The sequence below is a fragment of the Heterocephalus glaber genome, unplaced genomic scaffold, assembly GCF_053883595.1.
Source record: "Heterocephalus glaber isolate CG9 unplaced genomic scaffold, H.glaber_assembly_v1.0 deba00001689, whole genome shotgun sequence".
In the NCBI taxonomy this organism is placed as follows: domain Eukaryota; kingdom Metazoa; phylum Chordata; class Mammalia; order Rodentia; family Bathyergidae; genus Heterocephalus; species Heterocephalus glaber.
Window position 1 is genome coordinate 1 of NW_028258414.1, and position 142,866 is coordinate 142,866.

The 142,866-nt window shown below is 42.4% G+C and overlaps 6 protein-coding genes and 8 pseudogenes across 8 annotated transcripts; 8 read left to right on the forward strand and 6 right to left on the reverse strand.

Annotated features, from left to right (window-relative positions):
- Positions 1 to 506: 506 nt before the first annotated feature.
- On the forward strand, positions 507 to 8,880 carry LOC147821805 (ubiquitin carboxyl-terminal hydrolase 17-like protein 6; annotated as a pseudogene).
- Positions 3,648 to 6,670, reverse strand: LOC147821806 (RNA-binding protein 25-like; annotated as a pseudogene).
- Positions 8,881 to 12,463: 3,583 nt separating the features above from the next.
- Positions 12,464 to 21,368, forward strand: LOC147821807 (ubiquitin carboxyl-terminal hydrolase 17-like protein 6). Its single transcript, XM_087199192.1, has 3 exons — positions 12,464 to 13,064; positions 19,206 to 20,693; positions 20,835 to 21,368. Exons 1-2 carry the CDS (start codon positions 12,929 to 12,931, stop codon positions 20,660 to 20,662), a joined length of 1,593 nt encoding a protein of 530 aa, XP_087055318.1. The 5' UTR covers positions 12,464 to 12,928; the 3' UTR covers positions 20,663 to 20,693; positions 20,835 to 21,368.
- Positions 16,131 to 18,911, reverse strand: LOC147821808 (RNA-binding protein 25 pseudogene; annotated as a pseudogene).
- Positions 21,369 to 24,951: 3,583 nt separating the features above from the next.
- LOC147821809 (ubiquitin carboxyl-terminal hydrolase 17-like protein 6) lies at positions 24,952 to 33,870 on the forward strand. Its single transcript, XM_087199191.1, has 3 exons — positions 24,952 to 25,552; positions 31,708 to 33,195; positions 33,337 to 33,870. Exons 1-2 carry the CDS (start codon positions 25,417 to 25,419, stop codon positions 33,162 to 33,164), a joined length of 1,593 nt encoding a protein of 530 aa, XP_087055317.1. The 5' UTR covers positions 24,952 to 25,416; the 3' UTR covers positions 33,165 to 33,195; positions 33,337 to 33,870.
- Positions 28,619 to 31,413, reverse strand: LOC147821810 (RNA-binding protein 25 pseudogene; annotated as a pseudogene).
- A 3,596-nt stretch (positions 33,871 to 37,466) lies between the features above and the next one.
- On the forward strand, positions 37,467 to 46,361 carry LOC147821811 (ubiquitin carboxyl-terminal hydrolase 17-like protein 6). The gene is made up of 3 exons (XM_087199190.1): positions 37,467 to 38,054; positions 44,199 to 45,686; positions 45,828 to 46,361. The coding sequence occupies exons 1-2, from the start codon at positions 37,919 to 37,921 to the stop codon at positions 45,653 to 45,655; spliced, it is 1,593 nt and encodes a 530-aa protein (XP_087055316.1). The 5' UTR covers positions 37,467 to 37,918; the 3' UTR covers positions 45,656 to 45,686; positions 45,828 to 46,361.
- Positions 41,120 to 43,904, reverse strand: LOC147821812 (RNA-binding protein 25 pseudogene; annotated as a pseudogene).
- A 178-nt stretch (positions 46,362 to 46,539) lies between the features above and the next one.
- On the forward strand, positions 46,540 to 58,861 carry LOC147821813 (ubiquitin carboxyl-terminal hydrolase 17-like protein 6). Its single transcript, XM_087199189.1, has 3 exons — positions 46,540 to 50,545; positions 56,699 to 58,186; positions 58,328 to 58,861. The coding sequence occupies exons 1-2, from the start codon at positions 50,410 to 50,412 to the stop codon at positions 58,153 to 58,155; spliced, it is 1,593 nt and encodes a 530-aa protein (XP_087055315.1). The 5' UTR covers positions 46,540 to 50,409; the 3' UTR covers positions 58,156 to 58,186; positions 58,328 to 58,861.
- On the reverse strand, positions 53,612 to 56,382 carry LOC147821814 (RNA-binding protein 25 pseudogene; annotated as a pseudogene).
- A 1,572-nt stretch (positions 58,862 to 60,433) lies between the features above and the next one.
- Positions 60,434 to 71,126, forward strand: LOC147821815 (ubiquitin carboxyl-terminal hydrolase 17-like protein 6). Of its 2 annotated transcripts, XM_087199188.1 has the most exons (3): positions 60,434 to 63,045; positions 69,208 to 70,698; positions 70,840 to 71,126. In XM_087199188.1, the coding sequence occupies exons 1-2, from the start codon at positions 62,910 to 62,912 to the stop codon at positions 70,665 to 70,667; spliced, it is 1,596 nt and encodes a 531-aa protein (XP_087055314.1). In that variant the 5' UTR covers positions 60,434 to 62,909; the 3' UTR covers positions 70,668 to 70,698; positions 70,840 to 71,126. The 2 variants fall into 2 exon arrangements, with proteins under 2 accessions (XP_087055314.1, XP_087055313.1); XM_087199187.1 differs by having other exon boundaries at positions 69,208 to 71,126.
- Positions 66,111 to 68,887, reverse strand: LOC147821816 (RNA-binding protein 25-like; annotated as a pseudogene).
- Positions 71,127 to 95,888: 24,762 nt separating the features above from the next.
- On the forward strand, positions 95,889 to 132,911 carry Tex9 (testis expressed 9). 2 transcript variants are annotated; one of them, XM_013076129.3, is made up of 12 exons: positions 95,892 to 96,013; positions 96,103 to 96,167; positions 98,834 to 98,897; positions 100,912 to 100,991; positions 103,375 to 103,423; positions 103,788 to 103,870; positions 104,336 to 104,514; positions 106,194 to 106,276; positions 106,929 to 107,102; positions 112,233 to 112,367; positions 120,511 to 120,645; positions 121,308 to 132,911. In XM_013076129.3, exons 1-12 carry the CDS (start codon positions 95,927 to 95,929, stop codon positions 121,383 to 121,385), a joined length of 1,212 nt encoding a protein of 403 aa, XP_012931583.1. In that variant the 5' UTR covers positions 95,892 to 95,926; the 3' UTR covers positions 121,386 to 132,911. The 2 variants fall into 2 exon arrangements, with proteins under 2 accessions (XP_021092850.1, XP_012931583.1); XM_021237191.2 differs by lacking the exons at positions 100,912 to 100,991; positions 103,375 to 103,423 and having other exon boundaries at positions 95,889 to 96,013.
- LOC101719283 (ribosome biogenesis protein NSA2 homolog pseudogene) lies at positions 128,038 to 132,911 on the forward strand (annotated as a pseudogene).
- Positions 132,912 to 142,866: the final 9,955 nt, after the last annotated feature.

Genomic DNA, 142,866 nt, shown 5'->3' on the forward strand with positions numbered 1-142,866 from the left:
CCCTTAGTCTCAGGATTGCAGCATGGATCCACCCTAGTGTCACCTCCTTGATCCCTGTGGCCACAATCCCTAGACCTTAGCCACCTCCTGAAAAGCCCCACCTATGAACACACGAGGCTTTGGAGGCACTCGTAGATGCAAGCCATAGCACACGCCTGGAAAAGCTACTTGGCTTTTCCGGAGAAGTTCCAATGTAGGGCTCAGGGACCTGTTCTGCCCCATGTGTCCAGGGATTTTGTAGTGAAACACATGACACCAACTCTCCTAGCTGGCTTTGGAAGAGGTTGAATTTCCTGGTTCAGCCTCTGCTGCCCAGGCTCTGATGTAGCTTCACCTGATTGGTGGGAGCCAGGAGTAGGGCGGGGAGGTGGGTGGGTTTGGGTATGATGAGGAGGAAATGAGTGGGCGGGACTTCCTGTCATTGGAAGCCCACCTCAGACAAGGAAGGATCTTGTGCTCTTGATCTTCCAGAACCACACAGCTTCGGATCTCTGCTCCAGGGACACATGGAGGCTGAGGCAGCCTACAGGGCAGGTGAGTCTCCCATTCCAGCAACCTTCTGTTTTTCGGGATTTGTTTCTTTTCAGCGCACGTGATGGCATCCATGATGATTCCACTCATCTTGGCCTTGTGATCCACGCACAGCACATCTTGATCCTGCTTCCTCATCCCTAGCCCCTGTCCTGCCTCACCCTGTTCCTCAGATCCCCCTCAGAATTCTACATGGACTCGATGGCTGTTTTCTCAACTGAGATTTTTCTTTGGCTCTTGCCAGTGTTGAAGCTTAGAGCCCTCACAAACAAAGAGTCCTTCCTGAAGAGCACTTCACATTTTCTTGGGTGGCTTCTTGCCGTCCTTTGCATGGGTGTTGCTGTCTGTGTGTGTGGTATGCCCGCCGAGGAGGTGGTTCCTCTTCATCTCATCTTCAAAAACTCTTCATCTTCCGATGGGCTTCAGGTGTTTTTCAATCGAAACAGGGGAAAGGACCTACTGGAAATTCAGATGGCCACAGCCTCTGTGCCCTAAGCCATGGAAAGGATTTCTCCCGGGAGTTGAAAGTGTTCTGTCTTGAGTGGATGTGCTGATTCTAGGAGGGGAGGAGGACAGAAGTTGTGCACAGTGGAATGTCTGTGAGAGAGGGAAGCTTCTTTCGCCAGAATGATTCAGGGCAGATCCCTGGCATCCCTGCCCAGGGTTATGTGGAGGCTCTTTCAGCCTTCCAATGTGCTGAGATTGCATGGGGTACGGAGCTTTCTTTGTTGAAAGATCTTTAGGATGAGGGACTGTGTTTGGAGCATGGGAATTCCGTTTCACTTCAGCTCCAGATCCATGCAGTATCGCATCTGGCTCATTTCTTCTCCTGCTTCCCCTCCGGGTTCTCCTCAGCCTGTCCCCTGGATGGCTGTGGTTTCCCCGTATGGATGTAGGGTCCAGGTGAACTGAGCCAGTGGCCTCTGGGATCACAAGGAGAAAGCTGACACGCAGGGAGTTCTGGACGTGTTTTGTAAGAGCTCTGGAGGGTTGAGCCTCGGCACACACTACGTGGGGCCTTTTGCTCCTTGAGGGGACTGTTGTTCTTACAGGCTTCCTGAAACTCTCTTAGTTACTATTCTGGAATGCTGAGACAAAATGCTCCATCCCCAAAGTGAAGAGAGCTCAAAGTGGCTGGAGTTTTCAGCCCTTTCGTGGCCTGGCCCCAAGGCAAGATAGTATTGGAGAGGAGAACACTTCATGGGGAAGGGAAGGGAGCAGAGCCAGGAGAGGCCCAAGGCAAGCCCCTTCCTCTCCCTTCTGTGATAGCTAGGCTACCAGGACTAGGGCGGTGCAAGGAAGGCCCATCAGTTTACCAGCTTAGTCACCCGCCCTTTAATCCCAGCAACCTTAATCCTAGCATTGCACCTCCAGCCAGTCACACACCCTAGCTGCAGCCACACTCTGAAAAAACATCCTAGGACCTTATGGGCTGAGCGGGGGAGCATGTAGACCCAAGCTAGAACAAACCCTACATTTGGTTGAGATGAATTTATCTTCCTGCATAATTCTGTGTGAAACCTTGATAGTACATTCCTGTGCAGGTGAACATGTGTCCACAACGTCACTGTCTGGGGCTCGACCTTCAAGTCTCTCCCTGCTTTAGCTCTCCCGCAGATTAGTTGTTCTGTGCTAACCTTTCATCATTTCTTCTATGTTGACCGTTAGCTTTCTTGATGGGATTCAATAGGTTGTCTTCCTTGTTGGGCTGCATGGATGTGCTGGGTTTCCGGCACCAGTTGCTAAGGGGTGTCCCTTTCACCCAGTGGGGTTTCGGCCTTTTGTGAAAGATGAGATGGGCCGAGTGTGCCTGTGGACATCTCTTCCTTCTTACTTTCTGTTGCATCAGTGCACCTGTGAGCCTCTATGTGCTCTCAGCCAGCTGCTTTCCGCCCTGTGGCTTTTGGAATGTGTTCTTGAAATGTGGGATCCTCGTGGCTCGACTTGGATCCGGTTTGCCAGGATTGCTTTGGCTCTTCTGGGTCTCTACTGGTCCAGAAGACTTTTAGGATGGATTTCTTCAGTTTTCTGAGGATTGTTATTGATGGTTCAATGGGAATGGCACTCAACCTAACTAGCGGTTTGGAAGGCAGGTCATTCTGTCTCTATTGTGTCTGCTCAGTGAAGAACAGGTGAGCTCTTGCCATTTACTGATGTCCCCCCTGGTGTGTTTTCGGCAGAGTGCCTTGGCGTCGCAGGCAAGCAGGCACCCTCTCCTTCCGTGGTTAGCATCTTGTCCAGCTACTGACATTGTGTCCGTGGCGTGGTAAAAAGGGTATTGTCTTCCCGATTTTCCTCTGGTGAGTTTCTCCACTGGTGTAAAGGAACAAAATTGATATTTTTGTGGATTTTTCATTTGCCACATTGCTGAATTTGGCTATTAATTCCGGCAGTGTTTGGGTGGAAGAGTTAGGTTCTCCATCTACAGTGTGCTCTCATCTTCCCAAGAGTGATTCCTGAATTTTCTTCTGTCCCACACGCATCCCTTCTGTTCCTCTCCCTTGCCTGCTGGCGGGGGCCTAATCGTGGAGAACTCGGTTGAATAGAAGTGTGGAGAGGGAACGTGCTTTTCTTGTTTGGATCACAGGGCAAATGCTTCTGGCTTTACCCCACTTCAGAGGAGGCTGCCAGTAGGATGGTCATAAATGCCATTCACCTTGTGGAGCTCATGTTCTCTGTATGCATTTCCTTCAGAGTTTTTTCTTAGGAATGGTGACAGATTTGGTGAAAGGCTCTTTTCTGTCTATTGAGATAATCCTATGATTTTGTGCTTTGCGCTTTTTTGGGGGGGGGAGTCATTTTAATATTTACAAGGAACAAATCAGCAGAACAAGATTATATCAGATAGGCTGTTGTGCAGTAGCTGCGCTTATAAACATACCAGTAATTTGTACCTGGTGAGTATAAAGAGAACCAAGGATTCAGGTGATTCTTACACCCAAGGGAGTACATAAGTCATTAACAAATTTAGAAGACCAAAAAAGAATTTCACATTTTCTACATTAAAATAAATTACAGATCTCACAAATGTCTTTGAAGACAAAGAAAAATTCAAAGTCCTTTTAAAGGATGAGAAATAAGATAAATGAAATGGAATCCTAAGTGTAAAAAGAGTTTTACTTCACAAGACCAATTTTCCTGGCTTCTGTTTCATATATAATAATCTCCACATTTTTACTATAAAACTTCTGCTTTCTTCATCAAGTACCATGGCAACATCATCTAAAAATGCTCTGAGGTGAACTATGAGCCATAACCTTTGAACACAAAATCAACTAATGTAGCTTCTTCTTCACCTATATTATTCTATGATTTTATTAATCCATGGTCTAATTCGTCCATCCATCAGTATTAGAATCCACAATAGACCAGTCCAGAGGATAAGCAAAGAGCTCGGGTTTGGCTGTTTGGGATCTTCTTAATGTGACTCTTTATAGGTTTGCGCTTTTCTTCAGTGTTCACAGTGCCTTTGGCAGCATTTTTATCATCTCCACCGTAATCCAATGGAACCAGTTTCCTTTTGCGTGGCACATCATCACTGTCTTCATCGTCAAATTTGTTTTAAATACACTATCTACAGGTAGCCTCTTCCTTTTCACAGAATTAGGCTGACCAGGACTATTAGAAGCACCCAGTTTTAAGACTTAATCCTATTTTTGGCCTGTGTTCCTCAGGTTGCTGTTGATTGGTGAGTTTTCACGAGGAATTATAATACCACAGGGAGACTCGTTCCCCAGGGAGTGTTGGTGTTGCATTGCCACTGGCAGAGGAAACAGATAGGGCGGAGCTGGTGGGCCTCAGAGTGGGTTTCAGACAAGGCTTTTGCTCAGGCTCCTCTTCCTCTTCTATAGGTTCTTCTCGTTTTCTTCCTTTTCTTGCTTTTCTTCTTCTTCTTCCTCTGAGTCTGGCTCTTGCTTTATTTGTGGTTGTTCTGCACACTCTCAGCCTCTTGTTCCATCCTCTGGAGCTCTGCATCCGGATCTGGGATGCCTTCTGCCAGAAGGCATTGGCCGATTTCCTCAAGCTCTCCCTTTTTTCTCTCTCCTATCTCTTTCATCCGCTTCCATTTCCTTTTCCCTATCACGCAACCTTTTCTGAAGAGCACTCCCCTGTAATATCTGGGATCATCTCTTTCATCATCATAATCTTCTAAGAATTCTTTTAGTCGTTTATCCTCTTTAGCCATTTCTCTTCTTTCTTCTTTCTTTTTACAGCCTCTTTCTTCATATTCCCGAGGTTTTTTTCATTCTCTGATTGCCAATTTTAAGTCGCTCTTGATAAGCAGCTTCTTTCTCTCGGAGTTTTCTTTCAAGTTTTCTTCGTTCATAGGCATCTTCTTCATCTTCTTCACCATCTCGTTTCTTGTCTTCTCTCTTTCGCGTTCCCGTTCCTCTCGTGCTCTCTCTCACGCTCACGTTCTCTCTCCCGTTCCTTTTTCACTCTCTCTCTCTTTCCCGCTCCCATTCCTTTCATGGTCTCTGCTTCTTTTCTCTTGACCGACTCCGATCCTTATTTCGATCTGAGCTCCTTTCTGGATCCCGGTCCCGATCTCTCTCTCTCTCTCTCTCCTCTCTGTCTCTTCTCTCTCTCTCTCTCTCTCTCTCACTCTATCTCTCTCTCTCTCTCTCTGTCTCTCTCGATCTCGGTCCCGATCTCTCTCCTTTGTCCGGTCTCGGTTCCTGTCCTGTTCCTTCTCCTTATCTTGTTCACATTCTCGTTCCCTTTCTCCTTCTCGTTCACGCTTCCCTTCTCTTTCTCTCCGTTTTTTCTCAATTTCCTGTCTTTCTTTTCCTTTTTGCCTTTCTCTTCTTCCAGTTTCTTGTGTGTATCTCTGAATTTGCTGATCTCTCGAGATATCAGGTCTCTTTTGTCTTCTTCCATTTCTATAGCATTTATATCCTCCTTAGCGATGAGCGGATAAGGATCAGTGGGGCCACTGGAAATCTGCGGAAAATGTCCTCCTTCTTTTCCTTTTTCTTCTTCCTGGGATGAGAGTCAGACTCTTGTGAGGGGGCATTTAGCTCACTGAGTATTCTCGTATTAAAACTTCAATGGCCCCCCTTAATCATCTGATCTCTTCTTTTTGTCTCTTCATCTAAAGCTTCTTCATCATCATTAGTGACAGTTTCGGGCCTGGCATTCCCATTAGAAGCTTTCTTCTTTGCCTTCCATTCATCTAGCTGTGCCTTTGTTTTGGCATCAAGTTTAACAAGCAACTTCTTCTCTCCAATCTGCAGGTCATGTAATAATCGGAGTGCACGGAGGGTAGATTCAGGCTCCTTATATTCACAGAATCCAAAGGCTTGAAGTTTTCCAGAAGCACCTTGTACTCTCTTCCAGCTCAAAACCAAACCACATTTAGCTAAGAGCTGTCGTATAAGCATGTCTGAGGCTTTCTCATAAATGTTTCCAACAAACTCTGTGGTAGTAGGACCACAATTTTCATCATTTTCTTTAGCCTTTAAACCCAGATGATCCTTTCTTGCTCCCAAATGCTTTCCAACCATGGATACAGTGGGTACTAAGACAGTTGGAGCAGGAGCCATAATGCTCATTGGTACAGGAATCATTGGGGTCCCTGGAGGCACTGGTGGAGGAAAGCCTGGGAACTGGGGAACTGTGGGGGTGGGATCCCTGGTGGGAGTGCTGGGATTCCCATGGGAGGGCGATTCAAATGAGGGGGGAAAGACATTCTTACTGCAGAAGTCGGCCGCTGAGAAAATGGTACTGTCTTCGCTGCCTTGTAGAGGCTCCAGGTTACAGCAGCCTTATCAGTTCGAGGATTCTGCTCGGCGCCCGCCCGGGAGACGGGTCCCAGTGCGCCTTTTCGCACAGGCCGCACACAGCTGCGCTGCATGGGGAGCTTCCGGAGGTCTTCCCGTGCTTTGCTTTTGTGTTTGTGGTACACTATGTGTGTGGATTGTTATAGGCTGACCTGGCCTTGGGTATCCCGAAGGCCGCCGACTGGGTCATGATGGGTGATCTCTTGGAAGGTGTGTACTATTCTGATGGCTGGAATCCTGCTGAGTATATTGGTGCCCACGTTCCTGTCAGAGATGAGCTCATCCTTTTCTTTAAAAGCTTGGGTCCTTGCCTGCTTTACCCTTAGCCTCTTGCTCTGGAGTTCCCCGTTCCTCTGTGAGATTCTCCTGTGCTCCTTCTCACCGTGTCTCTTCTTTTCCTGCAGACTCCCTGCTGTCCCGATGGACCGATGACGGCCAGTGTGAGGAGGTGACTCCTGTGGCAAGAGAGCGGAATCCGAGAGAGATGATATCCCTGAGCTGGAAGAGGCCTCATGGAGTAGGAGCGGGTCTCTGGAACCTGGGCAACACTTGCTACGTGAATGCAACCCTGCAGTGCCTGACCTACACACCGCCTCTTGCCAACTATATGCTGTCCCGGGAGCACAAGCCAACCTGTCCCTCTCTGACTGGCTGCATGCTGTGTGCTCTGCAACGTCACGTCACTCACGCCCTCCGCCATCCCGGACGTGTCATCCAGCCTTTGCACACGTTGATTGCTGCCTTCCACAGGCAGAAGCAGGAAGATGCGCACGAGTTTCTCATGTTCATCGTGGATGCCATGCAGCAGGCAGAGCTGCACTCTGAGGACAGGGAGCTCATGCACCACATCTTTGGCGGCTACTGGAGATCTCAAATCAAGTGTCTCCACTGCGGAAGCACTTCAGACACGTTTGATCCCTATCTGGACATCACTCTGGACATCAAGGCAGCTCAGAGTGTGAAGCAAGCTCTGACCCGATCCATAGCACCCGAGGAACTGAGCGGGGACAATGCTTACCACTGCAGCGTGTGTCTCCAAAAGATGCCTGCTACCAAGACCATGTCCTTACACACTTCCTCCGAGGTCCTCATCCTGGTGCTGAAACGTTTCTCGGACTTCACGGGGAGAAGTTTGCTAAGCACGTGCAGTACTCCGAGTGCCTTGACATGCAGCCATATATGTCGGAGCAGAACAGGGGGCCACTGCTGTACACCCTGTATGCGGTGCTGATCCACGCTGGCTCGACTTGTCACAGTGGACATTACTTTTCTTACGTCAAAGCCGGGGATGGCCGTTGGTACCAGATGAATGACAACAAAGTCACTGCCTGTGACACACGTTGTGTCCTGGCGCAAGATGCCTATGTCCTCTTCTACGTCCGCAAGACTAACCTCCCAAAGGACAGCGGTGCTCCACCAGCTGGCACGGAAGCAAAACCTCTGGGCTCTGAGGCCGAGCACAGGAGAGCCAGCCCAAGGGAGCTCTCGACGGAAGCCTGCAGAGAACATAGCAAGCTAGGGGTGCAGAGAGAGGAAACACAAATGGAGCAGAGCACTTTCGAGGAGTGGGAATCCCTCCGAGAACAAAACCGAACCAAGACCGCACTGAACCTCAGGCAAGTCGAAAGTAACCTTCCAGCCGATGCAGTCGTGATCCACCGGTCGAAATACACAGTGGAGTTGCGAGCGACTCACCCAGAGCAAGAGAATTGCTTCCCCCCCAATTCGGCCAGGGTCCTGACAGCTCAAGAGGCCACGAACGCTGAGCAGGCTCCATTTCTAGGAGGAAGTGCCAGAGATTCCAAGAGGAAGAAGAAGAAGAAGAACAAGCAGGGCAAGAGAACCGTGCTGGTGTTGTAGTCCTCGCGCATCAATATCGGGCTGTGTGCAGGTGAGTGAGCTCATGTGGTGGGTTTGAGATATGGGACACCGTGAGTGAGAATGCCATTGGAGGCATTCCATTCTTTCCTTGCCTTTTCGGGTTGACAAGAATGTTGCTCACAATCCTCACGGGCTTCTTTTCTACTCTCAGGAAAGTGTTGCAACCTCCACCCAGTGTATCAGACGCTCAACAGAGGCAGATGAAGTGAAACCCGCAGAGCAATCAGCATTCCAGAACTCTTTATGCCTCGGTCCAAGTGAATGCTATTGGGGCAGGCACATGGACAGGGCCACGTTTCAGCAACACTTCTGTGTAGAACACTGACACAAGACGGGGGTTTTGCATGGTCGGCTCTACAAGGTTCTCTGCAAAGGAGAAGTTGAGAAATCGGAACAGTTTCACATGAGTCTTGGTGACATGAGAGAAAAGCAACATGACAGGGTTCGTGCATCAGAGGATTCCACATTTCCAGGGATGTGGAGCTGTAGATCAAATGGGTTGTGATGCTCAGTGGATTATGAGAAGACGCTGATCAACTTAGAGTCAAAGAAATGCAACTGCTCACCCGGCCTGAGTGTCAGAGCTCCTGAAACAGCCAGGGGCTCTTGAGTGTGGTAGCTTGCCACAGTGGTGCCTGTAAACCTTTATACTGTGACATTCATAATAAATCAATCATTGACGATATTCCACCATGTGCGCTGTTTTCTTGAAATGTCTCGCATTTCTGCTGCTTTTATTCCTAATGGCCATGGCTGGGGTGCAGCTATGCTGACTTGCTCACCCCAGCATCGGGTCGCTCAGCCTACCATAGGAGCCTTCCAAACCATAAACTTCACAAATGGACCCGGGGGGATCACTTCTGATGACACTTGGGTTCTGGGAGCATGCATGGTGCAAAAAGCATGAAGGGAGTTTGGGTGAATCTTCTCGGGGGATGTGTGCAGGGAGAAAAATGCAGAAATTCACCCTAAGTACAGTGGAGCCATGTATCCTTTATGTTTCCCCTTGTCTCCTTGCTCAGACAGAATATGTGGCACCCAACATGAAAGGGGGCAAGGTTGATTTGGCTTCAAGTTTGGAGAGGTAGGAGACCATAATTGGCTGACCCCAAGGCAGAGTGGCAGAGAAGCAACTGCTCATGGGGGCAGAAGGGAGCAAAAGCAACAAGGGGCCATAACAGCCTCTTCCTGCCCCTTTGATCCCATCCAAACTATGGCGATTGGAGTGGTGCCAAAAGAATCACTCAGCCACCTCTGAGAGGGAAAGCCCCACCTCCTCCAAACGAGGGCCTGGGTGCCAGTGAAACACAAGCCATGACAGGGCAGAAATCACACTGCAACCTCACATATCTAGGTTCATTCATTCACGGTGGCAAAATAGAAGAGAAGCAGATGCAAGAGAATGTGTCATTGGAGAGACAGGAAACAAGCACGAATCATACCTATGCGTTTCACAGGCATACAACACAGAAATGTGTCTTAAGCTTGATTTCATAGAGACACTCTTCTCACTTAGAATGGGAAGACAGGCATCAGACACATTTTTATTTCTGAATGTAGACTAATGAAATGGACCAGAGAAAAAAAGTGTACTGTTATTTGGCTCAGATACATGCATAGGTAGATAGATGATAGATAGATAGACAGACAGATAGATAGATAGATAGATGGATAGATAGACAGACAGACAGACAGAAAGATAGAAAGATAGATAGAGTCAAGAGAATTATGTTTTCTTTAAAATAACTTTACCTGAGAGAAGTAAATGTCTTGGAAATGACATTAGACACAAAATCATTGGCCGAGCCCAATATCACCTCCACATAAAGTCATAGTTGAGTGGAAGAAATAGTATCCTCACAGAAGAGTGAATAAAACCTCTTAAGAAAACCTCACAAAGAAACTTAGACATACACTGGGCACATCATACACTGTCAGGAAGTCACCATTATTTTAGGAATGAAGGATTCTCAAATACATGCAAAACTGTGATGTATTATACTTTGAAGGGGTAGCAGTGCTAAAAATGTGAGAAGATCTTCACCTTTCTATCTGAATAACCCATCAAAGGTGAAGAGCGCCTTCAAGAGAAAGACACTGAGACATTGAGACAGAACAGCTACCTACGTTGGAAAACACAGAGGCAGCATCCTATTCTAACTGAGTGTAAAACTCGGAAAGCATCTTGTCAAAACCATCAGTCCTCAGATTCTTCTTGAAAGCAATAAAAACCAAGTGTACTTTATTAAAAACTATAAAACATACAGAAATGGAGCAGTGAGAACACCCCTCAGGTGGAGAGAGGGGAAGAGGAAAGCAGCCCGGGTGAAGCCAGGCCTCCTTGAGTTTCCCTTGCTTAAGTGTGAACCGGGGCTCAAGTGGTGGAAGGGACACGCAGGTTCTGTGAGGCTGATGGGAAGGAAGGCAGGGAGCAGTTTGGTGCCCACATTTGAGGGAGAAAGGTGTACGTGGCCTCAAAATCTCCAGGGATGAGGCACCACCCATGTGGCCGCAGCCTGAGAGAGGCTTGAAAGTCGCAGGACCCGGGTCTGAGCCCGGCACCTGCAGAAGGCTAGGGAGCTGGCCAGACTCTGGAGGATGATGGATGATAGGGGTCATATCGGTCATTTGAAAGAGAGACATATTTCAATGGTTTCCTGTTCTATACCAAGGCAACTTCTACCTTGTTCCAAAATAATACAGGATCACATTACCACGAATCACATGATGGTACAGAAAACACGTCCAGGCACCTCCAGGGGCTACAGCTCGGGGCCATTTTGTCTCCAGCTTCTCCCAAGCACCCCATCTCACAAGGAGAGTGTTCTTTGGGGTCAAAATGCCTGTCACATTGGGCAAGGCTGTAGTCAGAGCTCACAAAAGAGCAACTCAAATTTTCCACTGTCCGTTGCTGAAAACCCTCACGGTACGCTCTGGAAGATGAACACTCCCAGGTGAAAGTCTAGGGGAGGCATTTCCAGTGGCTGGGATGAGCGACCAGATTTTTCTGTGCTCTAAGAAATCTAGAAGCACACCACAGTCAGCCACAACCACACCCCAAGAATAGACAGATGGGGGGCATCACAGGATTCCCACAGTGTTTGCACTTCCTGCTGTGAGAGGCAGCACACATCTCCCACGCTTGCCCCCAGGAGCCTGAGGAACTGAGCTGGCTGTGCCTTCCTGGCCAGGTTGGACCACATCGTGAGTGGAAGATGAGCCTGAACTACATCCATAGCGAGTGTCTAGCCCTAAAAATTCATCATGCCACAGACTCTGCTCTTGAAGGGAAACAATCACCCGAGTGAAGATCCCATCTTGGCAATGGATGAAACCTTCAGTCTCAAATGTTTGCTTTGGAATACCACCTGATGAACAGACTCAAGAAAATCGGTGGAGTTCGGGAACTGTCAAAACGTGGGCTGTCACCACACAGAGTTTCCTACGGAAGAGTTCCTTTGAATGGCAATATCCTGTGAGTCCTAAGGGCAACGGACTCCGCACATGAATGTCTATGTTGAAGTGATGGTAAAGGAAGGCAAGTTCTGGAGGAGCAATTCGCCTTACACTTGGTGGTTCCTTCCTCATTTGGGATTGACCTAGAAACAATGGATCCATATCCACCCCAACACCATAACTTTCCAAAAGCCCTCTCTGCACATTTTCTATTTGAATATGCCTCAGTGGTTTTATGCTTAGAAACGGGGGAAAGGAGTCCCCCAGACTCCTTGTGAAATAGGGTGAGCACACCCTCGTTTTCGGGTTTTGGTGTACTCCAGTCTCCCTCTGTGGATGGTTTCCAGGTATTTCCTATGCTGAGCAAAGATTTGGTCAAGAGAAGCACAAAATGTAGCAGGGGTTTCCTCAAGGTTGGAAATGGAGGGGGCCCTGAGAGCGAAGTGTGGGCCAAGTCAAATAAGCACAGAAGTACAGCCCAGGGTGTGAGCTTGGGCCACTGTGCAAGAGCAAGGCAGGCCGGCAATGGTCAGCGTGGACTCTGCTGTTTGTATCACCCCCTGCTAATGCGGGCTTCACATGTGCGCCCTCTGTCTTAGATCCTCTTTCTGTTGCTGAGGCAAACTCCCCAACAGCCAAACCTCCTGGAGGAAAAGTTTCTTTTGCCTCCCAGTTCCTACAACTTTCAGCCCATAATGGCCTGGCTGCAGGGCAGGCTGACATGACGGAGGGGCATGACAGAGGAGAAACCGTCCATGGCAGGCAGGAGACAGCAAAAGCAAGCCAGGCAGCAAAGGCCATGTTGGCAGCCTTCCCTCTCTCCCCTCTACTTCATCCAGGCTCTACTGCCCTTGGGGTGGGTGGCACTCACACCCTTCATCCTAGTGCCCTTAGTCTCAGGATTGCAGCATGGATCCACCCTAGTGTCACCTCCTTGATCCCTGTGGCCACAATCCCTAGACCTAGCCACCTCTGAAAAGCCCCACCTATGAACACACGAGGCTTTGGAGGCACTCGTAGATGCAAGCCATAGCACACGCCTGTGGAAAAGCTACTTGGCTTTTCCGGAGAAGTTCCAATGTAGGGCTCAGGGACCTGTTCTGCCCATGTGTCCAGGGATTTTGTAGTGAACACATGACACCAACTCTCCTAGCTGGCTTTGGAGAGGTTGAATTTCCTGGTTCAGCCTCTGCTGCCCAGGCTCTGATGTAGCTTCACCTGATTGGTGGGAGCCAGGAGTAGGGCGGGGAGGTGGGTGGGTTTGGGTATGAGAGGAAATGAGTGGGCGGGACTTCCTGTCATTGGAAGCCCACCTCAGACAAGGAAGGATCCTTGTGCTCTTGATCTTCCAGAACACACAGCTTCGGATCTCTGCTCCAGGACACATGGAGGCTGAGGCAGCCTACAGGGCAGGTGAGTCTCCATTCAGCAACCTTCTGTTTTTCGGGATTTGTTTCTTTTCAGCGCACGTGAGGCATCCATGATGATTCCACTCATCTTGGCCTTGTGATCCACGCACAGCACATCTTGATCCTGCTTCCTCATCCCTAGCCCCTGTCCTGCCCTCACCCTGTTCCTCAGATCCCCCTCAGAATTCTACATGGACTCGATGGCTGTTTCTCAACTGAGATTTTCTTTGGCTCTTGCCAGTGTTGAAGCTTAGAGCCCTCACAAACAAAGAGTCCTTCCTGAAGAGCACTTCACATTTTCTTGGGTGGCTTCTTGCCGTCCTTTGCATGGGTGTGCTGTCTGTGTGTGTGTATGCCCGCCGAGGAGGTGGTTCCTCTTCCACTCTCATCTTCAAACTCTTCATCTTCCGATGGGCTTCAGGTGTTTTTCAATCGAAACAGGGGAAAGGACTTACTGGAAATTCAGATGGCCACAGCCTCTGTGCCCTAAGCCATGGAAAGGATTTCTCCCGGGAGTTGAAAGTGTTCTGTCTTGAGTGGATGTGCTGATTCTAGGAGGGAGGAGGACAGAAGTTGTGCACAGTGGAAGTCTGTGAGAGAGGGAAGCATCTTTCCGCCAGGAAAGATTCAGGGCAGATCCCTGGCATCCTGCCCCAGGGTATGTGGAGGCTCTTTCAGCCTTCCAATGTGCTGAGATTGCATGGGTCCAGGAGCTTTCTTTGTTGAAAGTCTTAGGATGAGGGACTGTGTTTGGAGCATGGGAATTCCGTTCACTTCAGCACCAGATCCATGCAGTATCGCATCTGGCTCATTTCTTCTCCTGCTTCCCCTCCGGGTTTCTCCTCAGCCTGTCCCCTGGATGGCCTGTGTTTCCCCAGTATGGAGGTAGGGTCCAGGTGAACTGAGCCAGTGGCCTCTGGGATCACAAGGAGAAAGCTGACACGCAGGGAGTTCTGGGAAGTGTTTTTGTAAGAGCTCTGGAGGGTTGAGCCTCGGCACACACTACGTGGGGCCTTTTGCTCCTTGAGGGGACTGTTGTTCTTACAGGCTTCCTGAAACTCTCTTAGTTACTATTCTGGATGCTGAGACAAAATGCTCCATCCCCAAAGTGAAGAGAGCTCAAAGTGGCTGGAGTTTTCAGCCCTTCGTGGCCTGGCCCCAAGGCAAGATAGTATGGGAGAGGAGAAACACTTCATGGGGAAGGGAAGGGAGCAGAGCCAGGAGGCCCAAGGCAAGCCCCTTCCTCTCCCTTCTGTGATAGCTAGGCTACCAGGACTAGGGCGGTGCCAGGCCCATCAGTTTACCAGCTTAGTCACCCGCCCTTAATCCCAGCAACCTTAATCCTAGCATTGCACCTCCAGCCAGTCACACACCCTAGCTGCAGCCACCTCTGAAAAAAGCCATCCTAGGACCTTATGGGCTGAGCGGGGAGCATGTAGACCCAAGCTAGAACAAACCCCTACATTTGGTTGAGATGAATTTATCTTCCTGCATAATTCTTTGTGAAACCTTGATAGTCATTCCTGTGCAGGTGAACATGTGTCCACAACGTCACTGTCTGGGGCTCCGACTTCAAGTCTCTGCCCTGCTTTAGCTCTCCCGCAGATTAGTTGTTCTGTGCTAACCTTTCATCATTTCTTCTATGTTGACCGTAGCTTTCTTGATGGGGATCAATAGGTGTCTCTCCTTGTTGGGCTGCATGGATGTGCCTGGGTTTCCGGCACCAGTTGCTAAGGGGTGTCCCTTTCACCCAGTGGGTTTTCGGCCTTTTGTGAAAGATGAGATGGCCGAGTGTGCCTGTGGACATCTCTTCCTTCTACTTTCTGTTGCATCAGTGCACCTGTGAGCCTCTGTGCTCTCAGCCAGCTGCTTCCCAGCCCTGTGGCTTTGGAATGTGTCTTGAAATGTGGGATCCTCGTGGCTCGACTTGGATCCGGTTGCCCAGGATTGCTTTGGCTCTTCTGGGTCTCTACTGGTCCAGAAGACTTTTAGGATGGATTTCTTCAGTTTTCTGAGGAATGTTATTGATGGTTCAATGGGAATGGCACTCAACCTAACTAGCGGTTTGGAAGGCAGGTCATTCTGTCTCTATTGTGTCTGCTCAGTGAAGAACAGGTGAGCTCTTGCCATTTACTGATGTCCCCCCTGGTGTGTTTCGGCAGAGTGCCTTGGCGTCAAAGCAGGCACCCTCTCCTTCCGTGGTTAGCATCGTGTCCAGCTACTGACATTGTGTCCGTGGCGTGGTAAAGGGTATTGTCTTCCCGATTTTCCTCTTGGTGAGTTTCTCACTGGTGTAAAGGAACAAAATTGATATTTTTGTGGATTTTTCATTTGCCACATTGCTGAATTAGGCTATTAATTCCGGCAGTGTTTGGGTGGAAGAGTTAGGTTCCTCCATCTACAGAGTGCTCTCATCTTCCAAGAGTGATTCCTTGAATTTCTTCTGTCCCACACGCATCCCTTCTGTTCCTCTCCCTTGCCTGCTGGCGGGGGCCTAATCGTGGAGAACTCGGTTGAATAGAAGTGTGGAGAGGGAACGTGCTTTTCTTGTTTGGATCACAGGGCAAATGCTTCTGGCTTTACCCCACTTCAGAGGAGGCTGCCAGTAGGATGGTCATAAATGCCATTCACCTTGTGGAGCTCATGTTCTCTGTATGCATTTCCTTCAGAGTTTTTCTTAGGAATGGTGACAGATTTGGTGAAAGGCTCTTTTCCTGTCTATTGAGATAATCCTATGATTTGTGCTTTGCGCTTTTTTGGGGGGGGGAGTCATTTTAATATTTACAAGGAACAAATCAGCAGAACAAGATTATATCAGATAGGCTGTGTGCAGTAGCTGCAGCTTATAAAACATACCAGTAATTTGTACCTGGTGAGTATAAAGAGAACCAAGGATTCAGGTGACTTTACACCCAAGGGAGTACATAAGTCATTAACAAATTAGAAGACCAAAAAAGAATTTCACATTTTCTACATTAAAATAAATTACAGATCTCACAAATGTCTTTGAAGACAAAGAAAAATTCAAAGTCCTTTAAAGGATGAGAAATAAGATAAATGAAATGGAATCCTAAGTGTAAAAAGAGTTTTACTTCACAAGACCAATTTTCCTGGCTTCTGTTTCATATATCAATAATCTCCACATTTTTACTATAAAACTTCTGCTTCTTCATCAAGTACCATGGCAACATCATCTAAAATGCTCTGAGGTGAACTATGAGCCATAACCTTTGAACAAACAAAATCAACTAATGTAGCTTCTTCTTCACCTATATATTCTATGATTTTATTAATCCATGGTCTAATTCGTCCATCCATCAGTATAGAATCCACAATAGACCAGTCCAGAGGATAAGCAAAGAGCTCGGGTTTGGCTGTTGGGATCTTCTTAATGTGACTCTTTATAGGTTTGCGCTTTTCTTCAGTGTTCACAGTGCCTTTGGCAGCATTTTTATCATCTCCACCGTAATCCAATGGAACCAGTTTCCTTTTGCGTGGCACATCATCACTGTCTTCATCGTCAAATTTGTTAAATACACTATCTACAGGTAGCCTCTTCCTTTTCACAGAATTAGGCTGACCAGGACTATTAGAAGCACCCAGTTTAAGACTTAATCCTATTTTTGGCCTGTGTTCCTCAGGTTGCTGTTGATCTGGTGAGTTTTCACGAGGAATTATAATACCACAGGGAGACTCGTTCCCCAGGAGTGTTGGGTGTTGCATTGCCACTGGCAGAGGAAACAGATAGGGCGGAGCTGGTGGGCCTCAGAGTGGGTTTCAGACAAGGCTTTTGCTCAGGCTCCTCTTCCTCTTCTATAGGTTCTTCTCGTTTTTCTTCCTTTTCTTGCTTTTCTTCTTCTTCTTCCTCTGAGTCTGGCTCTTGCTTTATTTGTGGTTGTCTGCACCTCTCAGCCTCTTGTTCCATCCTCTGGAGCTCTGCATCCGGATCTGGGTGCCCTTCTGCCAGAAGGCATTGGCCGATTTCCTCAAGCTCTCCCTTTTCTCTCTTCCTATCTCATTCATCCGCTTCCATTTCCTTTTCCCTATCACGCAACCTTTTCTGAAGAGCACTCCCCCTGTAATATCTGGGATCATCTCTATCATCATCATAATCTTCTAAGAATTCTTTTAGTCGTTTATCCTCTTTAGCCATTTCTCTTCTTTCTTCTTCTCTTTCAGCCTCTTTCTCATATTCCCGAGGTTTTTTTCATTCTCTGATTTGCCAATTTTTAAGTCGCTCTTGATAAGCAGCTTCTTTCTCTCGGAGTTTTCTTTCAAGTTTTCTTCGTTCATAGGCATCTTCTTCATCTTCTTCACCATCTCGTTTCTTGTCTTTCTCTCTTTCGCGTTCCCGTTCCCTCTCGTGCTCTCTCTCACGCTCACGTTCTCTCTCCCGTTCCCTTTCTCACTCTCTCTCTCTTTCCCGCTCCCATTCCCTTTCATGGTCTCTGCTCTTTTCTCTTGACCGACTCCGATCCTTATTTCGATCTGAGCTCCTTTCTGGATCCCGGTCCCGATCTCTCTCTCTCTCTCTCTCTCTCTCTCTCTCTCTCTCTCTCTCTCTCTCTCTCTCTCTCTCTCTCTGTCTCTCTCGATCTCGGTCCCGATCTCTCTCCTTTGTCCGGTCTCGGTTCCTGTCCTGTTCCTTCTCCTTATCTTGTTCACATTCTCGTTCCCTTTCTCCTTCTCGTTCACGCTCCCTCTCTCTTTCTCTCCGTTTTTTCTCAATTTCCTGTCTTTCTTTTTCCTTTTTGCCTTTCTCTTCTTCCAGTTTCTTGTGTGTATCTCTGAATTTGCTGATCTCTCGAGATATCAGGTCTCTTTTGTCTTCTTCCATTTCTATAGCATTTATATCCTCCTTAGCGATGAGCGGATAAGGGATCAGTGGGGCCACTGGAAATCTGCGGAAAATGTCCTCCTTCTTTTCCTTTTTCTTCTTCCTGGGATGAGAGTCAGACTCTTGTGAGGGGGCATTTAGCTCACTGGAGTATTCTCGTATTAAAACTTCAATGGCCCCCTTAATCATCTGATCTCTTCTTTTTGTCTCTTCATCTAAAGCTTCTTCATCATCATTAGTGACAGTTTCGGGCCTGGCATTCCCATTAGAAGCTTTCTTCTTTGCCTTCCATTCATCTAGCTGTGCCTTTGTTTTGGCATCAAGTTTAACAAGCAACTTCTTCTCTCCAATCTGCAGGTCATGTAATAATCGGAGTGCACGGAGGGTAGATTCAGGCTCCTTATATTCACAGAATCCAAAGGCTTGAAGTTTTCCAGAAGCACCTTGTACTCTCTTCCAGCTCAAAACCAAACCACATTTAGCTAAGAGCTGTCGTATAAGCATGTCTGAGGCTTTCTCATAAATGTTTCCAACAAACTCTGTGGTAGTAGGACCACAATTTTCATCATTTTCTTTAGCCTTTAAACCCAGATGATCCTTTCTTGCTCCCAAATGCTTTCCAACCATGGATACAGTGGGTACTAAGACAGTTGGAGCAGGAGCCATAATGCTCATTGGTACAGGAATCATTGGGGTCCCTGGAGGCACTGGTGGAGGAAAGCCTGGGAACTGGGGAACTGTGGGGGTGGGATCCCTGGTGGGAGTGCTGGGATTCCCATGGGAGGGCGATTCAAATGAGGGGGGAAAGACATTCTTACTGCAGAAGTCGGCCGCTGAGAAAATGGTACTGTCTTCGCTGCCTTGTAGAGGCTCCAGGTTACAGCAGCCTTATCAGTTCGAGGATTCTGCTCGGCGCCCGCCCGGGAGACGGGTCCCAGTGCGCCTTTTCGCACAGGCCGCACACAGCTGCGCTGCATGGGGAGCTTCCGGAGGTCTTCCCGTGCTTTGCTTTTGTGTTTGTGGTACACTATGTGTGTGGATTGTTATAGGCTGACCTGGCCTTGGGTATCCCGAAGGCCGCCGACTGGGTCATGATGGGTGATCTCTTGGAAGGTGTGTACTATTCTGATGGCTGGAATCCTGCTGAGTATATTGGTGCCCACGTTCCTGTCAGAGATGAGCTCATCCTTTTCTTTAAAAGCTTGGGTCCTTGCCTGCTTTACCCTTAGCCTCTTGCTCTGGAGTTCCCCGTTCCTCTGTGAGATTCTCCCTGTGCTCCTTCTCACCGTGTCTCTTCTTTTCCTGCAGACTCCCTGCTGTCCCGATGGACCGATGACGGCCAGTGTGAGGAGGTGACTCCTGTGGCAAGAGAGCGGAATCCGAGAGAGATGATATCCCTGAGCTGGAAGAGGCCTCATGGAGTAGGAGCGGGTCTCTGGAACCTGGGCAACACTTGCTACGTGAATGCAACCCTGCAGTGCCTGACCTACACACCGCCTCTTGCCAACTATATGCTGTCCCGGGAGCACAAGCCAACCTGTCCCTCTCTGACTGGCTGCATGCTGTGTGCTCTGCAACGTCACGTCACTCACGCCCTCCGCCATCCCGGACGTGTCATCCAGCCTTTGCACACGTTGATTGCTGCCTTCCACAGGCAGAAGCAGGAAGATGCGCACGAGTTTCTCATGTTCATCGTGGATGCCATGCAGCAGGCAGAGCTGCACTCTGAGGACAGGGAGCTCATGCACCACATCTTTGGCGGCTACTGGAGATCTCAAATCAAGTGTCTCCACTGCGGAAGCACTTCAGACACGTTTGATCCCTATCTGGACATCACTCTGGACATCAAGGCAGCTCAGAGTGTGAAGCAAGCTCTGACCCGATCCATAGCACCCGAGGAACTGAGCGGGGACAATGCTTACCACTGCAGCGTGTGTCTCCAAAAGATGCCTGCTACCAAGACCATGTCCTTACACACTTCCTCCGAGGTCCTCATCCTGGTGCTGAAACGTTTCTCGGACTTCACGGGGGAGAAGTTTGCTAAGCACGTGCAGTACTCCGAGTGCCTTGACATGCAGCCATATATGTCGGAGCAGAACAGGGGGCCACTGCTGTACACCCTGTATGCGGTGCTGATCCACGCTGGCTCGACTTGTCACAGTGGACATTACTTTTCTTACGTCAAAGCCGGGGATGGCCGTTGGTACCAGATGAATGACAACAAAGTCACTGCCTGTGACACACGTTGTGTCCTGGCGCAAGATGCCTATGTCCTCTTCTACGTCCGCAAGACTAACCTCCCAAAGGACAGCGGTGCTCCACCAGCTGGCACGGAAGCAAAACCTCTGGGCTCTGAGGCCGAGCACAGGAGAGCCAGCCCAAGGGAGCTCTCGACGGAAGCCTGCAGAGAACATAGCAAGCTAGGGGTGCAGAGAGAGGAAACACAAATGGAGCAGAGCACTTTCGAGGAGTGGGAATCCCTCCGAGAACAAAACCGAACCAAGACCGCACTGAACCTCAGGCAAGTCGAAAGTAACCTTCCAGCCGATGCAGTCGTGATCCACCGGTCGAAATACACAGTGGAGTTGCGAGCGACTCACCCAGAGCAAGAGAATTGCTTCCCCCCCAATTCGGCCAGGGTCCTGACAGCTCAAGAGGCCACGAACGCTGAGCAGGCTCCATTTCTAGGAGGAAGTGCCAGAGATTCCAAGAGGAAGAAGAAGAAGAAGAACAAGCAGGGCAAGAGAACCGTGCTGGTGTTGTAGTCCTCGCGCATCAATATCGGGCTGTGTGCAGGTGAGTGAGCTCATGTGGTGGGTTTGAGATATGGGACACCGTGAGTGAGAATGCCATTGGAGGCATTCCATTCTTTCCTTGCCTTTTCGGGTTGACAAGAATGTTGCTCACAATCCTCACGGGCTTCTTTTCTACTCTCAGGAAAGTGTTGCAACCTCCACCCAGTGTATCAGACGCTCAACAGAGGCAGATGAAGTGAAACCCGCAGAGCAATCAGCATTCCAGAACTCTTTATGCCTCGGTCCAAGTGAATGCTATTGGGGCAGGCACATGGACAGGGCCACGTTTCAGCAACACTTCTGTGTAGAACACTGACACAAGACGGGGGTTTTGCATGGTCGGCTCTACAAGGTTCTCTGCAAAGGAGAAGTTGAGAAATCGGAACAGTTTCACATGAGTCTTGGTGACATGAGAGAAAAGCAACATGACAGGGTTCGTGCATCAGAGGATTCCACATTTCCAGGGATGTGGAGCTGTAGATCAAATGGGTTGTGATGCTCAGTGGATTATGAGAAGACGCTGATCAACTTAGAGTCAAAGAAATGCAACTGCTCACCCGGCCTGAGTGTCAGAGCTCCTGAAACAGCCAGGGGCTCTTGAGTGTGGTAGCTTGCCACAGTGGTGCCTGTAAACCTTTATACTGTGACATTCATAATAAATCAATCATTGACGATATTCCACCATGTGCGCTGTTTTCTTGAAATGTCTCGCATTTCTGCTGCTTTTATTCCTAATGGCCATGGCTGGGGTGCAGCTATGCTGACTTGCTCACCCCAGCATCGGGTCGCTCAGCCTACCATAGGAGCCTTCCAAACCATAAACTTCACAAATGGACCCGGGGGGATCACTTCTGATGACACTTGGGTTCTGGGAGCATGCATGGTGCAAAAAGCATGAAGGGAGTTTGGGTGAATCTTCTCGGGGGATGTGTGCAGGGAGAAAAATGCAGAAATTCACCCTAAGTACAGTGGAGCCATGTATCCTTTATGTTTCCCCTTGTCTCCTTGCTCAGACAGAATATGTGGCACCCAACATGAAAGGGGGCAAGGTTGATTTGGCTTCAAGTTTGGAGAGGTAGGAGACCATAATTGGCTGACCCCAAGGCAGAGTGGCAGAGAAGCAACTGCTCATGGGGGCAGAAGGGAGCAAAAGCAACAAGGGGCCATAACAGCCTCTTCCTGCCCCTTTGATCCCATCCAAACTATGGCGATTGGAGTGGTGCCAAAAGAATCACTCAGCCACCTCTGAGAGGGAAAGCCCCACCTCCTCCAAACGAGGGCCTGGGTGCCAGTGAAACACAAGCCATGACAGGGCAGAAATCACACTGCAACCTCACATATCTAGGTTCATTCATTCACGGTGGCAAAATAGAAGAGAAGCAGATGCAAGAGAATGTGTCATTGGAGAGACAGGAAACAAGCACGAATCATACCTATGCGTTTCACAGGCATACAACACAGAAATGTGTCTTAAGCTTGATTTCATAGAGACACTCTTCTCACTTAGAATGGGAAGACAGGCATCAGACACATTTTTATTTCTGAATGTAGACTAATGAAATGGACCAGAGAAAAAAAGTGTACTGTTATTTGGCTCAGATACATGCATAGGTAGATAGATGATAGATAGATAGACAGACAGATAGATAGATAGATAGATGGATAGATAGACAGACAGACAGACAGAAAGATAGAAAGATAGATAGAGTCAAGAGAATTATGTTTTCTTTAAAATAACTTTACCTGAGAGAAGTAAATGTCTTGGAAATGACATTAGACACAAAATCATTGGCCGAGCCCAATATCACCTCCACATAAAGTCATAGTTGAGTGGAAGAAATAGTATCCTCACAGAAGAGTGAATAAAACCTCTTAAGAAAACCTCACAAAGAAACTTAGACATACACTGGGCACATCATACACTGTCAGGAAGTCACCATTATTTTAGGAATGAAGGATTCTCAAATACATGCAAAACTGTGATGTATTATACTTTGAAGGGGTAGCAGTGCTAAAAATGTGAGAAGATCTTCACCTTTCTATCTGAATAACCCATCAAAGGTGAAGAGCGCCTTCAAGAGAAAGACACTGAGACATTGAGACAGAACAGCTACCTACGTTGGAAAACACAGAGGCAGCATCCTATTCTAACTGAGTGTAAAACTCGGAAAGCATCTTGTCAAAACCATCAGTCCTCAGATTCTTCTTGAAAGCAATAAAAACCAAGTGTACTTTATTAAAAACTATAAAACATACAGAAATGGAGCAGTGAGAACACCCCTCAGGTGGAGAGAGGGGAAGAGGAAAGCAGCCCGGGTGAAGCCAGGCCTCCTTGAGTTTCCCTTGCTTAAGTGTGAACCGGGGCTCAAGTGGTGGAAGGGACACGCAGGTTCTGTGAGGCTGATGGGAAGGAAGGCAGGGAGCAGTTTGGTGCCCACATTTGAGGGAGAAAGGTGTACGTGGCCTCAAAATCTCCAGGGATGAGGCACCACCCATGTGGCCGCAGCCTGAGAGAGGCTTGAAAGTCGCAGGACCCGGGTCTGAGCCCGGCACCTGCAGAAGGCTAGGGAGCTGGCCAGACTCTGGAGGATGATGGATGATAGGGGTCATATCGGTCATTTGAAAGAGAGACATATTTCAATGGTTTCCTGTTCTATACCAAGGCAACTTCTACCTTGTTCCAAAATAATACAGGATCACATTACCACGAATCACATGATGGTACAGAAAACACGTCCAGGCACCTCCAGGGGCTACAGCTCGGGGCCATTTTGTCTCCAGCTTCTCCCAAGCACCCCATCTCACAAGGAGAGTGTTCTTTGGGGTCAAAATGCCTGTCACATTGGGCAAGGCTGTAGTCAGAGCTCACAAAAGAGCAACTCAAATTTTCCACTGTCCGTTGCTGAAAACCCTCACGGTACGCTCTGGAAGATGAACACTCCCAGGTGAAAGTCTAGGGGAGGCATTTCCAGTGGCTGGGATGAGCGACCAGATTTTTCTGTGCTCTAAGAAATCTAGAAGCACACCACAGTCAGCCACAACCACACCCCAAGAATAGACAGATGGGGGGCATCACAGGATTCCCACAGTGTTTGCACTTCCTGCTGTGAGAGGCAGCACACATCTCCCACGCTTGCCCCCAGGAGCCTGAGGAACTGAGCTGGCTGTGCCTTCCTGGCCAGGTTGGACCACATCGTGAGTGGAAGATGAGCCTGAACTACATCCATAGCGAGTGTCTAGCCCTAAAAATTCATCATGCCACAGACTCTGCTCTTGAAGGGAAACAATCACCCGAGTGAAGATCCCATCTTGGCAATGGATGAAACCTTCAGTCTCAAATGTTTGCTTTGGAATACCACCTGATGAACAGACTCAAGAAAATCGGTGGAGTTCGGGAACTGTCAAAACGTGGGCTGTCACCACACAGAGTTTCCTACGGAAGAGTTCCTTTGAATGGCAATATCCTGTGAGTCCTAAGGGCAACGGACTCCGCACATGAATGTCTATGTTGAAGTGATGGTAAAGGAAGGCAAGTTCTGGAGGAGCAATTCGCCTTACACTTGGTGGTTCCTTCCTCATTTGGGATTGACCTAGAAACAATGGATCCATATCCACCCCAACACCATAACTTTCCAAAAGCCCTCTCTGCACATTTTCTATTTGAATATGCCTCAGTGGTTTTATGCTTAGAAACGGGGGAAAGGAGTCCCCCAGACTCCTTGTGAAATAGGGTGAGCACACCCTCGTTTTCGGGTTTTGGTGTACTCCAGTCTCCCTCTGTGGATGGTTTCCAGGTATTTCCTATGCTGAGCAAAGATTTGGTCAAGAGAAGCACAAAATGTAGCAGGGGTTTCCTCAAGGTTGGAAATGGAGGGGGCCCTGAGAGCGAAGTGTGGGCCAAGTCAAATAAGCACAGAAGTACAGCCCAGGGTGTGAGCTTGGGCCACTGTGCAAGAGCAAGGCAGGCCGGCAATGGTCAGCGTGGACTCTGCTGTTTGTATCACCCCCTGCTAATGCGGGCTTCACATGTGCGCCCTCTGTCTTAGATCCTCTTTCTGTTGCTGAGGCAAACTCCCCAACAGCCAAACCTCCTGGAGGAAAAGTTTCTTTTGCCTCCCAGTTCCTACAACTTTCAGCCCATAATGGCCTGGCTGCAGGGCAGGCTGACATGACGGAGGGGCATGACAGAGGAGAAACCGTCCATGGCAGGCAGGAGACAGCAAAAGCAAGCCAGGCAGCAAAGGCCATGTTGGCAGCCTTCCCTCTCTCCCCTCTACTTCATCCAGGCTCTACTGCCCTTGGGGTGGGTGGCACTCACACCCTTCATCCTAGTGCCCTTAGTCTCAGGATTGCAGCATGGATCCACCCTAGTGTCACCTCCTTGATCCCTGTGGCCACAATCCCTAGACCTAGCCACCTCTGAAAAGCCCCACCTATGAACACACGAGGCTTTGGAGGCACTCGTAGATGCAAGCCATAGCACACGCCTGTGGAAAAGCTACTTGGCTTTTCCGGAGAAGTTCCAATGTAGGGCTCAGGGACCTGTTCTGCCCATGTGTCCAGGGATTTTGTAGTGAACACATGACACCAACTCTCCTAGCTGGCTTTGGAGAGGTTGAATTTCCTGGTTCAGCCTCTGCTGCCCAGGCTCTGATGTAGCTTCACCTGATTGGTGGGAGCCAGGAGTAGGGCGGGGAGGTGGGTGGGTTTGGGTATGAGAGGAAATGAGTGGGCGGGACTTCCTGTCATTGGAAGCCCACCTCAGACAAGGAAGGATCCTTGTGCTCTTGATCTTCCAGAACACACAGCTTCGGATCTCTGCTCCAGGACACATGGAGGCTGAGGCAGCCTACAGGGCAGGTGAGTCTCCATTCAGCAACCTTCTGTTTTTCGGGATTTGTTTCTTTTCAGCGCACGTGAGGCATCCATGATGATTCCACTCATCTTGGCCTTGTGATCCACGCACAGCACATCTTGATCCTGCTTCCTCATCCCTAGCCCCTGTCCTGCCCTCACCCTGTTCCTCAGATCCCCCTCAGAATTCTACATGGACTCGATGGCTGTTTCTCAACTGAGATTTTCTTTGGCTCTTGCCAGTGTTGAAGCTTAGAGCCCTCACAAACAAAGAGTCCTTCCTGAAGAGCACTTCACATTTTCTTGGGTGGCTTCTTGCCGTCCTTTGCATGGGTGTGCTGTCTGTGTGTGTGTATGCCCGCCGAGGAGGTGGTTCCTCTTCCACTCTCATCTTCAAACTCTTCATCTTCCGATGGGCTTCAGGTGTTTTTCAATCGAAACAGGGGAAAGGACTTACTGGAAATTCAGATGGCCACAGCCTCTGTGCCCTAAGCCATGGAAAGGATTTCTCCCGGGAGTTGAAAGTGTTCTGTCTTGAGTGGATGTGCTGATTCTAGGAGGGAGGAGGACAGAAGTTGTGCACAGTGGAAGTCTGTGAGAGAGGGAAGCATCTTTCCGCCAGGAAAGATTCAGGGCAGATCCCTGGCATCCTGCCCCAGGGTATGTGGAGGCTCTTTCAGCCTTCCAATGTGCTGAGATTGCATGGGTCCAGGAGCTTTCTTTGTTGAAAGTCTTAGGATGAGGGACTGTGTTTGGAGCATGGGAATTCCGTTCACTTCAGCACCAGATCCATGCAGTATCGCATCTGGCTCATTTCTTCTCCTGCTTCCCCTCCGGGTTTCTCCTCAGCCTGTCCCCTGGATGGCCTGTGTTTCCCCAGTATGGAGGTAGGGTCCAGGTGAACTGAGCCAGTGGCCTCTGGGATCACAAGGAGAAAGCTGACACGCAGGGAGTTCTGGGAAGTGTTTTTGTAAGAGCTCTGGAGGGTTGAGCCTCGGCACACACTACGTGGGGCCTTTTGCTCCTTGAGGGGACTGTTGTTCTTACAGGCTTCCTGAAACTCTCTTAGTTACTATTCTGGATGCTGAGACAAAATGCTCCATCCCCAAAGTGAAGAGAGCTCAAAGTGGCTGGAGTTTTCAGCCCTTCGTGGCCTGGCCCCAAGGCAAGATAGTATGGGAGAGGAGAAACACTTCATGGGGAAGGGAAGGGAGCAGAGCCAGGAGGCCCAAGGCAAGCCCCTTCCTCTCCCTTCTGTGATAGCTAGGCTACCAGGACTAGGGCGGTGCCAGGCCCATCAGTTTACCAGCTTAGTCACCCGCCCTTAATCCCAGCAACCTTAATCCTAGCATTGCACCTCCAGCCAGTCACACACCCTAGCTGCAGCCACCTCTGAAAAAAGCCATCCTAGGACCTTATGGGCTGAGCGGGGAGCATGTAGACCCAAGCTAGAACAAACCCCTACATTTGGTTGAGATGAATTTATCTTCCTGCATAATTCTTTGTGAAACCTTGATAGTCATTCCTGTGCAGGTGAACATGTGTCCACAACGTCACTGTCTGGGGCTCCGACTTCAAGTCTCTGCCCTGCTTTAGCTCTCCCGCAGATTAGTTGTTCTGTGCTAACCTTTCATCATTTCTTCTATGTTGACCGTAGCTTTCTTGATGGGGATCAATAGGTGTCTCTCCTTGTTGGGCTGCATGGATGTGCCTGGGTTTCCGGCACCAGTTGCTAAGGGGTGTCCCTTTCACCCAGTGGGTTTTCGGCCTTTTGTGAAAGATGAGATGGCCGAGTGTGCCTGTGGACATCTCTTCCTTCTACTTTCTGTTGCATCAGTGCACCTGTGAGCCTCTGTGCTCTCAGCCAGCTGCTTCCCAGCCCTGTGGCTTTGGAATGTGTCTTGAAATGTGGGATCCTCGTGGCTCGACTTGGATCCGGTTGCCCAGGATTGCTTTGGCTCTTCTGGGTCTCTACTGGTCCAGAAGACTTTTAGGATGGATTTCTTCAGTTTTCTGAGGAATGTTATTGATGGTTCAATGGGAATGGCACTCAACCTAACTAGCGGTTTGGAAGGCAGGTCATTCTGTCTCTATTGTGTCTGCTCAGTGAAGAACAGGTGAGCTCTTGCCATTTACTGATGTCCCCCCTGGTGTGTTTCGGCAGAGTGCCTTGGCGTCAAAGCAGGCACCCTCTCCTTCCGTGGTTAGCATCGTGTCCAGCTACTGACATTGTGTCCGTGGCGTGGTAAAGGGTATTGTCTTCCCGATTTTCCTCTTGGTGAGTTTCTCACTGGTGTAAAGGAACAAAATTGATATTTTTGTGGATTTTTCATTTGCCACATTGCTGAATTAGGCTATTAATTCCGGCAGTGTTTGGGTGGAAGAGTTAGGTTCCTCCATCTACAGAGTGCTCTCATCTTCCAAGAGTGATTCCTTGAATTTCTTCTGTCCCACACGCATCCCTTCTGTTCCTCTCCCTTGCCTGCTGGCGGGGGCCTAATCGTGGAGAACTCGGTTGAATAGAAGTGTGGAGAGGGAACGTGCTTTTCTTGTTTGGATCACAGGGCAAATGCTTCTGGCTTTACCCCACTTCAGAGGAGGCTGCCAGTAGGATGGTCATAAATGCCATTCACCTTGTGGAGCTCATGTTCTCTGTATGCATTTCCTTCAGAGTTTTTCTTAGGAATGGTGACAGATTTGGTGAAAGGCTCTTTTCCTGTCTATTGAGATAATCCTATGATTTGTGCTTTGCGCTTTTTTTGGGGGGGGAGTCATTTTAATATTTACAAGGAACAAATCAGCAGAACAAGATTATATCAGATAGGCTGTGTGCAGTAGCTGCAGCTTATAAAACATACCAGTAATTTGTACCTGGTGAGTATAAAGAGAACCAAGGATTCAGGTGACTTTACACCCAAGGGAGTACATAAGTCATTAACAAATTAGAAGACCAAAAAAGAATTTCACATTTTCTACATTAAAATAAATTACAGATCTCACAAATGTCTTTGAAGACAAAGAAAAATTCAAAGTCCTTTAAAGGATGAGAAATAAGATAAATGAAATGGAATCCTAAGTGTAAAAAGAGTTTTACTTCACAAGACCAATTTTCCTGGCTTCTGTTTCATATATCAATAATCTCCACATTTTTACTATAAAACTTCTGCTTCTTCATCAAGTACCATGGCAACATCATCTAAAATGCTCTGAGGTGAACTATGAGCCATAACCTTTGAACAAACAAAATCAACTAATGTAGCTTCTTCTTCACCTATATATTCTATGATTTTATTAATCCATGGTCTAATTCGTCCATCCATCAGTATAGAATCCACAATAGACCAGTCCAGAGGATAAGCAAAGAGCTCGGGTTTGGCTGTTGGGATCTTCTTAATGTGACTCTTTATAGGTTTGCGCTTTTCTTCAGTGTTCACAGTGCCTTTGGCAGCATTTTTATCATCTCCACCGTAATCCAATGGAACCAGTTTCCTTTTGCGTGGCACATCATCACTGTCTTCATCGTCAAATTTGTTAAATACACTATCTACAGGTAGCCTCTTCCTTTTCACAGAATTAGGCTGACCAGGACTATTAGAAGCACCCAGTTTAAGACTTAATCCTATTTTTGGCCTGTGTTCCTCAGGTTGCTGTTGATCTGGTGAGTTTTCACGAGGAATTATAATACCACAGGGAGACTCGTTCCCCAGGAGTGTTGGGTGTTGCATTGCCACTGGCAGAGGAAACAGATAGGGCGGAGCTGGTGGGCCTCAGAGTGGGTTTCAGACAAGGCTTTTGCTCAGGCTCCTCTTCCTCTTCTATAGGTTCTTCTCGTTTTTCTTCCTTTTCTTGCTTTTCTTCTTCTTCTTCCTCTGAGTCTGGCTCTTGCTTTATTTGTGGTTGTCTGCACCTCTCAGCCTCTTGTTCCATCCTCTGGAGCTCTGCATCCGGATCTGGGTGCCCTTCTGCCAGAAGGCATTGGCCGATTTCCTCAAGCTCTCCCTTTTCTCTCTTCCTATCTCATTCATCCGCTTCCATTTCCTTTTCCCTATCACGCAACCTTTTCTGAAGAGCACTCCCCCTGTAATATCTGGGATCATCTCTATCATCATCATAATCTTCTAAGAATTCTTTTAGTCGTTTATCCTCTTTAGCCATTTCTCTTCTTTCTTCTTCTCTTTCAGCCTCTTTCTCATATTCCCGAGGTTTTTTTCATTCTCTGATTTGCCAATTTTTAAGTCGCTCTTGATAAGCAGCTTCTTTCTCTCGGAGTTTTCTTTCAAGTTTTCTTCGTTCATAGGCATCTTCTTCATCTTCTTCACCATCTCGTTTCTTGTCTTTCTCTCTTTCGCGTTCCCGTTCCCTCTCGTGCTCTCTCTCACGCTCACGTTCTCTCTCCCGTTCCCTTTCTCACTCTCTCTCTCTTTCCCGCTCCCATTCCCTTTCATGGTCTCTGCTCTTTTCTCTTGACCGACTCCGATCCTTATTTCGATCTGAGCTCCTTTCTGGATCCCGGTCCCGATCTCTCTCTCTCTCTCTCTCTCTCTGTCTCTCTCTCTCTCTCTCTCTCTCTCTCTCTCTCTCTCTCTCTCTCTCTCTCTCTGTCTCTCTCGATCTCGGTCCCGATCTCTCTCCTTTGTCCGGTCTCGGTTCCTGTCCTGTTCCTTCTCCTTATCTTGTTCACATTCTCGTTCCCTTTCTCCTTCTCGTTCACGCTCCCTCTCTCTTTCTCTCCGTTTTTTCTCAATTTCCTGTCTTTCTTTTTCCTTTTTGCCTTTCTCTTCTTCCAGTTTCTTGTGTGTATCTCTGAATTTGCTGATCTCTCGAGATATCAGGTCTCTTTTGTCTTCTTCCATTTCTATAGCATTTATATCCTCCTTAGCGATGAGCGGATAAGGGATCAGTGGGGCCACTGGAAATCTGCGGAAAATGTCCTCCTTCTTTTCCTTTTTCTTCTTCCTGGGATGAGAGTCAGACTCTTGTGAGGGGGCATTTAGCTCACTGGAGTATTCTCGTATTAAAACTTCAATGGCCCCCTTAATCATCTGATCTCTTCTTTTTGTCTCTTCATCTAAAGCTTCTTCATCATCATTAGTGACAGTTTCGGGCCTGGCATTCCCATTAGAAGCTTTCTTCTTTGCCTTCCATTCATCTAGCTGTGCCTTTGTTTTGGCATCAAGTTTAACAAGCAACTTCTTCTCTCCAATCTGCAGGTCATGTAATAATCGGAGTGCACGGAGGGTAGATTCAGGCTCCTTATATTCACAGAATCCAAAGGCTTGAAGTTTTCCAGAAGCACCTTGTACTCTCTTCCAGCTCAAAACCAAACCACATTTAGCTAAGAGCTGTCGTATAAGCATGTCTGAGGCTTTCTCATAAATGTTTCCAACAAACTCTGTGGTAGTAGGACCACAATTTTCATCATTTTCTTTAGCCTTTAAACCCAGATGATCCTTTCTTGCTCCCAAATGCTTTCCAACCATGGATACAGTGGGTACTAAGACAGTTGGAGCAGGAGCCATAATGCTCATTGGTACAGGAATCATTGGGGTCCCTGGAGGCACTGGTGGAGGAAAGCCTGGGAACTGGGGAACTGTGGGGGTGGGATCCCTGGTGGGAGTGCTGGGATTCCCATGGGAGGGCGATTCAAATGAGGGGGGAAAGACATTCTTACTGCAGAAGTCGGCCGCTGAGAAAATGGTACTGTCTTCGCTGCCTTGTAGAGGCTCCAGGTTACAGCAGCCTTATCAGTTCGAGGATTCTGCTCGGCGCCCGCCCGGGAGACGGGTCCCAGTGCGCCTTTTCGCACAGGCCGCACACAGCTGCGCTGCATGGGGAGCTTCCGGAGGTCTTCCCGTGCTTTGCTTTTGTGTTTGTGGTACACTATGTGTGTGGATTGTTATAGGCTGACCTGGCCTTGGGTATCCCGAAGGCCGCCGACTGGGTCATGATGGGTGATCTCTTGGAAGGTGTGTACTATTCTGATGGCTGGAATCCTGCTGAGTATATTGGTGCCCACGTTCCTGTCAGAGATGAGCTCATCCTTTTCTTTAAAAGCTTGGGTCCTTGCCTGCTTTACCCTTAGCCTCTTGCTCTGGAGTTCCCCGTTCCTCTGTGAGATTCTCCCTGTGCTCCTTCTCACCGTGTCTCTTCTTTTCCTGCAGACTCCCTGCTGTCCCGATGGACCGATGACGGCCAGTGTGAGGAGGTGACTCCTGTGGCAAGAGAGCGGAATCCGAGAGAGATGATATCCCTGAGCTGGAAGAGGCCTCATGGAGTAGGAGCGGGTCTCTGGAACCTGGGCAACACTTGCTACGTGAATGCAACCCTGCAGTGCCTGACCTACACACCGCCTCTTGCCAACTATATGCTGTCCCGGGAGCACAAGCCAACCTGTCCCTCTCTGACTGGCTGCATGCTGTGTGCTCTGCAACGTCACGTCACTCACGCCCTCCGCCATCCCGGACGTGTCATCCAGCCTTTGCACACGTTGATTGCTGCCTTCCACAGGCAGAAGCAGGAAGATGCGCACGAGTTTCTCATGTTCATCGTGGATGCCATGCAGCAGGCAGAGCTGCACTCTGAGGACAGGGAGCTCATGCACCACATCTTTGGCGGCTACTGGAGATCTCAAATCAAGTGTCTCCACTGCGGAAGCACTTCAGACACGTTTGATCCCTATCTGGACATCACTCTGGACATCAAGGCAGCTCAGAGTGTGAAGCAAGCTCTGACCCGATCCATAGCACCCGAGGAACTGAGCGGGGACAATGCTTACCACTGCAGCGTGTGTCTCCAAAAGATGCCTGCTACCAAGACCATGTCCTTACACACTTCCTCCGAGGTCCTCATCCTGGTGCTGAAACGTTTCTCGGACTTCACGGGGGAGAAGTTTGCTAAGCACGTGCAGTACTCCGAGTGCCTTGACATGCAGCCATATATGTCGGAGCAGAACAGGGGGCCACTGCTGTACACCCTGTATGCGGTGCTGATCCACGCTGGCTCGACTTGTCACAGTGGACATTACTTTTCTTACGTCAAAGCCGGGGATGGCCGTTGGTACCAGATGAATGACAACAAAGTCACTGCCTGTGACACACGTTGTGTCCTGGCGCAAGATGCCTATGTCCTCTTCTACGTCCGCAAGACTAACCTCCCAAAGGACAGCGGTGCTCCACCAGCTGGCACGGAAGCAAAACCTCTGGGCTCTGAGGCCGAGCACAGGAGAGCCAGCCCAAGGGAGCTCTCGACGGAAGCCTGCAGAGAACATAGCAAGCTAGGGGTGCAGAGAGAGGAAACACAAATGGAGCAGAGCACTTTCGAGGAGTGGGAATCCCTCCGAGAACAAAACCGAACCAAGACCGCACTGAACCTCAGGCAAGTCGAAAGTAACCTTCCAGCCGATGCAGTCGTGATCCACCGGTCGAAATACACAGTGGAGTTGCGAGCGACTCACCCAGAGCAAGAGAATTGCTTCCCCCCCAATTCGGCCAGGGTCCTGACAGCTCAAGAGGCCACGAACGCTGAGCAGGCTCCATTTCTAGGAGGAAGTGCCAGAGATTCCAAGAGGAAGAAGAAGAAGAAGAACAAGCAGGGCAAGAGAACCGTGCTGGTGTTGTAGTCCTCGCGCATCAATATCGGGCTGTGTGCAGGTGAGTGAGCTCATGTGGTGGGTTTGAGATATGGGACACCGTGAGTGAGAATGCCATTGGAGGCATTCCATTCTTTCCTTGCCTTTTCGGGTTGACAAGAATGTTGCTCACAATCCTCACGGGCTTCTTTTCTACTCTCAGGAAAGTGTTGCAACCTCCACCCAGTGTATCAGACGCTCAACAGAGGCAGATGAAGTGAAACCCGCAGAGCAATCAGCATTCCAGAACTCTTTATGCCTCGGTCCAAGTGAATGCTATTGGGGCAGGCACATGGACAGGGCCACGTTTCAGCAACACTTCTGTGTAGAACACTGACACAAGACGGGGGTTTTGCATGGTCGGCTCTACAAGGTTCTCTGCAAAGGAGAAGTTGAGAAATCGGAACAGTTTCACATGAGTCTTGGTGACATGAGAGAAAAGCAACATGACAGGGTTCGTGCATCAGAGGATTCCACATTTCCAGGGATGTGGAGCTGTAGATCAAATGGGTTGTGATGCTCAGTGGATTATGAGAAGACGCTGATCAACTTAGAGTCAAAGAAATGCAACTGCTCACCCGGCCTGAGTGTCAGAGCTCCTGAAACAGCCAGGGGCTCTTGAGTGTGGTAGCTTGCCACAGTGGTGCCTGTAAACCTTTATACTGTGACATTCATAATAAATCAATCATTGACGATATTCCACCATGTGCGCTGTTTTCTTGAAATGTCTCGCATTTCTGCTGCTTTTATTCCTAATGGCCATGGCTGGGGTGCAGCTATGCTGACTTGCTCACCCCAGCATCGGGTCGCTCAGCCTACCATAGGAGCCTTCCAAACCATAAACTTCACAAATGGACCCGGGGGGATCACTTCTGATGACACTTGGGTTCTGGGAGCATGCATGGTGCAAAAAGCATGAAGGGAGTTTGGGTGAATCTTCTCGGGGGATGTGTGCAGGGAGAAAAATGCAGAAATTCACCCTAAGTACAGTGGAGCCATGTATCCTTTATGTTTCCCCTTGTCTCCTTGCTCAGACAGAATATGTGGCACCCAACATGAAAGGGGGCAAGGTTGATTTGGCTTCAAGTTTGGAGAGGTAGGAGACCATAATTGGCTGACCCCAAGGCAGAGTGGCAGAGAAGCAACTGCTCATGGGGGCAGAAGGGAGCAAAAGCAACAAGGGGCCATAACAGCCTCTTCCTGCCCCTTTGATCCCATCCAAACTATGGCGATTGGAGTGGTGCCAAAAGAATCACTCAGCCACCTCTGAGAGGGAAAGCCCCACCTCCTCCAAACGAGGGCCTGGGTGCCAGTGAAACACAAGCCATGACAGGGCAGAAATCACACTGCAACCTCACATATCTAGGTTCATTCATTCACGGTGGCAAAATAGAAGAGAAGCAGATGCAAGAGAATGTGTCATTGGAGAGACAGGAAACAAGCACGAATCATACCTATGCGTTTCACAGGCATACAACACAGAAATGTGTCTTAAGCTTGATTTCATAGAGACACTCTTCTCACTTAGAATGGGAAGACAGGCATCAGACACATTTTTATTTCTGAATGTAGACTAATGAAATGGACCAGAGAAAAAAAGTGTACTGTTATTTGGCTCAGATACATGCATAGGTAGATAGATGATAGATAGATAGACAGACAGATAGATAGATAGATAGATGGATAGATAGACAGACAGACAGACAGAAAGATAGAAAGATAGATAGAGTCAAGAGAATTATGTTTTCTTTAAAATAACTTTACCTGAGAGAAGTAAATGTCTTGGAAATGACATTAGACACAAAATCATTGGCCGAGCCCAATATCACCTCCACATAAAGTCATAGTTGAGTGGAAGAAATAGTATCCTCACAGAAGAGTGAATAAAACCTCTTAAGAAAACCTCACAAAGAAACTTAGACATACACTGGGCACATCATACACTGTCAGGAAGTCACCATTATTTTAGGAATGAAGGATTCTCAAATACATGCAAAACTGTGATGTATTATACTTTGAAGGGGTAGCAGTGCTAAAAATGTGAGAAGATCTTCACCTTTCTATCTGAATAACCCATCAAAGGTGAAGAGCGCCTTCAAGAGAAAGACACTGAGACATTGAGACAGAACAGCTACCTACGTTGGAAAACACAGAGGCAGCATCCTATTCTAACTGAGTGTAAAACTCGGAAAGCATCTTGTCAAAACCATCAGTCCTCAGATTCTTCTTGAAAGCAATAAAAACCAAGTGTACTTTATTAAAAACTATAAAACATACAGAAATGGAGCAGTGAGAACACCCCTCAGGTGGAGAGAGGGGAAGAGGAAAGCAGCCCGGGTGAAGCCAGGCCTCCTTGAGTTTCCCTTGCTTAAGTGTGAACCGGGGCTCAAGTGGTGGAAGGGACACGCAGGTTCTGTGAGGCTGATGGGAAGGAAGGCAGGGAGCAGTTTGGTGCCCACATTTGAGGGAGAAAGGTGTACGTGGCCTCAAAATCTCCAGGGATGAGGCACCACCCATGTGGCCGCAGCCTGAGAGAGGCTTGAAAGTCGCAGGACCCGGGTCTGAGCCCGGCACCTGCAGAAGGCTAGGGAGCTGGCCAGACTCTGGAGGATGATGGATGATAGGGGTCATATCGGTCATTTGAAAGAGAGACATATTTCAATGGTTTCCTGTTCTATACCAAGGCAACTTCTACCTTGTTCCAAAATAATACAGGATCACATTACCACGAATCACATGATGGTACAGAAAACACGTCCAGGCACCTCCAGGGGCTACAGCTCGGGGCCATTTTGTCTCCAGCTTCTCCCAAGCACCCCATCTCACAAGGAGAGTGTTCTTTGGGGTCAAAATGCCTGTCACATTGGGCAAGGCTGTAGTCAGAGCTCACAAAAGAGCAACTCAAATTTTCCACTGTCCGTTGCTGAAAACCCTCACGGTACGCTCTGGAAGATGAACACTCCCAGGTGAAAGTCTAGGGGAGGCATTTCCAGTGGCTGGGATGAGCGACCAGATTTTTCTGTGCTCTAAGAAATCTAGAAGCACACCACAGTCAGCCACAACCACACCCCAAGAATAGACAGATGGGGGGCATCACAGGATTCCCACAGTGTTTGCACTTCCTGCTGTGAGAGGCAGCACACATCTCCCACGCTTGCCCCCAGGAGCCTGAGGAACTGAGCTGGCTGTGCCTTCCTGGCCAGGTTGGACCACATCGTGAGTGGAAGATGAGCCTGAACTACATCCATAGCGAGTGTCTAGCCCTAAAAATTCATCATGCCACAGACTCTGCTCTTGAAGGGAAACAATCACCCGAGTGAAGATCCCATCTTGGCAATGGATGAAACCTTCAGTCTCAAATGTTTGCTTTGGAATACCACCTGATGAACAGACTCAAGAAAATCGGTGGAGTTCGGGAACTGTCAAAACGTGGGCTGTCACCACACAGAGTTTCCTACGGAAGAGTTCCTTTGAATGGCAATATCCTGTGAGTCCTAAGGGCAACGGACTCCGCACATGAATGTCTATGTTGAAGTGATGGTAAAGGAAGGCAAGTTCTGGAGGAGCAATTCGCCTTACACTTGGTGGTTCCTTCCTCATTTGGGATTGACCTAGAAACAATGGATCCATATCCACCCCAACACCATAACTTTCCAAAAGCCCTCTCTGCACATTTTCTATTTGAATATGCCTCAGTGGTTTTATGCTTAGAAACGGGGGAAAGGAGTCCCCCAGACTCCTTGTGAAATAGGGTGAGCACACCCTCGTTTTCGGGTTTTGGTGTACTCCAGTCTCCCTCTGTGGATGGTTTCCAGGTATTTCCTATGCTGAGCAAAGATTTGGTCAAGAGAAGCACAAAATGTAGCAGGGGTTTCCTCAAGGTTGGAAATGGAGGGGGCCCTGAGAGCGAAGTGTGGGCCAAGTCAAATAAGCACAGAAGTACAGCCCAGGGTGTGAGCTTGGGCCACTGTGCAAGAGCAAGGCAGGCCGGCAATGGTCAGCGTGGACTCTGCTGTTTGTATCACCCCCTGCTAATGCGGGCTTCACATGTGCGCCCTCTGTCTTAGATCCTCTTTCTGTTGCTGAGGCAAACTCCCCAACAGCCAAACCTCCTGGAGGAAAAGTTTCTTTTGCCTCCCAGTTCCTACAACTTTCAGCCCATAATGGCCTGGCTGCAGGGCAGGCTGACATGACGGAGGGGCATGACAGAGGAGAAACCGTCCATGGCAGGCAGGAGACAGCAAAAGCAAGCCAGGCAGCAAAGGCCATGTTGGCAGCCTTCCCTCTCTCCCCTCTACTTCATCCAGGCTCTCCTGCCCTTGGGGTGGGTGGCACTCACACCCTTCATCCTAGTGCCCTTAGTCTCAGGATTGCAGCATGGATCCACCCTAGTGTCACCTCCTTGATCCCTGTGGCCACAATCCCTAGACCTAGCCACCTCTGAAAAGCCCCACCTATGAACACACGAGGCTTTGGAGGCACTCGTAGATGCAAGCCATAGCACACGCCTGTGGAAAAGCTACTTGGCTTTTCCGGAGAAGTTCCAATGTAGGGCTCAGGGACCTGTTCTGCCCATGTGTCCAGGGATTTTGTAGTGAACACATGACACCAACTCTCCTAGCTGGCTTTGGAGAGGTTGAATTTCCTGGTTCAGCCTCTGCTGCCCAGGCTCTGATGTAGCTTCACCTGATTGGTGGGAGCCAGGAGTAGGGCGGGGAGGTGGGTGGGTTTGGGTATGAGAGGAAATGAGTGGGCGGGACTTCCTGTCATTGGAAGCCCACCTCAGACAAGGAAGGATCCTTGTGCTCTTGATCTTCCAGAACACACAGCTTCGGATCTCTGCTCCAGGACACATGGAGGCTGAGGCAGCCTACAGGGCAGGTGAGTCTCCATTCAGCAACCTTCTGTTTTTCGGGATTTGTTTCTTTTCAGCGCACGTGAGGCATCCATGATGATTCCACTCATCTTGGCCTTGTGATCCACGCACAGCACATCTTGATCCTGCTTCCTCATCCCTAGCCCCTGTCCTGCCCTCACCCTGTTCCTCAGATCCCCCTCAGAATTCTACATGGACTCGATGGCTGTTTCTCAACTGAGATTTTCTTTGGCTCTTGCCAGTGTTGAAGCTTAGAGCCCTCACAAACAAAGAGTCCTTCCTGAAGAGCACTTCACATTTTCTTGGGTGGCTTCTTGCCGTCCTTTGCATGGGTGTGCTGTCTGTGTGTGTGTATGCCCGCCGAGGAGGTGGTTCCTCTTCCACTCTCATCTTCAAACTCTTCATCTTCCGATGGGCTTCAGGTGTTTTTCAATCGAAACAGGGGAAAGGACTTACTGGAAATTCAGATGGCCACAGCCTCTGTGCCCTAAGCCATGGAAAGGATTTCTCCCGGGAGTTGAAAGTGTTCTGTCTTGAGTGGATGTGCTGATTCTAGGAGGGAGGAGGACAGAAGTTGTGCACAGTGGAAGTCTGTGAGAGAGGGAAGCATCTTTCCGCCAGGAAAGATTCAGGGCAGATCCCTGGCATCCTGCCCCAGGGTATGTGGAGGCTCTTTCAGCCTTCCAATGTGCTGAGATTGCATGGGTCCAGGAGCTTTCTTTGTTGAAAGTCTTAGGATGAGGGACTGTGTTTGGAGCATGGGAATTCCGTTCACTTCAGCACCAGATCCATGCAGTATCGCATCTGGCTCATTTCTTCTCCTGCTTCCCCTCCGGGTTTCTCCTCAGCCTGTCCCCTGGATGGCCTGTGTTTCCCCAGTATGGAGGTAGGGTCCAGGTGAACTGAGCCAGTGGCCTCTGGGATCACAAGGAGAAAGCTGACACGCAGGGAGTTCTGGGAAGTGTTTTTGTAAGAGCTCTGGAGGGTTGAGCCTCGGCACACACTACGTGGGGCCTTTTGCTCCTTGAGGGGACTGTTGTTCTTACAGGCTTCCTGAAACTCTCTTAGTTACTATTCTGGATGCTGAGACAAAATGCTCCATCCCCAAAGTGAAGAGAGCTCAAAGTGGCTGGAGTTTTCAGCCCTTCGTGGCCTGGCCCCAAGGCAAGATAGTATGGGAGAGGAGAAACACTTCATGGGGAAGGGAAGGGAGCAGAGCCAGGAGGCCCAAGGCAAGCCCCTTCCTCTCCCTTCTGTGATAGCTAGGCTACCAGGACTAGGGCGGTGCCAGGCCCATCAGTTTACCAGCTTAGTCACCCGCCCTTAATCCCAGCAACCTTAATCCTAGCATTGCACCTCCAGCCAGTCACACACCCTAGCTGCAGCCACCTCTGAAAAAAGCCATCCTAGGACCTTATGGGCTGAGCGGGGAGCATGTAGACCCAAGCTAGAACAAACCCCTACATTTGGTTGAGATGAATTTATCTTCCTGCATAATTCTTTGTGAAACCTTGATAGTCATTCCTGTGCAGGTGAACATGTGTCCACAACGTCACTGTCTGGGGCTCCGACTTCAAGTCTCTGCCCTGCTTTAGCTCTCCCGCAGATTAGTTGTTCTGTGCTAACCTTTCATCATTTCTTCTATGTTGACCGTAGCTTTCTTGATGGGGATCAATAGGTGTCTCTCCTTGTTGGGCTGCATGGATGTGCCTGGGTTTCCGGCACCAGTTGCTAAGGGGTGTCCCTTTCACCCAGTGGGTTTTCGGCCTTTTGTGAAAGATGAGATGGCCGAGTGTGCCTGTGGACATCTCTTCCTTCTACTTTCTGTTGCATCAGTGCACCTGTGAGCCTCTGTGCTCTCAGCCAGCTGCTTCCCAGCCCTGTGGCTTTGGAATGTGTCTTGAAATGTGGGATCCTCGTGGCTCGACTTGGATCCGGTTGCCCAGGATTGCTTTGGCTCTTCTGGGTCTCTACTGGTCCAGAAGACTTTTAGGATGGATTTCTTCAGTTTTCTGAGGAATGTTATTGATGGTTCAATGGGAATGGCACTCAACCTAACTAGCGGTTTGGAAGGCAGGTCATTCTGTCTCTATTGTGTCTGCTCAGTGAAGAACAGGTGAGCTCTTGCCATTTACTGATGTCCCCCCTGGTGTGTTTCGGCAGAGTGCCTTGGCGTCAAAGCAGGCACCCTCTCCTTCCGTGGTTAGCATCGTGTCCAGCTACTGACATTGTGTCCGTGGCGTGGTAAAGGGTATTGTCTTCCCGATTTTCCTCTTGGTGAGTTTCTCACTGGTGTAAAGGAACAAAATTGATATTTTTGTGGATTTTTCATTTGCCACATTGCTGAATTAGGCTATTAATTCCGGCAGTGTTTGGGTGGAAGAGTTAGGTTCCTCCATCTACAGAGTGCTCTCATCTTCCAAGAGTGATTCCTTGAATTTCTTCTGTCCCACACGCATCCCTTCTGTTCCTCTCCCTTGCCTGCTGGCGGGGGCCTAATCGTGGAGAACTCGGTTGAATAGAAGTGTGGAGAGGGAACGTGCTTTTCTTGTTTGGATCACAGGGCAAATGCTTCTGGCTTTACCCCACTTCAGAGGAGGCTGCCAGTAGGATGGTCATAAATGCCATTCACCTTGTGGAGCTCATGTTCTCTGTATGCATTTCCTTCAGAGTTTTTCTTAGGAATGGTGACAGATTTGGTGAAAGGCTCTTTTCCTGTCTATTGAGATAATCCTATGATTTGTGCTTTGCGCTTTTTTGGGGGGGGAGTCATTTTAATATTTACAAGGAACAAATCAGCAGAACAAGATTATATCAGATAGGCTGTGTGCAGTAGCTGCAGCTTATAAAACATACCAGTAATTTGTACCTGGTGAGTATAAAGAGAACCAAGGATTCAGGTGACTTTACACCCAAGGGAGTACATAAGTCATTAACAAATTAGAAGACCAAAAAAGAATTTCACATTTTCTACATTAAAATAAATTACAGATCTCACAAATGTCTTTGAAGACAAAGAAAAATTCAAAGTCCTTTAAAGGATGAGAAATAAGATAAATGAAATGGAATCCTAAGTGTAAAAAGAGTTTTACTTCACAAGACCAATTTTCCTGGCTTCTGTTTCATATATCAATAATCTCCACATTTTTACTATAAAACTTCTGCTTCTTCATCAAGTACCATGGCAACATCATCTAAAATGCTCTGAGGTGAACTATGAGCCATAACCTTTGAACAAACAAAATCAACTAATGTAGCTTCTTCTTCACCTATATATTCTATGATTTTATTAATCCATGGTCTAATTCGTCCATCCATCAGTATAGAATCCACAATAGACCAGTCCAGAGGATAAGCAAAGAGCTCGGGTTTGGCTGTTGGGATCTTCTTAATGTGACTCTTTATAGGTTTGCGCTTTTCTTCAGTGTTCACAGTGCCTTTGGCAGCATTTTTATCATCTCCACCGTAATCCAATGGAACCAGTTTCCTTTTGCGTGGCACATCATCACTGTCTTCATCGTCAAATTTGTTAAATACACTATCTACAGGTAGCCTCTTCCTTTTCACAGAATTAGGCTGACCAGGACTATTAGAAGCACCCAGTTTAAGACTTAATCCTATTTTTGGCCTGTGTTCCTCAGGTTGCTGTTGATCTGGTGAGTTTTCACGAGGAATTATAATACCACAGGGAGACTCGTTCCCCAGGAGTGTTGGGTGTTGCATTGCCACTGGCAGAGGAAACAGATAGGGCGGAGCTGGTGGGCCTCAGAGTGGGTTTCAGACAAGGCTTTTGCTCAGGCTCCTCTTCCTCTTCTATAGGTTCTTCTCGTTTTTCTTCCTTTTCTTGCTTTTCTTCTTCTTCTTCCTCTGAGTCTGGCTCTTGCTTTATTTGTGGTTGTCTGCACCTCTCAGCCTCTTGTTCCATCCTCTGGAGCTCTGCATCCGGATCTGGGTGCCCTTCTGCCAGAAGGCATTGGCCGATTTCCTCAAGCTCTCCCTTTTCTCTCTTCCTATCTCATTCATCCGCTTCCATTTCCTTTTCCCTATCACGCAACCTTTTCTGAAGAGCACTCCCCCTGTAATATCTGGGATCATCTCTATCATCATCATAATCTTCTAAGAATTCTTTTAGTCGTTTATCCTCTTTAGCCATTTCTCTTCTTTCTTCTTCTCTTTCAGCCTCTTTCTCATATTCCCGAGGTTTTTTTCATTCTCTGATTTGCCAATTTTTAAGTCGCTCTTGATAAGCAGCTTCTTTCTCTCGGAGTTTTCTTTCAAGTTTTCTTCGTTCATAGGCATCTTCTTCATCTTCTTCACCATCTCGTTTCTTGTCTTTCTCTCTTTCGCGTTCCCGTTCCCTCTCGTGCTCTCTCTCACGCTCACGTTCTCTCTCCCGTTCCCTTTCTCACTCTCTCTCTCTTTCCCGCTCCCATTCCCTTTCATGGTCTCTGCTCTTTTCTCTTGACCGACTCCGATCCTTATTTCGATCTGAGCTCCTTTCTGGATCCCGGTCCCGATCTCTCTCTCTCTCTCTCTCTCTCTCTCTCTCTCTCTCTCTCTCTCTCTCTCTCTCTCTCTCTCTCTCTCTGTCTCTCTCGATCTCGGTCCCGATCTCTCTCCTTTGTCCGGTCTCGGTTCCTGTCCTGTTCCTTCTCCTTATCTTGTTCACATTCTCGTTCCCTTTCTCCTTCTCGTTCACGCTCCCTCTCTCTTTCTCTCCGTTTTTTCTCAATTTCCTGTCTTTCTTTTTCCTTTTTGCCTTTCTCTTCTTCCAGTTTCTTGTGTGTATCTCTGAATTTGCTGATCTCTCGAGATATCAGGTCTCTTTTGTCTTCTTCCATTTCTATAGCATTTATATCCTCCTTAGCGATGAGCGGATAAGGGATCAGTGGGGCCACTGGAAATCTGCGGAAAATGTCCTCCTTCTTTTCCTTTTTCTTCTTCCTGGGATGAGAGTCAGACTCTTGTGAGGGGGCATTTAGCTCACTGGAGTATTCTCGTATTAAAACTTCAATGGCCCCCTTAATCATCTGATCTCTTCTTTTTGTCTCTTCATCTAAAGCTTCTTCATCATCATTAGTGACAGTTTCGGGCCTGGCATTCCCATTAGAAGCTTTCTTCTTTGCCTTCCATTCATCTAGCTGTGCCTTTGTTTTGGCATCAAGTTTAACAAGCAACTTCTTCTCTCCAATCTGCAGGTCATGTAATAATCGGAGTGCACGGAGGGTAGATTCAGGCTCCTTATATTCACAGAATCCAAAGGCTTGAAGTTTTCCAGAAGCACCTTGTACTCTCTTCCAGCTCAAAACCAAACCACATTTAGCTAAGAGCTGTCGTATAAGCATGTCTGAGGCTTTCTCATAAATGTTTCCAACAAACTCTGTGGTAGTAGGACCACAATTTTCATCATTTTCTTTAGCCTTTAAACCCAGATGATCCTTTCTTGCTCCCAAATGCTTTCCAACCATGGATACAGTGGGTACTAAGACAGTTGGAGCAGGAGCCATAATGCTCATTGGTACAGGAATCATTGGGGTCCCTGGAGGCACTGGTGGAGGAAAGCCTGGGAACTGGGGAACTGTGGGGGTGGGATCCCTGGTGGGAGTGCTGGGATTCCCATGGGAGGGCGATTCAAATGAGGGGGGAAAGACATTCTTACTGCAGAAGTCGGCCGCTGAGAAAATGGTACTGTCTTCGCTGCCTTGTAGAGGCTCCAGGTTACAGCAGCCTTATCAGTTCGAGGATTCTGCTCGGCGCCCGCCCGGGAGACGGGTCCCAGTGCGCCTTTTCGCACAGGCCGCACACAGCTGCGCTGCATGGGGAGCTTCCGGAGGTCTTCCCGTGCTTTGCTTTTGTGTTTGTGGTACACTATGTGTGTGGATTGTTATAGGCTGACCTGGCCTTGGGTATCCCGAAGGCCGCCGACTGGGTCATGATGGGTGATCTCTTGGAAGGTGTGTACTATTCTGATGGCTGGAATCCTGCTGAGTATATTGGTGCCCACGTTCCTGTCAGAGATGAGCTCATCCTTTTCTTTAAAAGCTTGGGTCCTTGCCTGCTTTACCCTTAGCCTCTTGCTCTGGAGTTCCCCGTTCCTCTGTGAGATTCTCCCTGTGCTCCTTCTCACCGTGTCTCTTCTTTTCCTGCAGACTCCCTGCTGTCCCGATGGACCGATGACGGCCAGTGTGAGGAGGTGACTCCTGTGGCAAGAGAGCGGAATCCGAGAGAGATGATATCCCTGAGCTGGAAGAGGCCTCATGGAGTAGGAGCGGGTCTCTGGAACCTGGGCAACACTTGCTACGTGAATGCAACCCTGCAGTGCCTGACCTACACACCGCCTCTTGCCAACTATATGCTGTCCCGGGAGCACAAGCCAACCTGTCCCTCTCTGACTGGCTGCATGCTGTGTGCTCTGCAACGTCACGTCACTCACGCCCTCCGCCATCCCGGACGTGTCATCCAGCCTTTGCACACGTTGATTGCTGCCTTCCACAGGCAGAAGCAGGAAGATGCGCACGAGTTTCTCATGTTCATCGTGGATGCCATGCAGCAGGCAGAGCTGCACTCTGAGGACAGGGAGCTCATGCACCACATCTTTGGCGGCTACTGGAGATCTCAAATCAAGTGTCTCCACTGCGGAAGCACTTCAGACACGTTTGATCCCTATCTGGACATCACTCTGGACATCAAGGCAGCTCAGAGTGTGAAGCAAGCTCTGACCCGATCCATAGCACCCGAGGAACTGAGCGGGGACAATGCTTACCACTGCAGCGTGTGTCTCCAAAAGATGCCTGCTACCAAGACCATGTCCTTACACACTTCCTCCGAGGTCCTCATCCTGGTGCTGAAACGTTTCTCGGACTTCACGGGGGAGAAGTTTGCTAAGCACGTGCAGTACTCCGAGTGCCTTGACATGCAGCCATATATGTCGGAGCAGAACAGGGGGCCACTGCTGTACACCCTGTATGCGGTGCTGATCCACGCTGGCTCGACTTGTCACAGTGGACATTACTTTTCTTACGTCAAAGCCGGGGATGGCCGTTGGTACCAGATGAATGACAACAAAGTCACTGCCTGTGACACACGTTGTGTCCTGGCGCAAGATGCCTATGTCCTCTTCTACGTCCGCAAGACTAACCTCCCAAAGGACAGCGGTGCTCCACCAGCTGGCACGGAAGCAAAACCTCTGGGCTCTGAGGCCGAGCACAGGAGAGCCAGCCCAAGGGAGCTCTCGACGGAAGCCTGCAGAGAACATAGCAAGCTAGGGGTGCAGAGAGAGGAAACACAAATGGAGCAGAGCACTTTCGAGGAGTGGGAATCCCTCCGAGAACAAAACCGAACCAAGACCGCACTGAACCTCAGGCAAGTCGAAAGTAACCTTCCAGCCGATGCAGTCGTGATCCACCGGTCGAAATACACAGTGGAGTTGCGAGCGACTCACCCAGAGCAAGAGAATTGCTTCCCCCCCAATTCGGCCAGGGTCCTGACAGCTCAAGAGGCCACGAACGCTGAGCAGGCTCCATTTCTAGGAGGAAGTGCCAGAGATTCCAAGAGGAAGAAGAAGAAGAAGAACAAGCAGGGCAAGAGAACCGTGCTGGTGTTGTAGTCCTCGCGCATCAATATCGGGCTGTGTGCAGGTGAGTGAGCTCATGTGGTGGGTTTGAGATATGGGACACCGTGAGTGAGAATGCCATTGGAGGCATTCCATTCTTTCCTTGCCTTTTCGGGTTGACAAGAATGTTGCTCACAATCCTCACGGGCTTCTTTTCTACTCTCAGGAAAGTGTTGCAACCTCCACCCAGTGTATCAGACGCTCAACAGAGGCAGATGAAGTGAAACCCGCAGAGCAATCAGCATTCCAGAACTCTTTATGCCTCGGTCCAAGTGAATGCTATTGGGGCAGGCACATGGACAGGGCCACGTTTCAGCAACACTTCTGTGTAGAACACTGACACAAGACGGGGGTTTTGCATGGTCGGCTCTACAAGGTTCTCTGCAAAGGAGAAGTTGAGAAATCGGAACAGTTTCACATGAGTCTTGGTGACATGAGAGAAAAGCAACATGACAGGGTTCGTGCATCAGAGGATTCCACATTTCCAGGGATGTGGAGCTGTAGATCAAATGGGTTGTGATGCTCAGTGGATTATGAGAAGACGCTGATCAACTTAGAGTCAAAGAAATGCAACTGCTCACCCGGCCTGAGTGTCAGAGCTCCTGAAACAGCCAGGGGCTCTTGAGTGTGGTAGCTTGCCACAGTGGTGCCTGTAAACCTTTATACTGTGACATTCATAATAAATCAATCATTGACGATATTCCACCATGTGCGCTGTTTTCTTGAAATGTCTCGCATTTCTGCTGCTTTTATTCCTAATGGCCATGGCTGGGGTGCAGCTATGCTGACTTGCTCACCCCAGCATCGGGTCGCTCAGCCTACCATAGGAGCCTTCCAAACCATAAACTTCACAAATGGACCCGGGGGGATCACTTCTGATGACACTTGGGTTCTGGGAGCATGCATGGTGCAAAAAGCATGAAGGGAGTTTGGGTGAATCTTCTCGGGGGATGTGTGCAGGGAGAAAAATGCAGAAATTCACCCTAAGTACAGTGGAGCCATGTATCCTTTATGTTTCCCCTTGTCTCCTTGCTCAGACAGAATATGTGGCACCCAACATGAAAGGGGGCAAGGTTGATTTGGCTTCAAGTTTGGAGAGGTAGGAGACCATAATTGGCTGACCCCAAGGCAGAGTGGCAGAGAAGCAACTGCTCATGGGGGCAGAAGGGAGCAAAAGCAACAAGGGGCCATAACAGCCTCTTCCTGCCCCTTTGATCCCATCCAAACTATGGCGATTGGAGTGGTGCCAAAAGAATCACTCAGCCACCTCTGAGAGGGAAAGCCCCACCTCCTCCAAACGAGGGCCTGGGTGCCAGTGAAACACAAGCCATGACAGGGCAGAAATCACACTGCAACCTCACATATCTAGGTTCATTCATTCACGGTGGCAAAATAGAAGAGAAGCAGATGCAAGAGAATGTGTCATTGGAGAGACAGGAAACAAGCACGAATCATACCTATGCGTTTCACAGGCATACAACACAGAAATGTGTCTTAAGCTTGATTTCATAGAGACACTCTTCTCACTTAGAATGGGAAGACAGGCATCAGACACATTTTTATTTCTGAATGTAGACTAATGAAATGGACCAGAGAAAAAAAGTGTACTGTTATTTGGCTCAGATACATGCATAGGTAGATAGATGATAGATAGATAGACAGACAGATAGATAGATAGATAGATGGATAGATAGACAGACAGACAGACAGAAAGATAGAAAGATAGATAGAGTCAAGAGAATTATGTTTTCTTTAAAATAACTTTACCTGAGAGAAGTAAATGTCTTGGAAATGACATTAGACACAAAATCATTGGCCGAGCCCAATATCACCTCCACATAAAGTCATAGTTGAGTGGAAGAAATAGTATCCTCACAGAAGAGTGAATAAAACCTCTTAAGAAAACCTCACAAAGAAACTTAGACATACACTGGGCACATCATACACTGTCAGGAAGTCACCATTATTTTAGGAATGAAGGATTCTCAAATACATGCAAAACTGTGATGTATTATACTTTGAAGGGGTAGCAGTGCTAAAAATGTGAGAAGATCTTCACCTTTCTATCTGAATAACCCATCAAAGGTGAAGAGCGCCTTCAAGAGAAAGACACTGAGACATTGAGACAGAACAGCTACCTACGTTGGAAAACACAGAGGCAGCATCCTATTCTAACTGAGTGTAAAACTCGGAAAGCATCTTGTCAAAACCATCAGTCCTCAGATTCTTCTTGAAAGCAATAAAAACCAAGTGTACTTTATTAAAAACTATAAAACATACAGAAATGGAGCAGTGAGAACACCCCTCAGGTGGAGAGAGGGGAAGAGGAAAGCAGCCCGGGTGAAGCCAGGCCTCCTTGAGTTTCCCTTGCTTAAGTGTGAACCGGGGCTCAAGTGGTGGAAGGGACACGCAGGTTCTGTGAGGCTGATGGGAAGGAAGGCAGGGAGCAGTTTGGTGCCCACATTTGAGGGAGAAAGGTGTACGTGGCCTCAAAATCTCCAGGGATGAGGCACCACCCATGTGGCCGCAGCCTGAGAGAGGCTTGAAAGTCGCAGGACCCGGGTCTGAGCCCGGCACCTGCAGAAGGCTAGGGAGCTGGCCAGACTCTGGAGGATGATGGATGATAGGGGTCATATCGGTCATTTGAAAGAGAGACATATTTCAATGGTTTCCTGTTCTATACCAAGGCAACTTCTACCTTGTTCCAAAATAATACAGGATCACATTACCACGAATCACATGATGGTACAGAAAACACGTCCAGGCACCTCCAGGGGCTACAGCTCGGGGCCATTTTGTCTCCAGCTTCTCCCAAGCACCCCATCTCACAAGGAGAGTGTTCTTTGGGGTCAAAATGCCTGTCACATTGGGCAAGGCTGTAGTCAGAGCTCACAAAAGAGCAACTCAAATTTTCCACTGTCCGTTGCTGAAAACCCTCACGGTACGCTCTGGAAGATGAACACTCCCAGGTGAAAGTCTAGGGGAGGCATTTCCAGTGGCTGGGATGAGCGACCAGATTTTTCTGTGCTCTAAGAAATCTAGAAGCACACCACAGTCAGCCACAACCACACCCCAAGAATAGACAGATGGGGGGCATCACAGGATTCCCACAGTGTTTGCACTTCCTGCTGTGAGAGGCAGCACACATCTCCCACGCTTGCCCCCAGGAGCCTGAGGAACTGAGCTGGCTGTGCCTTCCTGGCCAGGTTGGACCACATCGTGAGTGGAAGATGAGCCTGAACTACATCCATAGCGAGTGTCTAGCCCTAAAAATTCATCATGCCACAGACTCTGCTCTTGAAGGGAAACAATCACCCGAGTGAAGATCCCATCTTGGCAATGGATGAAACCTTCAGTCTCAAATGTTTGCTTTGGAATACCACCTGATGAACAGACTCAAGAAAATCGGTGGAGTTCGGGAACTGTCAAAACGTGGGCTGTCACCACACAGAGTTTCCTACGGAAGAGTTCCTTTGAATGGCAATATCCTGTGAGTCCTAAGGGCAACGGACTCCGCACATGAATGTCTATGTTGAAGTGATGGTAAAGGAAGGCAAGTTCTGGAGGAGCAATTCGCCTTACACTTGGTGGTTCCTTCCTCATTTGGGATTGACCTAGAAACAATGGATCCATATCCACCCCAACACCATAACTTTCCAAAAGCCCTCTCTGCACATTTTCTATTTGAATATGCCTCAGTGGTTTTATGCTTAGAAACGGGGGAAAGGAGTCCCCCAGACTCCTTGTGAAATAGGGTGAGCACACCCTCGTTTTCGGGTTTTGGTGTACTCCAGTCTCCCTCTGTGGATGGTTTCCAGGTATTTCCTATGCTGAGCAAAGATTTGGTCAAGAGAAGCACAAAATGTAGCAGGGGTTTCCTCAAGGTTGGAAATGGAGGGGGCCCTGAGAGCGAAGTGTGGGCCAAGTCAAATAAGCACAGAAGTACAGCCCAGGGTGTGAGCTTGGGCCACTGTGCAAGAGCAAGGCAGGCCGGCAATGGTCAGCGTGGACTCTGCTGTTTGTATCACCCCCTGCTAATGCGGGCTTCACATGTGCGCCCTCTGTCTTAGATCCTCTTTCTGTTGCTGAGGCAAACTCCCCAACAGCCAAACCTCCTGGAGGAAAAGTTTCTTTTGCCTCCCAGTTCCTACAACTTTCAGCCCATAATGGCCTGGCTGCAGGGCAGGCTGACATGACGGAGGGGCATGACAGAGGAGAAACCGTCCATGGCAGGCAGGAGACAGCAAAAGCAAGCCAGGCAGCAAAGGCCATGTTGGCAGCCTTCCCTCTCTCCCCTCTACTTCATCCAGGCTCTCCTGCCCTTGGGGTGGGTGGCACTCACACCCTTCATCCTAGTGCCCTTAGTCTCAGGATTGCAGCATGGATCCACCCTAGTGTCACCTCCTTGATCCCTGTGGCCACAATCCCTAGACCTAGCCACCTCTGAAAAGCCCCACCTATGAACACACGAGGCTTTGGAGGCACTCGTAGATGCAAGCCATAGCACACGCCTGTGGAAAAGCTACTTGGCTTTTCCGGAGAAGTTCCAATGTAGGGCTCAGGGACCTGTTCTGCCCATGTGTCCAGGGATTTTGTAGTGAACACATGACACCAACTCTCCTAGCTGGCTTTGGAGAGGTTGAATTTCCTGGTTCAGCCTCTGCTGCCCAGGCTCTGATGTAGCTTCACCTGATTGGTGGGAGCCAGGAGTAGGGCGGGGAGGTGGGTGGGTTTGGGTATGAGAGGAAATGAGTGGGCGGGACTTCCTGTCATTGGAAGCCCACCTCAGACAAGGAAGGATCCTTGTGCTCTTGATCTTCCAGAACACACAGCTTCGGATCTCTGCTCCAGGACACATGGAGGCTGAGGCAGCCTACAGGGCAGGTGAGTCTCCATTCAGCAACCTTCTGTTTTTCGGGATTTGTTTCTTTTCAGCGCACGTGAGGCATCCATGATGATTCCACTCATCTTGGCCTTGTGATCCACGCACAGCACATCTTGATCCTGCTTCCTCATCCCTAGCCCCTGTCCTGCCCTCACCCTGTTCCTCAGATCCCCCTCAGAATTCTACATGGACTCGATGGCTGTTTCTCAACTGAGATTTTCTTTGGCTCTTGCCAGTGTTGAAGCTTAGAGCCCTCACAAACAAAGAGTCCTTCCTGAAGAGCACTTCACATTTTCTTGGGTGGCTTCTTGCCGTCCTTTGCATGGGTGTGCTGTCTGTGTGTGTGTATGCCCGCCGAGGAGGTGGTTCCTCTTCCACTCTCATCTTCAAACTCTTCATCTTCCGATGGGCTTCAGGTGTTTTTCAATCGAAACAGGGGAAAGGACTTACTGGAAATTCAGATGGCCACAGCCTCTGTGCCCTAAGCCATGGAAAGGATTTCTCCCGGGAGTTGAAAGTGTTCTGTCTTGAGTGGATGTGCTGATTCTAGGAGGGAGGAGGACAGAAGTTGTGCACAGTGGAAGTCTGTGAGAGAGGGAAGCATCTTTCCGCCAGGAAAGATTCAGGGCAGATCCCTGGCATCCTGCCCCAGGGTATGTGGAGGCTCTTTCAGCCTTCCAATGTGCTGAGATTGCATGGGTCCAGGAGCTTTCTTTGTTGAAAGTCTTAGGATGAGGGACTGTGTTTGGAGCATGGGAATTCCGTTCACTTCAGCACCAGATCCATGCAGTATCGCATCTGGCTCATTTCTTCTCCTGCTTCCCCTCCGGGTTTCTCCTCAGCCTGTCCCCTGGATGGCCTGTGTTTCCCCAGTATGGAGGTAGGGTCCAGGTGAACTGAGCCAGTGGCCTCTGGGATCACAAGGAGAAAGCTGACACGCAGGGAGTTCTGGGAAGTGTTTTTGTAAGAGCTCTGGAGGGTTGAGCCTCGGCACACACTACGTGGGGCCTTTTGCTCCTTGAGGGGACTGTTGTTCTTACAGGCTTCCTGAAACTCTCTTAGTTACTATTCTGGATGCTGAGACAAAATGCTCCATCCCCAAAGTGAAGAGAGCTCAAAGTGGCTGGAGTTTTCAGCCCTTCGTGGCCTGGCCCCAAGGCAAGATAGTATGGGAGAGGAGAAACACTTCATGGGGAAGGGAAGGGAGCAGAGCCAGGAGGCCCAAGGCAAGCCCCTTCCTCTCCCTTCTGTGATAGCTAGGCTACCAGGACTAGGGCGGTGCCAGGCCCATCAGTTTACCAGCTTAGTCACCCGCCCTTAATCCCAGCAACCTTAATCCTAGCATTGCACCTCCAGCCAGTCACACACCCTAGCTGCAGCCACCTCTGAAAAAAGCCATCCTAGGACCTTATGGGCTGAGCGGGGAGCATGTAGACCCAAGCTAGAACAAACCCCTACATTTGGTTGAGATGAATTTATCTTCCTGCATAATTCTTTGTGAAACCTTGATAGTCATTCCTGTGCAGGTGAACATGTGTCCACAACGTCACTGTCTGGGGCTCCGACTTCAAGTCTCTGCCCTGCTTTAGCTCTCCCGCAGATTAGTTGTTCTGTGCTAACCTTTCATCATTTCTTCTATGTTGACCGTAGCTTTCTTGATGGGGATCAATAGGTGTCTCTCCTTGTTGGGCTGCATGGATGTGCCTGGGTTTCCGGCACCAGTTGCTAAGGGGTGTCCCTTTCACCCAGTGGGTTTTCGGCCTTTTGTGAAAGATGAGATGGCCGAGTGTGCCTGTGGACATCTCTTCCTTCTACTTTCTGTTGCATCAGTGCACCTGTGAGCCTCTGTGCTCTCAGCCAGCTGCTTCCCAGCCCTGTGGCTTTGGAATGTGTCTTGAAATGTGGGATCCTCGTGGCTCGACTTGGATCCGGTTGCCCAGGATTGCTTTGGCTCTTCTGGGTCTCTACTGGTCCAGAAGACTTTTAGGATGGATTTCTTCAGTTTTCTGAGGAATGTTATTGATGGTTCAATGGGAATGGCACTCAACCTAACTAGCGGTTTGGAAGGCAGGTCATTCTGTCTCTATTGTGTCTGCTCAGTGAAGAACAGGTGAGCTCTTGCCATTTACTGATGTCCCCCCTGGTGTGTTTCGGCAGAGTGCCTTGGCGTCAAAGCAGGCACCCTCTCCTTCCGTGGTTAGCATCGTGTCCAGCTACTGACATTGTGTCCGTGGCGTGGTAAAGGGTATTGTCTTCCCGATTTTCCTCTTGGTGAGTTTCTCACTGGTGTAAAGGAACAAAATTGATATTTTTGTGGATTTTTCATTTGCCACATTGCTGAATTAGGCTATTAATTCCGGCAGTGTTTGGGTGGAAGAGTTAGGTTCCTCCATCTACAGAGTGCTCTCATCTTCCAAGAGTGATTCCTTGAATTTCTTCTGTCCCACACGCATCCCTTCTGTTCCTCTCCCTTGCCTGCTGGCGGGGGCCTAATCGTGGAGAACTCGGTTGAATAGAAGTGTGGAGAGGGAACGTGCTTTTCTTGTTTGGATCACAGGGCAAATGCTTCTGGCTTTACCCCACTTCAGAGGAGGCTGCCAGTAGGATGGTCATAAATGCCATTCACCTTGTGGAGCTCATGTTCTCTGTATGCATTTCCTTCAGAGTTTTTCTTAGGAATGGTGACAGATTTGGTGAAAGGCTCTTTTCCTGTCTATTGAGATAATCCTATGATTTGTGCTTTGCGCTTTTTTGGGGGGGGGAGTCATTTTAATATTTACAAGGAACAAATCAGCAGAACAAGATTATATCAGATAGGCTGTGTGCAGTAGCTGCAGCTTATAAAACATACCAGTAATTTGTACCTGGTGAGTATAAAGAGAACCAAGGATTCAGGTGACTTTACACCCAAGGGAGTACATAAGTCATTAACAAATTAGAAGACCAAAAAAGAATTTCACATTTTCTACATTAAAATAAATTACAGATCTCACAAATGTCTTTGAAGACAAAGAAAAATTCAAAGTCCTTTAAAGGATGAGAAATAAGATAAATGAAATGGAATCCTAAGTGTAAAAAGAGTTTTACTTCACAAGACCAATTTTCCTGGCTTCTGTTTCATATATCAATAATCTCCACATTTTTACTATAAAACTTCTGCTTCTTCATCAAGTACCATGGCAACATCATCTAAAATGCTCTGAGGTGAACTATGAGCCATAACCTTTGAACAAACAAAATCAACTAATGTAGCTTCTTCTTCACCTATATATTCTATGATTTTATTAATCCATGGTCTAATTCGTCCATCCATCAGTATAGAATCCACAATAGACCAGTCCAGAGGATAAGCAAAGAGCTCGGGTTTGGCTGTTGGGATCTTCTTAATGTGACTCTTTATAGGTTTGCGCTTTTCTTCAGTGTTCACAGTGCCTTTGGCAGCATTTTTATCATCTCCACCGTAATCCAATGGAACCAGTTTCCTTTTGCGTGGCACATCATCACTGTCTTCATCGTCAAATTTGTTAAATACACTATCTACAGGTAGCCTCTTCCTTTTCACAGAATTAGGCTGACCAGGACTATTAGAAGCACCCAGTTTAAGACTTAATCCTATTTTTGGCCTGTGTTCCTCAGGTTGCTGTTGATCTGGTGAGTTTTCACGAGGAATTATAATACCACAGGGAGACTCGTTCCCCAGGAGTGTTGGGTGTTGCATTGCCACTGGCAGAGGAAACAGATAGGGCGGAGCTGGTGGGCCTCAGAGTGGGTTTCAGACAAGGCTTTTGCTCAGGCTCCTCTTCCTCTTCTATAGGTTCTTCTCGTTTTTCTTCCTTTTCTTGCTTTTCTTCTTCTTCTTCCTCTGAGTCTGGCTCTTGCTTTATTTGTGGTTGTCTGCACCTCTCAGCCTCTTGTTCCATCCTCTGGAGCTCTGCATCCGGATCTGGGTGCCCTTCTGCCAGAAGGCATTGGCCGATTTCCTCAAGCTCTCCCTTTTCTCTCTTCCTATCTCATTCATCCGCTTCCATTTCCTTTTCCCTATCACGCAACCTTTTCTGAAGAGCACTCCCCCTGTAATATCTGGGATCATCTCTATCATCATCATAATCTTCTAAGAATTCTTTTAGTCGTTTATCCTCTTTAGCCATTTCTCTTCTTTCTTCTTCTCTTTCAGCCTCTTTCTCATATTCCCGAGGTTTTTTTCATTCTCTGATTTGCCAATTTTTAAGTCGCTCTTGATAAGCAGCTTCTTTCTCTCGGAGTTTTCTTTCAAGTTTTCTTCGTTCATAGGCATCTTCTTCATCTTCTTCACCATCTCGTTTCTTGTCTTTCTCTCTTTCGCGTTCCCGTTCCCTCTCGTGCTCTCTCTCACGCTCACGTTCTCTCTCCCGTTCCCTTTCTCACTCTCTCTCTCTTTCCCGCTCCCATTCCCTTTCATGGTCTCTGCTCTTTTCTCTTGACCGACTCCGATCCTTATTTCGATCTGAGCTCCTTTCTGGATCCCGGTCCCGATCTCTCTCTCTCTCTCTCTCTCTGTCTCTCTCTCTCTCTCTCTCTCTCTCTCTCTCTCTCTCTCTCTCTCTCTCTCTCTGTCTCTCTCGATCTCGGTCCCGATCTCTCTCCTTTGTCCGGTCTCGGTTCCTGTCCTGTTCCTTCTCCTTATCTTGTTCACATTCTCGTTCCCTTTCTCCTTCTCGTTCACGCTCCCTCTCTCTTTCTCTCCGTTTTTTCTCAATTTCCTGTCTTTCTTTTTCCTTTTTGCCTTTCTCTTCTTCCAGTTTCTTGTGTGTATCTCTGAATTTGCTGATCTCTCGAGATATCAGGTCTCTTTTGTCTTCTTCCATTTCTATAGCATTTATATCCTCCTTAGCGATGAGCGGATAAGGGATCAGTGGGGCCACTGGAAATCTGCGGAAAATGTCCTCCTTCTTTTCCTTTTTCTTCTTCCTGGGATGAGAGTCAGACTCTTGTGAGGGGGCATTTAGCTCACTGGAGTATTCTCGTATTAAAACTTCAATGGCCCCCTTAATCATCTGATCTCTTCTTTTTGTCTCTTCATCTAAAGCTTCTTCATCATCATTAGTGACAGTTTCGGGCCTGGCATTCCCATTAGAAGCTTTCTTCTTTGCCTTCCATTCATCTAGCTGTGCCTTTGTTTTGGCATCAAGTTTAACAAGCAACTTCTTCTCTCCAATCTGCAGGTCATGTAATAATCGGAGTGCACGGAGGGTAGATTCAGGCTCCTTATATTCACAGAATCCAAAGGCTTGAAGTTTTCCAGAAGCACCTTGTACTCTCTTCCAGCTCAAAACCAAACCACATTTAGCTAAGAGCTGTCGTATAAGCATGTCTGAGGCTTTCTCATAAATGTTTCCAACAAACTCTGTGGTAGTAGGACCACAATTTTCATCATTTTCTTTAGCCTTTAAACCCAGATGATCCTTTCTTGCTCCCAAATGCTTTCCAACCATGGATACAGTGGGTACTAAGACAGTTGGAGCAGGAGCCATAATGCTCATTGGTACAGGAATCATTGGGGTCCCTGGAGGCACTGGTGGAGGAAAGCCTGGGAACTGGGGAACTGTGGGGGTGGGATCCCTGGTGGGAGTGCTGGGATTCCCATGGGAGGGCGATTCAAATGAGGGGGGAAAGACATTCTTACTGCAGAAGTCGGCCGCTGAGAAAATGGTACTGTCTTCGCTGCCTTGTAGAGGCTCCAGGTTACAGCAGCCTTATCAGTTCGAGGATTCTGCTCGGCGCCCGCCCGGGAGACGGGTCCCAGTGCGCCTTTTCGCACAGGCCGCACACAGCTGCGCTGCATGGGGAGCTTCCGGAGGTCTTCCCGTGCTTTGCTTTTGTGTTTGTGGTACACTATGTGTGTGGATTGTCATAGGCTGACCTGGCCTTGGGTATCCCGAAGGCCGCCGACTGGGTCATGATGGGTGATCTCTTGGAAGGTGTGTACTATTCTGATGGCTGGAATCCTGCTGAGTATATTGGTGCCCACGTTCCTGTCAGAGATGAGCTCATCCTTTTCTTTAAAAGCTTGGGTCCTTGCCTGCTTTACCCTTAGCCTCTTGCTCTGGAGTTCCCCGTTCCTCTGTGAGATTCTCCCTGTGCTCCTTCTCACCGTGTCTCTTCTTTTCCTGCAGACTCCCTGCTGTCCCGATGGACCGATGACGGCCAGTGTGAGGAGGTGACTCCTGTGGCAAGAGAGCGGAATCCGAGAGAGATGATATCCCTGAGCTGGAAGAGGCCTCATGGAGTAGGAGCGGGTCTCTGGAACCTGGGCAACACTTGCTACGTGAATGCAACCCTGCAGTGCCTGACCTACACACCGCCTCTTGCCAACTATATGCTGTCCCGGGAGCACAAGCCAACCTGTCCCTCTCTGACTGGCTGCATGCTGTGTGCTCTGCAACGTCACGTCACTCACGCCCTCCGCCATCCCGGACGTGTCATCCAGCCTTTGCACACGTTGATTGCTGCCTTCCACAGGCAGAAGCAGGAAGATGCGCACGAGTTTCTCATGTTCATCGTGGATGCCATGCAGCAGGCAGAGCTGCACTCTGAGGACAGGGAGCTCATGCACCACATCTTTGGCGGCTACTGGAGATCTCAAATCAAGTGTCTCCACTGCGGAAGCACTTCAGACACGTTTGATCCCTATCTGGACATCACTCTGGACATCAAGGCAGCTCAGAGTGTGAAGCAAGCTCTGACCCGATCCATAGCACCCGAGGAACTGAGCGGGGACAATGCTTACCACTGCAGCGTGTGTCTCCAAAAGATGCCTGCTACCAAGACCATGTCCTTACACACTTCCTCCGAGGTCCTCATCCTGGTGCTGAAACGTTTCTCGGACTTCACGGGGGAGAAGTTTGCTAAGCACGTGCAGTACTCCGAGTGCCTTGACATGCAGCCATATATGTCGGAGCAGAACAGGGGGCCACTGCTGTACACCCTGTATGCGGTGCTGATCCACGCTGGCTCGACTTGTCACAGTGGACATTACTTTTCTTACGTCAAAGCCGGGGATGGCCGTTGGTACCAGATGAATGACAACAAAGTCACTGCCTGTGACACACGTTGTGTCCTGGCGCAAGATGCCTATGTCCTCTTCTACGTCCGCAAGACTAACCTCCCAAAGGACAGCGGTGCTCCACCAGCTGGCACGGAAGCAAAACCTCTGGGCTCTGAGGCCGAGCACAGGAGAGCCAGCCCAAGGGAGCTCTCGACGGAAGCCTGCAGAGAACATAGCAAGCTAGGGGTGCAGAGAGAGGAAACACAAATGGAGCAGAGCACTTTCGAGGAGTGGGAATCCCTCCGAGAACAAAACCGAACCAAGACCGCACTGAACCTCAGGCAAGTCGAAAGTAACCTTCCAGCCGATGCAGTCGTGATCCACCGGTCGAAATACACAGTGGAGTTGCGAGCGACTCACCCAGAGCAAGAGAATTGCTTCCCCCCCAATTCGGCCAGGGTCCTGACAGCTCAAGAGGCCACGAACGCTGAGCAGGCTCCATTTCTAGGAGGAAGTGCCAGAGATTCCAAGAGGAAGAAGAAGAAGAAGAACAAGCAGGGCAAGAGAACCGTGCTGGTGTTGTAGTCCTCGCGCATCAATATCGGGCTGTGTGCAGGTGAGTGAGCTCATGTGGTGGGTTTGAGATATGGGACACCGTGAGTGAGAATGCCATTGGAGGCATTCCATTCTTTCCTTGCCTTTTCGGGTTGACAAGAATGTTGCTCACAATCCTCACGGGCTTCTTTTCTACTCTCAGGAAAGTGTTGCAACCTCCACCCAGTGTATCAGACGCTCAACAGAGGCAGATGAAGTGAAACCCGCAGAGCAATCAGCATTCCAGAACTCTTTATGCCTCGGTCCAAGTGAATGCTATTGGGGCAGGCACATGGACAGGGCCACGTTTCAGCAACACTTCTGTGTAGAACACTGACACAAGACGGGGGTTTTGCATGGTCGGCTCTACAAGGTTCTCTGCAAAGGAGAAGTTGAGAAATCGGAACAGTTTCACATGAGTCTTGGTGACATGAGAGAAAAGCAACATGACAGGGTTCGTGCATCAGAGGATTCCACATTTCCAGGGATGTGGAGCTGTAGATCAAATGGGTTGTGATGCTCAGTGGATTATGAGAAGACGCTGATCAACTTAGAGTCAAAGAAATGCAACTGCTCACCCGGCCTGAGTGTCAGAGCTCCTGAAACAGCCAGGGGCTCTTGAGTGTGGTAGCTTGCCACAGTGGTGCCTGTAAACCTTTATACTGTGACATTCATAATAAATCAATCATTGACGATATTCCACCATGTGCGCTGTTTTCTTGAAATGTCTCGCATTTCTGCTGCTTTTATTCCTAATGGCCATGGCTGGGGTGCAGCTATGCTGACTTGCTCACCCCAGCATCGGGTCGCTCAGCCTACCATAGGAGCCTTCCAAACCATAAACTTCACAAATGGACCCGGGGGGATCACTTCTGATGACACTTGGGTTCTGGGAGCATGCATGGTGCAAAAAGCATGAAGGGAGTTTGGGTGAATCTTCTCGGGGGATGTGTGCAGGGAGAAAAATGCAGAAATTCACCCTAAGTACAGTGGAGCCATGTATCCTTTATGTTTCCCCTTGTCTCCTTGCTCAGACAGAATATGTGGCACCCAACATGAAAGGGGGCAAGGTTGATTTGGCTTCAAGTTTGGAGAGGTAGGAGACCATAATTGGCTGACCCCAAGGCAGAGTGGCAGAGAAGCAACTGCTCATGGGGGCAGAAGGGAGCAAAAGCAACAAGGGGCCATAACAGCCTCTTCCTGCCCCTTTGATCCCATCCAAGCTATGGCGATTGGAGTGGTGCCAAAAGAATCACTCAGCCACCTCTGAGAGGGAAAGCCCCACCTCCTCCAAACGAGGGCCTGGGTGCCAGTGAAACACAAGCCATGACAGGGCAGAAATCACACTGCAACCTCACATATCTAGGTTCATTCATTCACGGTGGCAAAATAGAAGAGAAGCAGATGCAAGAGAATGTGTCATTGGAGAGACAGGAAACAAGCACGAATCATACCTATGCGTTTCACAGGCATACAACACAGAAATGTGTCTTAAGCTTGATTTCATAGAGACACTCTTCTCACTTAGAATGGGAAGACAGGCATCAGACACATTTTTATTTCTGAATGTAGACTAATGAAATGGACCAGAGAAAAAAAGTGTACTGTTATTTGGCTCAGATACATGCATAGGTAGATAGATGATAGATAGATAGACAGACAGATAGATAGATAGATAGATGGATAGATAGACAGACAGACAGACAGAAAGATAGAAAGATAGATAGAGTCAAGAGAATTATGTTTTCTTTAAAATAACTTTACCTGAGAGAAGTAAATGTCTTGGAAATGACATTAGACACAAAATCATTGGCCGAGCCCAATATCACCTCCACATAAAGTCATAGTTGAGTGGAAGAAATAGTATCCTCACAGAAGAGTGAATAAAACCTCTTAAGAAAACCTCACAAAGAAACTTAGACATACACTGGGCACATCATACACTGTCAGGAAGTCACCATTATTTTAGGAATGAAGGATTCTCAAATACATGCAAAACTGTGATGTATTATACTTTGAAGGGGTAGCAGTGCTAAAAATGTGAGAAGATCTTCACCTTTCTATCTGAATAACCCATCAAAGGTGAAGAGCGCCTTCAAGAGAAAGACACTGAGACATTGAGACAGAACAGCTACCTACGTTGGAAAACACAGAGGCAGCATCCTATTCTAACTGAGTGTAAAACTCGGAAAGCATCTTGTCAAAACCATCAGTCCTCAGATTCTTCTTGAAAGCAATAAAAACCAAGTGTACTTTATTAAAAACTATAAAACATACAGAAATGGAGCAGTGAGAACACCCCTCAGGTGGAGAGAGGGGAAGAGGAAAGCAGCCCGGGTGAAGCCAGGCCTCCTTGAGTTTCCCTTGCTTAAGTGTGAACCGGGGCTCAAGTGGTGGAAGGGACACGCAGGTTCTGTGAGGCTGATGGGAAGGAAGGCAGGGAGCAGTTTGGTGCCCACATTTGAGGGAGAAAGGTGTACGTGGCCTCAAAATCTCCAGGGATGAGGCACCACCCATGTGGCCGCAGCCTGAGAGAGGCTTGAAAGTCGCAGGACCCGGGTCTGAGCCCGGCACCTGCAGAAGGCTAGGGAGCTGGCCAGACTCTGGAGGATGATGGATGATAGGGGTCATATCGGTCATTTGAAAGAGAGACATATTTCAATGGTTTCCTGTTCTATACCAAGGCAACTTCTACCTTGTTCCAAAATAATACAGGATCACATTACCACGAATCACATGATGGTACAGAAAACACGTCCAGGCACCTCCAGGGGCTACAGCTCGGGGCCATTTTGTCTCCAGCTTCTCCCAAGCACCCCATCTCACAAGGAGAGTGTTCTTTGGGGTCAAAATGCCTGTCACATTGGGCAAGGCTGTAGTCAGAGCTCACAAAAGAGCAACTCAAATTTTCCACTGTCCGTTGCTGAAAACCCTCACGGTACGCTCTGGAAGATGAACACTCCCAGGTGAAAGTCTAGGGGAGGCATTTCCAGTGGCTGGGATGAGCGACCAGATTTTTCTGTGCTCTAAGAAATCTAGAAGCACACCACAGTCAGCCACAACCACACCCCAAGAATAGACAGATGGGGGGCATCACAGGATTCCCACAGTGTTTGCACTTCCTGCTGTGAGAGGCAGCACACATCTCCCACGCTTGCCCCCAGGAGCCTGAGGAACTGAGCTGGCTGTGCCTTCCTGGCCAGGTTGGACCACATCGTGAGTGGAAGATGAGCCTGAACTACATCCATAGCGAGTGTCTAGCCCTAAAAATTCATCATGCCACAGACTCTGCTCTTGAAGGGAAACAATCACCCGAGTGAAGATCCCATCTTGGCAATGGATGAAACCTTCAGTCTCAAATGTTTGCTTTGGAATACCACCTGATGAACAGACTCAAGAAAATCGGTGGAGTTCGGGAACTGTCAAAACGTGGGCTGTCACCACACAGAGTTTCCTACGGAAGAGTTCCTTTGAATGGCAATATCCTGTGAGTCCTAAGGGCAACGGACTCCGCACATGAATGTCTATGTTGAAGTGATGGTAAAGGAAGGCAAGTTCTGGAGGAGCAATTCGCCTTACACTTGGTGGTTCCTTCCTCATTTGGGATTGACCTAGAAACAATGGATCCATATCCACCCCAACACCATAACTTTCCAAAAGCCCTCTCTGCACATTTTCTATTTGAATATGCCTCAGTGGTTTTATGCTTAGAAACGGGGGAAAGGAGTCCCCCAGACTCCTTGTGAAATAGGGTGAGCACACCCTCGTTTTCGGGTTTTGGTGTACTCCAGTCTCCCTCTGTGGATGGTTTCCAGGTATTTCCTATGCTGAGCAAAGATTTGGTCAAGAGAAGCACAAAATGTAGCAGGGGTTTCCTCAAGGTTGGAAATGGAGGGGGCCCTGAGAGCGAAGTGTGGGCCAAGTCAAATAAGCACAGAAGTACAGCCCAGGGTGTGAGCTTGGGCCACTGTGCAAGAGCAAGGCAGGCCGGCAATGGTCAGCGTGGACTCTGCTGTTTGTATCACCCCCTGCTAATGCGGGCTTCACATGTGCGCCCTCTGTCTTAGATCCTCTTTCTGTTGCTGAGGCAAACTCCCCAACAGCCAAACCTCCTGGAGGAAAAGTTTCTTTTGCCTCCCAGTTCCTACAACTTTCAGCCCATAATGGCCTGGCTGCAGGGCAGGCTGACATGACGGAGGGGCATGACAGAGGAGAAACCGTCCATGGCAGGCAGGAGACAGCAAAAGCAAGCCAGGCAGCAAAGGCCATGTTGGCAGCCTTCCCTCTCTCCCCTCTACTTCATCCAGGCTCTCCTGCCCTTGGGGTGGGTGGCACTCACACCCTTCATCCTAGTGCCCTTAGTCTCAGGATTGCAGCATGGATCCACCCTAGTGTCACCTCCTTGATCCCTGTGGCCACAATCCCTAGACCTAGCCACCTCTGAAAAGCCCCACCTATGAACACACGAGGCTTTGGAGGCACTCGTAGATGCAAGCCATAGCACACGCCTGTGGAAAAGCTACTTGGCTTTTCCGGAGAAGTTCCAATGTAGGGCTCAGGGACCTGTTCTGCCCATGTGTCCAGGGATTTTGTAGTGAACACATGACACCAACTCTCCTAGCTGGCTTTGGAGAGGTTGAATTTCCTGGTTCAGCCTCTGCTGCCCAGGCTCTGATGTAGCTTCACCTGATTGGTGGGAGCCAGGAGTAGGGCGGGGAGGTGGGTGGGTTTGGGTATGAGAGGAAATGAGTGGGCGGGACTTCCTGTCATTGGAAGCCCACCTCAGACAAGGAAGGATCCTTGTGCTCTTGATCTTCCAGAACACACAGCTTCGGATCTCTGCTCCAGGACACATGGAGGCTGAGGCAGCCTACAGGGCAGGTGAGTCTCCATTCAGCAACCTTCTGTTTTTCGGGATTTGTTTCTTTTCAGCGCACGTGAGGCATCCATGATGATTCCACTCATCTTGGCCTTGTGATCCACGCACAGCACATCTTGATCCTGCTTCCTCATCCCTAGCCCCTGTCCTGCCCTCACCCTGTTCCTCAGATCCCCCTCAGAATTCTACATGGACTCGATGGCTGTTTCTCAACTGAGATTTTCTTTGGCTCTTGCCAGTGTTGAAGCTTAGAGCCCTCACAAACAAAGAGTCCTTCCTGAAGAGCACTTCACATTTTCTTGGGTGGCTTCTTGCCGTCCTTTGCATGGGTGTGCTGTCTGTGTGTGTGTATGCCCGCCGAGGAGGTGGTTCCTCTTCCACTCTCATCTTCAAACTCTTCATCTTCCGATGGGCTTCAGGTGTTTTTCAATCGAAACAGGGGAAAGGACTTACTGGAAATTCAGATGGCCACAGCCTCTGTGCCCTAAGCCATGGAAAGGATTTCTCCCGGGAGTTGAAAGTGTTCTGTCTTGAGTGGATGTGCTGATTCTAGGAGGGAGGAGGACAGAAGTTGTGCACAGTGGAAGTCTGTGAGAGAGGGAAGCATCTTTCCGCCAGGAAAGATTCAGGGCAGATCCCTGGCATCCTGCCCCAGGGTATGTGGAGGCTCTTTCAGCCTTCCAATGTGCTGAGATTGCATGGGTCCAGGAGCTTTCTTTGTTGAAAGTCTTAGGATGAGGGACTGTGTTTGGAGCATGGGAATTCCGTTCACTTCAGCACCAGATCCATGCAGTATCGCATCTGGCTCATTTCTTCTCCTGCTTCCCCTCCGGGTTTCTCCTCAGCCTGTCCCCTGGATGGCCTGTGTTTCCCCAGTATGGAGGTAGGGTCCAGGTGAACTGAGCCAGTGGCCTCTGGGATCACAAGGAGAAAGCTGACACGCAGGGAGTTCTGGGAAGTGTTTTTGTAAGAGCTCTGGAGGGTTGAGCCTCGGCACACACTACGTGGGGCCTTTTGCTCCTTGAGGGGACTGTTGTTCTTACAGGCTTCCTGAAACTCTCTTAGTTACTATTCTGGATGCTGAGACAAAATGCTCCATCCCCAAAGTGAAGAGAGCTCAAAGTGGCTGGAGTTTTCAGCCCTTCGTGGCCTGGCCCCAAGGCAAGATAGTATGGGAGAGGAGAAACACTTCATGGGGAAGGGAAGGGAGCAGAGCCAGGAGGCCCAAGGCAAGCCCCTTCCTCTCCCTTCTGTGATAGCTAGGCTACCAGGACTAGGGCGGTGCCAGGCCCATCAGTTTACCAGCTTAGTCACCCGCCCTTAATCCCAGCAACCTTAATCCTAGCATTGCACCTCCAGCCAGTCACACACCCTAGCTGCAGCCACCTCTGAAAAAAGCCATCCTAGGACCTTATGGGCTGAGCGGGGAGCATGTAGACCCAAGCTAGAACAAACCCCTACATTTGGTTGAGATGAATTTATCTTCCTGCATAATTCTTTGTGAAACCTTGATAGTCATTCCTGTGCAGGTGAACATGTGTCCACAACGTCACTGTCTGGGGCTCCGACTTCAAGTCTCTGCCCTGCTTTAGCTCTCCCGCAGATTAGTTGTTCTGTGCTAACCTTTCATCATTTCTTCTATGTTGACCGTAGCTTTCTTGATGGGGATCAATAGGTGTCTCTCCTTGTTGGGCTGCATGGATGTGCCTGGGTTTCCGGCACCAGTTGCTAAGGGGTGTCCCTTTCACCCAGTGGGTTTTCGGCCTTTTGTGAAAGATGAGATGGCCGAGTGTGCCTGTGGACATCTCTTCCTTCTACTTTCTGTTGCATCAGTGCACCTGTGAGCCTCTGTGCTCTCAGCCAGCTGCTTCCCAGCCCTGTGGCTTTGGAATGTGTCTTGAAATGTGGGATCCTCGTGGCTCGACTTGGATCCGGTTGCCCAGGATTGCTTTGGCTCTTCTGGGTCTCTACTGGTCCAGAAGACTTTTAGGATGGATTTCTTCAGTTTTCTGAGGAATGTTATTGATGGTTCAATGGGAATGGCACTCAACCTAACTAGCGGTTTGGAAGGCAGGTCATTCTGTCTCTATTGTGTCTGCTCAGTGAAGAACAGGTGAGCTCTTGCCATTTACTGATGTCCCCCCTGGTGTGTTTCGGCAGAGTGCCTTGGCGTCAAAGCAGGCACCCTCTCCTTCCGTGGTTAGCATCGTGTCCAGCTACTGACATTGTGTCCGTGGCGTGGTAAAGGGTATTGTCTTCCCGATTTTCCTCTTGGTGAGTTTCTCACTGGTGTAAAGGAACAAAATTGATATTTTTGTGGATTTTTCATTTGCCACATTGCTGAATTAGGCTATTAATTCCGGCAGTGTTTGGGTGGAAGAGTTAGGTTCCTCCATCTACAGAGTGCTCTCATCTTCCAAGAGTGATTCCTTGAATTTCTTCTGTCCCACACGCATCCCTTCTGTTCCTCTCCCTTGCCTGCTGGCGGGGGCCTAATCGTGGAGAACTCGGTTGAATAGAAGTGTGGAGAGGGAACGTGCTTTTCTTGTTTGGATCACAGGGCAAATGCTTCTGGCTTTACCCCACTTCAGAGGAGGCTGCCAGTAGGATGGTCATAAATGCCATTCACCTTGTGGAGCTCATGTTCTCTGTATGCATTTCCTTCAGAGTTTTTCTTAGGAATGGTGACAGATTTGGTGAAAGGCTCTTTTCCTGTCTATTGAGATAATCCTATGATTTGTGCTTTGCGCTTTTTTGGGGGGGGAGTCATTTTAATATTTACAAGGAACAAATCAGCAGAACAAGATTATATCAGATAGGCTGTGTGCAGTAGCTGCAGCTTATAAAACATACCAGTAATTTGTACCTGGTGAGTATAAAGAGAACCAAGGATTCAGGTGACTTTACACCCAAGGGAGTACATAAGTCATTAACAAATTAGAAGACCAAAAAAGAATTTCACATTTTCTACATTAAAATAAATTACAGATCTCACAAATGTCTTTGAAGACAAAGAAAAATTCAAAGTCCTTTAAAGGATGAGAAATAAGATAAATGAAATGGAATCCTAAGTGTAAAAAGAGTTTTACTTCACAAGACCAATTTTCCTGGCTTCTGTTTCATATATCAATAATCTCCACATTTTTACTATAAAACTTCTGCTTCTTCATCAAGTACCATGGCAACATCATCTAAAATGCTCTGAGGTGAACTATGAGCCATAACCTTTGAACAAACAAAATCAACTAATGTAGCTTCTTCTTCACCTATATATTCTATGATTTTATTAATCCATGGTCTAATTCGTCCATCCATCAGTATAGAATCCACAATAGACCAGTCCAGAGGATAAGCAAAGAGCTCGGGTTTGGCTGTTGGGATCTTCTTAATGTGACTCTTTATAGGTTTGCGCTTTTCTTCAGTGTTCACAGTGCCTTTGGCAGCATTTTTATCATCTCCACCGTAATCCAATGGAACCAGTTTCCTTTTGCGTGGCACATCATCACTGTCTTCATCGTCAAATTTGTTAAATACACTATCTACAGGTAGCCTCTTCCTTTTCACAGAATTAGGCTGACCAGGACTATTAGAAGCACCCAGTTTAAGACTTAATCCTATTTTTGGCCTGTGTTCCTCAGGTTGCTGTTGATCTGGTGAGTTTTCACGAGGAATTATAATACCACAGGGAGACTCGTTCCCCAGGAGTGTTGGGTGTTGCATTGCCACTGGCAGAGGAAACAGATAGGGCGGAGCTGGTGGGCCTCAGAGTGGGTTTCAGACAAGGCTTTTGCTCAGGCTCCTCTTCCTCTTCTATAGGTTCTTCTCGTTTTTCTTCCTTTTCTTGCTTTTCTTCTTCTTCTTCCTCTGAGTCTGGCTCTTGCTTTATTTGTGGTTGTCTGCACCTCTCAGCCTCTTGTTCCATCCTCTGGAGCTCTGCATCCGGATCTGGGTGCCCTTCTGCCAGAAGGCATTGGCCGATTTCCTCAAGCTCTCCCTTTTCTCTCTTCCTATCTCATTCATCCGCTTCCATTTCCTTTTCCCTATCACGCAACCTTTTCTGAAGAGCACTCCCCCTGTAATATCTGGGATCATCTCTATCATCATCATAATCTTCTAAGAATTCTTTTAGTCGTTTATCCTCTTTAGCCATTTCTCTTCTTTCTTCTTCTCTTTCAGCCTCTTTCTCATATTCCCGAGGTTTTTTTCATTCTCTGATTTGCCAATTTTTAAGTCGCTCTTGATAAGCAGCTTCTTTCTCTCGGAGTTTTCTTTCAAGTTTTCTTCGTTCATAGGCATCTTCTTCATCTTCTTCACCATCTCGTTTCTTGTCTTTCTCTCTTTCGCGTTCCCGTTCCCTCTCGTGCTCTCTCTCACGCTCACGTTCTCTCTCCCGTTCCCTTTCTCACTCTCTCTCTCTTTCCCGCTCCCATTCCCTTTCATGGTCTCTGCTCTTTTCTCTTGACCGACTCCGATCCTTATTTCGATCTGAGCTCCTTTCTGGATCCCGGTCCCGATCTCTCTCTCTCTCTCTCTCTCTCTGTCTCTCTCTCTCTCTCTCTCTCTCTCTCTCTCTCTCTCTCTCTCTCTCTCTCTCTCTCTCTCTGTCTCTCTCGATCTCGGTCCCGATCTCTCTCCTTTGTCCGGTCTCGGTTCCTGTCCTGTTCCTTCTCCTTATCTTGTTCACATTCTCGTTCCCTTTCTCCTTCTCGTTCACGCTCCCTCTCTCTTTCTCTCCGTTTTTTCTCAATTTCCTGTCTTTCTTTTTCCTTTTTGCCTTTCTCTTCTTCCAGTTTCTTGTGTGTATCTCTGAATTTGCTGATCTCTCGAGATATCAGGTCTCTTTTGTCTTCTTCCATTTCTATAGCATTTATATCCTCCTTAGCGATGAGCGGATAAGGGATCAGTGGGGCCACTGGAAATCTGCGGAAAATGTCCTCCTTCTTTTCCTTTTTCTTCTTCCTGGGATGAGAGTCAGACTCTTGTGAGGGGGCATTTAGCTCACTGGAGTATTCTCGTATTAAAACTTCAATGGCCCCCTTAATCATCTGATCTCTTCTTTTTGTCTCTTCATCTAAAGCTTCTTCATCATCATTAGTGACAGTTTCGGGCCTGGCATTCCCATTAGAAGCTTTCTTCTTTGCCTTCCATTCATCTAGCTGTGCCTTTGTTTTGGCATCAAGTTTAACAAGCAACTTCTTCTCTCCAATCTACAGGTCATGTAATAATCGGAGTGCACGGAGGGTAGATTCAGGCTCCTTATATTCACAGAATCCAAAGGCTTGAAGTTTTCCAGAAGCACCTTGTACTCTCTTCCAGCTCAAAACCAAACCACATTTAGCTAAGAGCTGTCGTATAAGCATGTCTGAGGCTTTCTCATAAATGTTTCCAACAAACTCTGTGGTAGTAGGACCACAATTTTCATCATTTTCTTTAGCCTTTAAACCCAGATGATCCTTTCTTGCTCCCAAATGCTTTCCAACCATGGATACAGTGGGTACTAAGACAGTTGGAGCAGGAGCCATAATGCTCATTGGTACAGGAATCATTGGGGTCCCTGGAGGCACTGGTGGAGGAAAGCCTGGGAACTGGGGAACTGTGGGGGTGGGATCCCTGGTGGGAGTGCTGGGATTCCCATGGGAGGGCCATTCAAATGAGGGGGGAAAGACATTCTTACTGCAGAAGTCGGCCGCTGAGAAAATGGTACTGTCTTCGCTGCCTTGTAGAGGCTCCAGGTTACAGCAGCCTTATCAGTTCGAGGATTCTGCTTGGCGCCCGCCCGGGAGACGGGTCCCAGTGCGCCTTTTCGCACAGGCCGCACACAGCTGCACTGCGTGGGGAGCTTCCGGAGGTCTTCCTGTGCTTTGCTTTTGTGTTTGTGGTACACTATGTGTGTGGATTGTCATAGGTTGACCTGGCCTTGGGTATCCCGAAGGCCGCCGACTGGGTCATGATGGGTGATCTCTTGGAAGGTGTGTACTATTCTGATGGCTGGAATCCTGCTGAGTATATTGGTGCCCACGTTCCTGTCAGAGATGAGCTCGTCCTTTTCTTTAAAAGCTTGGGTCCTTGCCTGCTTTACCCTTAGCCTCTTGCTCTGGAGTTCCCCGTTCCTCTGTGAGATTCTCCCTGTGCTCCTTCTCACCGTGTCTCTTCTTTTCCTGCAGACTCCCTGCTGTCCCGATGGACCGATGACGGCCAGTGTGAGGAGGTGACTCCTGTGGCAAGAGAGCGGAATCCGAGAGAGATGATATCCCTGAGCTGGAAGAGGCCTCATGGAGTAGGAGCGGGTCTCTGGAACCTGGGCAACACTTGCTACGTGAATGCAACCCTGCAGTGCCTGACCTACACACCGCCTCTTGCCAACTATATGCTGTCCCGGGAGCACAAGCCAACCTGTCCCTCTCTGACTGGCTGCATGCTGTGTGCTCTGCAACGTCACGTCACTCACGCCCTCCGCCATCCCGGACGTGTCATCCAGCCTTTGCACACGTTGATTGCTGCCTTCCACAGGCAGAAGCAGGAAGATGCGCATGAGTTTCTCATGTTCATCGTGGATGCCATGCAGCAGGCAGAGCTGCACTCTGAGGACAGGGAGCTCATGCACCACATCTTTGGCGGCTACTGGAGATCTCAAATCAAGTGTCTCCACTGCGGAAGCACTTCAGACACGTTTGATCCCTATCTGGACATCACTCTGGACATCAAGGCAGCTCAGAGTGTGAAGCAAGCTCTGACCCGATCCATAGCACCCGAGGAACTGAGCGGGGACAATGCTTACCACTGCAGCGTGTGTCTCCAAAAGATGCCTGCTACCAAGACCATGTCCTTACACACTTCCTCCGAGGTCCTCATCCTGGTGCTGAAACGTTTCTCGGACTTCACGGGGGAGAAGTTTGCTAAGCACGTGCAGTACTCCGAGTGCCTTGACATGCAGCCATATATGTCGGAGCAGAACAGGGGGCCACTGCTGTACACCCTGTATGTGGTGCTGATCCACGCTGGCTCGACTTGTCACAGTGGACATTACTTTTCTTACGTCAAAGCCGGGGATGGCCGTTGGTACCAGATGAATGACAACAAAGTCACTGCCTGTGACACACGTTGTGTCCTGGCGCAAGATGCCTATGTCCTCTTCTACATCCGCAAGACTAACCTCCCAAAGGACAGCGGTGCTCCACCAGCTGGCACGGAAGCAAAACCTCTGGGCTCTGAGGCCGAGCACAGGAGAGCCAGCCCAAGGGAGCTCTCGACAGAAGCCTGCAGAGAACATAGCAAGCTAGGGGTGCAGAGAGAGGAAACACAAATGGAGCAGAGCACTTTCGAGGAGTGGGAATCCCTCCGAGAACAAAACCGAACCAAGACCGCACTGAACCTCAGGCAAGTCGAAAGTAACCTTCCAGCCGATGCAGTCGTGATCCACCGGTCGAAATACACAGTGGAGTTGCGAGCGACTCACCCAGAGCAAGAGAATTGCTTCCCCCCCAATTCGGCCAGGGTCCTGACAGCTCAAGAGGCCACGAACGCTGAGCAGGCTCCATTTCTAGGAGGAAGTGCCAGAGATTCCAAGAGGAAGAAGAAGAAGAAGAAGAACAAGCAGGGCAAGAGAACCGTGCTGGTGTTGTAGTCCTCGCGCATCAATATCGGGCTGTGTGCAGGTGAGTGAGCTCATGTGGTGGGTTTGAGATATGGGACACCGTGAGTGAGAATGCCATTGAAGGCATTCCATTCTTTCCTTGCCTTTTCGGGTTGACAAGAATGTTGCTCACAATCCTCACGGGCTTCTTTTCTACTCTCAGGAAAGTGTTGCAACCTCCACCCAGTGTATCAGACGCTCAACAGAGGCAGATGAAGTGAAACCCGCAGAGCAATCAGCATTCCAGAACCCTTTATGCCTCTGTCCAAGTGAATGCTATTGGGGCAGGCACATGGACAGGGCCACGTTTCAGCAACACTTCTGTGTAGAACACTGACACAAGACGGGGGGTTTGCATGGTCGGCTCTACAAGGTTTTCTGCAAAGGAGAAGTTGAGAAATCGGAACAGTTTCACATGAGTCTTGGTGACATGAGAGAAAAGCAACATGACAGGGTTTGTGCATCAGAGGATTCCACATTTCCAGGGATGTGGAGCTGTAGATCAAATGGGTGGTGATGCTCAGTGGATTATGAGAAGGCGCTGATCAACTTGGAGTCAAAGAAATGCAACTGCTCACCCGGCCTGAGTGTCAGAGCTCCTGAAACAGCCAGGGGCTCTTGAGTGTGGTAGCTTGCCACAGTGGTGCCTGTAAACCTTTATACTGTGACATTCATAATAAATCAATCATTGACGATATTCCACCGTGTGAGCTGTTTTCTTGAAATGTCTCGCATTTCTGCTGCTTTTATTCCTAATGGCCATGGCTAGGGTGCAGGTATGCTGACTTGCTCACCCCAGCATTGGTTCGGTCAGGCTTCCAAACCATCAACTTTACAAATGGACCTGGGGGCATCACTTCTGATGACACTTGGATTCTGCAAGCATGCATGGTGCATGAGTATGAAGTGAGTTTGGTGAAGCTTCTGGGAGCACCTGTGCATGGAGAAAAATGGTGAAATTCATCTGAGTAAAATGCGGGCAGAAATCTAAATGACACCTCATATATATAAGTTCATTGAGTCACCATTTTTTATGACCGAGGTGTTTCTCCATCTGGCTTTGCCAGCAGTCATGAGAGCAGTCACCTGCGTTTCTGGTAAATTACTATGTTGGCAGGCTCATTTATGGCATTAACTTAGGCAGTCTCCTTTTCTTCTTTATTTCAACACTTAATATCAATTTCACTCATACCCAATTAGAAATTTTATTTTAAAACACATATGTAGGTGAATCAATTCTTTTAACACTTAGTATTTGAAAATCTTGTAAATACAGTGTGAAATCCACTGCTCTACTCTCCTTTAAACTATAATTTGAGGATATGAAGCAATCACTTTCATCTCTCTTCTAGAGGAAGGAGGGTACCTGTCAAATTACCAAGCTCAGAAGGGCCTAGTGGGGACTTCACATTAAGTCATTCTACACAGAAATAGATTGGTGTCCAAAAAGCATTGGAATCAGCATTTATCCAGCACCTCACAGAGGGATGATTCTCATGTGATTGAGACAGGTTTGTTTGCCTCTCCAAGGGAAAGCAATATACTCTAATTTGTATCACATGGTCCAATAAATCTAGATAGACATCAGTCACCTCAGTGAGTGACCAGGCCCTCCTTTTTCAACTCTTCCAAAAAAGGTCCTTGTTCTTTCCATGCACATTTGCTACATGACCTGCTTCCCTATTAGATCAATATTACCTAAGCGGCTATACTTATAATTGTAGAAGTTGATCATTGTATTTACCCCCATGGTACTCACTTCATGATTTTGTACCCATTTCATGATTTTGCTGTATAAATCTTCCTCTATAAAGTGGGGTCTGCTGCATTCCACCTTTGGATCCCCCATCTCTCTGGAGCTATCTCTCTCAATAAATATTTCCTACTCTTAACCCCCATTGTTCCTTAGAATTCACTCTTCAATTTTTTGGAATATGAACTCAGCATATTTATTTCTCCTACATTAATAGGAGAAGTCATTTAATTTGACTCATGCTTTCGAAATCTTGAGCTGATTGTCTGGAGGATCCAAGGCAGGAAATACATAGTGCAATGGCATGCAGGAATAAGGCTGTTCACTCCATAGCAGCAAGAAGCAGAGGACAGATGAAGGCAGTGCTACAGAACAAGAGGTCAGGGACCATGTAGAGACACCATATCACCATGGACCCCCTAAGCACAATCATAAGGGACTTTATGAGTCCCTTATATATTCATGAATCCTCTCAATTAGACAATAAACAGTGCCTCACTCACTAGGTTGAACCTAGAATGTTTAGACTGAGTTCTTGAGAACAGCAGTCATTTGGTTCATTTGTTTGTTTGTTTGTTTGTGCATGTCCCTCTACTTCCAAATGCAATTTTTAACCTATTTTTCTTTTGGAAGAGGTATCTGGAATAATAAAGTTGCATTTTATTTCTTCTCATTTTGGAAATGTAACAAATAACATATCAATCTCACAGAACATAGACATCTTTCTAAATATTTCATACATTCAGCTGGGGTTTTTTCTTCAGTATACTTCCAACGTACCCTTGAAGAAGCTGTGGTTCCTTTTTCTTTTTAACAACCTCCATCTAATGCAGATCCAAGGCAGTTTCCTCCAGCCTTTGCCAAGGTGGCACCCTCATGGATCCAGTGGTGTTCTTCTCTGTAGGACTTTTTTTTTTGTACTGGGGATGGAACTCAGGACCTTGTGCTTTTGAGGCAGGCACAGGCAGCACTGAGATAAATCCCCAGCCTCCTGGGTAAGACTTCTTGTCAGATTATTATGTTGCTCCTTAGCTTTCAAAAATTTGTCATAGATTCTAGAATTTTACAAAAGAAATGGTTCATTCCCTGTGATATAATCATTACTTTAGAGTACTGTAGTTAAACTTTTGGAGCGCCTCAGGCCATCATTTGAGGTGAAATCATTCTCCGTGGTAAATCTTTGTTAATTACAATTCAATGATGACATGAAGTCTAAAATTTTCTAAATTTATTGTACTTTCCTTTAATTTATGCTTTTATATGGGGAGTAAATCATCTTCACTTTCTTCACTTATTCATAATATGTCCTGACAAAGCAGATATATTTCCTCTTCACCCTATTCTAAGTGATGTATGTCATAATCCATTTAGTGAATAAGTCTGCAATGTATACCTCACATGACTTAGCTGCAGTTCCAAGACACTGGACGAGGCTTAGATAGGTAATGATTCCATTGATAATATCTGTGGATGCAGCAGGTAAACTAGATATCTTTGCTGTGTACTAGAAAAGGGAGCCATCTTACCTGAATATGAAGAATGTCCATTTGCACACCAATGACCACAAAAGTTAATGTCCATTCCTGCTTTTCATCTGTGTACTAATAGGCTAAACATACCATGTTGCAAGTGAAGACAGCATTATCATCTGCAAAGACTGAGTAAAGAGGAACACAAAAACAAGGAGTTTAAGTTGAGAATACATTCGGCATTTACCCACAAGTTTACCTGTACACTTCAGCTTTCCAGACATGTCACAATGAGTCACCTCTGGTTATTTCTTGAAAATATTCCCTGCTTATGGAGACCAAATGAACTGCAGAAGAAAGGACTGTGGTCTCCAACTTTACATAACTGTCCCATGTCCTCTGAAAATGTATTCATTATATTTAATGAAAAGACATCATTTAAAAATATTCAGTCAAAATGTAACAGACATAGAGAAATTTCCATTACCATTGTTTTGCTTGATTCCCTTCTAAATTTGATGAATGCACATATATTCCTTGTTGAAGTTCTACATTTTTCAACATGCTTCTAAAGGCACTGCTGCTATTTGTGTTAGGGAAGTATACAGGTATCAAATAAAGAAGATTTTATAGCATATAGATGTTTCATTGAAGAGTTTTCACATTGTTGAAAACATAATGATATTACTCAAACACAATTTTGTAAGAAATTTTTATTAATGTTCCTTTCAGTTTAGCCAAGTGTATGTTGTGGGGTATTGTACGGAGATAATCTCAAAATTGTCCTTCTTTAGTGTGGGACATGATTGTGTCTGAGATGCTACACCTAGTTAGTTCAATTCAAAAGCTTTAGAGATAAACTTACAGATACTCTATGAGTTAAAAGAGGAGAGATCATTGGCTCTATGCTCCCATTGTATGCACGTATATAGATAAGAACTGCAGAGCAGGCCAAAGGCTTCAACCAATTGTCTGTGACACTGCCTTTGTGAGCTTATATTATGGTATTCTGAGAAATATGGCATGAAAAGAACAGTTCTGTTTTATCACCACTATGGTACAATTGTAGACACCAGATGCTTGTGGAAAGTCAGAACAAGGTAGATTTTCTGTTCAGGAGTTCATTACAAAGGAAGATTCAGGTTTGAGGTCAAATGTTTACCTATATTATAAGGTTCTAAGACTTAAATCCGTGAGTCAACAACTACATCAAGTATTAAACAATACTAAGATTATTCATAAGCTTTTATTATTGAAATGTTTGAAAACATTGTATTCACTTTGAAAGTTACTATTTTAATCTAAATTCTTATAACCATATATATTTGATATTGAAAGATAATCACAGTACCCTGGGTTAAAATACCATGTATTTGATGAATAGTTAGTCAGTATTCTGAAAATTATTCTAAATCCTTTTTAAAGTGTATTTTGAAGTGTTGATTATATTTGATTATATATTGATTATATTTTCCCAAAATCCACTGTGTATGTAAAACTCTAAAGTATTTTTCCAATTGCTTGTAGGATTTTTATCTCCTCAGAGAAGAGTAGTATTGAGGATGAAATGAGTGACGATTGCAAACTTGTTTTCATTCATGACACTGACAAGTTTTGTTCAGTGCAAATATATTATGTACTTACTATGTATGCTACTGTATGTATAAGCGGTTTATTATTTCAGAGTAAATCTTTTCTCCAGTGGAAATATTTTATATTCCTCAGGAATAGTCATCCACTTATGTTCTTTAAAACTCCGATTAATCCACTCCTTGTTTTTTCTTTTTTTTTTTTTTTTGGTACCAGGGATCAAACTCAGAACCTTGCACTTGCAAGGCAGGTGGCAGCACCACTGAACTAAATCCCCAGCCCACCACTCATTTTCTTTTGTACACCAAGCTTGGTGTTTGGGAGAATAGCTATTAAGAGTGACTGGAGTTATAGGAGTTCTGGCAAGTGGAGTTTTCCACTTTGTTTAAACATAAATTATATATGCACATATTTCAACCTTTATTATAGATCAGAAGTTCCTTTTTAGCATGTTGTATCAGAAATTAGAGGTTTATTCTTGAAGTCTTCTTCAATGTTTAGCTACTTAGGTTATTACCTCAAAAAAAAAAAAAACTATGATGTGAAATGCCTGAAGTGTTGCAGCAATTAATACTTGCGTTTCCTTTCCCTATGTGCGTTAGTATATTGAGTGAAGGGTACACCGATCTTTTGCCACCTTCCCTAGGTGTCCTCATAATCCCAGTCCCTTCTATATATGTCAGAAAGAAAACAGTCCTGGGGCAGTATCTCAGAACACCAGGTCCAAAATGGGCCTACATTTAAATCTCTGGTCCACTCCACTGTCTTCCCCAGGTGTCCTGTGTGGACCCCGCATTATCCTATGGATTTAGGAAAACAAAAAAGATCCAGACATGCACCTCTGACCCATGAATTTATATCAGTGTTAAAAAGACAGAGAATCTTTGCTAGGAGCAGCATAGCTGGGGACTCCACAGACAGAAAGCAGAAAAAAAAAAAAAAAGAACCACAAAGTGAGCTATTTCACAGACAGCAGCCAAATGAAAAGATAGCTAAGTCTTTTGGTCTACCAAGACCAGAGGAAAAAAAGAAAAGAAAATTTGGCTATTCTACACACAGCATGTCAGAAATGGGACAAAAACTACTACACCACAGGTAGATATTCTTTACCACAGAAGGCAGTCATTTTGGTGTGGCCACAGAGGAATGTCATTAATTATTTGGCAATGTGTGAGGTTTCCTGCTTCATGTGGTTTAGGATCACTTCCTGCTCAGGACCATCCCCACCTTTGCTTGCACTGGTCATATCCAATATGGCCATGCATCTCATAGGGCTTTACTTGTTCACCCTATAGCCTCATATGCTTGTCCTTTATTATTTATGAAAGTGGCAGCTCCCTGAACATTTTCTGTCATGTTGTTCATTCAAGTCCCTGTCAATTCTTCCCTCTTTACTGTAATCTAGGATTCCTATCCTCCTTTGTTTTTAGCAGAGCTGAGGGTAATATTCTGTCTTCAGGAGCTGCATTAGAGCTCATAGAATTGAATAGATCCTCTGTACTGGAGTCAAAGAACTTCTTGAATGTAAGACTCTAGTGTCACTGATGTGGTGGGTCTGTTTTAGCTAATTTTTTGTTGTTGGACAAAATTCCCAGACCAACAAATTAAAAGACAAAAGGTTAATTTTCACTGTTTGAATAGGTTTCTGTTTGTAATTGGCTTGATACAGTTAGAAAAGGAGGAGCTGAATGAGCCACCCCTTTCTTCATTCAGCTGCGGACACAGCATGGCTCTAGTGATTATTCATGTTTAAGCTTAGAAAGTCATGATGTCCAAAGTAGCAGATCATTAGTTTCAACACCAGTGAAAGACAAAGTAGGAGGCACCTGGAGACAGAGGTGTCTGACCACAGTGGGAGGTACCTGAAGTTAAAGGTGCCTGACCCTTTAAACACTGGAAGCCTGAGTTGTGTAAGAAGCTCATCCAGGCTCATTAAGAGTTCCTCTTCCTGGATACCAGAAAATGGAAAGACATCTCCTGTTCATGGGTAGGAAGAACCAATATAGTGAAAATGGACATACTTCCAAAACTGCTATATAGATTCAATGCAATTGCAATTGAAATTCCAACAGCATATTTCACAGAACTAGAGAAAACAATCCATAAATTCCTTTGGAACCAGAAGAGGCCTAGAATAGCAAAAGCAATTCTAGGCAACAAAGACGAGGTGGGGGTATCACAATCCACAACTTGAAACTATACAGCAAAGCTATTGTGATAAAAACAGCATGGGATTGGCAAAGAAACAGACCAAAGAATGAGTGGAACAGATTAGAAGATGCAGAAACAACTCCAGACATACTTAGCTACCTCATCTTTGACAAAGGAGCCAAACACCCTCACTGGAGAAAAGATAGTCTCTTTAATAAATGGTGCTAGAAAAACTGGGTTTCAATTTGCCAAAGATTAAAACTAGACTCATATCCCTCACTAAACTAAACTTGAAATGGATCAAAGATCTAAATATTAAAACAGAAAAACTAAATCTACTAGAAGATAGGCTAGGTACAACTCTTGAAGACACTGACATAGGAAACAACTTTATGAACAAAACTTCAGTCACACAAGAAGTAGCACAAAGAATCAACAACTGGAATCTCATCTTCTTAAAAAGCTTCTCCACACCAAGAGAAACCACCAATAGCATGAAGAGACAACCCACAATGTGGAAAAAAATTTTACCAGCTGTTCTTCAGACAAAGGACTGCTATGTAGAATATACAAGAACTTAAAAACATCAGACTCCCACAAATTTAAAGACCCAACCCAAAAATGGGCATCTGAAATGAACAAATATTTCTTAGATGAAGAAGTAGAAACAGTTTTGTAGTATAGTTCATATGCTTCAAATAAACATGAAAAATGTTCAACATCTCTGGCCATTAGAGAAATGCAAATTAAGGTTCTACCTTACTCTGAAGAGAATGGTAATCATTAGGAAGTTCAACAGTAACAAATGCTGTCACAGCTGCGGTATAAAATGGAACTCCCCTGCATTGTCCATGAGAATTCAAACTAGTAGCACAGTTAGAAACAGGGAAGTTGAAGGAGCTACTCCCTTCCTTTCATTCAACTATAAACACAACATCACCCTAATGATTACCCATGTTTAAACTTAGGAGTTTGCAATGCCTGTGAGAGCAGATCATCGACCCCAGTGAGACAGAATGGGAGGCACTTGGGGTTAGAAGTGTCTGTTTAAATAGTAGAATCCGAACTTATCAAGGGTTTCTCTTCCTCCTTTTCCCTTTGCCCTTCTGGCTGTTTCTGCTGCTACCCATACCCCGTGATCTTCAATGAACTAGTTACTCTGAGTTGTATGCTTGGCAATACTTTCCCTTTCATGTACAAGAACCTGGACTATTTTTGGCCTATTCAACTGTTAACACTAGAGTAACCATTATGAAAATCAGTATGGAGATTTCTTAAAGAACTGAAATTAGAAATTCCACATGACCCAGCTATCCCCCTGCTAGCTATCTTCCCCAAAGAGCTTAAGTCATCATAGTACAGAGATACATCCATACCAATGTTTATAGCACCACATTTCATGATAGTTAAATCTTGGAAGCAGCCTATATACCCATCAACAGACAATTGGATAAAGACAACGTGGTATTTATGTATAATGGAATATGACCCTACTATAAAGAATGACATATTTGAGACATTTGTAGGAAAATGGATGCACCTGGAAAATATAATGTTGAGTGAAATAAACCAGAAATACAAGCTTAAATACCATATGGTATCTCTCATTTGAGTGAAGCAAAGTACAAACAAAGAAAATGATAAAGGATGTATAGAAAGGACAAAGGGAAAGATATCTTGCAATAGAAAAGTGGGCCAAGAGACCAAGGCTTTGGGGTAAGGAAAAGGGAAAGGGGAAATGAGAGGAATAAAGATGTGCCAGGTACAGGATCCTAATTACTCCAACCAATGTAAACACTACATGCCATAACATGAGCTAAGACAAATAATATCAGCAAATACAAAAAGGGGAGGAGGGGGAAATAGGAGGGAAGGGGAAGGAGTTTTAAAAAAATCAAGCTGATCATCTCAATAGATGCATAAAAAGCATTTGACAAAATCCAACATGCATTTATGATGAAAACCCTACAAAAAAATTGAAATAGATGGTCTCTACCTCAACCTGATAAAAGCCATCTATGTAAAACCAACAGCCAATATCATACTAAATGGTCAAAAACTGAAATCCTTCACACTAAAATCAGGAAGAAAACAAGGATATCCACTATCACCACTCCTGTTCAATATAGTCTTGGAAACGTTAGCCACAGCATTTGGACTAGAGAAAGAAATAAAAGGAATAAAGATAGGAACTGAAGAAGTCAAGTGGTCATTATTTGCAGATGACATGATACTCTATATAGAAGACCCAAGGAACTCCACCAAAAGTCTAGACTTAGAGCCTGATGCAGACAAGCAGGTCTGTGGACACCATACCAAGGTCATGAGTCATGCAGAACATGTGGAATCAGCCCGCACCCCAGCAGCAATCCACTGGACACCCGCCCCCCACCCTGCTCCTCTGGCCTCTTCTCTGTACAGCCACCTGGCTCCACACTACAAAGACACAGAGGACACCGGACCACCAGACCACTGTACTGGGGAAGTTGTAGTCATCTTCACCTCCCATCAGGACCGGGACTATCTTCAGAGGAAGGGAAGCTGGAACCTGCAATACAACTCTGCAGAGGTCAACCCTACAGGAGGACAGGGAGCTCAACTTGGGACTTGCAGCCAGAAATCTGCCTGAATCTCATGGGTCTGGGACTAGCTTGCTGAGAGTCACTGACATATCTGCACACTGCAACCCACGTTGTCTATTGTGACAGCAGAGACATACCCTGAAAGAGGCCCTTCATCTTCATAGTTATTTTTTATTCCCAAAATTAATATTATTAGTTTGGTTTTTGTTTCTCTTTTCTTTTCCTTTGCTCCTCTTATCTTTAATTTTTTCCCTACTGTTTGCAAATATTTGTTTTTCTCTCCTTTCTTTTCTTTTCTTCTTTCTTTTCTCTTTCCTTTCTCTCTCTCTTACACTCACTCTCTTGCTCTCCCACATTGTTCATCCTCCCTTTTTGTCCCTGTTTAGGTCCTCATTCAGAGTTTTCTTTGTTTTCCTATTATTCTCTTTTTCCTTCTCACCTGTACCCTCTGGCCACACTGCTAACCTTCCCCTATCCTTCTTCCCATCTGTCCCTCCCTCCCCAACCCCTTCTAACTCCCCATCCCAAAGGATAAAGTTGTTATATTGAAGAGTTTATTCACTATATTTTGGATTTGTCCTCGATCTTGATTTAATTCACACAGCTAAAGGTGATAGATTAATAACTGCCACAAAATGTCATTGTCAAAGATGTACTTGATGCAGTGGTGTTGCTGATTGTATCACTTGGGCTAAGGTGTTTTTATTGATCTAGTCAATGAACCTTCCTAGTATAAGGAAAATGAGATAGCCTTAGAGTCATTAGAGACTCAAAACTTAACAACCAGCTATATCTGGAAGACACCTCTGAGAAGCAATCATTCCATAAGGGTTCTAATTATAAGCAACAAAGATACCTACAATAAGCAATTTTAAACTATCGACCCAGGAGTTAAACCAAGGACAGTACCAAAAACAAAAATGAGAAGACATTTAAGCAAGGCACAAACTCAGACTACCACCCCACCAAGGGTAAATCCTGGAGGAAACAAGATGGAAAAGTCCCATAACCAACCACCTGGATACCCTGAACTGATAGCACAGGAAGAAACAAAACAGATGAATGAGGCTCTAGAAAAATTCAAGGCAGAAGTAATCTCTCAGATATCTGCAGATATCTACAGAGATGGTGAGCAGAGTGAAAGACATGATTAAAGGATCTAGAACAGAAACAGATAAAAAATAGATGAGCTCAGAAACATGCTGGAAGCCATGAATACCCAGCATAAGAATGAAATGGAAAACATGATCGCCCAACATAAGAAAGAAATGGAATCCATGAAACAGATTCAAACAGATATTCAGGAGATCAAAAACTCCATTGCAAGTATCCACAGCAGATTAAGGGAATCTGAAGATAGAATATCAGATATAGAAGACAGGATCCTGTTTAGAGACCATGAAAATAGAGATTTCTTAAAAATAGTAAGGAACCACGAGAAATCAATCCAACAACTGCTAGACGATGCAAAGAAGAATAACATAAGATTGATAGGAGAAAGCACAACTGACATAAAAAAAAACTGGTCACAGAAATAATAGTGGAAAACTTCCCAGACAGAGGTAGAGAATTGGACATATAGATAAATGAGGCATATAGAACTCCAACTAGCCATGATCAAAAATTTTACATCAAAAAAAAAATCTACATCTAGAATAATAATAGTCAAGATCCCAGAAACCCAACAGAAAAACAAAATCCTACAAGCAGTTAGAGAAAAGAAACAAATCACCTACAAAGGAAAGCCCATCAGAATCACAGCAGACTTCTCAACACAAACCCTCAAATCAAGGAGAGCCTGGAGTGAAGTATTTCAAGCCCTAAAAGAAAATATCTTCCAACCTAGACTGTTGTATCCTGCAAAATTATCTTTCAAAATCAATGGGGAAATTAGATACTTCCACGACAAAGAACACCTGAGAAATTTCATGAAAACCAAACCAGCACTACAAGCAATTCTAAACAATATCCTAGAAAAAAGCAAAGAAGGCCACAACTCCATGAGGCCCAACAGAGGGAAGTCACCACACAAGGTAAGACACTTAAGGGAAAGGAGGAAAAAATAAGAAATAAAAGAGTCAACAAAAGTAAAACATCATGACAAGGATAAATCAATATCTGTCAATCATAACCCTCAATGTTAATGGCCTCAATTCATCAATCAAAAGAAACAGACTGGCAGAATGGATTAAAAAGCAATATGCAACAATATGCTGTATACAAGAAACACACCTAACTCAAAAAGAAACTCATAGACTGAAAGTAAAAGGATGGAAAACAGTTCTCCATGCCACAGGAACCCAGAAGAAAGCAGGGGTGGCAATCTTATTTGCAGACAAAGTAGATTTCAAACCAAAACTAATTAAGAGAGACAAAGATGGTCACTACATCATTGTAAAGGGAACAATCCAAGAGGAAGAGATGAAAATCCTAAATATATATGCACCAAATACAAATGCCCACAACTATACAAAACAAATATTAATAGACATGAAAAACCACATAAACACTAACACAGTTGCAGTGGGGGAACACAATACCCAACTATCACACATAGACAGATTATCTAGACAAAAAGTTAACAAGGAAATTCTAGAACTGAACCAAGCTATTGAACAAATCGACTTAATAGATGTTTACAGAGTGTTCCACTCCATAAAATAGGAATACACATTCTTTTCGGCTGCACACGGGTCATTCTCCAGAATAGACCACATCCTAACTCATATGACATGTCTAAGTAAATGTAAAAGAATTGAAGTTACCCCCTGTATATTATCAGACCATAGTGCAATAAAAGTGGAGATCAATAGAATAAGAAACTGCAAAACCCCAACAAACACATGGAAACTGAATAACACTGTCTTGAACAAACAATGGGTGACAGAAGTAATCAAAGAAGAAACTAAACAGTTTCTACAAGTAAATGAAAATGCCAGTACAACATACAGGAATCTGTGGGACACAACGAAAGAAGTTCTATGTGGGAAATTCATAGCAGTGAATGCCCATATTAGGAAAACAGAGAAAACTCAGATAAATAACCTAATGCAGAACCTCAAGCTCCTAGAAAAAGAAGAGCATAACAAATCCAAAGCTCATACAAGAGAGGAAATTATAAAGATCAGCGCAGAAATCAATGCACTGGAGACTAAGAGAACAATACAAAAAAATCAATGAATCAAAGAGTTGGTTTTTTGAAAGAATAAATAAAATCAATAAACCTTTAGCCAACCTTATCAAAAAAAGGAAAGAAAAGGCACAAATACATGCAATTAAGAATGAAAAAGGTGAAGTCACAACATATCCAACAGAAATCCAGAGGATCATCAATATCTACTTCGAGAAACTGTACTCCAATAAAATGGAAAACACAGAAGAAATGGACAGATTCCTAGATACATACGAATTGCCAAAGTTAAATGAAGAAGATATAGAAACTCTAAACATCCCAATCACAATGAGTGAAATTGAAAATGTAATAAAATATTTACCAACAAAGAAAAGCCCCAGTCCGGATGGCTTCACTGCTGAATTTTACAAGACATTTAAAGAAGAGCTAATGCCATTACTCTTTAAACTCATCAAGGAAATTGAAAGGGAAGCAATACTTCCAAATTCATTCCTGGAAGCAAGTGTTACTTTGATCCCAAAACCAGGGAAAGACCCAACCTAAAAAGAGAACTACAGGCCAATCTCCCTAATGAACATAGATGCAAAAATCCTCAACAAGATACTGGCAAACAGAATACAGAGGGTTATCAAGGAGATCATACACCCTGACCAAGCCGGATTTATCCCAGGGATGCAAGGATGGTTCAACATCTGTAAATCAATAAATGTAATACACCACATTAACAGAGTCAAGGACAAAAACCATATGATCATCTCAATAGATGCAGAAAAAGCATTTGACAAAATCCAACACCCATTCATGACAAAAACCCTACAGAAAATTGGAATAGAAGGTCTTTACCTTAACCTGATTAAGGCTATCTAAGAAAAATCAACAGCCAACATCATACTAAATGGTCAAAACCTGACAACTTTCACGCTAAAATCAGGAACAAGACAAGGATGCCCACCATCACCACTCCTGTTCAATATAGTTCTGGAAACATTAGCCGCAGCAATTAGAAAAGAGAAAGAAATAAAAGGAATAAAGATAGGAAAAGAAGAAGTTAAACTGTTACTATTTTCTGATGACATGATACTTTATATAGAAGACCCAAAAACCTCTGCCAGAAGACTTCTAGACTTAATTGACAGATTCAGTAGAGTAGCTGGATACAAGGTCAACACTCAAAAAACAATAGCCTTCTTGTACACAAACAACAGACTCACTGAGACAGAAATTAGGGAAACAATTCCTTTTACAATAGCATCCAAAAAAATGAAATATCTAGGAATGAATCTAACAAAGGAAGCAAAAGACCTCTACACTGAAAACTACAGCACTCAAAAAAGAGATTGAAGAGGATGCAAGAAAGTGGAAAGACATCCCTTGCTCCTGGGTAGGAAGAATCAATATAGTGAAAATGGCCATATTTCCAAAATTACTATATAGATTCAGTGCAATGCCAATTGAAATTCCAACAATATACTTCAGAGAACTAGAGAAAACAATACAAGAATTCATTTGGAACCATAAGAGACCTAGAATAGCTAAAGCAATTCTAAGCAACAGAGACATGGCAGGGGGTATCACAATCCCCAACTTGAAACTATACTACAAAGCTACTGTGATAAAATCAGCATAGTACTGGCAAAGGAACAGAACTGAGGATCAGTGGATTAGATTAGAAGATGCAGAAACAATTCCAGGCATGCTCAGCCACCTCATCTTTGACAAAGGAGCCAACCACCATAATTGGAGAAAAGATAGCCTATTTAACAAAGGGTGTTGGAAAAACTGGATTTCAACCTGCCAAAGATTAAAACTAGACCCATACCTATCACCATGCACTAAACTAAGATCAAAGTGGATTAAAGATCTATTAAGACAGAAACACTAAACTTGCAGGAAGATAAGTTAGGTAGAACTCTTGAAGACATTGGCATAGGAAAACACTTCATGAACAAAACCTCAGCAGCACAGGAACTAGCAGAAACAATCAACAACTGGGATCTTATCTTATTAAAAAGCTTCTGCAATGCAAAAGAAACCACCAACAGAGCTAACAGACAACCTACAATATGGGAAAAAAATTTTAGCAGCTGTACCTCAAACAAAGGACTACTCTCTAGAATATATAAAGAATTGAAAAAAATCAGAACCCCCCCCCAATTCGAAGACCCAACTCAAAAATGGTTATCTGAAATGAACAGACATTTCTCAAAGAAGTAAAAGCAGCAAACATATATATGAAAATATGTTCAACATCACTCCTCATTCGAGAGATGCAGATGAAAACAACACTGATATTCCACCTCACCCCAGAAAGAATGGCTGCTATCAAGAAATCAACAAATAACAAATGCTGGTGGGGGTGTGGGGAGAAAGGAACCCTTCTCCATTATTGGTGGGAGTGCAGACTGGTGTAACCACTGTGGAAGTCAGTACGGAGATACCTCAAAGAACTAGGACTAGAGGTCCCATTTGACCCAGCTATTCCCCTGCTGGGTATCTTCTCAAAAGAATTTAAAGAATCATACCACAGTGACATATGTGCACCCATGTTCATAGTGGCACAGTTTGTAATAGCTAAAGCTTGGAAGCAGCCCAAGTTCCCATACACTGGAAACTGGATAAAGAAAATGTGTTGTTTTTCTTATAAAATGGAGTACTACTCAGCCATAAAGAATGAAAAACTAGAGTCATTTATAGCTAAATGGATGCATATCGAGGCCATCCTCTTAAGTGAAATAAATAGGACACACATGTGTAAATACATAATAGTTTCTCTAGTGTGAGAAACTAATAGTGTAAACAAGGGTTAAAATGATTAAAATGAACAGTTGATAATTTGAAATAGGAAAAATGGTCCAAAGATGAAGGAGTGAAGGGAGGGGAAGGGGAAAGGAAAAGAAGGAAAGGAAAAACTATGAGAAAATTTTAAAAATGGAAATGAAATCTATGTAAATAGGGAAGGGTGGAGGGGGTGAAGGGTGCACAGGTAATGGGGAAAAAAATAAGAGCCAAGATATATCATGTACAGGTACAAACACCCAATGATAAATGTAAATGAATTGTACACCTAAAATGTACCAATAAAAGAAGTAAAAAAAAAGTCTAGACTTAATAAGCAAATTGAGTAAAGTAGCTGCATACAAGGTCAACACACAAAATTCAATAGCTTTCCTCTACACGAACAACAGACTCACTGAGAAAGAAATAGGGCAAGTCATTCCTTTCACAATATCATCCAAAAAGCTGAAATACCTAGGAATCAACCTAACAAAAGAAATCAAATACCGCTTCTCTGAAAACTATAGAACTCTGAAAAGAGATACTGAAGATAATATCAGAAAGTGGAGACACATCCCTTGCTCCTGGGTAGAAAGAATCAACATAGTGAAAATGGCCATACTTTCAAAACTGCTATATAGAGTCAATGTAATCACAATTGAAATTCTAGCAGCATACTTCATCGACCTTGAGAAAACAATCCAAAAATTCATTTGGAGCAAGAAGGGACCTAGAATAGCACAAGCAATTCTAGGCAACAGAGACATGGCAGGGGGTATCACAACCCCCAAGTTGAAACTATACTACAAAGCTACTGTGATAAATACAGCATGGCATTGACAAAGAAACAGCCCTGAGGACCAGTGGAACAGATTGGAAGATGCAGAAACAACTCCACCACTCAGCCACCTCATCTTTGACAAAGGAGCCAAATACTGTCACTGGAGGAAAGATAGCCTCTTTAATAAATGTGCTGGAAATATTGGGTTTCAACTTGCCAAAGGTTAAAACTAGACCTATATTTCTCACCATGCACTAAACTAAAATCCAAATGGATTAAAGATCTAAATATTAAAACTGAAACATTGAACTGGCTGGAACAGAGTTTAGGAAGAACTCTTGAAGACATTGGTGTAGGAAAAGATTTTATGAACAAAACCTCAGTTGCCCATGAACAATCACCAAGTGGGATCTCTTCATATTGAAAAGCTTCTAGGGCTGGGGATTTAGCTCAGTGGCTCTGCCGCCTGCCTCGCAAGTGGAAGGTCCCAAGTTCCATCACCAGTATGAAAAGAAAAAAGAAAAAAGCTTCTTCACAGCAAGAGGAACCATCAACAGTGTGAAGAGACAACCCACAATGTGGGAAAAATTTTTTACCTGCTGTTCCTCAGACAAAGGTCTACTATCTCGAATCTATAAAGAACTCTAAAATATCAGACCTCCCAAATTTAAAGACTCAATGCAAAAGTGAGCATCTGAAATGAACAGACATTTCTCAGACAAAGAAGTAGAAATAGCAAACAAATATATGAAAAAATGTTCAACATCACTGGCCATTCAAGAGATGCAAATGAAAACAATGCTGAGATTCCACTTCACTCCAGAAAGAATGGCTACTGTCAAGAAATCAACCAATAAGAAATGCTGGCAGGGCTGTGGGGAAAGAGGAACCCTGCTCCAGTGTTGGTGGGAGTGCAGACTGGTGCAACCACTGTGGAAATCAGTATGGAGATACCTCAAAGAACTAGGACTGGAAGTTCCATTTGACCCCACTATTTCCCTGCTGGGTATCTTCCCCAAAGAATTCAAAGAATCATACCACAGTGATATATGTGCACCCATGTTCATAGCAGCACAATTTGTTATAGTTAAAACTTGGAAGCCACCCAATTGCCCATCAAATGGAGACTGGATAAAATGAGTTTTATAAAATGGAGTACTACTCAGCCATAAAAAATGAGAACTTAGAGACATTTATAGCTAAATGGATGTTCATTGAGGTGATACTCTTAAATGAAATAAATAGGACACACGTGTGTAAATACCAAATAGTTTCTCTAGTGTGAGAAACTGAAAGTGTAAATAAGGTCTAAAAGGTATAACAGATAATGTGAAATAGGAAGAAAAGAGGCAAAGGAGAAGGGGAAGTGGGAGGGGTAGGGGAATGGAATTAATATGAGAAGAGGAAAAAATGGAAACAAAGTCTTTGTAAATAGGGAGGGATGGAGGGGTTCAAGGTAGGGAAGGGGAATGGGGAAAAAATAAGAACCAAGAGAGATTATTTAAAGGTGCAAATTTCCACTGATGAATGTCATTATATTGTATACCTAAAATGTACCAATAAAATTAATTTTTAAAAACAAGCTGTAATATGTACTTGTAATCACTCCCTAAGATAATTGTAAACTGCGTGAATTGCAAACATGTACTAATAAAATTAAAACATTTAAATATTGACTAGGAATAGATTTATAAATTTATAATCTTGTACTACACTGTACTTCTTAGATCTAAGCATTTATTTCTTTCTTAAATTCTGGAAAATTCTAAGCAATTAACGTTTATTAGAGTGCTTCTCAATGTTAAAAATCTGCCCCTCTTGGGCTGTGGATGTAGCTCAGTCATTCCGCCACCTGCCTCACAAGTGCAATGTCGTGAGTTCAATCCCTGGTACAAAAAAAAAAAAAAGAAAGAAAAACTAAACAAAAAAACCTGCCCCTCTTGGAATTTGATTCTGTATACATCAAAAATTCTCATACCAACATCTATATTGCTTAACAATTCTTTCATTATTTCCCATTTTATTATTTTGTTTAGTCTGGATAATTTTCTCAGATATTCTATTAGTTATCTGTGTCTAATCTGCCACTCATCCTGTCTACTGAGTATTTTCATTTTAACAAACATACGTTATGTAGAAAAGCTTCATAGTCTCTTGCTGCTTGATTATTGCTAGGATTCTACCCCCCCCCCCATTTCTTTAAATATTTTCTAAATGGATCTACTGTATTTTACAGCTGATAAATTTTTAATATTTGAATTTTGTGAAGGTCTAAAATTTTAAAAATTGTCTTCTAATTTCTCTCCTAGCAGGCTGGAGGACTCTAATTGGAACTACTTCAGACTCTTTCAGTTTCAAGTTTAGAACAAGAATCTCATGTTCAACTCCTCCACGTTGTTATTAATGTAAGCTTTGTTTTCTGAACACAGTTCTTTTATGGGGATTTCTCAGGTTAATCTTTTTATTCTTAGTTGTTTTCTTCCAGTTTTTTTTACTTAGAGGGTGGAGATCTAGAGGAGGACACATGAACATTTTTCCTGCTTCCTTCAAGTTCAGCAATGCATAAATGAGGGTTTTTTTCATTATCTAGTTTTTAATTTTTTTTATTTTTGGGACTGGGGATCAAACTCAGGACCTTGCACTTGGGAGGCAGGCATGGCCCCACTGAGCTAAATCCCCCGCATTATCTAGTTGTTTTGCAGTAGAAGAGTGCCCCAGATCATCTAGCTCTTCTGTTTGAGCAGAAATCCCCTTTAGCTTATTTTTTAAATAGTCTTTATTTTTGGAATAGTTTTAGATTTGCAGAAAAATTGAGAATATGGTACAATGTTCCCATCTATTTCCCCTATTATTAACATTTTACATTAACATGGTTACATTTCTTACAATTAATGAGTCATTATTGATATATTATTATTAACAGAACTCTGTAACTTATTTATATTGTCTTGGTTTTTACTTAATTGCTATTTTGGTTCTAGGATTTTTTCTAGGATATCACATTACACAGAGTTGTCCTGTCTCCTCAGTCTTCTTTTGGTTGTGACAATTTCTCAGACTTTTCCCTTTTTTGGATGACCTTGATATGTTTAGGGGCAACAGGTCAATTACTTTTGCAAAATTCCTTTCTATTGTAATTTTTTCATTAAATTTATTGGTATATTTTAGGTATACAATATGATGGCATTCATCAATTCATCAGTGGGAATTTGTACCTTTACATGATGTATCTTTTTTTTCTTTTCTTGGTACAGGGGATCAAACTCAGGACCTTGTGCTTGCAAGGCAGGTGTGGTGCCACTGAGCTAAATCCCCAGCCCTACATGATATATCTTGATTCTTATTTTTTTCCCCATTCCCCTGCCCTCCCTTCAACCCCCCCCCATTTACAAAGACTTTGTTTCCATTTTTTCCTTTTCTCATATTTATTCCTTTCACTTCTTTCCTTTCTTCTCTCCCTGCTAGTTCCCCTTCAGACCTTTTCTTCCTGTTTCACATTATCTATTATACATTTTGATCCTTATTTACACTTACATCTTCTCACACTAGAGAAACTATTTGGTCTATTGTAATTTTTAATTGGGGTAAAATATACATACAAGGCATGATCAAAACATATGGAGAATGTTTACGTTTATAAAAATTTATTAAAAGCAAAAGACACATTGCCATCAATCAGCCTCAAACCCCTTACTGACTTTAGACTCACTTATCCCATCAACCCTGCCAGTTCTGAAAGTCCTCTTTTGTGTCTATATGTGTGTGTGTGTGTGTGTGTGTGTGTGTGTACATTTTAGGTATAAAATACTTTTACATTTATCATTGGGTATTTGTACCAGAACATGATGTATCTTAGTTTTTATTTTTTTCTCCCATTACCTGTGCACACTTTACCCGCTCCACCCTTCCCTATTTACACAGAGTTTGATTCCATTTTTTTTCTTTCTCATGATTTTTCCTTTCCCTTCTTCCCTTTCCCCTTCCCCTCCCACCATCCCCTAACCCTTAGAACTTTTCTTATTTCAAATTATCAATTATTCATTTTAAACATTTTAATCCTTATTTACACTTTCATTTTCTCACACTAGAGAAACTATTCAGTATTTACACATGTGTGTCCTATTTATTTCACTTAAGAGTATGGCCTCAATATGCATCCATTTAGCTATAAATGTCTCTAGTTTCTCATTTTTTATCACTGAGTAGTACTCCATTTTATAGAAAAACCACATCTTCTTTATCCAGTTTCCAGTCAATGGGCACCTGGGCTGTTTCCAAGCTTTAGCTATTACAAACTGTGCTGCTATAAACATAGGTGCACACATATCGCTGTGGTATGATTCTTTTAATTCTTGGGGGAAGATTCCCAGTATTCTGTCTTCAGATTCTCTTAGTCTGCTCTGCATGCTTTCAATGGAGTTTTTAATCTCTTGAATAAGTGTTTGAACCTGTTTCATGGATTCCATTTCTTTCTTACGTTGGGCGATTATGTTTTCCATTTCTTTCTTATGCTGGGTATTCATGGCTTCCAGCATGTTTCTGATCTCATCTATTTTCTTATCTGTTTCTGCTCTAGAACTTCTAATCATGTCTTTCATTCTGCTCACCATGTCTGTATTTATCTGAGAGACTATTTCTGCTTTGAATTTTTCTAGAGCCTCACGCATCTGCTTTGTTACTTCCTGTGCTATCAGTTCAGGGTGTACAAGTGGTTGCTTGTCAGACTTTTCCACCTCATTTCCCCCAGAATTTCCTTTTTGTGGCATGGAAGCCTATGTTTGTGCCTTGCTTAAGTGTCTTCTCATTTTTGTTTTTGGTACTGTCCTTGATTTAATTCCTGGATTGATATTTCAAAATTGCTTAATGTAGGTATCTTTATTGCTTGAGTTTAGAACCCTTGTGGAATGATTGCTTTTCAGAGGTGTCTTCTAGATATAGCTTGTGTTTGGCTATTTTATTTTCCTTATACCATGAAGGAAAACTAATTAGATCAATCACAACATGTTAGCCCAAAAGACATAGTCAGCAATACCATAGCATCAAGCACAGTTTAGAAAATGACAATTTGTGGTAGTTATTAATCCATCAATTTTAACTATGTGAGTTAAATTAAAACCGAGGACCAACCTAACATAAGTTTATAATGAATAAGCTCTTCAATATATCATCTTTCCCCTTTGGGTGGGGAGTTAACAGGAGTTGGGGAGGGAGGGAAAGGTAGAAAGAACAGGTAAAATTAGCAGTGAGGCCAGAAGACACAGAAAGATCACACAAACTCTTAAGAAGTTGTTAAAGGCAAGAGAAAATGGCAGAATGAAAGAACAAAGATGTGAATAGAATCACCTAACAGCAACAGGGAGGCTAGATACCAAATTTACTTTCCTTTAAACCTAATGATAATCAAGAGAAGGCAAAAGAGAAGAAAGAAACAATAAGGGAGAAATCCGAATTCAGTGCAGAAAGGAACAAATGGGGAGATGAGGAGCAATGTGGGACAGTGAGAGAATGAGTGAGAGAGAGGGAAAAAAGATAAAAGAAAGAAAAGTAAAACTTTGAAGAGTAGAGAGAAAGTAAAAATTAAGAATTGAAAATAGGAGAAAAAAAATTTTTTTCTTTTTTTCAAATAACACTAGAAATTATGGGCCTCCTTCAGGGTATGTCTCTGCTGTCACAGTAGGCAACGCAGGAATCCATGTGCATATAGGAGTCAATGAGTCTCAGCAAGCCAGCAGCAGACCAAGTACAGTGGTCTGATGTGCCTTTATTGTAGAGATTCTCTTTGCTTTTCCGCTGAGCTTCAGTTTTCATCGAGGAGCCTGAGAAGCCCTCTTTCTGTTACTAACTTCTGCTCTATCTTGTGGCGCTCAGGACAAGGGTCTTTGTAATCTCCTGTGCCTCTGTAGTGTGGGACCAGGTAGCAGAAAAGCCAGAAGGCCAGAGGCGCACGGGGTGGGGGGGCGCGCATTGGGACTTGAAAGGCGCCGGCTGCGTAGCTCCAAGCTGCTCCTCTCACCTAGTCGGTCCAGCTTAGAGAGCCCTCTTTTGTGTCTTTACAAGATGTGATTTTAAAAAAAAAGATGTGATTTAAAAAAATACAGTAAATGTTGCTGTGGAGTGTCATCCAACAAAAAAAGCAAACCCATTAAAATATTATAATGCATCCTCATTTACTGGACATGGCACTACATGACTTATGGTTCTTCCCCAAAGTCAAAATGACCTTTCAGGACCTTGAGGCAGCCACAACAGTGCAGCTAAAGATACTCACAAAGCCAGACATCCAGAATTGCTTCAGAAAGTGGCAAAAATGATGGATTTTTGAAGTTAGGTAGGGTATTTTGAGGGGAATTAATGGCAATATGTCTTTTAGTGTAATCATTTTGTTTGTTTGTTTTAAGACAGGGTTCTCCCTATATAGTTCAGGCTGGTCTTAACTAACTATATAGCCCAAGCTGGCCTTGAACTCACGGCAATCCTCTTGCTTCAGCCTTCCAAGTGATGGGACTACAGGCATGCTTCGCCACACCTGTCTTATAATCATTTTTTAAAGTATTAGCTATATTTTTTGATCCCAGCTTGCAATGTAAAACTTACCATTCTAGTCACTTAAAAATGTTAAGTCGTGGTGACTTTAGATACATTTACACTGTTGTGTGAGGAGCACTCACTCCCAGAACTTTTTCATTGTCCCATAAAGAAACTCCATAGCCCTTAAAAAATAATTTCCCATTCTATTATCGCCCCAGAGTAGGTAAACTATTCTATTTTCTTTCTCAATAAATTTGCCAGTTCTAGGTACTTAATATAAATGGAATCATACAACATTTGTCTTAATTCACTTAGCATGTTTTCAAGGTTCATCTGTATTATATAGCATGTTCCTGACCTTCATTCCTTTGTAAGGCTAAATTAATGGTTCATTGTGTATGTATGCCTTTGATCTGCAGACTAACTAATCCACAGCTGTGACTTCTCTATCTGCCCCACGCATCTCAAGAAGCCTTGCTTATTGTGACTTGATCATCCCAGGACCAAGTACTAGCCACTTAGGGGCAGTGTCTATACTGCACCGCACAAGGCAGCAAAGGTGACAAGAGAGAGTTTAACAGTATCTTTCTGTCCCTTTTATCTTATTCAGGCTACCAGGATTAGGGTGGTGCCAAACTAATCACTCACATGTAGTGGTTTAGTAATCACACACCCTTAACCCCAGCATCACACATTCCAGATTCAACTACCTCTGAAAAAGAAAGCCCTATCTCATCTGCATGAGGCTTTGGGGGGACATCTAGATACAAACCATAACATCCCCCACATTCTCTCCTCACTTATTATCATCTATTTTTTTTATTATAGTCATCCCAGTGAGTAAACAATTACATGTCACTGTGGTTGATAGGTCTCCCACTACCTCAGCAGCTATTATGTATAGTAGCTGCCCTCTTCCTATGGTGCCTTGCCCCCTCCCCTGTGTGACATCATGCCAAGATGGCTGCTCCCACCAAAGAACAAACCCTTCTTCCCAGCATGCCCCTGTTCCTGCCTAGAGAGTAACCTAATACTTGCTCACCTACTACACTTAGTGATGTCACTGGCTCCTCCATTCCCTGGTCACTACCTCACTCAACCCCACCTCAGCCCCTACAAACCCCACCCCAGTCTCTATAAGACTCTCCCTGCCCTGGCCATATTGCTTTTGTTTCTCCTTTGTTCAGAGACAGCCTGGCAGATCTACTCCCCTAATAAAGGCTTGTTGTGGCCTGGTCTGGTCTTGGTTTTCGGCTCTTTTACCTGACAGTGGTGTTTTTCATTTTCCTGAAGAATAGTAATATTGAGCATAATTTATGTGCTTTTTACTTATATGTATCTTCTTGGGAAAATGCCTGTTTAAGATCCTTTACACATTTTAAAAAACTTTTTTCATTCTTTATCTTTGTATCTTAATAATTCCAGATACAAGTCCCTTATCAGATATACATTTTCCAAAATTTTCTCCCTTTCTGTATTTTTTTTTAACTTTATGGTATCTTTTGAAACAGAAAGTTTTAAATTTCATTGATGTCCTGTTTTTCTATTTTTAGTTTTTTTCTTGTCCTTTTGGTGCCATATCAGAGAAGTACCTAAAGATTTACATGTATGGTTTCTTTGAACAGCTTTGTATTTAAGGTCTTTTATCAATCTTTGTACATGGTGAGGCACAGGCTTAATTTCATTCTTTTGTATGTGGTTATGAGGTTGTTCTCCATTTGTTGAAGAGTATTCTGTTCTCACTGAATGGTCTTGGTACCCTTGCAAGAAGATGAGTTGACTGTAAATGTGAAGGTTTGTTTATATTAGAACTTCCTATTTTATTCTAAAACAATTGGAATTATTGGCTTAACTGTGTTCTAGGCACAATCTTAAGCATGAATTCATTCACTCCTCATAACACCTGGGGTGGGCATCATTCCTACTTCCATTTTACAGATGAAGTAGCTGAGATACAGAGTGATTTGTCGAGTTATGCATCTAGGAAGTGGCAGAGCCAGGATGTGAACTTGGGACGATGGATATGTGAGCCTGAGCTCTTAACCATGCTGTAAATCACAGTGGAGTGTGGTAGGCAGCACTCTGAGAGGCTGAGGCAGGAGGATGGCAAGTCTGCGCCCAGCCTGAGAAATTTAGCATTTTAGCCAGACTTTGTCTCAAAATTAAAAAATAAAAATAGGGAGGGGGTGTAGTTTTGTCTGAAGGCCCAGGTTTAACTCCTAGTACTGCAAAAAAGATTTTTTAAAAGAAATTTTTAAAGGCTAGAAATCAGAACTTAAAAATTCTATTTAAGAGTACATTTAAAATAAAGTGGATGGGGGAACAAGATTAGTTGAAAAACACAACTTTTACTAAGTTTCAGAAGGAGACGTGAACCTCCCACCCTTCCACCGGAAAAATCACACTACTTACTCAGCTTTTGGGCTCCCAGAGGAGCGCAGACCGACAGGTGTCCACGCCCAACGGCGCTGGAGCCGGGCTCCGCGACATGGTCGATCTCGCGAGAAAACCTGTCGTTGCCTGGGTAACCGCGTCGCTGTCCCAAAAGATGGCGGGTCGAAGTTTGGGTTTTAGGGTCAGTTCAATTGGCCAGCATTCGGCTGCGCGGACTTCCAGTTTCCGAGAACTTCGGTCTCTCTAACTGTAGGTCTCTCCCTCTTACAGGGACGCAGCGTCCCGGGAACCCCACTCCCGTCGCTGGATCTTCTCGCCCAGGAGCAGGAGTATAAGTAAGAAGCTCGGCCGTCGCGCTTTCCCTTCTTCCACCGACTGAGGCTCCCCAGGACCGTCCTCCCGGTACCCCCGGATCCACACCCCCTCCCCTTCCTGTCCTCCCCCGTCCGTCTTCCTCGGCCTCAGAACCCCGGAGGGTTCTCCAGGACAGGGTGCCGCGGACCAGCTCTCGTCGGGGACGTCTCGCTCCATTTCCAGTTCCGAGTTGACCTTACGTAAACTTCTTTTAGGGTTGTTTTCTAAATGGAAAACATGTTTCTCAGAGCAACCAGAATTACGTTCTCATCTACATTTGGTGGACTTAGGAGGACTTCCCTTCCCTACCCATTCTGAAAATAATTACAGCTGTCCTGAAGACACGTGCTTTCATTCTTCACCCTTCGGTGCTCCTGTTTTCACAGAGCAGTGATCTCTCAATTTGATCACATTGTTTAAAACAGCAGTGTTTCCATCTGACTCCTGCCTATCCTTTCGTCATTCCTCTCCCTTCTCCTTTTTTTTCTTCTCACATTTTTTTTTTTGCAATTAGCACAATTTGTTCCAATAAGTTCACTCATTTACTGTTTTAAAAAATTAATTTTATTGGTACATTTTAGGTATACAACATAATGACATTCATCATTGGAAATTTGCACCTTCAAGTAATCTCTCTTGGTTCTAATTTTTTTCCCCATTCCCCTTCCCTCCCTTTAACCCCTCCACTCCTCTCTATTTACAGACTTTGTTTCCATTTTTTCCATTTTCTCATATTCTATTCTCTTCTTTCCTTTCCCCACCCCTCCCACTTTTCCTTCCCCTTTGCCCCTTTTCTTATGTTTCACATTATTTATTATACCTTTTAGTCCTTATTTACACTTTCAGTTTCTCACACCAGAGAAACTATTCAGTGTTTACACATGTGTGTCCTATTTATTTCATTTAAAAGTATTGTCTGAATATGCATCCATTTAGTTATAAATGTTTCTAATTTCTTTTTACTGTCTGCCTCCTGCACTGGAATGTAAGTCCCACAGGGACATTTGCCATCACATAAACCCTTACAAAATAGTATATTCGATCACTTCATTTCTTTTTAATTTAAAATGAATTAATTTTAAAACTGAAAAATAATCTGGCAGTTCCTGGGAGGGTTAAACATAGAGTTAACATATGATCTGAATTCTATTCTAGTAAGAGTTTTTAATAGTAAACGTAGCCAGTTGTTACTTATTGTGTTACTGTGTACTCTGAGGTATACAACTCTCAGGAATAGGAAAGGAATAATTTCCTGGCTCTACCTTTCTACAATTTTCTGTGCCATGCAGAAGAGTAAAATGGCCATCCTCTAGGCAAGAATATGAGTTCACAACAACAGTTTGCCACTTGTCTTAGTATTAAGCATATTGAGATATTTCATCAGTCGGCAGAACAGGACATTTCCCAAAGACCTCAATCCAGTCTGGAATTCACTGCAATTCACCTCCTTCACATAGTTGCAGGAAATGACCACTCTTTGAGAGAAGAGACTAAGGCAGATACCAGTCACTCAAATTGGTAGATTCTGCAAGCATCATGCTCCTATTCTAAAACCAGAGAGCCAGACACTAAGATATGTGATAACTGGTAGGGCAAGCTTCCTATAAATCCCAATTACATTTAATTTATATATTAATTTTATATGTTTATGCTATTGAATCTTCAACAAATACACATCTACATTTACGTGGGAGTTTTTTGGTTCTTTTAATAATGTTTATTACATACAAGTCATATGTTGTTTCAAGGTATCATCTCTGGTTGCTATGAGTAGCTTTTCTTATATAGGTTATATGTGTAGAAACATTTATTTTTTCTGTGATATATTAGGTAGATAAAGATCTTCAGCCTGCTGAATTCTCTTATTTATTCTATAGAGTTCCTTTTGAACATTTTTGTTTTAATGAGGACAGACATAGGCAAATTATAATAGTTCTGTCCCTTTTACTCTGCTTAGGACAATGCAGTATGGAATGGAAAAGTGATAGTAAGTTTCCTTGTCTATAATTTTTTTTTCTGTGTGAAAAAGTACTGAGTGCCTTTTCACTGAGCTACATCCCCCAGCCCTTTTAATTTTAGGACAAGGTCCCCCTCCAAATAGATTGGCAAATGGAAGTCAAATGAGTCCCCTTTGTGTCTAATGAAGCTGTTACTGAAATATGCAGTGGAGTTGCAAGCCACACTGGGTCTGCTCACAAAACCCCATATTAGCTCCCCAGTCACCCACCCTGGCTGCCCCATCCTTAGGTATAGCAGGGCCATGTGTGGAGAAGCAAGGTTATAATTTGTATTCTCTGCAGGTAAACCAAACCCAAGAGGATGACAAGTGGAACTGTGTAGAATTCATTCAGCTTATTCTTCTTGAATTTATTAGTCAGATAAATTATTTCATTGTAAATTATTTATTAAAGTGAGTAAAGGGCCAAAGAGAGCCCAGGACTTCCAGTATTGGTATTCCTACCACAAAGAAGGAAGAACCACGGGGATTTGGAGATATGTTCTAATAGCTGTGTTCATTTTTGAGTGTAAGAATGTCGTGTATATTTTAGTGTTTGTTGATTAGGTCACTTGTTAATATCTAAATGCTGAAGTTTATTTTGTTAGGATTTCATTATAACCCAATTATTAACTTATTTTCTGCTTTTAGGCGTTTAAATGCAGAATTGGAAGCAAAAACAGCTGATCTTGTTCGGCAAGCTGAGGAAGCAATAGTAAGTAGATGAACAATTAATAATTCCATGTAAGTGCTAGTTTTTTAACTTCTTAATTTGACATATAGCATATACGCAAAAAAGTACCCAAAGCATAAATGTTCACCTCAGTGAATGATCACAGACTTAAGTAAGCCTGAATATACATGCAGAGATATCACTATGTATATATGTAAGTATCTGGTTAGGTAAGCATACATTTTCTAAATGCCACTGAAAAATTATTTTGCATTTAGATGCTGCAATCCTATGACAAAACTGATAAGTAACAATCTTTTCTTGCACCAAAAGATTAATATTTGAGAGTAGCTGTGTAGAATGAACATGGATAATTCAGTAGGGATAGAAATCAAATAGCCTCTAGATGAAAGTTGAATAAATGATAACAATTATCACTTATTCAAATGATAATTTGTTTCTTAAACTGTGCAGTTGGATCTAATTCAAATTCTTTGGGCTAGAATACAACCACATTTTTAGTCAGGAACAATCAGTGTTGTGAGGTTTACCAAAACAAAGTATCTAAGAATATCATTCTCCATTCTGGTACCAAATTGGATGTTCCTCCTTAAACATCTCTCCTTACATGTCAGCATTTGTAGTGTTAATTGATAGGATAAAGTAGCCTTCCTTAGAGGAATAAAGTGGCTGCATTCAAACTTACCAGTTTTTACCCTAACACAATTATAATTCTTCCTTTAATCTCCCTTTTCCCAAAAATGGAATTGATGGAGGCAGGGAAGGAAATCTAGCAGTATTTTAATGCCTTTTACAAATACTTGATTGTTTGTTAATTTAGGAATAATAAATGTATCTTACATAGCACTTCAAGTGATATATTTAGATAATGGTTACAGATTTTCTAGTTGCATTTTTAATTAAATATTTTACTAGGCAGGTGTGGTGACACACACCTGTAATTCCAGCACTTGGGAGGGTGAGGCTGCCAGTTAGTTCAAGACCAGCCTGGACTACATAGCGAGTTCAAGGCTAGCCAGAACTACATAGCAAGACCTTGTCTCCAAAATAATTTTTTTTTTACTATAAATAAATGTTTTGATTCCATTTTTAGTTTTGCCAGTGTCAGAACAGGAAAATACTTGTACAGTAGGACCCCACATTATAGCAGAATAAGAGATTCATATGTAGAGTTACCTAAAAAGAATTTCTTTTCTTCCAAAAAAAGAGCAAAAGAGAAAACTAAGAAGGATTGGAAAAGAGGAAAACATTCCTCCGTCCTATAGAAGCTAACTACTGAATATAACTGGCCCTATAGAATTTGTTTATTAGCTTTCCTTTTTCAATATATCTTTGCCATCTCTTACTCCCAATAATTGATTTTTAGCATCTTCACAGTATTCTCAACACAAGTTTTACCTGATTTGAGATGTTTTCCTACCTAATAATTAGATATTTAAAAGAATTTTTTATCTCTTTCTAATTTTCATTCCATGCTCCATACAATAGAAGACTGTAGTGGGGAAGCAGGAACTGGAAATGTCTTAAAAGGACCTCTGCATTCTTTTATTTTCTCCTTTGGATTGAGTTTTTGCCCCAGAATCAATGAAAAGTGAAGCTATAATAGAATAGGCCTTACTTTCATACTATAACTTTTCAATTTCTGTGTTTTTGTGTCATAAAAACCATGGAAAATCTGTAATGATTAATGTTCAGAAAGGTACTTGAGGGCTGGGGATTTAGCTCAGTGGTTCTGCTGCTTGCCTCACAAGCTCAAGGTCCTGAGTTTGATCCCAGAAAGAAAGAAAGAAAAGAAAGAAAGAAAGAGAGAGAGAGAAAAGAAAGAAAGATAGAAAGGAAGAAGGAAAGAAAGGAAAGAAAGAAAATATATTTACATCTAGAAAAAAAGAAAGAAAGAAAATATATTTATATGTAGAAAAGAAAGAAAAAATATATTTACATATAGAAAAAAACAACGCCACAGAAAGGTACTTGAATGTATCCTAGTTTTATTTTTTTCTATGTTACATATGACTTATTTTACTCATTTAACTAGAGAGATCAGCAGGAGGTACAATCTAGGCCTTTTTCAACACAAAATAAATCATATGGAGCAGAAGATTCTGGTAGCATAAGGTAAGTGACTTAAACTCTAAAAAAAACACTTGTTTTTAAAAAGTTCATTACCTATATGAATCTTTTACTATATATGTTTTTTGCATGCACATGTTGAAAGCTCATAATTTGAAGAGGAGTAAGATGTAAAATAATAACTGGAGGCATATGCTACTTAGCTACTAAAAGGCAAGCCATTTACTTTATGTTATATAACTCTCAAATGTATTATTTTAAAATAAATATTAATGTTCTCCTTTTAAAACTGCATTTCTGAGAAATGAGAGGGTCAGCAGCTTGCCCAGAGGGCATATAGAAAAGTGCATCCTTTCACAAATCACAAATGATATAATTTTTAAACTTGCTCTCATATACTGTACTACCTGTAATGCCTGTGAAGATTAAGTAAAGATAATTATATTAGAAAGGATAATGCATATTACTTTTTTCTCTTGAATTTTATGTAAACATCTGATCTTCTCTGTTAGCTTTTTGTTGCTGGGATAAAGTATCTGACATAAACAACTTACAGGAAGAAAAGTTTACTTTAGCACAGTCTCAGAGGTCTCAGTCCACGGTTGGCTGGCTCCAAGGCAGGGATATCACGACAAAAGTGTGTTAGGGAGGAAAACTGCTCACCTCTTGGCAGCTGGGAAGTAGAGAGCAGAGGAGGAGCCCAAGAAGATGCACCCTTCCAAAGCACACCCCAAGAGCCAGGGATTTAGCTCAGTGGTTTAGCCGCCTGCTGCGCAAGCACAAGGACCCAAGTTTGATCCCCGGTACCAAAAAAAAGCCAAAGCACACCCCAGGGACTAACTTCCTTCGGTTAGGCCCCCCTCTTAACAGCTCATCCACTTCATCAAAGGGTAAACCACTTACGTTAGCATCTCCATGATCTAATTACTTTCCAGAAGCTCTGCCTCTAAACACATGAGGATTAGGGGGGACATTTTGATCCAAATCATAGCATAGCCAGGAAATTAGGGAACTAAAAATTATATTTAGAGATAAATTTAACACGAAAAGTATAGGATCTTCACAAGTAAAATTACAAAATCTTACTGTAGCAGAGGCAGTGGTGATTATCAAACATTCCAAGTCTCTTGCATTTATCAGTGGAAAATTCCAGAAGAAGACAATTCATAAGTTTCAGATTGCGCACTCTTCTAAGCACCTTGATGAAACCTCAGCTGTCCTGCTGCATGCTGTCTCATGTGTGTGTCACCCCTTTGTTGAACACATCCATACTGTGTACACTGTCAACCATTAGTTACATGCCTAGGAGCCACCTTAGTTAACAGATCAATCTTGTGGTATGGCAGCGTGTGTATTCAAGGAGGAACGTCAGTGGCAGCCTAACCGGTGTCACCGTGCCACTATCACTCATCTCTATCTCACCACATCTGCATTTTGTCACCCCACATCATCACAAGAAGAGTGGGTACAGTGTAACAGGCTGCTTTGAGAGTGTCCACGTTCACACCACTTTTATTACAATTTATTACAGCATATTACTGTCTTTTATTATGAGGTATTGTTAATTTTTGCTGTTCCTTGTTTATAAATTAAACTTTACCAGAGGTGGGTGTATAGAGGAAAACACATAATTTATATAGCATTTGATACTGTCATCGTTTTAGGCATCCACGAGGCACCTTGGAACATATTCCCTGCATTTGAGGGGGAGCTACTGTATAATAATTATAATCTTGGAAAGAACCGTGGATATCATAATGCCACACAGAACTGACTAGAATCAAATGGATAAGAAATGCACTAGTTTTTGAGAGAACTGTACCAGCAGAGAAACTCTAAAAGTAGACCAAAATTATTTATGCCTGTGTAAATCTTAAGCTCTCTCTGGGTTCCCTAATCTGAGATCAAGAAGCAGGCTATGAGAGCTCAACCCTAAGAGAGCATAATATTTAAACCTTACAGGAGTGAGAAACAAAAAAACCCCCCAAAAATGTGTTTCTAAAGTTAACAGTTATTTGGCTCTATTATGGCTTATATCTAGATACTCCACAAAGCCTCAGGCATTCATAAGTGAGGCTTTTGGGGGGGTGGCTGGATAATGGGTGTGTGATACTGGATTATGGTGTGATAATGGTGTTGTAGTATGTCTTATCAGAGGCAAATATTTAACCAAAGCACATTTCTAATGATACTCATTCAAAATAAATTAACATGGATAACTTGAATTACAGCAAAATATAATTCTAATTTATGTATCTTTGAAAGATATAGAAGTAAAATTTTATATATAATTTATTCAAAGTATGTGGATAACTAAAATTATATCAATAGTTGTATATTTTTCCTTTCAAATATAATTGCTGTTGAATTTCATTGTCTCAGCTTAATATCATGTTATTCATGTATAATGTTTATTTTTGGTCTTTAGAGATCCATTATCATATGAAGGGATAGTTCATCTACATTCAGAAACTAAGGTATGAAATCACATTTTAAAGATCTAGGCCGAGGGAATTGTATAGCTGAAGGCCAGGGAAGGCCAGACTGGGACATAGTTGGTTATTGAAAACTAAGCTCTGTGGGTCAAAATATCCAGATTTAGTATTCCACTAACCAGCTGAATATCCTTGAAGCTTTGGAACTCGTTTTCCTTATCCTTGAATCTCTCGGTCTGGATGATACACAGGTTGGTCACAGGTACACAATTCTAGGATTCTTAAAAATACAATTGAATTAATTCAGTGAAAATAACAATTCTTATTTGTAGCAAAACCGCAGTTTCATGTGTTGTGAAATTGCTTTCCATGACAATTAAATTTAGTTTCAATTCTTTTCTTGTAGCTGAAGAACAAAAACACTGGTCCTATAAACAAAGTTCAAAATAAGCTACAGTCTGCAAATAAAGGGAGGAAAGCAAATTCAAGGTACAATATAATTTTAAAGTATTACTTTCTCTTTTGTTTTGTAGTTCACAACATCATCATTCTTAACTATTAACCTCTTTTTATTTCTCCAGACATTTATGTACCCAAAATAGTTACACCACCTGTATCCTACCACATTCAGTGATTTAAAACATTTTCTACTCAGAAACATTTTGTAGTAGTTGATGAAAATGTACTGTTGTCTTTAGCAAACTCACCACTTCAAAATGCTTAAATATTACTTTCAGTGGTATTTTCTTAGAATGGGGACTAGAATTTAGGTTTTGTCGATTACTGCCTGAAAGTCTATTCAGTTGTGCGGTCTTTGAAAGTACCAATTATATATTTCTTCATAAATTTAAAATATATAATAATTTTGATCTGCTTTGTCATTTGGGCAAAAGCCATATTTCCTTTCTATCTTTCTACTTTTGTTTATATACATATTTACTTTTTGTTTCTTAGTGTTAAATTAAAATACTGCAATGTACAAACTGCCAGTGATGTCGCCATTCCAGAGGATTTTTCAGACTTTTCTCTTGCAAAGACAATTAGCAAAATTGAAGGGCAGCTGGAGGAAGAAGGCTTACCTGAACATACAGATGATGAGATTTTCTCTGGTGTTAGTAAAGATATTGGAACAAGTATGTTTTCTTTTAATTGTCATTTTTCCTTTCATCACAATTATTTGAAGCAACAGATCTTTGTGAACTGCTTCTTGAGCTTAGAAACTTTATCATGACATCTTAGATTTAATGAATAATCTGGTGAGACTTGGAATGAGTGCAGGATTAAAGATGAAATTGTTCACGTGTCAGTAATTGTTGAAGAGGGGTAGTGCATAAGTGAGAGTTCATTGAACTTGACTCTTTACTTTTGTATCTATTTGATATTTCCTAATATAAAAAGTAAAAATTAAAAAGACTCTACTACTGTTTTAAGTTTATTGAGTACTTTCAACTAAAATTAAAATGCCCTACACCTTATCATTAAAACATTTTAAAAATGAAAAAACTTTCTCTAAATTCCTTTATTATTATATGTTATTTATTGGGAATTAAATCAACACATGTCAAGGGATAAATGAATTATTGATGTGGCATCAGGTATACTCATGTGAATTTTCTCATCAAATTTTCCTTATTAACTCATCCTCTGCATAACAGTAGACATAATAATACTGTTTGGATCATCAAAAAATATTACATTAGTTACAAGTTTTGCCTCTAAAATTATTTAATGTAAGAGTCGCCACCTATGCTATTGAAACAAAAAATAAGGCAATTGAGTATGTATGAGCATAGTTAATGGTGCGCTATAAAACAGTACAAGTAATCATGACTTCAGACAAGTCACTTAGCCCCTTTGCAATAGCAATTTCATCATTTGAAATTTAGCCGTTTATTAAAGATGGTTATAAAGTCTATCTTTAAAATTCAGTGATTCTGTGAAAAATAATAATAATTTGTATGTGTAATGATTACTGGGTTGCATATTAATCCTAAGTGAATAGCGGTTCATTTATGTATTTCTGCTATTTGCTGACATAATCAGGCTTTCTGGGACAGTTGCAGGGAAAAAAGCTGCCTTTCAGTCTGTATGAAAGAGGATTCAAGGATGTGATGGCCAGAGTTTGGCTGTTCATCGGTTAGAGAGCCACCCAGGCCCTGATATTGTGTTCGTGCGTCCAGAAACTAAGAACCAAGACAAGCAGACTTTAATGCTCCTTTTTTCTTACTACTGAATAACCTCTCTGCCACTGTGTCTCAGTATGTTTCCTTTGCAGTGTCCTTGGCCTAGAAGTATTCCTTCTTGCAAGTATTTTCCCTTATTCCAGATGATTACTTGGAATGGCTGGGTTATGTGTTAGAAGAAAAAATTTAAAAGTAGTTTGGGAACATAGAGTGCTTTGTAAAATTTGAAGCAGAATTTTGCTAGAGAAGATTTGTTTTTGTTTCTGTGAATACCTAGGGACCTTATTGATCTGACCCCGCTGTAAATTCTGTTTGACATGTTCTGGGCCACTCTCATAAGGATGTGTTCAGTATGTACAAGCTTATGGGTCATTCTCTGGAGAGATTTTTTTTCCTCCCCCTTTATTAACTCAGTTTCCATGAGGAAATATGAACAATTCCTAGCTGTTCTATTGAGTGGATTTATTTTTTACAATAACATTTAATGTCTTTAATGTCCCCTAGTAGAGATAAACTACTGGATTCCCCATTTTGAGCACTGTTTTCCTCATAAAATAATAGTTTGTCTTATGATTGATGATGTCTTAGATTCAGCAAAAGGAAGTAAATACAGTCATTTAAATCCACAGAGGCACAGATCAGATTTCTAAAGGCCAAACTCCATGTTATGCGGGAGGAGCTGGATAATGTTGTATGTGAATGCAATAAAAAGGTAAGTTTTGGGGGCTGGGGATTTAACTCAGTGGTTCTGGTACCTGCCTCGCAAGCGCAAGGTCCCGAGTTTGATCCCCGGTACCAAAAAAAATGTAAGTTTTAAAAACTTCTCAAAAGAAATATCTCTTCTCAAGTAGGAAGGAGACCAAGACATGGAGGCAGAGGGGAGAGAGAGGGAAAGGGAATGCCAAAAAGAATTCGGATGTGTTATGTACGTGTACCAACTCCGCACAAGGAATGTAATCACCATGTACTGCAAACGTGCTAATTTTAAACACATTCTCCCCAAAGACATTTGAGGGGCAGTTTTAATTTTATTTGTTGAGTATCCTTATTTAGATATAATTTAGTCAAATTTTGAGTGAAGTCCTCACATATAAATACTGAACTTTTTTCTGAGATTTTGAATTATCACAAAGCTAAAGGATTTTTAAAACTTGTTAATTAGAATTCTCTATATCGGACTTACAAGGTAAACTATTAAATCAAATATCTGACTTCCATTTCTGAAGATGAAAGTGGAATATACTTTTTCCTTCATTAATTGTGTATAATATTTTATTAAAACTACAGAAGCTTTTTTGTTTTCTGCTTTGATTTGATACTGTCTTGTGCATTTTGTCACATAATTTATAATTTCTTTACTATAGGAGGATGATATTCAGGATTTAAAGTCTCAAGTAAAAAACTTTGAAGAAGATGGTGCAAGGCAGCAGCGAACAATTAATATACAACAGTCCCAAATCGAAAAATACAAAAATCTTTTTGAAGACGCAAACAAAAAATGTGATGGATTACAACAACAATTATCTTCAGTAGAAAGGGTAATAATTTTGCTATTTTTCCTAACTTAATCATGAAGATACACTAACACTATTAAAGATACACATCGATAGGGAACACTTTCGGTTGTTCAGGTAATGCTGAAAAGTCTCCGCCTTGTATAGGAGAGTGTCTTAGTTACTTCCTCATTGCTGGGACAAAATATCCAACACCCGCAAGTAAAGGGAGGAAAGGTTTATTTTACCTCCTAGTTTGTGGAGGTTTCTGTGCATAGTCGGCCGGCACCAAGGCAGGACAGCATGGTTGAAGAGAAATAACCCATAGCATGGCAGGCAGGCAATAGTGAAGCATTGAGCTTTCCTTTCTATTTTATATTCCATTCCGACTACAAGCATATTGGTTGGTGTCTCTCACACCCAGGTAGGCCTTCTCATTATCCACACTCAGAACTATGCTAAACCAATCAGTGGACTAATCGAATTATCACACATCCTTAATCCATATTCACACACCCTAGATCCAGTCACCTCTGAAAAGCCCCACCTATGAGTGCATGAGGCTTTGGAGGGACATCTAAATATAAGCCAAAAGAGAGATTATTTTTACAACTCTGTTGAGATATAATTCACATACCATATTTTATTCTTTAAAAAAGCATATAATTCAATGGGTTTTATTCACAGAATTCTAAAACTATAACCACAATCAATTTTAAAACATGTTCATAACATAAAAAAGATACCTTGTACCCTTTACCACCACACTCCTCAATCCCTTCTAGCCTTAGGAAACCAATAATATTTTCTGTCTCAATGGGTTTGTGTACTGTGGAAATTTTAAGCACATAGACTCATATAATATGTAGTCTTTCGTAACTACTTTATTTTACATAATGATTTCAAGGTTCATTCAAGTTATAGTATTAATCAGTATTTTATTCTTTTTATTGCCCTAACATTTAACTATATAGATACAATACATTTTGTTTATCAACTGGTAGATATTTGGGTCATTTTCACAGTTTGCCAATTTTTAAATAATGTTGCTATGACCTTATGATCATGTACAAAAATTACTGAATATTAGTATTACAGAATGGTGAAGTTTGTTACCTGAATCATTTTGTCTTGTTACCTACCTCTTTCTTGTTTCCTACCTGTGCTCTCTTCCCCAGAAGAGTCATCCCTCTTCTATTTATTTATTTGGTTTCTCATATAACAAAACATGTGATGTTTAACATTCTCAATTTGGCTTATTTCATTTAACATGACGATCTCCAGTTCTAGCCATTTTCATGCACATTATATGATTTCATCCTTCTTTGTGGCTGGATAATATTCATTGTGTATCTGTATCACATTATCTTTGTCCATTCATCTGTTAGTGGGCACCTAGGCTGTTTGTACAGCTTAGCTATTGTGAACTGTGCTGCTATAAACATGAGTATGTATGTATCCTTATAGCATGATACCTTAATTCTTTCAGCAATATTCCCAAGAGACTTATAGCTGGACCAAATGATATTTCTATTTTTAGTTTTGTGAAGAATCTCCATACTGATTTCCATAGTGTTTGTTTACATTCCCACAAAAGGAAGGTTCCTATTTCCCTGCATCCTTGGCAGGCAGCAGTCATCATTTTTGTGTCTTGATGATAGCCATTCTGATTGGGGTGAGATGACATCTCAAAGTAATTTTGATTTACATTTTTTAAATAAACAAAGATTGTCTTAGTTACTTTCTCACCGCTGAGACACAATTCTTGCCATCCACATATTAAAAGAGGAAAGGTTTATTTTGGCTTAGAGTTTGTAGAGGTTTCAATTCATAGTCAACTGGTTCTGAGGCAGGGCAGCACGGCAGAGAATTGCTCATGGCCTGGAAGTTAGGAAGCAGAGAGAGATCAAGGGCAGAGGGAAGGAGATAGACAATTCCAGGCCACACCCCCAGTGACCACCTCCTCTGACCAGGATTCACTCCCAACCTCACAGCAGTAAACTCATCAGTGGGCTAATCCACTGCTAAGTAACACGTCCCTATGATACAATCGCTTCCCAAAAACCCCACCTGTAAGTCCTTGAGGCTTTGGGGAGACATCCAGATAAAAACCATAACAAAGATGTTGAACATTTTTTCATGTACCTAGTAGCCATTCATATTTCTTCTTTTGAGAAGCATCTGTTCAGTTCATTTGCCCATTTTTTTGTTTGGGTTATTTGGATGGTTATTATTTTTGAGTTCTTTATATAGTCTAGATATTAATCCTCTATTAAGAGTACCTAGCAAAGCTTATCTCCCGTGCTGTGGGTTACATTATCACCCTGCTGATTGTTTTCTTTGCTATATAGAAGCTTTTAAATTTGTTGATTCTTGATTTTATTTACTGTGCTGTGGAGTTCTGTACAAGAAGTCTTTGTGTGTATGGCTTCAAGTGTTTCCCCTGTTAGCTTCTAGCAATTTCAAAGTTTCGGTTTTATACCTAGGTCTTTGATTCATTTTGATTTGATTTTAATGCATGGTGAGAGACAAGGGTCTGGCTTCTATCTTCTGCTTGTGCCAGTTTTCCTTGCACCATTTGTTAAAGAGGCATTCTTTTCTCTAACATATGTTTTTGTCCCCTTTGTCAAAGTAACAGATGACTGTAAGTTCATGGGTTTATTTTTCTGTTTTCTTTTCTGTTCCATTGGTCTGGTCTGTTTTTATGCAAGTACCATGTGTTGTAGCTACTATGGCTTTGTAGTGTAGTTTCAAATCTGGTATTATAATGTCCCTTGCATTATTTTTTTGTTTGTTTTATGCCTTTTGTTTTCTGGTTCTTGTTTTTGTTTTTTGCTGAGGATTGTTTTGGCTCTTTGGGGTCTTCTCTGATACCTTATGGATTTAGGATTGTTTTTTGTACTTCTGAGAAGAATGTTTTGAGTATTTTTATAAAGGTTGCATTGAATCTGTAGATCATTTTTGGTAATATGGCCATTTTCACAATATTAATTTTTCTTATCCAAGAATGAGACACTTTCCATTTTCTAATGTCCCCTTCAATTTCATTCTTTATAGAGTTCTGTGATTTTCATTATGGAGGACTTTTCACTTCCTTGGTGAGGTCAAAAATTAAATTTCTGAGTATTTAATTTTTTGAAGTTATTATGATGGAATTGTTTTCCTGATTTCCTAGCGGCTTCATTATTGGTGTATAGGAAGGAACACCACTGATTTTTATGCGTTAATTTTGTGTCTTGCTACCTTGTTCAATTTGATTATCATATCTAAAATCTGGTGGAGTTGTTTTGGGTCTTCTCTTCTGTGTGAATGTTCATAAAATCTGCAAATAAGGATAATTTGACTTTCTCCTTTCCTATTTATATCTCTCTTTATTTCTTTCTGTTACCTGATTGCTCTGCCTAAAGTGTCAAATATTGCATAGAACAGGAGTAATGAAAGTGGACAGCTTTGTATCATTCCTGATTTTAAAGGAAATGCTTTCAGTTTTCCCCTGCTCAGTATAAAGTTGACTAGATTTGTCACATAAGGCTTTTATCAGTTTCATGCAAGATCCCTCTAAACCTATTTTCACCCGTTTTTGTATCAGGAAGGTTGTTGGATTTTGTTGAAGGCTTTTCCTGTATCTACTGAGATGATCATGCTTGTTTTTTAAGCCTTGATTCTATTTATGTGTATTACATTTATTGATTTACATATGTTGAACCATCCTTCATCTCTGGGATGAAATAAGCTTGATCGTGGTGTATGCTCTTTTTAATGTGTTATTGAATTCTGTGTGCAAGAATGTTATTGAGGATTTTTTTTTTTTTTTGGTACCAGGGACTGAACTCAGGGCAGTGCCACTGAGCTAAATCCCCAGCCTATTGAGGATTTTTGCATCTGTGTTCATCAAAGATACGAGCATGTAGTTTTCTTTTTTGGTTGAGTCCTTATCTGGTTTTGGACTTGCTATAATGTTGGCTTCATAGAGTGAATGTGGAAGCATTCCTTACTTTTCTGTGGAAAAGTTTGGGGAGCATTGGTATTAGTTCTTCCCTATAGGTCTGGTAAAATTCAGAAGTAAATCCAGTGGGTCCTGTGTATTTCTTAGTAAAATTTTTATTACTGAATCATTCTCATTCCTTGTTAGTAATCTGCTTAGATTTTTTTTTATATCTTGGAGCAGTTTCATAGGTCGTATATGTCTAGTATATGAATTTATCCATTTCTCCTAGATTTACAAACTTACTGTAATATGTTTTCAAAAAATAATTTCTAATAATTCTGTATATTTCAGTGGTGTCTTTTGTAATTTCACCTTTTCATCTCTAATTTATTAACACGGGCCTTCTCTCTTTCTTTTGGTAAGTTTGACTAAGGGTTTCAGTCTTGTTTTTTGTTTTTAAATAACCAACTCTTTGATTCATTGATCCTTTGTGGTGTTTTGTTTTGGGTTTTTATTTTATTTTGTTTTGTTTTATTTTTAGTTCCAATTTCATTGATCTGCTCTGTGATCTTTTTGTTATGTCTTTTTTTCTGCTGGTACTAGTTTTGTGTTTGGTTTGTTCTTGTTTTTCTAGGATCTTAGATATATCATTAGGTTATTTATTTGGGATCACTCAGTTTTTCTAATGTAGGCATTTATAGTTATAAATTGCTCTTTACAGCTGCTTTCATTATATCCCACAGATTCTGATATCCTCTGTTTCCATTACTGTTTGATTCACTTTTACATTTGTCCTCTTATTTCTTCAGTGCTTCAGTGACCCATTGATCAGTCGAGAGTGTAGTATTCAATTTCCATGTATTCATTTTGTTTTGTTTTGTCTTTACTGTTTATTTCTAGTTCTATTCCATTGTGATCTGATAGGATACATGAAATTATTTCAGTTCTTTTATATTTTTTGAGACTTGCTTTATGGTCTAAAATATGGTCTATTTTGGAGGAAGTTCTGTGCTCCTGTATACAGGAAATTCACTTTTTAGTATACAGTTTCCTGAGTTTTCACAGATGCATGCAATTGTTTAACCATCACCATAATCATGATATAGAACAGTTCCATCATCTCTGCCTTCAGCCCCATGTGTGGTTATAAAATTTGGAAGAAAAGGGATATGAAAATGGAAAAATGTTGTAAAATATAAAGAGAACTTACAATATTTAAATAGTTCATATCTTTTTTTACTGCACAGGAATTGGAAAATAAAGAACGACTACAAAAACAGGCGGCCACCAGTCGAAGTGCTACAGAAGTTCGCTTGAATAGAGCCCTAGAAGAAGTAGAAAAGTATAAACTGGAATTAAGTAAATTAAAGCAAAATAATAAGGTATGCCAATATTGAATAGTGTTGGTAGTGATGACCTTTGGTAACTATTTTATGCAAGCATCAAAGATAATAGTTTAAAAATTTTTATTCTTGGAGTGCCATGCCTGCCTGGCAAGCACAGGGTCTTGAGTTTGATCCCCGGTACCAAAAAAAATTTATTCTTTATGTCATGTTGAACATTTCTCTTTTCAGAAGAAATATATTCACTAGTAATAAGCACATTTTCAACAAGTACAGTCTACGACCTTACCACCCTGAATGCACCCAATCTTGTCTGACCTCAGAAGCTAAGCTGGGTCAGGCCTGGTTAGTACTTGGGTGGGAGAACAAGTAGGATTATATGCTTGAGCTATTACCGTAAGTAGGTGATGGCACAGCTCTTTGGAGGATTTTTTCAGTTCTTCACTGAAACATTGTTATGGGTCCCCGTATTTTATCACAGATACTTTTCTAATCTCTAAGGGTAAATAGTGAGAAAAAGTGTCTTTTATATATCAAGTCTGTTATGTTCTTTTCTGTGCCTCAATTTTTTAATGTATAAATTAAGGGCTATTTTATATCAAAGCTGTGCATGAATTAGGATCACCTGGAGGACTTGTTAAAACTCAGGTTGCCGGTGGCAGCCTCAGAGCTTCTGACATGGCAGGTCCAGAGTAAGGCTGGAATGTACAGGTGAACAGGGTCTCAGTGCAGCTACTGCTTGCAGTTCTTAAACTACAGTTCTCTAATTGCTATTACAAAATGACTGGGAGATCGCCTTCATGTCTCCAGTGCTTGGCAGAGGATTAGCATTCAATGCCTCAACTATCTGTTGAATAAATAAAGGCCCAAATATTGATGTGTATGTGAAACCCTTTTATGGAACATTCCATGAAACTATCTTTCCAACTTGATGGAAAAATAAGACACTTCAATGACAAAGAACACCTGAGGAAATTCATGAAGACCAAGCCAGCACTCTAAAGTGTTCTGAAGGATATTCTAGAAAGAGATAACAAGGATTACAACTCCATGAACCACAACAGAATGAATCTACCAAGTATGGCAAGAAATTATACAGAGGAAGAAAAAGGGAGCCAATGACAGGAAAATAACTTGACAAGAATAAGTCAATACATATCAGTTATAACCATCAATGTTAAATGTCTCAATTCACCAATCAAAAGAAACAGACTGGCAGAATGAATCAAGAAGCAAGATCCAACAATATGCTGCATACAAGAAACATTTAATTCAAAAAGAAATTCATAGACTGAAAGTCAAAGGATGGAAAACAATATTCCATGCAATAGGAACCCAGAAAAAAGGAGGAGTAACTATTCTCTTTGCAGACAAAGTGGCTTTTAAGCTATGACTGATTAAGAGAGGCAAAGGTCACTATGTCCTTATAAAGACAGCAGTCCTAGAGAAAGAGATAATAAATATATATGCACCAAATACCGGTGTACCCAAGTATATAAAAGAAATATTAACAGGCATGAAAAATCAAATAAGCACTAACACAATTGTAATGGGACTTTTATACCCCAATGACACAAATAGAGCAATTAGGCAAAAAACCAACAATGAAATATTAGAACTGAACCAAACTTTTGAACAAATGGACTTATTAGACGTCTACAGAGTGTTCACCCCACAGAATCATAGTACACATTCTTCTCAGCTGCACACAAGACATTCTGCAAAATAGACCATATACTAGCTCATAGAACATACTTAAGTAAATGCAAAGGAATTGAAATTTTCTCATTCATATAATCAGACCATAGTGCAATGATATTGGAAATCAGTGACAAAAGAAACCACAAGAACTTCATGAACACATGGAATTAACACCCTCTTGAACAACCAGTGGGTCACAGATGAAATTAAAGAAATTAGACAGTTTCTACAATTAAATGATAATGCCAATACAACATACCAGAATTGAGGAGACACAATGAAACCAGTCCTACAAGTGAAATATCAGGAAAAGAGAGTGAAAAACACCCTAATGTTGAACGTCAAAGTTTCTAGAAAAAGAAGAGCAAATCAAGCCCAGGGCTTCTATGAGGGAGAAAATTCTAAAAATCAGAGTAGAAATTAATGGAGACTAAGAAAACAATACAAAGACTCAATGAATTGAAGAGTTGGTTCTTTGAAAGATTAAAATTGACAAATGCTTAGCCAACCTTATTTTTAAAAAGACTCATATTCATGCATTTAGGAATGAAAAGGGTGAAATCAACATCCTGCAGAAATCTGTTGGACGCAGGGATGGTTCAACATACACAAATCAATAAATGTAATATACCATATCAACAGAGCCAAGGACAAAAACCTCATGATCATCTCAATAGATGCAGAAAAAGCCTTTGACAAATCCCAACACCTGTTCATGGTAAAAACCCTACAGAAAATGGAATAGATGGTCTTTATCTCAATCTGATAAAGCCATCTATCACAAACGAACTAAATGGTGAAAAACTGAAAGCTTTCACTCTAAAATCAGGAACAAGACAAGGATGTCCACTGTTGCCATTCTTATTCAGTATAGTTCTGGAAACATCAGCCAGAGCAATTGGATAACAGAAAGAAATAAAAGGAATAAGGATAGGAAAGGAAGATAAATTATCATTATTTGCAGAGAACATGATACTGTACATAGAAGACCCCAAAAATTCCACCAAAAGACTTCTAGATTTAATAACCAAAATCAGTAGTGTCGCTGGATACAAAATCAGCACTCAAAAATCAATAGCCTTCCTATACACAAATAATCTCACTGAGAAAGAAATTAGGGAAACAACACCTTTCATAATAGCATTTAAAATAATGAAATACCTAGTAACCAATCTAATGAAGTAAAATACCTGTACATGGAAAACTACAGTACTCTAAAAAAGGTGAACAAAGGTATCCCTTGTTCTTGAGTAGGAAAAACCAATATAGTGAAAATGGCCATACTTCTAAAATTTTTATAGAAATTTAATGCAATCTTGATCAGAATTCCAATAGCATTATCTCACTAAATTAGAACAATCCTAAAATCCATTTGGAACAAGAAGAGACCTAGAATAGCAAAAGCAATTCTGGGCAACAAAGGCAAGGCAAGAGGGCATCACAGTCCCTGAAATTATACTACAAAGCTACTGTGATCAAACAGCATTGTACTGGAAGAAAAACAGACCCAAGGCTCAGTGGAACAGATTAGAAGATGCAGAAACAATTCCAACTACACAGTAACCTTATCTTTGACAAAGGAGGCAAAACCCTTCACTGGAAGAAACATAGCTTCCTTAATAAATGGTGCTGGAAAAAACTGGGTTTCTGTTTGCCAGAGATTAACGCTAGATTGATATCTTTCACTATGTACTAAACTAAAATCAAAATGGATTCTTGAAACACAAAATCTGTTGGAAGATAGATTAGGTAGAACTCTCAAGGACATTAGCGTAAGCAAAGACTTTATGAACAAAACCCCAGTCACACAGGAACTATCAAAGAATCATCAACTGGGATCTCATCCTTTAAAATGCTTTTGTGCAGCAAGAAAAACCAACAGAGTGAAGAGACAACCCACAGTGTGGGGAAAAATTTTTACCAGCTGTTCCTCAAAGGATTAATATCTAGAATATATAAATGACTCAAAAAATCAGACCCCGCATATGTAAAGGCCGAACCCAGAAATGGGCATCTGAAATGAATAGGCACTTTTCAGATGAAGAAATAGAAACAGCAAATAAATATATGAAAAAATGTTCAACATCATTGGCCTTTCAAGAGCTGCAAATTAAAAGAATGCTGAGATTCCAACTCCAGAAAAAAAATGACTTATGAAAAAAATCAACCAGTAACAAATGTTGACAGAGCTGTGGAGAAAAAGAAACCCTTCTCCATTGTTGGTGGGAGTATAGACTGGTGTAACTACTGTGGAAATCAGTGTGGAGATTTCCAAAAAAAACTAAAACTAGAAGTTCCATTTGACCCAGCTAGTCCCCTTCTTAGTACCTTCCCAAAAGAGTTAAAAGCATCATTCCACAATGTAGTGGGTTAACTAATGCTCAACTTGTAATACCCAGCTGAACTGAATCTGTGGTCTGGGTGTGGAGAATCCACCTGAGGATTATTGTCAATAGCCATAAAAAGAGAACTGGAGGGGAAGATCTTACCTGTTGATTTTCTAGAAGAAGCTTGCTGTGGATGGTTATCCTGATGTGAACTAGGCTGTTCTCGTTAGTGGAGGAGCTCAGGGCCTTGCTCTTGCTGGGAATGAATGGTAGCTGTTTTCGTCAGAGGAGCTCTGATCTTCACTGTGAGCATCACTTCCTGGCCCCATTGTGGATCCCACAGTTTGGTGGCACAAATCCTTCATCTCACTGGCATAGGTTTTGTGGCTTCCACCACTGGCCTTTGGGCCTTCCAGGTGCAGATCCTCAATACGGGCAAGCATGAGACATTGCCATGGGCTCTAAGCCTTTAGCTGGACTTGTGTGGGAGATTGCTGGGATCCAGGCCCTTGGCTGGATTCTTTGGGTCCCTAGTGTGCAGTTAATCAAATGCACTCTTTTGACTTTTTGAGTAATTATCATAAAATAATCCTATAAATTATGTGTCTTGTATTTAATGTATTCCCTTGCCAAAACACTGACTACAACACACAGCAATATATGCACACTCATGTCTATAGCAGCACAGATTGTAATAGTTTAATCTTGAAAACAGCCCAAATGTCCATCAACTGATGATTTGATAAAGATGTGGGGTTTTTATACAATGGGGTACTACTCTGCCATAAAGAAGGATAAGCTTGAGATATTTCTATGCATCTTGAGACTATACTATTAAGTGAAATAAATAGACACACATGTTTAAATACCACATTGTTTCTCTTATGTGAGAAACTAAAAATGGAAATAAGGACCAAAGTATATAATAGATGTTGAGAAATGGTAAGAAAATGTTCGCATAAGAAGGGGAATAAGGGAAGGAGGAAGGGTGAAGGAAAGAAGGGGAAGAAAACAGAAAGAGAATAGAAGGGGAAATGGAAACAAAACTTTTGTAAATATGGAGAAGAGGGGTCAAACGGGAATGGGAGGAAAGAAGCAAGATATATCATGTACACATACAGATTCCCTATGATGAATGTTATAATTATGTATTTCTAAAATGTACCAATATATATTTTGCTTTAAAAAAAAAACCCAATCTCTTATCCTAACTGCAAGATTCCTCTCTTGGAAACTTGAGTGCTGTCCCTCTTGACAGTGTACTCTGATCTAAATAAACTCTTGCTCTCCTATATTAAAAAAGAAAGAAAAAGAAAAAAAAAGATTATCCTTTCATCACTGACTTGCCTTTACAATTTGTTCAAAATCAGTTACCCAGATAGGTGTGAATATATTTCTGAAATGTCTATTTTATCCCATTGGTCTGTGTGCCAGTCTTTATGCTAATAATGTATTGTTTGTATTATTAGCCTTGAAATCAGTGTGAGTCCTCTAGCTATGCGTATATTTTTTCTATAAATTGCTCAGTTATTGTAGGCTTTTTGCATTTCCTTTAGAATTTGGATTTTAAAAGTATCTTATCCGTTTTTAGAAACAATCCTGTTGGAGTTTTGATTTGCATTGCACTAATCCATAGATCAGTTTTGGAAAAATTGACAATATTGTGTCTTTCAAAATCCTGAAAAGAAAATATCTATTTAAGCTTTCTTCAGTTTGTTTAAGTGATACTGTATACTTTTCTGTATGTACATCTTATATATTTTTGTTATCACTTAACACTTCATTTTTTATGTTACTTAAATTTTTAAAAATTCAAGTTTTCCTTGTTGCTAGGATAAAAAGTACAATTTAATTCCATATTTTAGCTGTGATTTCTGTAACTATGCTGCACTTACTCATTCCAGAAACCTTAGGATTTTCTGTGCAGACTGAGGGTAAAGAGCCAACTAGTAAATACTTTAGGTTTTTTGGTCTAGGACTGGTCCCATATTATATGTTCCTTTTTCTGTATTATAATATTGTTCTGAGTATTAACTTTTTATATTTTTATTGGTATGTGTTTGCAATATATAATTACATTTGTTTTAGGGAATTGGTACATATACATGTCACATCTTAATCATTTTTGCTCCCCGCCCACACTTGTTGCATGTTCTTCACTGTTTTTTATTTTTAAAATTTATTTAATCCCTTAAAATATTTTTAATTCATGAGCTAAAGAAAACTGTCTACAGTTTCCTGAGAGATCTTATCAGGAAGCAGAATGAGATTTCGTTAAATACTGTTTTCTTGATCTGTTGAGATGACTATACATATATATGTATTTTTGTCAGTCTGTTAATATGATGAATTACATTGGTAGACTTTTCAGATGTTAAGAATATCTTATATTCCTATGATAAATCCCAGTTGATTAAAGATAGGTGGATGGATGGATGGACAAATGGACAGACTATTTGCTTAGACATATGAAACTTCAAAAGATATGTAAAAATTTAAAGTTGTTTGCATGTATTTACACATAGGAACAGTTTTAATCTGTAGACTGTGGTCTTGTTTTGTTTTTCTTGCAAATTTTCAGTCTGTAGTTTTCTTGTAAATACTTATGGTCTGTAGTTGTAAATTTTTTGTTTGTTGATTGGTTTTGGTATAAGTGTAAGAGTGCCTTCATTAAATAAATTTCCTATTCATTTTTCTGGAAAAGCCCAACTTACTGGAAAAATCTTTGTAAAGTTGGTATTTTTTCCTTGAATGTCTAGTAGCGCTCACAAGTGAAGCTGTCAAGGCGTGTGGTTTTCTTTTGGAAATATTTTAAATTTCAAATTTAATTTACTTAAGAGGTGTATCAGTATTCTATGTGGACTGGAGGCTCTCAGTATTTTCTTGATTGGCATATTTGGATCTTATAGGAATCTGTTCATTTTTATGTATTGTCAAATTTACTGGCATAAACCTTTTTATACTATTTTCTTTTTAACCTTTTTATACTATTTTCATATTATCCTTTGACTATTCCTCCTCCTACATTCTTATTGGTTTTCTCCTTCCCTCATTCTTGTATTGTAAATTTGCATCTTTTATTTTGTTTTATCTGTCTTGCTCTAGATGCCTACTAATTCTGGTTTCCATTTTCCTCCATTATTTTTTATTTCTCTTTTAATGATTTTTCACTCTTTATTATTTCCTTTTTATTTGGGGTTCAATTTGTTTTTCTTTTGCTAATTTCTTAGAGTAGAAGTAAAGACTGTATAAGCTTGCTTTCTTAATATAAGTATTTAACCCTGAAAACTTCAACCTCTGCATATCTTTAACTGCTTCCCATAGATATTTTTATTTTTTATATTTTTATTCCATTTAGAATATTTTCTAATTTTCCTTTTGATTTCTTATCTCATGAGTTATTTAGAAGTTTGCAAATCGAGGGAACATCCACCCCAGCTGTGGGTAGTACTATCTGGTAGGCTTGCAGCCTGGGTAGAATGAAAGGAGAAGGTGGAAGAAGTTGGCCTGAGTTTGAAGAAGCTCTATTCTGCTTGAGCAAGTGCATGTTTTACTCGTGCCATTACTTATGCACATCAGATTCCAGTTTCTGCAGCCTTTGAACACACCAGTGATTTTCCAGGAAGCATCTAGGCTTCCCGTCTTAAATTGGAACTGCATCTATGATCTTTCTTATTCTGTAACTTATAGCTTCTTGGACTAAATAGCTACCAAATCCTCTGGCTCTCCAGCACCCAATGGCAATTGTGTGTGTGTGTGTGTGTGTGTGTGTGTGTGTGTGTAAGATCATATTACTTCCACATTCTGCTTCCTAATTAATCATCTGTGCCTACAAATATATTTTTTAAATTGTGTCCTAAGTTTTTATTTATTACTGTCAGTAGTGTTGGCCTGATACAAGTTACTTTATACTACTGGAATTAAAACTGAGTTATTCTTAAAATACTTGTTTTTATGAGAGAGACCTGTCCATGATTAAAAGCTATCAGGTTACAGTTTTTTAAAAAAACCTATCAAATTATAGTAGTTTAGTAATGCACAGAAATTTTTATGTACACAAAATATATTTCAGTTAAAAATAGTTACTGATGTGGCGATATCATTAAAAAACTGCATACTAGAAAAATAATATATGTGACTTTTTCCTTTTGTAGGATATAGCAAATGAAGAACACAAAAAAATTGAAGTGTTAAAATCAGAAAACAAGAAGCTAGAAAAACAAAAAGAAGAATTAATGATAGGTTTTAAGAAACAGTTAAAATTAATTGATGTTTTAAAAAGGCAGAAGGTGAGTCTATCTTAAAATGGATATGAAAGTGTGGAAACTATCTGAACCATTTTACTATTTAATGTCTTTAAGTATGTTTAGTTTTTATTTTGACATTCCTGGACACAAAATTTTATCTAAATAAAATGCATTGTACATATGAAATGTAATATACATAAGATTGTAATGTGTCATCCAAGTATATGAGTATTTTCATGTAAGTAAAGTATGTGGAAAATGGGATAAGTAAATACAGTACAGGTACTTCCATACTATACAAGATACAAGAATGTACCAGATACAAGAATAACTCTTATTTTTTAGGGACTGCTTTCCTTTTAAAAACCTTAAGTGAACACTGATTCAAGCTCACTTCTATAAATGTGATGAGAAGACATGAATTCATACCTCTCCAACTTTCTCTTTTTAAATGGTCAGGTTTTATAATACTGAACTATTTTTTAATAGTAGATTGATTCATTATTATTGTTGGACAAGAAAGGTTTCTATAGGTTGATCACTGAATGTAATTATCATTTCAAATATAATGATTGGAATTAGAGTACACATTAAATGCCTAACAGAACATATTTTGATAACATTTTCACATATCTTTATAAGGTACCTGTTGTTCTATTCTGTCCTTAATATTAAATCAGACAATTTTGATTATTTTTAAATAGATGCATATTGAAGCTGCCAAGATGCTATCTTTCACTGAAGAAGAATTTATGAAGGCACTTGAATGGGGAAATTCATAAATGATCTATGATTGTGTGTGATGGATATCCATTTAATTTAATTGCAATGGTTTGAATTATTTTTACTTTTCATAAGTAATGAAAATATTTATGAAATCAAAATTTCAAAGAATTCCTTGTTTAGATATGGGGATAAAACAAAATGTATTCTTATATGTAGTTATTATGATATATTTTATAAAGTAGCAAAAATTTAACTTTTGAATCTATGTTTCTTACGACCTTGTAACCTTTTATGACTTTTTTACAACTGAACTAAAATATAGATTCTGGGAGAGAATGTAGCAAGCTGGAAGAATAGAAGTCTCCAGGAATCTTCCCCCAGCCCCACTAGTGTAGCACTGAGAGTCAGCAGAAGCCCAAAGCTGTTGTGGCTTGTCTACTGCTGAGGTGCGCACATAATTAAACGCTGCTGCTGTCGTCCAGCAGTGATACAAGCTGAAACTTGAGTCTTACAGGGGCCACATATTCCCACATGGCAGCAGACCAAGTATAGTAGCCTGGAGTTAGGAGTCTTGATTGTCTGGAAAGTGCTGGGTTTTACTGTGGTGGGCCTTTTACTGGTGTTCCCACAGCGCCACCCCAGCCCAAGACACTGCAGGATTCTAGTCCAGGTTGAACCAATTGTGCTAGTTCTGAGGTCAAGCAGCTCCCACCCTCTAGAGCTTGCTGTAGCAATCATGGGCTTAGAGACCACAGATGGTCTCCCCAGAATATCTGCACAAAGTTAAAACTGAAGACATTTCCTAAAGTCAGACTGCAAAGACTGAAAGTAGTGCCACCTACTTCAGTGTTCTGACACTGTTGCATGACTGCAAGGATCAAGAAGAACCAGAGAAAGGCCAGGGATTTAGCTCAGTGGTTTTACCTCCTGCTGCGCAAGCACAAGGACCCGAGTTTGATCCCCGGTACAAAAAATTAAAAAAGAAGAACCAAAGAAACATGATGTTTCTACAGAGAAGTCCACAAAGAATTGAAATTAGCTGCTTTAGGAAAGCTCAGTGAACTTCATGAAAATAGAGAAAAAATTAAAAATGCATCTGATTGAAAAAGTACAATGAACAAAATGAAAATTTTAATAGTACCAACCGTAGAGTTGATCAAGGACAAGAAAATCTGTGACCACTAAGATTACTTAGAAACATATAGAGGAAAACAAAATGAGAAGGAATGAAGAAAGCTTGTAGGATTTATGGGCTAAACATCAAAAGAGCAAATATATGCTTAATGGCATCTAAAGGAGCAGAGAAAGAGAAAAGGGTAAGAAAGCATATTTAAAAAAAAAAAGAACTTTCCAAACCTGAACACATAAATATCCACAAATTGGAAGGTCAAAGGTCTCCAGTGATTCAACCCAAATAAGACTACCTCCGTGACTTTTTTTTCTCTGTACCAGGAATCGAATTCAGGACCTTCCACTTGCCAAGCAGGCGAGGCACCACTGAGCTACATCTGCTCTTGATGACATATTATAATTAGATCAAAGACCGTGTTAAAGATCAAAGACAGATAGTGTCCTAAAAGCAAATCACACTGAAGGGAGTTCTCATACGCCTGGCAGCTGGCTTCTCTGCAGAAACCTCACAGGCCAAGACAGAGTAGATGATATTTTCAATGAGCTGAGTGGAAAAAACTGCCAAGCAAGCATATACTGTACAAAGCAAAGCTATTCTTCAGAAATGAAGGTGAGATAATGACTTTCCTAGACAAACCTAAGGGAATTCATCACCACCAAATTTGTCTTAGAAGAAATACTAAAGAAAGTTCTTTAAGAAAAGGATCCTAATCGGTAACATGGAAACATGATAAAACTTATTAAAAGTATATGGTTGAATTCATAATATTCAATACTGTAATGATGCATAAATTCTATATTTTAATGTAAAGATATAATGTCAAAACCATAAATGTGACAGTCTATTGAGATATGTAAAACTAAATTAGGACATGAAAATATAAAGCGGAAATGTAGACTAAAAGGGTAGAGTTATTTTCTGTGATCAAAGTTAAAGTTGTCCAATGGGGAGAGCAGCTGCACCACACCACATTCATACCCAGACAGCTCCATGCCCTGGATTCTGCACCCTGGCCACATCAAATTGCCTACTCCTGACTGGCTCTGCATTTTAGTTCCCCTCAGCACAGGGTCACAGAGGCACTCACTGACCAACTAGACCTGAGCATGGATGAGGCTAACACCCTGGGAGAGAAGGTAAGCCCCCAGTAGTTAGCAACTTCAGGGAGAAATAATGGACGGGTCAGCAGTGTTAGCTCCAAGAAAAGCCCAGGAGTGTTATAAACTAAAAACTGGCATTTTACTCCAGGAGTGACTCTTTCATGGCAAGATAGAGGTGGAGAAATCCAGTGTACCACCTGCCATATTGCCAGGGAGAGTTTAATCAGGTGCCATTTTGAGAATAGGTTGATTGTATAGGACTGCACCACACAGCACAACTACAGTACAGCTTCACTCCAGGATTATCAGTGTTACACTACCAAGGTGGCAGAGATAGCCATGAGAGACAGATGTAGAAAGCCTGAGGCCTAGACATAGATCCCCTGAGAATTTCAAGCTCAGGATAGAAAAGACATGGGACCCCATGCTCCATGGTGGAAGACCAGACCCAACAGCCAACAGTTGTGGCTTTCAGAGGTGGCTAGATATCAAGATGATGACACTGAGTCTAGTGGTTTGCTTGCACCCTGTCCCTGCTTCCTACATTCAGCAAAGACTGGTGGTCTGATTGCTTTCCCATTTATCCTCATAAGTGGGGATGCACCTTGGCTTGTACGTTGCCATAGCCTAGGTTACATATGAGTGGTCTCTAGAGCAGGCAGGGGACACCTCACAAACTCCAGAAGTTATAAAGCCAGGCAGACAGGAATGTGACTTGCTGGATTCCAAGACTGCGATCCTGGAAGGAAATCACTCATTTGAAAATAGAGAATTTTTGAACCCATTTCTGTCTCTGTCATGCTCTAATTTTTCTCATTTTGTCTTTTTTCCTTTAATTTGCTGTTTTTTTCTTTTTTCTCCTTTTTCTTGTTTGTTCTTTTCTTACATCTAATACTGTTAATTTCCTTTTACTCCTTAATAAGATCCTTTATTTCTAGGGCCCGGGATTTAGCTCAGTGGTTTTGCCACCTGCTACGCAAGTGCAAGGACCTGAGTTTGATCCCTGGTACCCCCCCCCAAAAAAGATGGAAATATCCTTTATTTCACTTTTCTCACCTCCTCATCTTCCATTGCTTAATTTTTGAAATTTTACTTTCAATGCTCCCATTCCCCACACCCTTTATCTTTACTAGTAAAGCACTTGTTTAATGAATCTATAGATAATTAACTATATGCTGTTATTGTTGAATACTGTTCCATTGTTAGTGGAGGTAAAGTTTCATTTAGTAGATAGTATAGGTCAGTATTTGGCTTGAGTGTTTATACTATAATCATACATCTCTTTTCTGTGGTTAAGGATGGTACATTGTTGGTTCTTAGGGTATGTCATTAACTAGTTTGTCTTTCATGGTATTGTTGCTGATTTTATTACTATAGCCAAAGTGATAACATTATTGCTATTAATTGGTTTTCTCTATGTGTCAGTATATGCGCCTTCATGTCATTAGCAATATTGTGGCTCATTTGAGGGAACTGTATAGTGAGCCAAATATGCTGCAGCTTCACTTTCCAGATAAGTGGAAGTGAGAAGATTATGGGAGAGAAGCAAAGGCCTATAGTTAGCCAAACCCATAGTATGTCACTGAAAAGCAGATACTAAAGAGATCTCCATGCTAGCACCAAAGTCTTCCACTATAATCAACCGACAAACCTCAGCACAGAAAACAAACAGATGGAAATATGAGAAGACAAGCATAAAAATGCCTCCAAATACTCCCCACTTCCCCAAGGGGCTTTGATATGGGAGGAAATAAAAAGTCACACAGCCAAATTATTTGAAAGAAGGAGATAAAAAATACAAATCAAGAAAGTGCTTGTAAAGCTCAAAGAAAATATAACTAAACAGATAATGATCCTAATAAAATGATCAGCAATCTACAGAAGACACTAATAAAAAGCTATCTGAGCCAAACAAACTGATGCCAAACAATGTCCAGCACTGAAAAGAATTACAGTCCATGAAAAAGTCAGGTGAATTAATTCTACTGAAAGTATGGACAGCAGAAGCAACAACCTGAGGAAAGTGTCAGAACTAGAAAATGAGGCTGTTGTAAGTGATCAATTATTGAGAAATACCTGAAAAAGAACAAATGAACATTAAAAATGAATCCAACAGCTGCTAGGTGATGGAAAACTAGGATTAATTGGAATTAGTGAAAAATCAAAATCAGAAAAATCAGAATCAAAATCAGAAAAATCAGCACAAATGGCATAGTCTGTTTACAGAAATAATAGAAAATTTTCCAAATATGGGAAAAACTTAATATACAGATAAGTGAGCCATATAGAAATCCAAATAGCCACAATCAGAAAATTATCTCTTCATGACACATCGTAGTCAAAATTCCAAAACTCCACACAAGAACAAAATCTTAAAAGCTGTTGAACAAAAGCAAATGAGTCACTTAAAAAGGAAAACTCATTAGAATTGCAGCAGATTTCTCAACACCAACTTTAAAGGTCAAATGAGCTTGAAATGTTTCAACTCTCCTCCACAAAAACCAATTTCTAACCCAGACTGATATGTCCAACAAAATTATCTTTCAAAGTTAATGGAGAAATAAGATAATTCCATGGTATAGAGCATCAAAAGAAATGTATGACCACCAAAGAGCACTCCAGAAAAATTCTCAAGGATATTCTAGAAAGAGACAAGTTTAGACAATGCTTAAAAGGCCCAACAGAATGAATACATGAGGTAGGGTAAACAAGTAGAGGGGAAAGAATCAGAAATAGGAAAAGAATACAATGAAAGGAATTTCAATACTTATCAGTAATAACTCTCAATGTGAATGGTCTCAATTTTCACATCAAAAGACAGACGGCAGAATGGATTAAGAAACAAAATCCAGTGGTGTGCTGTAAACAAGAAACATTTAACACCCAAAAGAAATTCATAGACTGAAAAATCAAAGGATGGAAAACAATATTCCACGGAATGAGAATCCAAAACAAGCAGAAGTGGCAATCCTCTTTTCAGACAAAGTACACTTTAAGCCAAAACAACAGAAAAGGCAGTCACTACATAGTGGTTAAGGGAACATTCCAAAAGAAAAAGATAAAAATTATAAACATATTCACCAAATAACAGCACACTCAACTTCATAAAACAATACTGGACATAAAAGATCAGATGAACATCAATACAATTAAATATATCATGATTATTTATGACAGTATACATTATGACAAACAGATCAACTAGACAAAATATATCAGATTTGAACCAATCCTTCAAACAAATGGTCTTAATACATACAGAATGTTCTATTCAACAACAACAGAATACACATTCTCCTTTAATAGCACCTGAAACTTTCTCCAGAATACACCACATACTACCCAATAAAGCAGGTTTACATAAATGCAAAAGAATCAAAATTACACCATTATCAGATTATTATCAGATCACAGTGCAATGAAACTAGAAGTCAGCGAGAAACGCTGAAATTATGCAAATGCATGGAAATTAATCAATACACTCTTAAATAATGAGTCACAGAACTCAAAGAAGAAAAGAGATAGTTTCTAGAGTTAAATAGTAATGCCAGCCAAATATACCAGAACTTATGGGACACAGTGAAAGCAGTCCTAAGAGGGAAGTTTATAGCTGTGAATTACCACTTCAGAAAGCACAAACCCAAATAAATAACAATGGTGCACCTCAAGGTCCTAGGAAAAACAAGAAAAATCCAAATTCAAATCTAGTACAAGAAAGGAAATTATAAAGGTCAGACCAGAAATCAAATACAGACTACAAAAAAATTTAAGTCAAAGAGCTAGTTATTCAAATAACTAAACAAAGTAGACAAACCCTTAGCCAGTCTTACAAACAAAAGCAGAGGAAAAAACCCCCAAATCAATGCATGAAATCATAATGGACACTACCAAAATCTAGAATATTATTAGTAACTGCTTTGCAAACCTGTATGCCAATAAATTGGAGAACTCAGAGGAAATTGAGATTCTCAGATACATATAAATTACCAAAATTGAACCAAGAAGCTTTTAAAACTATGAAAAATCCAATAACATAATAAATTGAAGCAATAAGTTTTTAAAAACCCCAAGAACAGCAACAACAAAAAGCCCAGGTCCTGATGGATTCACTGCAAAATTCTAAAAGAACATCAACAAAAATCTAATTCTAATGCTCCTCAAACTCTAATGAACTTGAAAAGGAAGGAGCATTCCCAATCTTTCCTGGAAGCTAGCATTACCCTGATTCCAAAATCAGAAAAGGATCCAACCAAAAAAGAGAACTATAAGCCAATCTCTTTAATGAATATGGAGATGCAAAAAACCTTCAGATACTGGCAAAAAGAATGCAACAAATCTTTAAAAAGATCATACATCATGACCAAAGACACTTCATCCTAGGGAACTAAGGATGTTTCAACATAGACAAATCAGCACAGAGGCAGCTCGTGAGTCTGTAGACCCCAAAGTTGAGACTTTTCTTCACATGCCTGACACTGTGCAGTTGTCACCACGCCACAAAATGAATATATTGAATCACACCATAAACGCTATGGGTATCATTTGGATTACCATGAGAAAAAGAGAAAGAAGGAAAGTGGAGAGGCTCATGAATATTCAACAAAGGCAAAAAAAAAATTGGCCTGAAGGCTAAACTTTACCCTAAACAGTGCCATGATGAAAAATACAAATGAAGAAGACTATCAAGATGCATGAAAAGAGAAACACCAAACAAAAGAATGATGAAAAGATCACAGGGAGTACCTGCCTATCTGCTGGACAGAGAGAGACAATCTCAGTCAAAAGTACTTTCCAACATGATTAAACAAAAATGAAAAGAAAAGGCAGGAAAATGGGAAGACCCTCTACCCTAAGTTCATGCCCAGGGAGAAACAGAAATATTAAAAGTTATTCGAACTAGAAAGAGAAAAAAGGAGGCATGGAAGAGGATAGGTACTAAAGTCTGCTTTGTTGGAGATGACTTTTCAAGAAAACTACCTGAAAATGAAAGGTTCACTAGGCCAATGGGCTTACATTTCAAGAAGGCCCATGTTAAATATCCTGAACTGAAAGCTACGTTTTGCCTGCCAATACTGGTGTGGAAAAAAATATCCTTCATCGCCACTATATATAATTTTGGGTGTTATTACCAAAGGTACATGTGAGTGGGTTTTGCCTTGTGACACAAGGCAAGGTTATTTGGAGTAAATATGCCCAGGTAGCAAACAATCCTGAGAATGATGGATGCATCAGTGCAGTCTTACTGGTTTGACAGATGTTTCACACAGCAACTTAAACTTATTGAAGACTACAGACCAATCAAGAAAACCACCATTACTGTGACTACTACCAAACAACTTTCATAACCATAGTCATCAATAGAATTATTTATTAAATTGTAAAAACATTAAAATGGCCTGTTTTTACAAATTAGTGTTTTATTTGGGGTCTGCTCACGGCTTACATGTTAGTGAGATTAAACCATTGAAAAAGTAAACATCAGTCTTTGCATTAAAGAGTGAGTATTCAGCAACACATTTCATTCCTGAAAAGCCACCATTGTAGTTGAAAATATAAATAAAGGTCAATGCAAACTTCACTTAGGGGTCTAGGGCTAGGAAATCTCCTGAAGTCTATTCTACCTCATCATTCATCATTAGTTCTAAGGAAAAAAGTAGCAGTAGGAAACAGTAATGTTTAAGTTTATTCTCAGTATAGTCTGTTTATAAGAATTAAAATTTTGTTTAGATAATTCCAACTTAGTTGCACTGATGCCTGAAAAGAAACTTTATTTGCAGTTAAATAATAACAAAAGTTTAGTGATCTGAATTAAATAGTCATGTCTTGAGCTTTGGGATATCTGTATATTGTATCAATCTGTAATCACCACATGTTTAAATTGCTTATTTTTTATTTTTTAAAAAATTGCTTATTTTAAAAAGTCTGTCTTCAAAGTAAAACAATGCAAATCAATAAATAATATTTCACATAAACAGAAGTAAGGGCAAAAATCACATGATCATTTTAATAGATATAGAAAAGGCCTCTGACGAAATCCAACATTCATTCATGATAAAAAAAAAAAAGGTGGAAAATAGGTATAGAAGGATCCTATCTCAATCTGATAAAAGCCATTTATGATAAACCAGACAACATCATATTAAATGGGGAAATACTGAAGATTTCCCTCTAAAATCAGGTAGAAAACAAGGATGTCCACTATGACCATTTCTGTTCAACATATGCCTCAAAATATTAGCTGGAAAAATCAGGAAAGAGAAATAAAAGTGGTACAAATAGGAAAGGAAGAAGTCAAATTGTCATTGTTTGCAGTTGACATGGTCCTCTACATAGAATTGTCCCCCAAATTCCACCAAATGACTCTTAGAATTGTCAAATTCAGCAACACAGCAATGTCTTACTTTTCTTGTTGCTGAGGCAACCCAACACCCACAAGTTAAAAGAGGAAAGGTTTATTTCAGCTCAAAGTTTATAAAGGTTTTAGTGCATAATTGGCTGCCTCCAAGGTGGACAGACATGGCAAAAGAAAAACAGTCCATGGAAAGGAAGGCAGCAAGCAGCAGTGAGCCTGCTTTTCCCTTTTATCCCGTCCAGGATACAAGCCTTTTGGGTGGTGCCATCCACATCCAAGGTGGGGCTTCTGTCTTTAGTAAATCCATTCAGCCACACGCAGAACTATACTAATTTCAATCAGTGGACTAATTTAATACCACACACTTTTAATCCCAGTATCACACACCCTAAATCCAACAAGGTCTGAAAAGCCCCACCTATGAGTGCATGAGGCTTTGGAGGGATATCTAGATACAAGCCATAAGGATACAAAATCACACAAAAATCAATAGCTTTCCTGTACATCAATAATGAACTCACTGAGAAATTAGGAAAACAGTACCATTTACAACAGCGTCAAAAAAATATTAGATGCCTAGGAATTAACATAACCAAGGAAGTAAAAGACCTCTACAGCAAAAACTACAAAATTCTGAAAAAAGAGATTTAAAAAGGACATCAGAAAATGGAAAAATACCTCCTGTCCTTGCTGAGGTAGAATCAATATAGTGAAAATGGCCATACTTCCAAAACTCATATAGATTTCATACAATTTGAATCAAAATTCCAACAGTGTTTCACACTGAAAAAATAATCCTAAAATTCATATGGAATCAGAAGAGACCCAGAATAGCAAAAATGATCTTGTGTAACGAGCACAGCTTGAGGCATCACAATCCCAGATTTGAAGTTGCATTACAAAGCTACAGTGGAAAAAAACAGCACACAGTGGTACAAAAACAGACATATGAATCAATGGAACAGAAAAGAGTAAAGTGAAACAACACCAGGCATGTTTAGCTATTTGATCTCTGACAAAAGGGCCAAAAATAGCCTCTTTAGGGTTACTATAAAAATTGACTCAGTTTTCATACAGAATACTGAGTCTAAACCCAAACATCTCACCATGTACTAAACTAGAATCAAAACAGATTGAAGATCTAAATGTTAAAACAGAAACACTTAAATCTGCTGAAAGATAAAATAGGTAAAACATAGGTACAGGCAAGGATTTCCTGAATAGAACCCTAATGGCACAAGAAATAGTACCAAGAATCAACAAATGGAATCATATCAAATTAAAAAGCTTCTGCACAGCAAAAGAAACAAGCAACTGTGAAGACATAGCCTAGAGAATGGGAAAAAAATGTGCAAGCTATTTCTTGGACAGAGGACTAACATCTAAAATATATAAGGAACTCAAAAAATTAGAACCCTTCCCCCCAGTAAAAGACCCAATGAAAGAAGTACAAATGGCCACTAAATACATTTTTAAAATGTTCAACATCACTGGCCATTAGGAAAAATATAAATTAACACTGAGATTTCATCTTACTCCAGAAAGAATGACTGTCATCGAGAAATCAAATAATAAATTCTGTTGAGGCTATGGGGAGAAAGGAACCCTTTACATTGTTGGTAGGAATGAAAGTCAGGATGGATATTCCTCAAAAAAGTGAAAGAAATTCCATTCAACCCAGGTATTCCCCTTCTAGGTGTCTTCTTGAAAATTTAAAGACATCATATTATAGTGATACATGCATACCTGTGTTTATATCAGCATAATTCACAATACATAAATCTTGGAAATGGCTTATGTGCCAATCAATAGAGAATGAATAAAGAAAATGTGCTATGTAGAGAACTATTCTGCCATAAAGAAGGATGAATTTGAGTCATTCATAGGTAAATGGATGCACCTTGAGACCACAATTTTTTTTTTTCTTTTTTTTTTTTTTTGGTACCGGGGATCGAACTCTGGACCTTGAGCTTGTGAGGCAGGCACCGGAACCACTGAGCTAAATCCCCAGCCCAAGACCACAATATTAAGTGAAATAAATGAGATGCACAAGTTTAAACATTACATTGTTTCTTTTATATGAGAAACCCAAAGTATAAATAAGGAGCAAAATAAAAGATAGATATCAGGAAGTGAGATCTTTTTCAAATGGGAAATGAAACAAGAGATGGAGGGAGGAATGAGGAAAAGAAGGGAAAAGGGATTTTTAAAGAGTTAAAGAAAAATGGAAATAAAGCTTTAGCAAATGGAGAAGGGAAGAAGACTTGGCAGGAGTAGGGAAAGAGGGGAGAGGAAGGGGACAAAAAAGAATTAAGATGTGTTATGTACATGTACAAACTCCATGATAAACGTAGTTATTGTGTAGTGTAGACATAATAAAAATAAACACTTTAAAATGTGAAAAAGTAAGAAAGCAAGTGCAATAGTAAGCAGTGACTTACTAATAATTACCTTGAATGTGAACACATTAAATTTTCCCATCAAATTAATAGAATGGCTACATAGACAATCAAAACCTATCACTTTCCTGCCAATAAGAGACTTTCTTTAATAGTAAGGACACACATAGATTGAAAGTAAAAAGTATAGCAAATAGGGATGCAAATTGGAACCAAGAGAGAGTAAGATAGTTATAATTATATCAAAGTAGATATCATGGAGGTGAGACACCTCTACAATGAAAATTAAAAAACAAAGTGAAGAAGACACCAGAATATGGAGAGATCTTCAGTATTCAGGGACTGGCAAAATTAATATTTGTTAAAATGGTCATATAACCAAAAGTGATCCACAGATTCAGTGCAATTTACATCAAAATTCCAATGGTATTCTTTACACAATGGGAAATAGCAATCCTAAAACTCATATGAAATCAGAAAAGACCCAGAATAGTCAAAGTAGGGCCAGGGATTTAGCTCAGTGGATCTGGCGCCTGCCTTGAAAGCCCAAGTCCCAAGTTCAATCCCTGGTACCAAAAAAAAAAAAAAAAAAAAAAGAATAGTCAAAGCAATCCAAGTAAAATGAGCATGGCTAGAGGCATCACAATACCTGATATTAAATTATACTACAAATCCACAATAACAAAAACAGCATTTTTCTGGCACAAAAATAAATACATACACCTGTGAAATAGAATAAAGACACAGGAAATCCCACCAAACTTCAGTCATCTGATTTTTAACAATCCAAAAACATATACTGGAGAAAAGATGACCTCTTTAATAAATGGTGCTGGAGAAGCTGGATATCCATATATGAGTGACTGAAACTAAATCCCTATCTTTCACACTGGGCAAAAATCAATTCAAACTGGATCAAAGAACTAGATATAAGATCTAAAACTTTGAAACCACTAAAAGAAAATAAAGAGGAAACTCTTGAAGCCATAGGCATAGGCACAGACTTCCTGAATAGGACTCTAATAGCACAGGAAATAATGGCAAGAATCAACAAATGGGACTACATCAAATTAAAATATTTCTGGAAAGCACAAGACACAACTAAGTGAAAAGACAACCTACAGAATGTGAGCAAATCTATGCCAGCTCCTCTTCCAACAGAAGATTAATGTCTAGACTATATGAAGAACTAAAAAAAAAAAAAGCAAAAATGAAATAGACCGAATTTGCAAATAAATTGAACCGTTATTTCTGAAATGTACAAATGGCCAATTAGTATATGAAAAATGTTCAATATCTTTAGTCATTAGGAAAATGCAATTTCTCTACTTCACAACAGTAGCTAAGCATGATTCACAATAACCAAGATATAGCCCACTATCACCACTCCTGTTCAATGTAGTTCTGGAAACATTAGCCACAGCAATTAGAAAAGGGAAAGAAATAAAAGGAATAAAGATAGGAAAGGAAGAAGTTAAACTGTCATTATTTGCTGATGGTATGATACTTTACATAGAAGACCCAAAAAACTCGGCCAAAAGACTTCCAAATGTAATTGACAGATTCAGTAGAGTAGCTGGATATAAGGTCAACACTCAAAAAACAATAGCCTTATACACAAATAGCAGACTCATTGAGAGAGAAATTCGGGAAACAATTCCTTTTACAATAGCATCCAAAAAAATGAAATATCTAGGAATCAACCTAACAAAGGAAGCAAAGGACCTCTACACTGAAAACTACAGTACTCTGAAAAAAGAGATGGAAGAGGATACAAGAAAATGGAAAGACATCCCTTGCTCCTGGGTAGGAAGAATGAATACAGTGAAAATGGCCATACTTCCAAAACTGCTATATAGATTTAATGCAATGCCAATTGAAATTCCAACAATATACTTCACAGAACTAGAGAAAACAATACAAGAATTCATTTGGAACCATAAGAGACCTAGAATAGCAAAAGCAATTCTAGGCAACAGAGACATGGCAGGGGGTATCACAATCCCCAACTTGAAACTATACTACAAAGCTACTGTGATAAAACAGCATGGTACTGGCAAAGAAACAGACCTGAGGATCAGTGGAATAGATTAGAAGATGCAGAAAGAACTCCAGACATACTCAGCCACATCATCTTTGACAAAGGAGCCAACCACCCTCATTGGAGGAAAGATAGTCTATTTAATAAATGGTGTTGGAAAAACTGGATTTCAACCTGCCAAAGATTAAAACTAGACCCATACCTATCACCATGCACTAAACTAAGATCAAAGTGGATTAAAGGCCTAATATTAAGACAGAAACACTAAACTTGCAGGAAGATAAGTTAGGTAGAACTCTTGACGACATTGGCATAGGAAAAGACTTTATGAACAAATCTTTAGTAGCATGGGAACTAGCACAAGGAATCAAAACCTGGGATCTCATCGTATTAAAAAGCTTCTGCACTGCAAGAAAAACCACCAACAGAGCTAAGAGACAACCTACAATGTGGGAAAAATTTTTACCAGGTGTTCCTCAGACAAAGGTCTACTATCAAGAATACATAAAGAATTGAAAAAAATCAACCCCCCCCAATTCAAAGACCCAATTCAAAAATGGTCATCTGAAATGAACAGACATTTCTCAGACAAAGAAGTAAAAGCAGCAAAGAAATATATGAAAAAATGTTCAACATCACTGGTCATTCAAGAGATGCAGATGAGAATAACATTGGGATTCCACCTCACCTCAGAAAGAATGGCTGCTATCAAGAAATCAATCAATAACAAATGCTGGCAGGGCTGTGGGGACAAAGGAACCCTTCTCCATTGTTGGTGGGAGTGCAGACTGGTGCAACCATTGTGGACGTCAGTATGGAGATACTTCAAAGAACTAAGGCTAGAGGTCCCATTTGACCCAGCTATTCCCCTGCTGGGGATCTTCCCCAAAGAATGAAAAGAATCATACCACAGCGATATATGTGCACCCATGTTTATAGTGGCAGAGTTTGTAATAGCTAAAGCTTGGAAACAGTCCAAGTGCCCATCAACTGGAAACTGGATAAAGAAGATGAGGGTTTTTTTTATAAAATGGAGTACTACTCAGCCATAAAGAATGAGAAACTAGAGTCATTTATAGCTAAATGGATGCATATTGAGGCCATCCTCTTAAGTGAAATAAATAGGACACACGTGTAAATACTGAATAGTTTCTCTAGTGTGAGAAACTGAAAGTGTAAATAAGGATTAAAATGTTTAAAATGAATAATTGATAATTTGAAATAGGAAAAGGTCCAAAGGTGTAGGGGTGGTGGGAGGGGAAGGAGAAAGGAAAGAAGGGAAAGGAAAAGTTATGAGAAAAGCAGAAAAATAGAAACAAAATTTATGTAACTAGGGAAGGGTGGAGGGGGTGAAGGGCGCACAGGTAATGGGGAAAATTAAGAACTAAGATACATCATGTACAGATACAAGCACCCAATGATAAATGTGAACTTATTGTATACCTAAAATGTACCAATAAAAGAATTTAAAAAGATATAGAACCAGCCTATGTGCCGATCAACAGATGAATGGATAAAGAAAATGTGGTAAATATACACAGTGAAATATCATTGAGCTGTAAAATTACATCACTTGCAGAAAAATGGGTGGAACTTGCATTGTTATCCTAACAAAATAAGCCAGACTCATACATGTAAGTTTCAAGTGATTTCCTTAATATGTAGAATCTTAAAAAGGGCATGAAAGTAGAAGGGAGACTATTATTAGACAAGTGAAAGGGAAAAGCAAAGAGGGGAATAAGAGAGGATAATGGAGGAATTTAAAAAGTTACTACTGTAATTGTATAATTAAGAGATCACGATGGTGACATGAATCAATTGAGGTAAAAAAAAATCCACTAGACTACATTAAGTGAAACAGCAAATTACAAAACAGTATATATGGAATTGCCAAGTTTATATTCATTAATGTATAGAGATATCACTATATCATCTAGAACAATGTTTGCTTAAACATTTTCATCTGTGTATGAGAATGAGATGTGTTACATTTTTCTTTTTGTTTAAGGATATTTTTATTTATGCTATTAAAATGTTTCTAAGCTGAGGAAATTATTGTCATGTGAGTTGGTAGATATGTTAATTAACTTCATTGTAGTAATTTCACAATGTATATGTGTCTCAGAACACAATGCATACCTTAAATATATATGATTTTATTAGTCAATTATACTCAATAAAAATTGCCATTAAATCAAAACTATAAAAAGACAAATAATTACATAACAGTGAGAGATTTAAGTCACCAAGGAGATGTAATAATTGTAAATATACATGCACCCAACATCAGAGCACTTAAGTCTATAAAGCAATTATTAAATGATCTCAAGGAAAAGATGGAATGCAATAAACACTAATGGTAAGGGACATCACATTCACCAATGAACAAACATCTATTCAAGTAGAAAATAAACACTGGACATGAACTGGACTGTAAACAACCTAAAACAGATACAGAGTATTCCACCCAATAACAGCAGAATACATATTCATCCCAAGTACACAAAGAACATTCTCCTGGTTAGATCATATGTTAATACACAAAATAAATATTAACCAATTTAAGATTATTGAAATTATATTAAGTATCTTTTGGACTATGATATTATAAAATTAAAAATCAATAACAGGAAATGTCAAATATTTCAGAAACTTTATAATTATAAGAAAGTAAACACCATGTTCCTAAATAAATAGTAGATCAATGAAGGAATTCTAAGGGAAACTTTAAAATTTTGAGACAAAATTGGAAATACAGCATAGTAAAATGCATTGAGTGTGGCAAAAGCATTTCTAGGAGGGAAGTTCATTGCAATTAAACCTTACATTAAAAAAAGATATCAAATTGTTGCACCTCAAGGAACTAGAAAAACAAAATCCAAATTAGTACAACAAAGGAAAAAATAATGATCAGAACAGAAATCAATGGAAAGCAGTAAAACAATACAGTTGAACAATCTAATAAAAAAGTTGAAATCCTAAATGTTCCTAAATCCTAAGTGTTGTGTTGCCAGTGGGGCAAAGCAGGTGAAAGATTCCACAGGACTTCATGTGGACACATTGTAGTTAAAACATAGATGCACTAAATATACTATATAAAATTACATTTAGGCTGTTTGTCTTAAGTACATATAAAAATAAATGAATTTTATGTTTAGACTAGGTCCCAAGCATTTTGGATAAAGGATATGCAACTTGTACACAAGATGCATGAAATGGATTTGGCTTTTAAAAAAAATAAGTGTGGTGGCACATGCCTGAAATCCCAGTGCTCTGGAAGGCTGAGGCAGGAGGATTGCAAATTTGAGCCCAGCTGGTGCAACTTAGCATCTTAGCAAGACCCTGTCTTAAAGTTAGAAAACAAAAACAAACAAATGGCTGGGGATATGGAGATATAGCTCAGTGTGAAAGCCTGGGTTCAGTCCCCAATTTAAAAAAAAACAGACAAAATCAACAAAACTTTAGCCACATGAAAATAAAAAGAAAACTCAAAATAAAAAAGGAGACATAACAATGAAAATTTTAAAATGCAAAGAATCATAAGACATTATTGTGTACAATGATGTCAACAAATTGAATAACCTAAATGAAATGGATAACTTCCTTGACCTACAAAGAGTGAATTGTGAAGAGACAAAATCTAAACAGACCAATAATGAATAAGATTTAATCCATAGTTAAAAGTTCCCATAAAGGAAAAACCTAGGAACTTACAGTTTCACTGCTGCATCCTATCAAACATTAAAGAACTAACAAGCAAATCTCAAACTATTCCAAAAAATTAAAAGGGAAAAAAAGAAATTCTTTTCAACTTGTGCCACTAGACCAGTATCAGTAAAACAGACAAGGATATAACAACAACAACAACAAAATTATAGGCCATTATTTTTGATGAACATAGGTTTAAAACTTCTCAACAAAATACTAAATTTGATTACATTAATTCAATACATTGAAAGATCATTCACTATGATTAAATGAGGCTCATTCCAGGGATGCAAAGATGACTTAACATATGAAAATCAATAAACATGATGATCAGGGCTGGGGATTTAGCTCAGTAGTGCTGCCATCTGTCTCATAAGCACAAGGTCCTAAGTTCGATCCCCAGTACCAAAATAAACAAACAAACAAACATGATGATCAAATTATCAATGGAGTGAGGGAATATGATCATTTTAATAGGTGCAGAGAAAGCACATGACCAAATACATATCCCTTTATGATAAAAATGATCAACAAGGGCCAGGTGTGTGGTGCAAACCTATAATCCCAGCACTCAGGAAGTTGAGGCAGGAAGATCACCATGAGTTCAAGGCCAGCCTGGATTATATAGTGAGACCCTGTTGCAAAAAAACAAACAGAAGATCAACAAATTAGGTATGGATGGAATGTGCCTCAAGGCAATAAAAACAATATATGATAGCACATAACTAACATCAGAATGAATAGAGAAAACTTGAGGCTATTCTTCTCAGAACTGGAATATGATAAGGATGCCCACTTTTGCCCTGTTTATTCAAGATAGTAGTGGAAATACTAACTAGAGAAATTAGGCAAGAGAAAGAAATAAAGGTGTTCAAATTGAAACGGAAAAAATTAAATTGTCCCTGTTTTCAAATGGTATGATCTGATGATATAGAAGACTCTACTAAAATTTTACTCAAGTAAATAAATTCAATAAAGTTACAGGATACAAAAGTCAGAAGTATTTCAATATACTAACAGCCAGATATCTGAAAAAAGAAATTAGGAAAGCAGTCTCTTTTATAAGAGATACAAAAAAGACTAATTTTAACAAGGATGTGAAAAGTCACTGTACTGAAAACTATACAGCTAATGAAGAAAACTGAAAAAGACACAAATAAATGCAAAGATATTCGTTCTATTCTATTACATTTTTCCTCAATAAATTTATTGGTACATTTTCGATATAAAATAGAGTTACATTCATCATTGGGATTGTGTACCATTACATGAGTCTCTTGGTTCTTATTTTTTTTCCCCTTCCCTTGCCCTCCCTTCACCCCCTCCACCCTTCTCTATTTGCAAAGACCTTGTTTCCATTTTTTCCTCTTCTCATATTTTTTCCTTTCCTTTTTTCCCTTCCCCTCCCCCTTCCAATTCCCCTGCTCTTTTAGACCTTTTCTTCCTGTTACACAATATCAGTTATACATTTTTAAAATTACAATATTAAGATCTAGGAGACATTACTACAGATTTTACAGAATTTAAAAGGATATAGAAAGCATATTACAAAAATCTTTTTTGAAATAAATTTGACAACTTCTAAGAAGTACCTTGGAAGACAAATTAATGAAACTAACTCTGGAGGAAATATAAAATTTGAATAACACCTATTAAAGAAAGTATATTCTCTACCTTGAAAACCTACCTATATGGCAACAGCAGGCTCATAAACATTTTAACTGAGAAATTATATCAAACAATTAAAGCAGAAAAAAGAAGGAATACTTCTCCCCTCATTTTAGGAAATCAACATTGTGCTAATCCTAAAACTGGATAAAGATAATAGAAGAAAAAAGTAGGAACATAGATAGAAATTTGTTTAACAAAACAAACTATTGGAAGTCAGATCTGGCAGGATGTAGGAAGTGGTTTTGTTATAGGGATGGCAGTGTTGGTTCAGCATTGGAAGATTCACCCCTAAAAGTCATCATTTAAAGAGAGGAAAGGAAAAAGCCATATGATCCTGTCACTAGTTGGAGAAAAAGTATTGGACTAAATTCTACAGCTGTTCATGGTAAAAGCTATCAGGAGACTAGAAGTAGAACAGAACCTTCTCAACAGATTAAAGACATGCTCTCCATACTTCCAGCGAGAATGCCTTATATGAATGGAGAAGATCCAATGCTTTCTCCTTAAGGTGGGGAACAAGGGCAGATATGCTTACTCTTTATCTGTCCATTAAACTTTGAAACCTAGGCCCCACCAAAATAGTCTGGCAATAAAATGATACAACTAGGATAGGATTGGCATGCAGAAGCAAAATCTTTATATGTAGATGAAATGATCATCTACAGAGAAAATACTAAGAAATCTCTAGGAACCCCTAGAACTTCTACTTGAATTTAACAGGATTAGAAAACACAAGGTATATAAAAATTCAGGTTGGATTTTGAAATTTAAAAGTTATGTAGGAGTACAAAGGACCTAGAAAAGTTAAAAACAGAAACAAAAACAGTGTTGGAAGACATTTAGTACCTAATTTTAAGACTTCTTCTAAAGCTACAGTAATCAAGGTAGTGTTGGTGTAAGGAAAGACATATAGATCATTTGAATAAAACAGAGAATCTAGAAATAGAACCACACATATATGGTCCACTGAGTTTTGAAAGATTATTTAACATTAACATTTTATAGAATATAAACTTGATTCAAGAGCCGATAGTGTTTTCAGCAAATGGCACTAGAATACCTGGTGTCCATATATAAAAAATTAACCTCAACCCTTTTTTTCCATACATTGAAAATAACTTGAAGGGATCTATGAACCTAAATAAGAAAGCCTAAAAGTATAAAACTTTAAGTAACTATAAGGGAAAATATTTATGAATTCAGGGTAGGCAAGAACTACCTAGGATACAAAAAACATGATGTATAAAAGAAAAAAATTGATAAATGAGATTCTATCAAAATTTAGAACTTTAAATGACATCATTAAAATGAAAAGTAGTCCTCAAACAAACCATATTTACAATGCATATAACCTATGATCAGAATATATAAAGAATTCTTATAGCTCATTAATAGACAACCCAATTAGAAAGTAGACATAAGAAGATGATAAATAGCCAGTACAGCACAAAGAATGGTGTGCAACTCTAGAATCAGAAAAATACTAATCAGTACAATAACAAGATTGAATTATACACTCATTAGAGAGATGAAGTCAAAAGTTTTAAAAGCCTTGTCATGACTTTTTTTGTTGTTGGATTCTCCTCCTTTGCGTTTAATTTGTCACGCCCAATGGATTCATTCTGCTGGGTTTCCTGGAATTGTAATTCTCATTGTCTTTTCCTAGGGTATTGTCTGAAATTTTTTGGAGTGCCAGCTTGGTATTCATGAAGTTCCTGAGGTGCTCTTTATCATGAAAGTATCTTATTTCTCCATCAATTTTGAAAGATAGTTTTGCAGGGTACATCAATCTGGGTTGGAGGCTGTTTTCTTTAGGGCTTGAAATATATCACTCCAAGCTCTTCTTGCCTTGAGGGTTTGCATTGAGAAGTCTGCTGTGATTCTGATGGGCTTTCCTTTGTATATGATTTGTTTCTTTTCTCTCACCACTTGTAGAATTTTGTTCTTCTGTTGGATTTCTGGAATCCTAACTATTATATGCCTATGTGTAGATTTTCTTTGATCAAGCCTAGCTGGAGTCCTACATGCCTCACTTATCTGTATGTCAAGTTCTTTTCCCCTGCTTGGGAAGTTTTCTGCCATTCCTTCTGTGAACAGTTTTTTTTTTTGTCATCTGCACTCTCTCCTCTTTCTTCATTGACTCCCATCAGTCTTATGTTATTCTTCTTTGCATTGTCTAGCAGCTGCTGGATTGATTTCTCGTGTTCCTTTACAATTTTAAAGCAATTTTTCTTTTCCTCCTCACTAATTGCAATCTAATCTTCTATATGTGAAATTCTTTCCTCACATTGGTTCATTCTGCTGCACAGACTTTCAATGGAGTTTTTAATCTCTTGGAAATCTGTTTGTATCTGTTTTATGGATTCCATTTGTTTCCTATGTTGGGATTCCATCATGTTCCTCAGATCTTCTATTTTTTTTATCTGTGTACTTTCTAGATTTATTAATCATGTCTTGGACTATGAGCACAATCTTTGCTGTTATTTGAGTAATTATTTCTGATTTCGTTTTTCCCAGGTCCTCTTTTGTTGCCAATTCAGAGAGTCCAGGTGGTTGAGTATCAGATTGCTCCATCTCGTTTCCCTTTGGGGTTACTGTAGGTGATCCAGAAGTCTGTTTTTGAGGCTTGTTTACATGTCTTCACATTTCCACGGGGGTGGGGGGGTGTGCTTCTGGTGCCCACACAGCTCGCCTTTTCTGCCCTAGGAGCTTGGAATGGCAGTGCGGGAGCTTGCTTCTGGGTTCTGGGACCAGCTCAGCTTCTCTGCCCTAGGAGCTTGGGATGGCAGTGGGGGAGCTTCCTTCTGGGTGCTGGGACTGGCTCACCTTCTCTGCCCTAGGAGCCTGGGATGGCAGCAGGGGAGCTTCCTTCTGGGTGGTGGGACCGGCTGAGCTTCTCTGCCCTAGGAGCCTGGGATGGAGGTGAGGAGCTTCCTTCCGGGTGCTGGGACTGGCTCACCTTCTCTGCCCTAGGAGCCTAGGATGGCAGTGGAGGAGCTTCCTTCTGGGTGCTGGGACCAGCTGAGCTTCTCTGCCCTAGGAGCCTGGGATGGAGGCTCTACTCTATTAGATTTTAATTGTTGGGAGAAATTACATGACACTCACAACTTAAGGAGGAAAGCTTTATTAGGCTC

Excerpts from the sequence above, each read along its gene's own strand:
- LOC147821811 (XM_087199190.1), top strand. The coding sequence starts at position 37,919 with ATGAGTGGGCGGGACTTCCTGTCATTGGAAGCCCACCTCAGACAAGGA. Across the intron at positions 38,055-44,198 it reads TGAGGCAGCCTACAGGGCAG|ACTCCCTGCTGTCCCGATGG; the intron begins GTGAGTCTCCAT and ends CTTTTCCTGCAG.
- LOC147821813 (XM_087199189.1), top strand. The coding sequence starts at position 50,410 with ATGAGTGGGCGGGACTTCCTGTCATTGGAAGCCCACCTCAGACAAGGA. Across the intron at positions 50,546-56,698 it reads TGAGGCAGCCTACAGGGCAG|ACTCCCTGCTGTCCCGATGG; the intron begins GTGAGTCTCCAT and ends CTTTTCCTGCAG.
- Tex9 (XM_013076129.3), top strand. The coding sequence starts at position 95,927 with ATGGTCGATCTCGCGAGAAAACCTGTCGTTGCCTGGGTAACCGCGTCG. Across the intron at positions 96,168-98,833 it reads GCCCAGGAGCAGGAGTATAA|GCGTTTAAATGCAGAATTGG; the intron begins GTAAGAAGCTCG and ends TTCTGCTTTTAG. Across the intron at positions 104,515-106,193 it reads TAGTAAAGATATTGGAACAA|AGGCACAGATCAGATTTCTA; the intron begins GTATGTTTTCTT and ends TTAAATCCACAG.
- LOC147821807 (XM_087199192.1), top strand. The coding sequence starts at position 12,929 with ATGAGTGGGCGGGACTTCCTGTCATTGGAAGCCCACCTCAGACAAGGA. Across the intron at positions 13,065-19,205 it reads TGAGGCAGCCTACAGGGCAG|ACTCCCTGCTGTCCCGATGG; the intron begins GTGAGTCTCCAT and ends CTTTTCCTGCAG.
- LOC147821815 (XM_087199187.1), top strand. The coding sequence starts at position 62,910 with ATGAGTGGGCGGGACTTCCTGTCATTGGAAGCCCACCTCAGACAAGGA. Across the intron at positions 63,046-69,207 it reads TGAGGCAGCCTACAGGGCAG|ACTCCCTGCTGTCCCGATGG; the intron begins GTGAGTCTCCAT and ends CTTTTCCTGCAG.
- LOC147821809 (XM_087199191.1), top strand. The coding sequence starts at position 25,417 with ATGAGTGGGCGGGACTTCCTGTCATTGGAAGCCCACCTCAGACAAGGA. Across the intron at positions 25,553-31,707 it reads TGAGGCAGCCTACAGGGCAG|ACTCCCTGCTGTCCCGATGG; the intron begins GTGAGTCTCCAT and ends CTTTTCCTGCAG.